Source organism: Coregonus clupeaformis, chromosome 1 (genome assembly GCF_020615455.1).
Source record: "Coregonus clupeaformis isolate EN_2021a chromosome 1, ASM2061545v1, whole genome shotgun sequence".
Lineage (NCBI taxonomy): Eukaryota > Metazoa > Chordata > Actinopteri > Salmoniformes > Salmonidae > Coregonus > Coregonus clupeaformis.
The window spans coordinates 26,846,330-26,990,508 of NC_059192.1; the positions used below are offsets into that span (position 1 = coordinate 26,846,330).

The 144,179-nt window shown below is 43.2% G+C and overlaps 2 protein-coding genes and 1 long non-coding RNA gene across 6 annotated transcripts in view; all 3 read right to left on the reverse strand.

Moving 5' to 3' along the window:
* Positions 1-13,129: 13,129 nt before the first annotated feature.
* On the reverse strand, positions 13,130-65,622 carry LOC121574054 (tau-tubulin kinase 1). Of its 4 annotated transcripts, none has more exons than XM_041886632.2 (15): positions 65,219-65,622; positions 62,317-62,475; positions 61,771-61,918; positions 53,358-53,431; positions 52,940-53,080; positions 47,620-47,724; positions 44,855-44,920; positions 44,588-44,680; positions 44,155-44,280; positions 43,689-43,846; positions 43,016-43,220; positions 40,619-40,800; positions 35,053-35,602; positions 16,835-18,798; positions 13,130-16,573 (listed from the first exon to the last, which is right to left on the reverse strand). In XM_041886632.2, the coding sequence occupies exons 2-15, from the start codon at positions 62,422-62,424 to the stop codon at positions 16,105-16,107; spliced, it is 4,389 nt and encodes a 1,462-aa protein (XP_041742566.2). In that variant the 5' UTR covers positions 62,425-62,475; positions 65,219-65,622; the 3' UTR covers positions 13,130-16,104. The 4 variants fall into 4 exon arrangements, with proteins under 4 accessions (XP_041742566.2, XP_041742548.2, XP_041742556.2 ...); XM_041886614.2 differs by having other exon boundaries at positions 52,940-53,083; XM_041886622.2 differs by lacking the exon at positions 65,219-65,622 and adding an exon at positions 64,360-64,840 and having other exon boundaries at positions 52,940-53,083.
* Positions 65,623-78,299: 12,677 nt separating this feature from the next.
* On the reverse strand, positions 78,300-79,048 carry LOC121583875. Its single transcript, XR_006003635.1, has 2 exons — positions 78,811-79,048; positions 78,300-78,372 (listed from the first exon to the last, which is right to left on the reverse strand). It is a non-coding gene; the product is annotated as an uncharacterized LOC121583875 (long non-coding RNA).
* Positions 79,049-116,205: 37,157 nt separating this feature from the next.
* Positions 116,206-144,179, reverse strand: part of LOC121574049 (28S ribosomal protein S5, mitochondrial) — a 33,932-nt gene continuing 5,958 nt past the window's right edge. The window contains exons 2-11 of the mRNA XM_041886599.2: positions 139,774-139,911; positions 134,865-134,990; positions 133,952-134,185; positions 128,221-128,255; positions 121,568-121,658; positions 121,098-121,144; positions 120,909-120,966; positions 119,330-119,392; positions 117,025-117,161; positions 116,206-116,867 (exon numbers count right to left, since the gene is read on the reverse strand). Coding sequence (XP_041742533.1) covers positions 116,643-116,867; positions 117,025-117,161; positions 119,330-119,392; positions 120,909-120,966; positions 121,098-121,144; positions 121,568-121,658; positions 128,221-128,255; positions 133,952-134,185; positions 134,865-134,990; positions 139,774-139,911 — 1,154 coding nt within the window. The 3' untranslated portion in view covers positions 116,206-116,642. The remainder of the gene's footprint in view (positions 116,868-117,024; positions 117,162-119,329; positions 119,393-120,908; positions 120,967-121,097; positions 121,145-121,567; positions 121,659-128,220; positions 128,256-133,951; positions 134,186-134,864; positions 134,991-139,773; positions 139,912-144,179) is intronic.

The window sequence follows — 144,179 nt, forward strand, 5'->3', positions numbered from 1 at the left end:
TAGAGTTGTCCTTGAAGCCTCAGCAGCTTCTAGAGTTGCTTCTTTTAACTCAAAGCAGGGACAGGCCATGACCTCCTCATTTCTTTGGCAGAGACACGTTATGTCTCTGTACTTGATGCAACACACTTATCACTTGATGCATCTTCATTGTGCCTTTCACTGCAGTTTTTGGATGATAAAAGCCCACGGCTGTAAAGGCTGTTAGCCATGAATTGGAGGTTCTCGTGGGTTTTACATTGGCACGTCTCACGGTCAGCTTCCGTTGGTGCCACAACCCAAAATGGCCTAAAGGTGCAGAAGAAATAGTAGGAGATAGAGTCCTGACTTTCTGACAGGATCTTCCTGTGTAGATTCATCATTGTCTGTCAGCAACCTTTTTCGCATCTTCTGTTTGTTTTGCATGACAGTTTGTTTCCTCCCTGTAGTCATGCGACTCACATCATCCCTTCTTGGATTCAGCAGTTGCCCAGTTTCTCTTCGTCCACCCTGTTAGGTGCATATGCGTAACAGGGTGGAACCTAATAGGGTGGAAATTCGGAGGCTAAGTTATCCATAGCACTGTGAGTCATCAAGATATAGCTAGCATAATGATGAACATGATGAACATAATGGTGAACTTTTTGGTCAAACATATTGTGAAATTCAAAATTGTTATATTATGTTCATTTAATATAGCCTAACAGGGTGGACATTTAAGAGTGAGACATACTAACTAACATCATGAAACATTAACATATAGATAAAACCGAGGGTTGATCCTTACTTAGCTTTGCACTGTTGTTTTCCCAGCAAAAAAAGGATTGACACTTCCTGAATGTGATGTCATTCTTCTTCTTCTTCTTCTTCTTCTTCTTCTTCTTCTTCTTCTTCTTCTTCTTCTTCTTCTTCTTCTTCTTCTTCTTCTTCTTCTTCTTCTTCTTCTTCTTCTTCTTCTTCTTCTTCTTCTTCTTCTTCTTCTTCTTCTTCTTCAACGCCAGGGTTGTGGGTTCGATTCCCACGGGGGGCCAGTATGAAAAATAAAAAAATAATGTATGCACTCACTAACTGTCACTAAGTCGCTCTGGATAAGAGCGTCTGTACTGGAGTGTGGGCCAGAGACAGGGAGAAACTAAATCCTACCTGCCAGCCCCTACAGGAAATTAGTTTAAAGAGTATATTCTACTCAATATACTCTTTAAACTAATTTCCTGTCTCCCCTTCTCCCTCATACTAGATTTCATCCTCTCTCTTTCCCTCTGATACTGCTCACTGTAGCAACACTGTAGCAATACTCTCTGTTTCCTGACAATAATCACACTTTCCTGTTGGATGCTTTCCTATCACATTTAATGTCTTATTCAACTAGCTGTGTCCCACCCTTAATCTTGTAAAAATAGCCTCCTCTCTTCTGTCCCTTCCTGCCGTCCTCCCCCTTTCCTCTGTACTTGAAATAAATGCCTTCCCTTATTATCTCTATCCCACTGCTCCTGCCATCTCTGCACCATCACTGTATATATCAGTCTTTTTGCCTCTGCCTTGCTCATCGAAACTTCAACATCAACATCCCCACTACTAAGTGCTTGTTTAGCCAATTCATCTACTGCCTCGTTCCCCTCCACCCCCACATGGTCTGGGACCCATGTAAATCTTATCTGTATACCCATCTGTTTAATCCTGCCATGGGTTTGTAGCACCTCATAAAGCAGGTCTTGTCATGTCATGTCATTGTGGGAAGGGACTGTTTTTTAAAGGGGTATTACTACAAACTGACAGGGTGGAAAGTGAAATCAGGGACACACAGAAACTCTTAAATACAGTAACAATAAATACAATAATCATGAAGAAAAAGTATTGATGACATATATTTTAAGTAGGACTATAAAATAATGAATAAATCTTTTGAATATGTTTTTATTTAATGGCTTATACAGTGAGGGAAACAGTATTTGATCCCCTGCTGATTTTGTACGTTTGCCCACTGACAAAGACATGATCAGTCTATAATTTTAATGGTAGGTTTATTTGAACAGTGAGAGACAGAATAACAACAAAAAAATCTAGAAAAACGCATGTTTAAAATGTTATAAATTGATTTGCATTTTAATGAGGGAAATAAGTATTTGTTTTTTGGATTTTTTTGTTGTTATTCTGTCTCTCACTGTTCAAATAAACCTACCATTAAAATTATAGACTGATCATTTCTTTGTCAGTGGGCAAACGTACAAAATCAGCAGGGGATCAAATACTTTTTTCCCTCACTGTATTTCTCGTAGAAGTCGATAATAGCACCCGGGGACATGGTGTTGCGATATCAAAAACAAAATGCATACAATTCCCTTTGAGATCCATATCTTTGTGTTTTTATGGTAAAGGACACCTAACTTTATATTGTAAGCCCTTTGAATCCACATTTTACACTAAATAAAAGGTGTTATTTCCTGGGGACAGAAAAGGCACCGCATAACAGCAATGACCCTTATACAGTAGTTACAGTAACCTCAAATGAGGCCATGGATGTGTTACTCATTTTAAGGTTGGATGTTACATTAGTTTGTAAGATAGCCTTAACTTTAGGCTATTTACTGTATTATGAAAGTGATAGTGAATTGTGTTTGGTTGTCAATGCAAACAAATATCAACATTTGAAGGAGATGTACCTTCTGCTTGGATAGTTCCATCTGTGCCACTGTCTGGCTTTAATTCCAGTTTTTCTGCAAATGAATAATTGAAATGTTCGATTCACGTATCCATCTCAATCAAAAATCAAAGTAGAACTAAATTAAATTAAATGAAACTACACGGGACCTCCATGCATTGAAACATGTGGCTTTCTCGTGGCTTTCCTTTGCAAAATAAATATAAATTAACAGACTTATTTTCATATACGTGTCAACATATAACACCATATTAAGGTGTGGGACGTTCACTGTATTACAAGGAACAATTAGGTCTATTTTGCTCCAGCAGCTAGCATAATCTGTCCATTCACAATTCACCTGTGGGAACATGGCTGCTCTCAACACCAGACAACAGAAAGAGTTGGCTGCTACTATTCGAGAGATTGTTTGTGAGGAAATTGCACTGCTCACTTCTAAAGTGGATACCTACTCAACTAAAGTGGAAAGTTTGGAGACAGCGGCCAATGTGATAGAGGGGTGATTGCGCACAGCACATGTCCCGTCCACAACAGATCCCGGTGTATGATTGTACAATCCACAGTTTTGAGGTCAAACAGCAAATTGTTCACCTTGCAGCAGAATCGAGGGCTCTGACCTATGCTGAGAAGAAGATCAGCATCTACCCAGATCTGAGTACCGAGCTGCTGAAACATAGGTCAACCTACAACGAGGTGAGATCCCAGCTACGCAAGCTAAACCAGAGATGCAGCTTTATCCACCCTGCAAAACTCACCTTGACCTACCAGAATACAACACACACGTTTTCCACTGCCAAGGAGGCTCAAGACTTCTTCGAGAAACACACTAAGCCCAACACACAAGGGGACGAGTCGAGAGATCTAGGCTAACCCTAATTTGACTGGCTCAATATTAAGGTATCCTATCCATGCACAATCACGCAGCCTCAATTGGGTAAAAGGAACACTATTACTATTATTATTGCTGAACATTGTACTTCGTTATTATTATATTGCCTATGGTCCAGGACATTTAGACAATGATGACTCCACGCCAATGAATGAACAATGGACAATATATTGAAGTGTCATACAGACTTGGTCTGCTTCGTCGTGCGGATACAGCGCATTGCATCCCTATCAGTGGTGTAAAGTACTTAAGTAAAAATACTTTAAAGTACTACTTAAATAGTTTTTGGGGGTATTTGTACTTTACTTTACTATATATATTTGTTGCCATCTTTTACTTATACTTCACTACATTCCTAAAGTAAATAATGTACTTTTTACTCCATACATTTTCCATGACACCCAAAATAACTTATTACATTTTGACAGGAAAATGGTCCAATTCACACACTTATCAAGAGAACATCCCTGGTCATCCCTACTGCCTCTGATCTGGCGGACTCACTAAACACAAATGCTTCATTTGTAAATTATGTCTGAGTGTTGGAGTGTGCCCCTGGCTATCCACCAATAAAGAAAAACAAGAAAATGGCTTAATATAAGGTATTTGAAATGATTTATACTTTTACTTTTAATATTTGAGTATATTTTAGCAATTCCATTTACTTTTGATAGTTAAGTATATTTAAAACCAAATACGTGTAGACTTTTACTCAAGTAGTATTTTATTGGGTGACTTTCACTTTTACTTGAGTCTGACAATTGTATGACAATTGTGTACTCAAGTATGACAATTGAGTACTTTTTCCACCACTGATCCCTATATGGGCTAAATATGGCAATATACATTGGAAGCTATTCGTCTACTATTTTTATTGTACTACTGTTTAAGATGGCCAGTCCTATATGGCCTGCCACACAATTCCAGTTTTTTGTGTTTTTGTGTTTACGCTACTCATCTAGACTGCATTTCTTGCACATTTATTTTTTTTGCATTTTTTTTATTTTTTATATAGTATAGAGCACCTGAAAGCTTAAATACAAATTGAGGGTACATTTATGTCTAAGGTAATTTAAACCATATTGCTAATAATAATGAGGATAATAGATCAATAGCTATTACTCCTACAGCCATCGTATTTGACTGTTTAGGCTTGCATATCTGTTTTTCCCTTTCAGTCAGTACTCGGTATAACATACTATGGGGAGTCAACGACCAATCCTATTCACCTGAAGCAAACTGAAATCATGCCCGAGCCCGCCCATTGACTCTGTACCGGTACCCCCTGTATATAGCCTCCCTGCTGCTCTTTAATTATTCTTTATTTAAATTTTTGACTCATCTATTTCATGTTTTAAAATTAAATAAATTAAAACATTAAAAAAAGACAGGACTAAGATCAAATCCTAATACACTGGTTCTGGCAGGGCTCGCAAATGATTACGGCATGCAAACCCAGCCACGAGCTGCCCACTGACATGAGCCTACCAGATGAGCTAAATGCCTTCTATGTCTGCTTCAGACAAATGTGTGATCACGCTCTCCATAGCCGATGTGAGTAAGACCTTTAAACAGGTTAACATTCACAAGGCTGCAGTGCCAGATGGATTACCAGGACGTGTACTCAGAGCATGCGCTGACCAGCTGGCAAGTGTCTCCACCAAAATTTTCAAACTCTCCCTTACCCAGTCTGTAATACCTGCATGTTTCAAGCAGACCACCATAGTCCCTGTGCCCAAGAACGCCAAGGTAACGTGTCTAAATGTATATCGCCCCATAGCACTCACATCTGTAGCCATGAAACGCTTTGAAAGGCTGGTCACGGCTCACATCAACACCATCATCCCAGACACCCTGGACCCACTCCAATTCCCATACCGCCCCAACAAATCCACAGATAACGGAATCTATATTGCACTCCCACACTGCTCGTTCCCACCTGGAAAAGAGGAACACTTCAGTGCCTTCAAAAAGTATTCACACCCCTTTACTTTTTCCACATTTTGTTGTGTTACAGCCTGAATTTAAAATGGATTAAACTTGGATTTTTTGTCACTGGCCTACACACAATACCCCATAATGTCAAAGTGGAATTATGTTTTTTGAAATATTATGAACACTTTCTGATGGCACTTTATTGGAGAATGCTGTTCATTAACTACAGCTCAGCATTCAACACCATAGTGCCCTCCAAGCTTATCACTAAGCTCAGGACCCTAGCACTGAACACCACCTTCTGCAACTGGATCTTTGACTTCCTGACGGGCCGCCCCCAGGTGGTGAGGGTAGGCAACAACACATCTGCCATGCTGACCCTCAACACGGGGCACCTCAGGGGTATGTGCTTAGTCCCCTCTTGTACTCCCTGTTTATCCACGACTGCGTGGCCAAGCACGACTCCAATACCATCATTAAGTTTGCCTGACGACACAACGGTGGTAGGCCTGATCACTGACGACAATGAGACAGCTTATAGGGAGGAGGTCAGAGACCTGGCAGTGTGGTGCCAGAACAACAACCTCTCCCTCAACGTCCCCCGTGTATAGCCAAGTTATTGTTACTCATATTTATTATTACTTTTATTATTATGTGTTTTACTTTTATATTATTTCTCTATTGTCTGTCTCTCTGCATTGTTGGGATAGGCCCGTAAGTAAGAATTTCACTGTTAGTCTACACCTGTTGTTTCATTTAAATAAAGATTTGCATAGGGCTTTAGTAGCTCTTTGTTTTAGAATGATAGTTTGAAACATGTTCAGTTGTTTATGTTCATAGGTTCATGTTCATAGTCGATATGAATACCCAGTCCTGATATTACATACAGACTATAAAAAGACAACATGTACAATACAGTGCCTTGCAAAAGTATTCATCCCCCTTGGCATTTTTCCTATTTTGTTGCATTACAACCTGTAATTTAAATGGATTATTATTTGGAGTTCATGTAATGGACATACACAAAATAGTCCAAATTGGTGAAGTGAAATGAAAAAAATAACTTGTTTCAAACGATTCTAAAAACAAAATCACGGAAAAGTGGTGCGTGCATATGATAAGATCTGGTGCAATCAATTACCTTCAGAAGTCACCTAATTAGTTAATTAAAGTCCACCTGTGTGCAATCTAAGTGTCACATGATCTCAGTATATATACACCTGCTCTGAAAGGCCCCAGAGTCTGCAACACCACTAAGCAAGGGGCACCACCAAGCAAGTGGCACAATGAAGACCAAGGAGCTCTCCAAACAGGTCAGGGACAAAGTTGTGGAGAAGTACAGATCAGGGTTGGGTTATAAAAAAAATCATAAACTTCGAACATCCCACAAAGCACCATTAAATCTGTTATTAAAAAATGGAAAGAAATGGCACCACTGGTCAGAATTGAAGGAATGATGGATGCCGCTAAATAAAGGGACATTTTTGAGAGAGAGAACATAAAAATACATGTTTCATCTCTCAAAGTAAATATTGTCTTATTGAGTAATGTTTAGATTTCATTTTTTTTTAAATTACGGTGACTTTTCTGTGGTGGATATATTTTGAATTTTAGTCTTAATGTGTTTTGCGGTTGTGTCTGCATGGGCTTTTGTGCCTCCTCGTGTGTCCGGGCAGCCAGCAATAGGAAGGACAGTCATTATCTTTGCTGTCTTGGTCCTTGACACATTTACACTCAGACACATACCCACATATGGATCCCCATCTCTCCCTGTCCCTCTCTCTCTCCCTCTACCTCCTCATCTTTTTCAGACTCTCAGGTAAGGGCAATATGTTTCTATGAAGTGATGAAGTCTCATGGTTCAGTGCACTGCTCCTTGACGTCAGGGAAATGCTGAAACTCTGAAGACAGGAGCACCAGATGGACTAGCAAAGATTATCTTTTCAATAACAATACCTCTATTAGCAATGTTTCCTATGGTGCAGATGTAATAGGATTTTTCTGCTGTGTGAGGATTGGCTTGAATCCCAGTCTTAAGTGTTTTTTACCAAAAACAAACTTAATCACTCAGAACCAATAGAGGCCTGCTCCTGACCTCCTTCTTTTTGTCTGTACCTCTGTGTTCAGGTACTCCAAAACTCCATGTGGACCAACATGAGGGGACTGGAGTGGAAGAAAGGAGTGTCACTGTCCATTGTTACTATGCACCGAGCTGTCTGTTTGAACTACTGGCACACAGCTCAGACACCCATGCCTACCATCATGCCACCAGAGGTCTCTTCACAGTCCCCAAGTCCAGAACAGACTATGAGAGGCGCACAGTACTACATAGAGCCATGACTACATGGAACTCTATTCCACATCAAGTAACTCATGCAAGCAGTAAAAATATATTTAAAAAACAGATACAAATGTACCTTATGGAACAGCGGGGACTGTGAAGCAACACATACATAGGCACAGACACATGCATACAAACACACAATAACATACGCACTATACACACAGGTACACATGGATTTTGTGTTGTAGATATGTGGTAGTAGAGTAGGGGCCTGAGGGTACACACTTAATGGGTTGTGAAATCTGTTGGGAATGTATTGTAATGTTTTTAAAATTGTATAACTGCCTTGATTTTGCTGCCTTGGCAGCAGCTGAAGGGGATCCATAATAAATACAAATACAAATAGGTACACTGGAACTCTGAAGTGGTGTAGGCGGGGTATTCCTTGTGTGGTGGAAGGGCATGTTTCGTTTTTGCATCTTTTACTTTCGGTTTTGTACACCAGCTTCAAACAGCTGAAATTACAATATTTTTGGTTATGGAAAATATATTTCACCACGGTTTAGATGGTGCAATGATTCTCTACACTATACTTCCTTGTTTTGTCACAAACTGAAATGAAGCAAACTATTAGAAGGAAAGTGAACGTGAAAAAAAAATACAATAAAATATAGCTAGCTCTCTCTCTCTCTTGCCTGAACAAATACATAACCTTTTACTGCAGTGGGCTAAATCAGGGTTACACAGAGTGTTTCTTGGTAGTCTTGAACAAATCTACTTTGAAACAAAAGTATACACCTCACACACATGGTTATGGGCTTAAAAAACAACAACACATGTACCATGTCAAATATAGAGTTGAAATGTATAACATTTTGAGTTTGCATCCCAATATTCCACTTTATATACAGTACATCACAGAAGACTGAAATATAACAAAATCATTTGACATAGAAACACTGTATCTTCGGCGGGTTTTTTGAAATATTGTTTATTAATGATGAAATTCTGAAAAATATTAATAACATTCCACCCATGAGTCCACTATAGGGTGATTTGGTCATTCGACTGCAGGAAAGGGCTACCTGTACAGTTTGCCACGCTGATCCAAAACACCAACATTAAAGCGCTATGTATGAATTCTATGCAGTCAATGTTATGTCATTTCTATTTTCCCATTCATAAAGCATTTATAAAACATTTATAAACATGCCTCACATCAAAAAAGAAAACGGACACAACACAGAATGTTAAAGGAAATATGAACATTTTATAAAAAAATTACAGGTGTCGCTAGCACAGAAAACAATTGCTTTAAAAACAAATCTTATGTTTGTTGTTTAGTAAATATTTCAGCTTTTATTTTTTATTTTTTTCATTGTTTGTTCCTGTAAAGCACATTGCGTTGCATTCCATGTCTGAAATGTGCTGTATAAATAAAGCTTGATTTGATTTGATGTTTATAAATGCTTTATGAATGGGAACATATAATTTACATTACATTGACATTAATGTGAATGCTACCATGATTACGGATAATCCTGAATAAATCCTGAATAATGATGAGTGAGAAAGTTACAGACATCATACCCCCCAAAAATGCCAATGCTGTAATGGTGAGAGGTTAGCGGGTATGATATTTGTGCATCTGTAACTTTCTCATATCATTATTATATTGTAATCATGGTAGCATCCACATGTATTTAGTGTTTAGAAACATATTCTATTCTTATTTACAATAAAAGTAACTCAAATGACAGAATACATTATTTACCATTCATTTCTATTGGGTACAACATTATCTGAAACACAACTAAAACAAACAGTAAATGCATCTAACAAATGTGTAGAGTCACAAGCTTGATGTAGTCATTGTGTGCTATGCATATGGGACAAAATACTTAACTTTTTACTACTTTAATACACATGTGATGAATTTGTCCCAATACGTTTGGTCCCATAAAATGTGGGGGACTAAGCACAAAAAGTGCTGAAGCTGACAGTCTGCACTTTAACCTCATAGTCATTTTATTGTTTCAATTCCAAAGTGCTGGAGTACAAAATTGTCACTGTCACAATACTTTTGGTGCTCACTGTATGTCTCTCAATTTAATCGTAGGAACAATACTTTTTTTGCCGAATTCCTGGTGATTTTGCAGTGATTTAGTTTTCCCACAATATAAATAAAATACAATGTTTACTAAGGCAATTTATGGGGCCAAATAAAATTGGCTGCTTTATTCCTTTTATTTTTTCCAAGAAAACAAGTAGTCCAGCGGATAAGAACCAAATGTACCTGAGATCGTTCCACTTTATGATACAAGTATCAAACTTGGTACACTAATTCTAAATACCTTAAGGAACATTTTAAAGATTGGAGGCAGTCTGGGAAGCATGTCTGTCAACCTGTTACATCTTTTCGCCTGAGTCATGGAGAAAAAAAACAAAAACAAGTTGACTGTTACGTTCCCTAAAGACAAACCTAGATGTCGTCACTCAACAGAACTAACGAAGGGAACTAACAAAGGCATCACTTCGACAACCAAACCAAAACAGAAGGGGTTTCAAACGGGTTCTGAAAGACACCCATGGGGGTGTCCACCGAATCTTGGCAAAGCAACTAGAAAGGGACCTAAAGGACACCCATCATGCCTCAGAAAAGACAAGCTAAAAGAAAAACCCCACAAGAACTTAGGATAGGGAGTTACAAAGAATACGGACCAAACTAAACAGGGGAGAACACCAGATTCAGGCTTTATTGGCAACCTAAAGTGGATGAGCTAACGTGAGGGATAGCTCTCCCAACATCTCTCCCAATGTCTTAAATACCAGCTGGGCCAGCACTGGTGAGAAACATCCTCACTAACGAGATCACTCTGGGCCAGCACAGGGGAAACCCATCCTAACTCCGATCAGTTAGTGCTAACCAACCTTTAAATGGAGAGAAAACCCAAAGCCTGTAACATTTACATAAATGTAATATCTGTAATAGATTTGTACAGTACTGTAGACTTTGTACAAGCTTCTCCGGGTTTACTATTTGAATGTCAAATCCTTTGGAAATGGGTAACGGAGGACAGTAACTTGCCACTCAACTTTGCCCCCAAAAGAGAAGTGACTCATGAAAGCAAGTAAGGGCGGTGGGGCACACTGGCCGCAGTTTAGTTTTAATCTTGTGCAATCAAATACAAATCATGGAATATCGATGTACAGTCAGGTCCAAAATTATTGGCACCCTTGATAAAGATGAGCAAAAAAGACTATACAATAAATAATGGAAATACTGAGCTATATTGTATTCTAAAAAAATATACTTTTATACTAATACAGTTGCTCAGAGAAAGAGATTTTGTTTAACAAATAATATTTGCACCCCTAAAGATTCTTATAAATAAAAATACAAACATTTTACTTTTAAACAATGAATCTCATCTTAAGGAAATTTATTTGGGCCTTCTATGGCTTCCCGTTTTACTGTGGTATAAAAATTAGGTGACACACATGCAAATTCCCTTTGTCAACCATCACCATTGGAAAAGGCAAAGGACTCACAAACGAAAAGAGACAAATGGTTGTTGACTATACCAATTTCCACTATTAGGGCAACAATTAAGAAGCTTAAAACCACTGGAACAGTGTTAAACTTGCCTGGTATTGGACACATGTGTATCTTGTCCCCATGCACATTGAGGAAGCAAAGAATCAAAGAAAAGTCCTAGATTCACAGTTGGAGAATTACAGACTCTTCGGGTCACGAAGTTTTCAAAACTACAATTAGGCACCATCTCCATGCCAATAGGCTCATTGAAAGGGTTGCGACAAAAGAAGGATACATATGCAGAAAATAACCTCATACCTACTGTATATGATTGTGGACCTTTGATGCTATGGGGCTGTCAGATATTTTATATACAGTACATATGAGGAGATAGCTGAAGACTCTACCTATCCATTGATGTAAATATATCCCCTGTCTGATTCCTAGTTTGTCCACTAGACAGCAGTAGTGAGTCACTGTGTTTGAATAGTGAGTCACTGTGCCAAAATGGCTGAACGGATTTTCAAGCCTGACGTCTTAAAATGACTTTAGCAATCAGGGCTTTCAATTTATGGAGTAATAAAAAAATGAAGACACAGACAGGTGAGGAAACTTCAAACTTATTCTCCCATTCACATTTCCTATTGTAAACAATGAGCTAGATCAGCGGTGCATGTGGAGGATGCATACAAGGTAATGTGGATGGAGAAGGAAATGCATTGCTTTACAATTACAATCAGAGTGTATCCTTTCCATGCATACTAAATGTTTTCACTTTTGGTGACTTGATCTACATTGTACATGATTTATGGCCTTTATGAGGAGGGGGAAGATTCTTATGACATTGCCAGCATTAAGATCTGAGTTAAACTTTCATAAAGACAAGGACTGTAGCTTTCAAATGATATGTCACTTTCTATTTTGGGGTGTCCCCCAAACTCACCGGCTCCAGTACTGCGTCCAAAACAACCACACAGAGTTTAACAGGTTTAAAGGTCAACGGCATCATGAACTTTATTTACCAAGTACCAGGACATTTTAGCCAAAAACCTGGTTGCCTCAATAACCCATAGCACACATCAAAATCCACAAAGAAATTGTTAATTGACCACAAAATCACAATTTTGCAATGGCCATCTCAGTCTCCGAACTTGAACCCCATTGAAAACCTGTGGTTTGAATTGATTAGTCCATAAGCGCAGACGAAGGATATCAAGGATCTGGAAAGATTCTGTGTGGAGGAATGGTCTAAGATCCTTCCCAATGTGTTATACATCTCATAAAATATTTTTGAAAAAGGCTCAGTGCCGTTATCCTCGCAAGGGGAGGGTGGCGGAGTATTGAAAACAGGGGTGCCAATAATTTTTTGGGACCTTTTTTAAAATTACTTGTTTCCCAATTTTTTTAGCTTACAATATAGCTCAGTATTTGTATTATTTATTTTATACAGTCTTTTTACCTCATTTTTTATCAAGGGTGCCAATAATATGTACTTGACTATGATGTGAACAGAACAAAAGCAAAGGTGCATATTTTTCACTAGGTGGCACTCTTTCCTTTACATATTAATAAAATCAAAGAACATCTAAACATAGAATGTTAGCTATTTGTTTGAGTTATTGTAAACCATAGCATACATTTGACACATTTCAGTGCATAATTTAACTGTAACAATTGTTAGAATGTTGTACATGTTACTTATATAAAAGGTGTAATACCAGTTTGGAAAACCAGTTTGGAAAACCAATTATGTCCCACCATAATGCAAAAAATCAACATGGAGGGTATCCATGTTGGTGAGGAAAACAAAGGTATCAATTCAAACAAAGACAATGGTCAATACCAACATGAATGAAGCAGGTCTTTATTGTCGGTCATCATTGATCAAATGGATAACTTGTAAGCAAGCTAGTTCGTATAATAAGCAGTTGATTTGATAATGATTTAATTAATTAAACACATTCATGCAAAGTCCGTCCTAGATTGGGCAGATCGATAGTCCAGACAAGTAAATGTGGATGGGGACAGAAAACATCTTGAATGTACCCATAAAATAATAATATTATTTCTCCCTCTTCCTACCATCATTTTATGTATTCATCGATTATATTTTCTTTTTTTCTTTAATCAAAGTTAATGATTAAGTACATGTACAATAGTTAACTGTTTACATTGGATACTTTATCTTGATGTTCTTAAAAATGCAGGTACATGTAGTTCGTAATAACTTTGATTGGTTAGCATTTCATTGCACTTCAATTTACATACCATATTTAATTATTAATGTTGTAGTTTGTCATTGCTGAAAGTATTTGTTCTGATAACTTTCCATAAGTTCCATCTCTCTCACCAAACAATCTTTAGAATAATGTCAAATTAAACACATACTGTATATTTAACACCACACTAATTTTAAACACAGTTTGAATGCAGCAGTATTGTTAAAGCTCGAGGTCTCATCCAACAATTTGACACTTCTGAAAATTTAAGTAAACGAAACAAATGCAATTAACACTTTTGATTTATCAAATGAAAATAAAGCTAACTTTTTGTCTCAAGAAGTAACTATACACTATTGGTAAATTATTATGGAACACCAGTATATTTCAATGGCAAGGCATGGCAAATTTCCTAGAAGTGCTGATGGACCAATTAAAAGCAAACTTTTATTAGTGTGAGCCAATGAAATTGCTTCTTATTAAACTGTGAATGATTGACATCACATAGCAGCTCTACCTGAGTGCATGTCTTACTAAATTGCTCAAGACATTTTTCGGTGATGTTAGAAAGTTGTTGGGGTATTGTACGAAGCAAAATAAATGAATTTGAAAATGTTGTATTGTACTATCGTAGATGTATCGCTATATTGTAAATTGTATTATCCTTGTCATTTGATGAGAGAAATTATGATTTCCGTAAGATAAAAGTGCAGACTAACAGTGAGAAAAGACAAATAAACAGTGACATTTAAAGTGCAAAAGAAAGAATATTCTACAGTGATGTTTTTAATATGCAGCATGTAGTAAGGGGACACATATGTTCAGAATAATAGGTATTTGTAACTGAAAAAAAATTAAGGAATTAGCTAAATCTCTGAAATGTGAATGATTGACTGATGATTTTACACCTGAAGTAAACATTCAGTGAAACTGTATAGCTAGCACCCCCTGTATAGCTAGCATCCCCTATGGGCCCTGGTCAAAAGTAGTGCTAAATAGGGAATAAGGTGCCGTTTGGGACGTAACGTTAATCTCTGGGTACATCCAGTGAATTCCCCTAAAGAAAAGCCACTTGTGATCATATCTGGGTGAAACCATCTCCCGAGGTAGACAAGAACACATGTGGACCATTACAAAGCCACTAGTAGATACATCAACTTAATCTTGTAAAACGCATTCATTTCGAATCCCCCAAAAATCCAGTTCAATCTCAATGAACAAAGAAAGAGTAATAATGACACTTATTTCGGTAACACTTTACTTAATGTAGCGTTACCCTTATTTCAAATGGAGATATAGGCCTACTGTAGGAAATATTTAGTAACACTTGAAGCGGTTCCTCGTGAAGTGTTATATTGTCTAATAAGCACATTCATAGCACTTTATAGATGCATTCGTAGGGCTTAAAAAGACGGTATACTAGTCTATAATGGTTATCATAGATACGGCACACTTTTTCATTCCAAATGCAGATTTACCAGCTGTGATAGTCCCTGATTAGGTGTGAGAGAGAAATAATAACAAGTGTAAACTGCACACTGCCTTTTTATAATCAAACACCATTTCAGATCTGATTCTTAAGTACATGAAGGTAAAACTTTACTTGATGCACCTTATGTGTTATAATGCTTTAAAAACATTAATGCATCTCATAGATGCAGTCATTGAGCATTGTGAAACTTTACAATACAGGTAATAAGGCATGAGAGAGATATTCATGATACATAACAGTCTCTGGTACCTTATTGCTTTTTGTACAGTTTCTTTGACTTCATCTTTAAGGTGCTATGAATGCTTGTAAAGCAATACAACAGTTGATAACCCTTCATAAGAAGGAGCGTCAAATAAAGTGTTCCCTAAATTACTTCTGAGGTTTGACCTAAATAAGGTGAATCCTATAATTTAGCTATATATAATTTTCATATCACACATGATCATTTTAATTTAAAGCACTTCTTTAAGCAAACTAGTCAGTAAGATCAGATGAGGCTGCTGCTCTCCTGTTGCAGTTGTTGTTTTGTCCCTGGAAGCGTTTGTGATCGGAGGAGTAGATAAGAACAGGTCTTAGAACAGGTCTTATTAAGGCTTTTGAGGGCTGCAGTACTGAGTCAGACTCCATTAGATTCCTCCAGGATCAGACTTTAATTACAGAGGGGCTAGGGGACCCCCCCATAACAAATCAGGTACCCCACATTTGTCAACGACATGGACGTTGGGCACCATTGTCGTGCAGAGCCGCCAAGAGTCAATGTGTAATTCGAACCCTGCTAAGGAACAAGTTCCTAGACTGTAATAGGGAGGCCTAAGCTGCAGATGAAGTTACTAACACCCACTTCCCTAGTCTGTGTGGCGTTGGGGGTCACACCGCTGCCTGGTGCTCCCTATTACTTGTTTTGTTCTTGGGCTTAATTGTGATTTGAAGCAGACCCCTCTTTGTTATCTTAAGCTGAGAGTTAAAACAAAGCGTTTTTGCACAATTTGGGACAAACACGTTTGAGGTTGTGGAGTTTCTCTGACATACAGTAGATAAAGGGGTGTGTGAAGTGCAGTGTGGATAGTCTGATGGATAGATTGCCCTGATACACTAAGCTAGGCTAGCCTTTATTATCTGATGGCTGTCTTGCTCTCAGAAGCATCTGACTTCCCCTTGGTGGGTGTGGATGTAAGTGTGGATATAGATGACGATGGGTAACGTTTGCCTCGCCTTCTGGGTGTCCCAGGGGCTGAGGAGTCCTCGGTCTGAGGCGGTCTGGGTTTTAGCGGAAGTGCAGTCTGCGCCCGCACGGATATGAGCTGCCTCCGGATCTCTGTGACTGCAGCCCCCCGGCGTGGGCGCTGAGGGGAGGGGCTGTCGGTCCGGGAGGTGGAGTAGCTGCGGGGGGAGGTGCTGAGGCTACGGGGGAAGGGGCATGCAGAGTGAGGGGCTCGGAAGATGACCCCACGCAAGGGGGCCCGGGGGGTGGAGAATAGGGGGGAGGAGTTAACCCCGGGTCCAGGTCGGGATTGCAGAGTCTGGGACCTCTGGTGCAGTGGAACATTCATGCTTGGGGTCCTGGGTTTGTGAGATTGATGCCTGAAAGACAGAGACACAACACAGAAATAGTCAAAGATCTAGAATGATGCTTTGAATCCTCAATTCTGTTCTAGAATGATGTTTTGAGTTTATAATATGGAGTCTTTCACATAATATGAATATTATTATCCATTCAGAATATTATTCAAAGGACAGGGTGAACAACACAGTAGACAGAAGGCAGCCTTGGCTTGAGCCCCTATAGATTGGGAATTGATAAGAGCATGTGTTTCCTGTCAGATATGTTATAATTGAACCCACCTATTATATACAGTTGGAAGTTGTGGCTTGTGGACACTAGCATTGGTGCCATTTTCAGACGCTGTAACAGAGGGTCCCTGCAGCTTAACAGGCGTGACAGGACGGGGTATCCTGCTTCTTTGTCGCCCCCCACGTCTCTCCCTTTCCCCCCCAACACCCCTTTCCTTCCTGGGCAGAGAGTCATCCTCATCATGGGTGTCTTCCTCTGACTGGGTCTCTGCTGCTGCTTTACAGCCATCATCCGCAGACGAAGCTGAGGAAACAGAAGCCAGTCTTAGCATACGACCTTGTGTCCTTTCCATGACCAGCCGGGCTAGGTGGGGTTGCTTGGCCTTCTGACGAGACTTGAGTGACTGGGACGCTGCCGACTGGTCCTGGTCCGAGCCGGTGTCCTCCTCAGACTGGGAGAGAACCGGGATTCGGCTCAGTTTGCGAGGCCTGATTTGTTTGCTGGCCACTTCTTTGCTCTCCACCTGGTGCACTGCCAATGTTTCTGGATCACCAGAGTCCTTGGGTTCCTCTTGTGGAGAAGTCTCAATGTTTTGTTTGAGCTGGACCTGGCTCTCCTTCTTTGCCAACGTCACGTCTTGGGCAGGCGCCTTCTCAGGGGAAACGGCAATAGGGGTATCCAATAGGGGTATCCTGAAGCCCAGGACATCCTGGGCTTCAGGTTCTTCGGAGGGACAGAGAATGGGAGAGGAGAAGTTTGACTGTATCGCTGGCGGAGCCTCGTCCCCATGTTCCGTCTCTTCTTCCTTCTCTTTTTCTGGAGGGATTAATTCCTCAACCTCTTTCTTTGCAACATCCTCTTCCTCCTCCTTAGTCATGTCTACCTCTTGGGAACCTAGGGTTTCTATCTCTGGAACTTCCTCATTGGACCTACTATCTCTCTTCTCCTCATCCTCCTCCTCCTCATCTTTCTCCCCCTCCTCCACCTTGTCGCTCTCTGGAATGTTCTCCTCGTCCCCTTCCTCATCTTTCTCATAGACATCTCCTTCTGATCTACTCTCCCTCCTCTGTACGTTGTATGTCTTTGGGACCTCACCCTCAGACTCCCTCTCACTCCCATTATCAACGTCTTTGTCTGAGAGGTCCCCATCGGATCTGCTCTCCCCACCCCTCTCTTTCTCTACATCGGAGACATCCTCCTCTTTCTCTCCCTCCAAGCGGTCCTCCTGTTTGGCTGTGGGCAGCCTGGGTTGCAGGGTCCCTGAGGAGCTCATCACATTATGGTGGGTGGTCTCGGCAATGTGGATGAATGTGCGCTCCACTTTGGTGAAAGGAGGGGAGGTGCCAGTAGGAGCAACCACATTGGACGCCACATTGACCAGGATGGCAGTGACGGCCGTCAAAGATGATTTGGGCTCGGACTTCAGCTGGGAGGACAGAGTACCTGGCTCAGACACGTCCAGCAGGCTTCCCAGAGCTCCCAGGGCTCTCTCACACTGGGGTGTGATGGCTGCCAGGGTCCCCTGGCGGCTCCCAGTATCGTCCGGGGGTAGATCGCCCACCACGGCAAGGGACCTCCTCATGTCTCCAGGGGAGAAGAGCACCAGGGTTTTGGAGCCTTCCTCCAGCTCCAGGTCCGGATCACCCCCTAACCCGACTCCCGCAGAGACCTGGTGAGGGTAGTCCAGAGGAGGCTCGTCTGCGAGGAGAGTAGAGGGAGCTCCATCATCTCCCTCCTGGCTGTGCTCGCTGCTTTTGGGGCTCCCGACACCGCTGGACCCAACCCCGGCCCCATTCACATCCCTATCACGATCCTGCTCAACAAGGGTTCCGGAAACAACCTCAAAGGAGGTTTGGAGAGGCGGAAGGGTGGCGGTGAGCATGGCAGAGAGGAAGTCCACCCGATATAGGCGATGCTGGGCCAGCATGATAAGGTCAGGTCTCTCTCTCTTTGCACTCTGTTGGAGGAGGTCCTCCACACTGCCACCCTGGTATGTGTTGATCTGCTCCGGGGCCTACAACATATGACAAAGAGAGAGGCTGGCTGTAGTACACAAGTATCAAAGGAAAGGAAACACTTTCCCTGAACCCTAGGACATATTACATACAGTATATAACAATGAAATAACAGATGTATTATTTAACAATGTGTTAATGAAATGAAACAGAACAAACATATTTGAAGAACACCATCACAAAGACTTTAGTACACGTAACTGTAAACAGTTGCAGAGCAGAACCAGTGTATGATCTTAAAAATATGAATCTATTAGAAAACTTTAGATATGTTTAAAATTACTATCATAGCATCAAACCATCTCACGCAAAGACAACATTTCCGTAAAGTACTTCCCCAAATCCTTTAATCATATTTTGGTTGTATACAAGTGTCTGAGGATTGTTTACATACATGGATAAAAAGGCACAGAAAGTGCATGTTATGTTCTCTGTTTTCTTTTAAATTGCTCAACCCAGGTTTGATTTCAAGTGTAGCCATGGTGTAGGCATGGTTAAAAACAGTGTGTTGCCAAATGTATGTACAGCTGTGAAGCAGATATACAAGATCACATGACATGCTGACATCAAAGTACTGAAATGTTGTTGATCCAGCAATGTACTAATATACATGTTTTTAAACATTTATTTAAAAGATTGCTTGATATACATGCTTTTAAATACATGATGTAATACATGACTCTACAGGGTTACTGTGATACAAAAACAAATGCTTATATTATAGGTGATATGGACTGTCCTGTCCTCCTTTACTGAGAAAGACTCTCACAGATCACGATGTTGTTCAAATAATGGTTGACATCTTTTACATTCACTCCAAAGTATCTTACACAATCCCATGCCAACCCACCCCACCTCACATATACATTATCTGCAATGAACTGAAATGCAGGTATGCCAGTACTGCGAATCATTATACATCCTAGGAAGAATTTGAGTCAGGAAGGACTTTCATAGAAGAGTCCCCAATGAAACGGAGTCAAACACATTGTTTCCAAGTGTTTGATGTTTGGTACCATTCCATTGATTCCATTCCAACCATTACAATGAGCCTGTCCTCCTGTAGCTCCTCCCACCAGCCCCCTCTGACATACACACAAGACTGGGGCAACATAATATAGGCTAAAGCAGCATCATTACAGTATATGATTGCATGTAATTTTACATGAGAATGCTTCGGCAGGAAAACTCCCAAAACCCATTTCACCGTTACCAGCCAAACAAAATGTTTGACGTGCATGTTTTTAACACATGGTTACCAAACCTACTAAGGTAATCACTGATCTGTGAGTATCCTTTTTTCGTTTGGAAATAAACCAAAGTGAAGAAGATAAACTCTAGACCAACGTACACAAGGACATATCACATACAAATCAGACTTGACAAAATATAGTTCAAGCAAAGTGGCAGCCATTATTGTTTATTGTGAGAACTGAACTGAGATCAGGGCCCCCATTCACAAAGCGTCTCAGAGTAGGAGTAAATTTTTCCTTTTAATAAGATTACATGGACAGGGGGTACCTGACCTTAGATCAGCACTTGTATTCTGAGATGCTCGATACATACAGCCTCAGAACTGAGCTTAATCAGAGGTTGAGAAATACATTCAGTGAGGTTCATTATTGGATCTCTGAAAAAGTGAAATTGATGGAAGACCAAAAAGGCAAGTGTATTATAACATATTTCTTCCTCATTATACAATCTATACATGGTCTCAATTCAATTAAACCTGCATTGTGGTGTTTACACAGCATAGCTCTTCTTTTCCAATGGTCAAATGAAATTTCAAAGCGGTGTTGTGTACTGTTAAATCCATAGAATTAGGAATTAGAATTCAAATGGATCATGACGAGAGGCAGGGAATATGTTGTGTACCTCCAATCAAGTTGATTTGCAAAATTTCATCGACATTGGTGTCATATTGCCTTAGATTTGATGGAAGGAAGACTTGAATTTAACATTGAGCATCAATCAATGCCTACTGGATCTTTATGGTTAAATCCTACTACTACTGGCCCAGGGCAAGCGGATAATGCGCTCGCCTCTGGAACCATATACAGTGGATTCAGAAAGTATTCAGACCCCTTCACTTTGTTACATTACAGCCTTATTCTAAAATGGATTAAATACATAAAAATCCTCATCAATCTACACACAATACCCCCATAATGACAAAGCAAAAACAGGTTTTTAGATTTGTTTGCAAAACATATATATATATATATATATATATATAACGTATTTACATAAGTATTCAGACCCTTTGCTATGAGACTCGAAATTGAGCTCAGGGGCATTCTGTTTCCATTGATCATCCTTGAGATGTTTCTACAACTTTTTAATTGGAGTCCACCTGTGGTAAATTCAATTGATTGGACATAATTTGGAAAGGCACACACCTGTCTATATAAGGTCCCACAGTTGACAGGGCATGTCAGAGCAAAAACCAAGCTATGAGGTGGAAGGAATTGTCCATAGAGCTCCGAGACAGGATTGTGTCGAGGCACAGATCTGGGGAAGGGTACCAAAACATTTCTGCAGCATTGAAGGTCCCCAAGAACACAGTGGCCTCCATTATTCTTAAATGGAAGAAGTTTGGAACCTTCAAGGCTCTTCCTAGATCTGGCCGCCCAGCAAACTGAGCAATCGGGGGAGAAGGGCCTTGGTCAGGGAGGTGACCAAGAACCCGATGGTCACTCTGGCAGAGCTCCAGAGTTCTTCTGTGGAGATGGGAGAACCTTCCAGAAGGACAACTATCTCTGCAGCACTCCATCAATCAGGCCTTTATGGTAGAGTGGCCAGACGGAAGCCACTCCTCAGTAAAAGGCACATGACAGCCCGCTTGGAGTTTTCCAAAAGGCACCTAAAGGACTCTCAGACCATGAGAAAGACGATTGTCTGGTCTTATGAAACCAAGATTGAACTCTTTGGTCTGAATGCCAAGCGTCACGTCTGGAGGAAACCAGGGACCGCTCATCACCTGGTCAATACCATTTCTACGGTGAAGCATGGTGGTGGCAGGATCATGCTGTGGGGATGTTTTTCAGTGGCAGGGATTGGGAGACTAGTCAGGATCGAGGGAGAGATGAACGGAGCAAAGTACAGAGAGATCCTTGATGAAAACCTACTCCAGAGCGCTCAGGACCTCAGACTGGGGCAAAGGTTCACCTTCCAACAGGACAACGACCCTAAGCACACAGCCAAGACAATGCAGGAGTGGCTTCGGGACAAGTCTCTGAATGTCCTTGAGTGGCCCAGCCAGAGCCCGGATTCAAACCCGATCTAACATCTCTTGAGAGACCTGAAAATAGCTGTGCAACGACGCTCCCCATCCAACCTGACAGAGATTGAGAGGATCTGAAGAGAAGAATGGGAGAAACTCCCGAAATACAGGTGTGCCAAGCTTGTAGCATCATACCCAAGAAGACTCATGGCTGTAATCGCTGCCAAAGGTGCTTCAACAAAGTACTGAGTAAAGGGTCTGAATACTTATGTAAATGTGATATTTCAGTTTTTTATTTTTTATAAATGTACCAAAAAATTAAAAAACCTGTTTTTGCGTTGTCATTATGCGTTATTGTGTGTAGACTGATGAGCGAAAAAAATGAATTTAATCAATTTTAGAATAAGGCTGTAACGTAACAGAATGTCAAGGGGCCTGAATACTTTCCGAATGCACTGTAGGCCTGCTTCCCCCTGCAGAATGGATCCCAGTTCGAACCTCGCATGAGCCCTTCCTGCTCCCTCTACTCTGTCTCCCTGCTTCTGCTCCTAACCTGTCATAAAACAATTATTACAAAAGGAGGTCAGAAATTCTGTTCTCCTTTGTAAAAAATTCAAATTTACTACTACTACTACTACTACCAGGTAGACTCCTCTTACAAGTAAACAAACATTGCGTAAAAAAAAAAAAAAAAAAAATAGGTCATTTAGCAGACGCTCTTATCCAGAGCGACTTACAGCGTAAACATTGCTAGGACAGGTTCAATTGAATTTCAGCCTTAATCCCCTCCTTTTAAACAATTACAGTAGTGAGCAACAAATATTGACAATATGGACATTTCACAAAATCTATAGTTGTGACTGGTGCAGCAAAATGAAGGCATGTTCTTGAAGCAACAAGATCTGTGTCTTCTATCCAGAGTCCAAACAGCAGTATCAAAGGCAAGAGAAATTAAAAGATTCACAACAATAAACATTAGAAACTATAAAAATAATGAAAAATAAATCATTATTGCTGGTAACACTGGTAAAACTGTCAAAACCAGATGCAATCGTTTGTGTGCATATGAATAATACAATATTATAGACATGTTATAGGCGTGCTACATACATGTTATAAACATTTATATGCGGTAAGACAAAGCAGCATTCCACTACAATGATGGAAACTATTGCCTATCAATCTATTGCCTATACTGACCCATAATTGACCCTCAGACAGAAACAATCATTTAGAATTTATCTCTGTTCATCTCAACATCCTGGCACATTGACTATGATAAAGCAGCATCCACAACAGCCATTCAACATTTTGCTATGCTTTGTTATTTTAAATAACAAAACCATAAACTAGATCAAACAAGAACAATACATGAGGATGAAGAGGGTAATAGTGTTGGTGATGATGATGATGATGATGATGATGATAATGAGTAGGAGGGGAATTATACTCATTTCATCCCCCTTCCACACCCACCCACCCACACACACACACACACCCACACACACACACCAGTCCTAAAGCACTTTTAGCATGTGCAGATGAAAGCCTGGGCAGAGCAGAAATGACACAAAGCACAACTCTTTGCCTAAAATTCTACATCTAACAAAGCTACAGTACTCAGCGCTTGAATAAAAACAGCATCTTTCAAAAAACGAGTGTCAGTGTACAGTAAAGTGGTATGTACAGTGTCTGTGGTGTACAACTTTTTGAACCATGTGGATCTCTCTCTCTCCTCTCTCTCTTTTCTCGCTCTACCTATCTCCCTCAGTCTCTCTCTTAGAGCTGGGTGATATAGACAAAAATCCATATCGCGATAAATTGTCTAAATTGATGCAATAACGATAAATAGAACGATAAGTTTATAACATTAATGTGGACCACAGTTTTTTTTTATTCTCCTTTAAACTACTACTACTACTAACTTGGTTGTAGCCATCAATTGTGCCATTAACAATCATATGGAGCGATTTCAGTGCCAACAGAAATTGTATTTGAATTCCATAATTACATTTACATTTACATTTTAGTCATTTAGCAGACGCTCTTATCCAGAGCGACTTACAGGAGCAATTAGGGTTAAGTGCCTTGCTCAAGGGCACATCGACAGATTTTTCACCTAGTCGATAATTCTACAATATTAGGATATTTAATTTGAATTGAATATTTTTGAATTTGTAATGCACAAATTTAATAATTGAATTCATAAATTGAACTTGTATTTCATGATTTGAAACTGAATTGAATGAATATTGCATTCAGTTTTAAAATTCATTTTCAATTGAATTGAATATTCACATTCATTATTTATATATTCAGTTTCAAGTTTACAAACTATCATTTTAAGTTTATCAAAGTTTCATATATTCAACTTTTCAGATTCAGTTTTCAAATTCAGTTCTCTAAATTCAGATTCAAAACCAGAGACAACATCCTGGTACTTTGCCAGCCAGGACAGGTAGAGGAAAACAGACAGAATCAAACTCTCTCTGTGGTAAACAGAAACTTCTGGCGGTTTCTGAAGCCAATGTTATATGTTACATTAATGTTCTAACTATGAATTGGTCTCTGTTGGCACTAAAATCGCTCCATACAATCACCCATATTAGCAAACTTATTTCATTTCAAACTTCACATTTCTCTAGTATAGGCTACTTATCGTAATGAATGATATCAGCAAAATGCCTGCGATAAGTGATCGGTGCCGATAATTTTTGGTTTATCTTCCCAGCTCTACTCTCTCCATCCACATCCACAATATCCACTGAGCTGTATGCCTCGTGGGGTGGCCATTTTAGGAGCCTGGGGTTCGTATCCAGTGACCTTGCCTGCACTTCCTCCAGAAGGACAAAACCCGATCCTACTATTCCTGTTCCACAGGTCCACAGGCTCATCCGGAGCACAGGGTACAGGTCGGCCCCAGTTTATTGCACAATAAATAAAAAAGTATTCTTCCCTTTTTTGTAATATTCCCTTTTGTTAAACCCTCCAGTCCGCCTAGATATAGCCAAGAGTGTGTCTATTTATGTGAGGAGGAGGGAGCAGAAGGTATTGTTGTTGTTGTGGTTGGTGAAAAAGCGCTGCATGTGGTTACACAAAATGTTAGCTACAACCCCTACTGGGTTTTTTATCCGATCACGTCTTGTTCATTAGTTTGGCCAGCATCTGTTGTATCTGGAGTCGGGACAGGTTGAGGACAGAGTGTCTGGGTCGCGACCCCCCGGGGCTGCCGGGTACCAGGGGTATGTGGCGCCGCGAGGGGAGACGGGCGGGGCTACTCTCTGCGGAGCGGCTTCTCTGGATCAACGCCCCAGCTTCCGAATTACCATGGGGATACTGCTCCGTCTCCAGGGTAGAGGACGAGAACACGTACGACGCCAATCTCCTCAATTGGTTGGGCCTCTGGAAAGAGTGGTGGGGGTGGGGCCTGTCCTCCTCCAACTGAAAAAGACCAATAAGAGTGGAGGAGAAAGGCATCAGGCGGTGGTGTGGCCAAGAAGACTCCGTCTCTTCTCTATCTCTGCTGGCAGGGGAATGTCTGGGTCTCTGTGTGTCTGTGTGCATGTTGCAGTGAGCACACCACACACACATGCACACACAGCAGAAATATAAGGGGAGGGATCTCTTTTTTCAATCTCTTTAAACGAGACCTAAGCACAATCGTTTGGGTTGGGTTTTATTTTGAATGGATAAAAAGGGATGTTGTTCAAGCATTTCAGTGTTTGCTGACTGTCACTGGATATGGATATGCAGGCACAGGCCAATGTTTTTCTGGCAAGATATTTAATGGGGCTTCCGAGGGGAGATTGACTTGGCGCTGAGAGAGAGGAGAGAGAGGAGAAACATATCCCTACCTGTTGTGTGAAACAGTTTTTGTGTACTGTCTGGAACAGTTTACCATCATAACCTATAACATATCTTCTATCAGAACATGTATTCACACAACAGCATTATCCTGCATCATCAGCACAAAATGGTTGAAATGGCTGCTATCTTGAACAGGTCTCTCTTGTAAAAGAGATCTTTGTATCAATGAGACAATCATGATTAAATAAATAAAAAACTCAAACTGCAAGGAACTTTCAGGCCACCCATTTCAGTTACGTACATCTATAGCTGCCAAAATTAATGTTATTAAAACTATGGCCAGAATTCAATCATTGCAGATACAGTGCATTTGGATATAAGTATTCAGACCCCTTGACTTTTTCCACATTTTGTTACGTTACAGCCTTATTCTAAAATTGATATTTTTTTAAAGAATCCTCATAAATTTACACACAATACCCCATGATGACAAAGCAACAACAGGTTTTTAGAATTTTTTGCAAATGTATTCAAAAGAAAAAACTGAAATATAACATTTACATAAGTATTCAGACCCTTTACTCAGTACTTTGTTGAAGCACCTTTGGCAGCGATTACAGCCTCAAGTCTTCTTGGGTATGGTGGTACAAGCTTGGCACACCTGTATTTGGGGAGTTTCTCCCATTCTTCTCTGCAGATCCTTTCATGATCTGTCAGATTGGATGGGGAGCGTCGCTGCACAGCTATTTTCAGGTCTCTCCAGAGATGTTCAATCGGGTTCTGGCTGGGCCACTCAAGAACATTCAGAGACTTGTCCCGAAGCCACTCCTGGGTTGTCTTGGCTGTGTGCTTAGGGTCGTTGTCCTGTTGGAAGGTAAACCTTCACCCCAGTCTGAGGTCCTGAGCGCTCTGGAGCAGGTTTTCATTAAGGATCTCTATGTACTTTGCTCCATTCATCATTCCCTCAAACCTGACTAGTCTCCCAGTCCCTGCCGCTGAAAAACATCCCCACAGCATGATGCTGCCACCACCATGCTTCACAGTAGGGATGGTGCCAGGTTTCCTCCAGACGTGACGCTTGTCATTCAGGCGAAAGAGTTCAATCTTGGTTTCATCAGACCAGAGAATCTTGTTTCTCATGGTCTGAGAGTCTTTAGGTGCCTTTTGGCAAACTCCAAGCAGGCTGTCATGTGCCTTTTACTGAGGAGTGGCTTCCATCTGGCCACTCTACCATAAAGTGCTGCAGAGATGGTTGTCCTTCTGGAAGTTTCTCCCAACTCCACAGAGGAACTCTGGAGCTCTGTCAGAGTGACCATCGGGTTCTTGGTCACCTCCCTGACCAAGGCCCTTCTCCCCCGATTGCTCAGTTTGGCCAGGCGGCCAGCTCTAGAAAGAGTCTTGGTGGTTCCAAACTTCTTCCATTTAAGAATGATGGAGGCCACTGTGTTCTTGTGGACCTTCAATGCTGCAGAAATGTTTTAGTACCCTTCCCCAGATCTGTGCCTTGACACAATCCTGTCTCAGAGAAACATCTCAATGATGATCAATGGAAACAGGATGCACCTGAGCTCAATTTCGAGTCTCATAGCAAAGGGTCTGAATACTAAGGTATTTATGTTTTTTTATTTTTTATACATTTACAGAAATTTACAAAAACCAGTTTTTGCTTCGTCCTTATGGGGTATTGTATGTAGATTGATGAAAAAAATAAAATATTGAATCCATTTTAGAATAAGGCTGTAACGTAACAATATGTGGAAAAAGTCAAGGGGTCTGAATACTTTCCGAATGCACTGTAACTGTTCCTCCACACTGCTGTGCTTCATGAAGTGTGTTTCATTTGCACAGCTGTGTATCCCGGATGGAGGGAATTCAGTCTTCATAGGAGATAGGAATCTGCAGTCCTCTTACACACACTGGATGACTTATTAAATACAATACCACCGGTCTAAATAAAACATTATCCATTGACTTTACGACAGCTTGTTAATTATAGGCTTTAGTCAGTGGATAGATTAAGCAAAAAACAGTAAGCTATGCACAGTAATTGGTCAAATTAACACTGGGTGTACATAACTTGACCTTCAAAAAGTAACTACCAAGGGCTGAGAAGATTAAGAATAAGTATACCATTCATGCAAATTGTGTCCAGTTACATTGTCGACACAGGAAATAACAGGAAATGGCCCACGGCCGAAGATAACATAGACATACAGTACCAGTCAAAAGTTTGGACACACGAACTCATTCAAGGGTTTTTCTTTATTTTTACTATTTTTTACATTGTAGAATAATAGTGAAGACATCAAAACTACGAAATAACACATATGGAATCATGTAGTGACCCAAAAAGTGTTAAACAAATGAAAGTATATTTTATATTTTAGATTCTTCAAAGTAGCCACCCTTTGCCTTGATGACAACTTTGCACACTCTTGACATTCTCTCAACCAGCTTCACCTGGAATGATTTTCCAACAGTCTTGAAGGAGTTCCCACATATGCTGAGCACTTGTTGGTTGCTTTTCCTTCACTCTGCGGTCCAACTGTCACGACTTCCGCCGAGGCTGCCTCCCCTCCTTGTTCGGGCAGGTTTCGGCGTTCGTCGTCACCGGCTTACTAGCTTCTGCCGATCCCATTCTAATTACTCCACTTGTCATGTCTTGTCTTGTCAATCACACACACCTGGTGCTCATTCCCCTAATTACATTTACATTTTAATCATTTAGCAGACGCTCTTATCCAGAGCAACTTACATGAGCAAATTAGTATGTGTATAAGTGTTCCCTCTGTTCCCCTTGTCTTTGTGAGTGATTGTTTATTTTGAGAGCGAGTAGCTCGGTTGAGCTACTCTTCTATGTGGTTTTGCCAAGGTGGATTATTTTCCCTTGTTAGTTTCGTTTTGACGCTGGGTGCGTTTTATTTATGTGAACGGAATAAACTCTGGACTTCTATGTTTTACCTCCTGCGCCTGACTCCTTCATTCACACCTAATCTCAGAATCACTCACTCTGCTGAATGGAGTCAGCAGGAGAAGACCGCATGCCAGGAGTTGTGGCAAGGGTCCAGGAGCATTCCTTGATGCTGGCCAGCTTGGGGTAAGCGATGGATCGGGTTCTTCAGGTAGTAGAACGCCTGGAGAGGAGAGGACCCGATCTATCGAGACCAGCTGGTCAACCGGATCCAGCCACCTACACCCCAGCCCCTGGAGGGATCCAGATATCCCTGCCACCGGCGTTTGATGGGACGGCAGCGCGATGTAAGGGATTTCTGCTCCAATTAGAGCTGTATTTCTCCAGCATCAGGCCGGTGCCACTGGAGCGGGAGAAGGTATCCGTCCTCGTTTGCTGCCTTTGTGGGAGAGCCCTGGAGTGGGCCAACGCGGTGTGGAACGAGAGAGGTGGCGCGTTGGAGGACTACGGGGAGTTTGCTAGCCTCTTTCGGGCCGTTTTCGGGCGAATGACTGGTCCATCTGAGGCAGGGGACGAGGACCGCACAGGACTACGCGCTTGAGTTCCGGACGCTGGCTGCGGGGTCTGGGTGGAACGAGCGGGCCCTGATCAACCATTTACGGTGCCACCTAAGGGAGGACGTCCGACGGGAGCTAGCCTGCCATGATGCCATGCTATCGTTCTCCCAACTGGTGGACATGGCCATCCGGCTGGACAATCTGCTAGCAGCCAGAGGACGTCCTGGTAGGGGTCTGCCCGTTCCCACTCAGGACGACTCTGACCCCGAGCAGATGAAGCTGGGGGGAGCCGCCGGCCGAGAGAACTCTGGTGGCACGAAGAGACAATCCACCTCACGTCTCAGTCAACGTTCCTTTGGGGCTGGAGGCGGTAGGCAGAGTACTCACGCATCACCCCAGGTAACGAACACCCAAACTTGTTCAGAGCCCTTTGCGGCACACTGTACCTTATCGATCTCCTGTCCCGATCACCTGGTAGTTTCCCAGTGTAAGGCGCTAGTCGATTCAGACGCATCTGGGAACTTTATGGACAGGGCATTTGCACGCCGTCAAGGCATTTCATTAGTTCCCCTATCCATTCCACTCCCCATCAGATCACTTGATATGGGGCGGCGCACAATTGGCCCAGCGTCGTCCAGGGTAGGGGAGGGAATGGCCGGCAGGGGATGTAGCTCAGTTGGTAGAGCATGGTGTTTGCAACGCCAGGGTTGTGGGTTCGATTCCCAAGGGGGGGTATGAAAAAAATAAAATAATAATACTCAAACTAAATAATGTATGCACTCACTAACTGTAAGTCGCTCTGGATAAGAGCGTCTGCTAAATGACTAAAATGTACATGTAAATGTAGTCAACTATTAGGGTCAGGGTTGGTTAAGGAGGTTACTGTACCAGTCACCATGATTACACAGGAGACGCATTTTGAGCAGATCACTTTCTTGATTATTGAGTCTCCTGCTTACCCTGTAGTCTTAGGTATTCCGTGGTTAGCCCTTCACAACCCAATTTTTCATGGCCGCAGAGGGTTCTTACGGAGTGGTCGCGTGAGTGTCCGGGTAGGTGTCTAGGTGTTTCCGTTGGTGCGACCACGGTGGAAAGTCCAGACGGTACCCCCACTGTGTGCATTCCCCCCGAATACCATGATCTGGCACTCGCGTTTTCCAAGACGCAAGCGACTAAATTACCACCTCATCGGGAGGGGGATTGCGCGATAAACCTTCGGGTAGACGCTGTACCTCCCAGGAGTCATGTGTATCCCCTGTCGCAGGCTGAAACGGAGGCTATGGAAACATACGGCACCGAGTCCCTTCGCCAGGGGTATATACATCCCTCCGCTTCACCTGCTTCCTCAAGTTTCTTCTTTGTGAAAAAGAAAGATGGCGGTTTACGCCCGTGCATTGATTATTGACCACTGAATAAGGTGATGGTACGATTTAGTTATCCTCTTCCCCTCATTCCTTAAGGGATTGAGTCAATGCATGGGGCCCGTTTTTTCACCAAATTAGACCTCAGGAGTGCCTACAACCTGGTGCGTATTCGGGAAGGGGATGAGTGGAAAACAGCATTCAGCAAAACTTCGGGGCATTATGAATACCTGGTGATGCCCTACGGTTTGTTGAATGCTCCATCTGTTTTCCAGTCCTTTGTGAACGAAGTGTTTCGGGACATGCTTGGTCGCGGGGTGGTGGTCTACATCAATGACATCCTGGTGTATTCCGCTACGCGCGCCGAGCATGTGTCCCAGGTTTGCAAGGTACTGGTCCGACTGCTGGAAAATGATCTTTATGCCAAGGCAGAGAAGTGTGAGTTTTTCCAGCAGTCAATCTCGTTCCTCGGATACCACATTACTACCACAGGTGTGGAGATTGAGGGAGATCGCATTTCTGCCGTGCGTAATTGGCCGACTCCAACCACGGTGAAGGAGGTGCAGCGCTTCCTTGGCTTTGCCAACTACTATTGGAGGTTTATTCGGGGCTTTGGCAAGGTCGCAGCTCCCATTACCTCCTTGTGGAAGGGTGGGCCGTCCTGGCTCCGCTGGTCTGCTAAGGCTGATTTGGCTTTCAGTAGATTGCGGGGTCTGTTCACCTCAGCCCCGGTACTGGCCCACCCCGATCCATTACTACCGTTCGTAGTGGAGGTGGATGCGTCTGAGGTAGGGATAGGCGCTGTCTTATCCCAACGCTCAGGCACGCCACCCAAGCTCCGCCCCTGTGCCTTCTTTTCGAAGAAGTTCAGCTCGGAAGAGCAGAACTACGGTGTTGGTGATCGGGAGCTGCTGGCTGTTGTCCGAGCTTTGACGGTGTGGAGGCATTGGCTCGAAGGGGCGAAACACCCTTTCCTCATCTGGACAGACCACCGTAACCTGGAGTACATTCGGGAAGCGAGGAGGCTGAATCCTCGCCAGGCCAGGTGGGCCCTCTTCTTCACCCGGTTTGATTTCACACTCTCATACATTCTGGGTACAAAGAACGTCTTGGCTGTATGACACAGAGGAGAGGCCCAGAGACAACACCCCCATACTCCCGGCCTCATGCATTGTGGCGCCGGTAGTATGGGTGATGGACGCGGATATAGCGCAGGCATTACGCACAGATCCATCTCCACCGCAGTGTCCAGCTGGGCTGCAGTACATACCTGCGTTTATCCGTGATCGTCTGATCTACTGGGCACACGTCACCCTCCTCTGGTCATCCAGGTATCGGTCGTACAATGCGCTGCCTAACCGAGAAGTACTGGTGGCCTACCTTGGCTAAGGACGTGAGGGTGTATGTTTCCTCCTGCTCACTGTGCGCCCAGAGTAAGGCACCTAGGCACCTCCCTGCGGGTAAGCTACAACCTTTACCAGTTCCACAACGACCATGGTCTCACCTTAGTATTGATTTTCTTACTGATCTTCCCCTCTTCCAAGGTAACACCACTATCCTGGTCGTTGTGGATCGCTTTTCGAAGTCCTGCCGCCTCCTTCCTCTGCCCGGTCTCCCCACGGCCCTACAAACTGCGGAGGCTCTGTTTACTCACATCTTCCGGCACTACGGGGTACCAGAGGATATAGTGTCCGACCGAGGTCCCCAGTTCACGTCTAGAGTCTGGAAGGCGTTCATAGAACGTAAGGGGTCTCGGTCAACCTGACCTCTGGATTTCACCCCGAGAGTAATGGGCAGGTGGAAAGGGTGAATGAAGATGTGGGTAGGTTCCTGCGGACCTACTGTCAGGACCGGCAGGGGGAGTGGTCGGTGTTCCTGCCATGGGCAGAATATGCTCAGAACTCTCTCTGCCACTCCTCCACTAACCTAACACCTTTCCAATGTGTTTTGGGTTAACAACCGGTCCTGGCACCGTGGCACCAGAGCCAGACCGAGGCTCCTGCGGTGGATGACTGGTTTCGGCGCGCGGAGGAGACATGGGACGCTGCCCACGTTCGCCTCCAGCGTGCCGTGCGTCATCAGAAGGCGAATGCTGACCGCCACCGCAGGGAGGCCCCGGTTTTCATACCGGGGGATCAGGTCTGGCTCTCGACCTGGAATCTACCCCTCCGCCTTCCCTGCTGGAAGCTGAGCCCGTGGTTTGTGGGGCCGTTTAAAGTCCTGAGGACGATAAACGAGGTTACATACAGGTTGTTACTCCCCCCTGATTACCGTATTAACCCCTCGTTTCATGTGTCTCTCCTCAGGCCGGTGGTAGCTGGTCCGCTCCAGGAGTCTGAGGTGCGGGAGGTTCCTCCACCTCCTCTGGACATCGAGGGGGCCCCGGCGTACTCGGTCCGTTCCATACTGGATTCGAGGTGTCGGGTGGGGGGCCTTCAGTATCTCGTGGAGTGGGAGGGGTACGGTCCAGAGGAACGGTGCTGGGTCCCAAGGAGGGACATCCTCGATCCCTCCCTGTTGAGGGATTTCCACCGTCGCCATCCGACTCGCTCTGCTCCGTGTCCTCCTGGCCGTTCCTGAGGCCGGGGTCGGCGCACTGCTCGAGCCGCGCGTCAAGGGGGAGGTACTGTCACGACTTCCGCCGATGCTGCCACCCCTCCTTGTTTGGGCAGGTTTCGGCGTTCGTTGTCACCGGCTTACTAGCTACTGCCGATCCCATTCTCATCACTCCACTTGTCATGTCTTGTCTTGTCAATCACACACACACACCTGGTGCTCATTCCCCTAATTAGTATGTGTATAAGTGTTCCCTCTGTTCCCCTTGTCTTTGTGAGTGATTGTTTATTGTGAGAGCGAGTAGCTCGGTTGAGCTACTCTTCCATGTGTTTTTGTCAAGGTGGATTATTTTCCCTTGTTAGTTTCGTTTTGACGCTGGGTGCGTTTTATTTATATGAACGGAATAAACTCTGGACTTCGGTGTTTTACCTCCTGCGCCTGACTCCTTCATTCACACCTCATCACACCAACTCATCCCAAACCATCTCAATTGGGTTGAGGTAGGGTGATTGTGGAGGCCAGGTCATCTGATGCAGCACTCCATCACTCTCCTTCTTGGTCAAATAGCCCTTATAGGTGTGTTGGGTCATTGTCCTGTTGAAAAACAAATGATAGTCCCACTAAGCGCAAACCAGATGCTGTGGTAGCCATGCTGGTTTAGTTTGCCTTGAATTCTAAATAAATCACAGACAGTGTCACCAGCAAAGCACCCCCACACCATCCCACCTCCTCCTCCATGCTTCACGGTGGGACCACACATGCAGAGATCATCCACTCACCTACTCTGTCTCACAAAGACACGGCTGTTGGGACCAAAAATCTCAAATTTGGACTCATCAGACCAAAGGACAGATTTCCACCGGTCTAATGTCCATTGCTCGTGTTTCTTGGCCCAAGCAAGTCTCTTCTTATTGGTGTCCTTTAGTAGTGGTTTCTTTGCAGCAATTCGACCATGAAGGCCTGATTCACGCAGTCTCCACTGAACAATTGATGCTGAGATGTGTCTGTTACTTGAACTCTGTGAAGCATTTCTTTGGGCTGCAATCTGAGGTGCAGTTAACTCTAATTAACATCCTCTGCAGCAGAGGTAACTCTGGGTCTTCCTTTCCTGTGGCGGTCCTCATGAGAGCCAGTTTCATCATAGCGCTGGTTTTTGCGACCGCACTTGAAGAAACTTTAGTTCTTGAAATGTTCCGTATTGACTGACCTTCATGTCTTAAAGTAATGATGGACTGTCGTTTCGCTTTGCTTATTTGAGCTGTTCTTCCCATAATATGGACTTGGTCTTTTACCAAATAGGGCTATCTTCTGTTTACCACCCCTACCTTGTCACAACACAACTGATTGGCTTAAACACATTAAGAAGGAAAGGAATTCCACAAATTAACTTTTAACAAGGCACACCTGTTAATTCAAATGCATTCCGGGTGACTACCTCATGAAGCTGGTTGAGAGAATGCCAAGAGTGTGCCAAGTTGTCATCAAGGCAAAGGGTGGCTACTTTGAAGAATCTCAAATATAAAATATATTTTGATTTGTTTAACACTTTTTGGGTTACTACATGATTCCATATGTGTTATTTCATAGTTTAGATGTCTTCACTATTATTCTACAATGTAAAGAAAAACCCTGGAATGAATAGGTGTGTCCAAACTTTTGACTGGTACTGTATACCCGCAGAAAGACAAACACAGATGCAGACGAAGACAGACAGGTGGCCTAGTACATTTCAATTTAATTAGAATTTCAATTCAGTTCAAATGGACCCCAACCCAGATAAACACACTCACACACCAAGACACACACCAATTCTCTACCCCGCAGTCCCTTGCTCTTACCTGTCCGTGAGCTCCAAAGTGCTCCGACTGTGGCCGTGGTCTGTGTCCATGGCTATGAGGCAGAGTGTGATAACCAGAGTGTCCAGGACTAGCCCCATTAGACCCCTCCCCATCCGGAAGTGCCCCTATGCCTCCTGCTCGCATCTTAGGCCTCACCACCACCTCTCCACCTCCAGCTCCCCGTAACCTCCTCCGCTCCTCCAGTTCCTCCAGGGGCCTCAGCTCCTCTGCCTCCTCGTCGGTGGTGGGACCCGAGGTGGTAGGCTCGGCCCCCGGGCCCAGGAGACCCAGGAAGTCCTGGAGCTCAGTCTCCTTGTCAATGATCACCCACTCCTTGCTGTCAAAGTCTTCCTCCTCTGCAAGTGGTACAGACCGGATGAAGGCGTTACTGTGGGCCTCGGGGTCGGCCGCGGAGGCTACGGAGACCTCCTGGCCTGGTCTCCCACCGCCACCCTGCCGGTCCCCACCTCCTTCCTCCAGGGAGTGCATCTGGGCCGGCTGGGAGGAGTGCACGTAGCGGGAAGGGGATCCCAGGATGTCCATACGAGACCTGGTGGGGAGACAAAGAATCATTGTCCAAAATTGTACATTTGACTGTGTGTTGTGATTTAATGCGTTTTCAATGTGTGTAAATAAATAAAAGAATCAGCCCAAAAAAAAGTTATGTCCTGCTCCTTCCCTGACTTTTCCTAAATGTTTGTATTTTTACACTGCTCAATTGTCAGAATTTTGAAATCACAAACAGAAAAGTATTTAGAGCATTTTTACCTGTTTTTCTTCACACCTATTCCTAATTTAACCCGCCAAGACAATGTGCTGTAGGACGGTGGCACCCAGCCAGGCGCTAATGCGACTCTCTCTCTCTCTCCTCACTGAATGAATGACAAATGGATGAATGGCCGATACTTGTGCACCTTATTTCACAATTGAATTTAAATTAGGCCTAACTGAATGATAAGGAGGGTGAAGAGGTTGATTAAATTTAGAAAGACAATATTGTAATGATGAGTTTGTGTTATGCCTATTTATCAGTAATATGTATCAGTAAAAGTGTTGGCGCTCATGTTAATAATTTGACCGCGTGCCTTGCGGGTTGATACCATTATTTTTTACGTTTTACTTTATAAAAATAAGCTACTACAGGATTGTTTTATTTACTGTAACTCTATGCCTATTCAAATGTATTGTAAGGGAAACGAAAACATTATATGTGTTGCAGTAGGCCTTTAGAATAATGCAAAACATATCCTTGACTCTTTCCAACTTGATGAGCGGGAAACAAACGATGCCAGTCAGCCTGCACAGCCGGCCCATCGAAACTACACCTAAACTAATTTCACACATACAGTGGGGAAAAAAAGTATTTAGTTAGCCACCAATTGTGCAAGTTCTCCCACTTAAAAAGATGAGAGAGGCCTGTAATTTTCATCATAGGTACACGTAAACTATGACAGACAAATTTAGGAAACAAAATCCAGAAAATCACATTGTAGGATTTTTTATGAATTTATTTGCAAATTATGGTGGAAAATAAGTATTTGGTCACCTACAAACAAGCAAGATTTCTGGCTCTCACAGACCTGTAACTTCTTCTTTAAGAGGCTCCTCTGTCCTCCACTCGTTACCTGTATTAATGGCACCTGTTTGAACTTGTTATCAGTATAAAAGACACCTGTCCACAACCTCAAACAGTCACACTCCAAACTCCACTATGGCCAAGACCAAAGAGCTGTCAAAGGACACCAGAAACAAAATTGTAGACCTGCAACAGGCTGGGAAGACTGAATCTGCAATAGGTAAGCAGCTTGGTTTGAAGAAATCAACTGTGGGAGCAATTATTAGGAAATGGAAGACATACAAGACCACTGATAATCTCCCTCGATCTGAGGCTCCACGCAAGATCTCACCCTGTGGGGTCAAAATGATCACAAGAACGGTGAGCAAAAATCCCAGAACCACACGGGGGGACCTAGTGAATGACCTGCAGAGAGCTGGGACCAAAGTAACAAAGCCTACCATCAGTAACACACTACGCCGCCAGGGACTCAAATCCTGCTGCGCCAGACGTGTCCCCCTGCTTAAGCCAGTACATGTCCAGGCCCGTCTGAAGTGTGCTAGAGTGCATTTGGATGATCCAGAAGAGGATTGGGAGAATGTCATATGGTCAGATGAAACCAAAATAGAACTTTTTGGTAAAAACTCAACTCGTCGTGTTTGGAGGACAAAGAATGCTGAGTTGCATCCAAATAACACCATACCTACTGTGAAGTATGGGGGTGGAAACATCATGCTTTGGGGCTGTTTTTCTGCAAAGGGACCAGGACGACTGATCCGTGTAAAGGAAAGAATGAATGGGGCCATGTATCGTGAATTTTTAAGTGAAAACCTCCTTCCATCAGCAAGGGCATTGAAGATGAAACGTGGCTGGGTCTTTCAGCATGACAATGATCCCAAACACACCGCCCGGGCAACAAAGGAGTGGCTTCGTAAGAAGCATTTCAAGGTCCTGGAGTGGCCTAGCCAGTCTCCAGATCTCAACCCCATAGAAAATCTTTGGAGGGAGTTGAAAGTCCGTGTTGCCCAGCGACAGCCCCAAAACATCACTGCTCTAGAGGAGATCTGCATGGAGGAATGGGCCAAAATTGGGCCAGCAACAGTGTGTGAAAACCTTGTGAAGACTTACAGAAAACGTTTGACCTGTGTCATTGCCAACAAAGGGTATATAACAAAGTATTGAGAAACTTTTGTTATTGACCAAATACTTATTTTCCACCATAATTTGCAAATAAATTCATAAAAAAATCCTACAATGTGATTTTCTGGATTATTTTTTCTCATTTTGTCTGTCATAGTTGACGTGTACCTATGATGAAAATTACAGGCCTCTCTCATCTTTTTAAGTGGGAGAACTTGCACAATTGGTGGCTGACTAAATACTTTTTTTCCCCACTGTAATACGAGTTAGCCTATAGACAAGATTAAATTGACAATAATCTGATGAGTGACAATATTAGGCCTATCAGTCAAATTGTACATGAAGAGATGGGTGCATTTTGTAATTTACAGATGCATGGAAAGGAGCATCACTTTATCAAATCCTCCTCATTTACATTTTACATTTGAGTCATTTAGCAGACGCTCTTATCCAGAGCGACTTACAGTTAGTGAGTGCATACATTTTTCATACTGTCCCCCCGTGGGAGGGACACTACCTAAGGCGGAAGGCGAGGCGTGGAAGGACACCGACTTCAACCACATGCAGGTATAACATTGTGATTTCTATATAGTATCTGAAAGAGCATATTCTGCAGTTTCTATTACACTTACCTTTGTCAAATAACTCTCATAATTGAAGAGGTGAAGCTCTATTTCTTAATTTAACTTTTTCCAAGAATATCCATGTTGTCCATGCATTCAGCACATGACCACTTGCGTGACACCATTGCTCTGGCTACTAAGCAAAAACTAGTAACATAATAAAATGAGAGATATTTCTATAACTTGATTGGAGTCCACCTGTGGTATATTCAATTGATTGGACATGATTTGGAAAGGCACACACACCTGTCTATATAAGGTCCCACAGTTGACAGTGAATGTCAGAGCAAAAACCAAGCCATGAGGTCGAAGGAATTGTCTGTTGAGCTCCGAGACAGGATTGTGTCGAGGCACAGAACTGGGGAAGGGTACCAAAAAATGTCTGCAGCATTGAAGGTCCCCAAGAACACAGAGTCCTCCATCATTCTTAAATGGAAGAAGTTTGGAACCACCAAGACTCTTCCTAGAGCTGGCTGCCTGGTCAAACTGAGCAATTGGGGGAGAAGGGCCTTGGTCAGGGAGGTGACCAAGAATCCGATGGTCACTCTGACAGAGCTCCAGAGTTCCTCTGTGGAGATGGGATAACATTCCAGAAGGACAACCATCTCTGCAGCACTTTATGGTAGAGTGGCCAGACGGAAGCCACTCCTCAGTAAAAGGCACATGACAGCCCGCTTGGAGTTTGCCAAAAGGCATCTAAAGAACTGTCAGACCATGAGAAACAAGATTCTCTGGTCTGATGAAACCAAGATTGAATGCCAAGCGTCACGTCTGAAAGTAACCAGGCACCATCCCTATTGTGACGCATGGTGGTGGCAGCATCATGCTGTGGGGAAGTTTTTCAGCGGCAGAGACTGGGAGACTAGTTAGGATCGAGGGAAAGATGAACGGAGCAAAGTACAGAGAGATCCTTGAGGAAAACCTGCTCCAGATCGCTCAGGACCTCAGACTAGGGTGAAGGTTCACCTTCCAACAGGACAACGACCCTAAGCACACAGCCAAGACAACGCAGGAGTGGCTTCGGGACAAGTCTCTGAATGTCCTTGAGTGGCCCAGCCAGAGCCCGGACTTGAACCCGATCGAACATCTCTGGAGAGACCTGAAAATAGCTGTGCAGTGACGCTCCCCATCCAACCTGACAGAGAGGATCTGCAGAGAAGAATGGGAGAAACTCCCCAAATACAGATGTGCCAAGCTTGTAGTGTCATACCCAAGAAGACTCGAGGCTGTAATCACTGCCATAGTTGCTTCAACAAAGTACTGAGTAAATGGTCTGAATACTTATGTAAATGTAACATTTCAGTATTTTTTTTTTTTTTAACCTGTTTTTGCTTTGTCATTATGGGCTATTGTGTGTAGATTGATGAGGGATAAAAACAATTTAATCAATTTTAGAATAAAGCTGTAACGTAACAAAATGTGGAAAAAGTCAAGGGGTCTGAATACTTTCCGAATGAACTGTATTTCCACAACTATTTCTTCATGCAATTAATCCTTTATAATAGTTTATGCACTATTTATCAAGCGTTGGTGCTTATGTTTGCTGCATCTTGCGGGTTTATATGCATCTGATGCATATGCTAAAGAGGAAACCCGGCAACGTTCTCTAGTGGGTACTTATAGGCTGAAAGGTCAGGCAGTTCTAGTGTTAAGTGGTGTGGGGCTGAGCTTTGACAGAGTGGGTGGGGTTAACTCCTTGCTTGTTGGACGGGGCCACAGTGTCTCCCAACCCACATGTCTCAGTCCCCAGTAGTTATGCTGCAATCTGGTGTACTGTGATCTAACGCATGCTCCCATTAATCCCGCTCTATCTCTCTTCCTTTCTTTCTGTGTAGGGACCTGCGGTCCGTATTGACCCCGTTCTGGGATCCTGACCACGGTCCGCCTGTTGAACATGGCTACTCTATAGCCATCATGGTTACTATCTGACACTTCTGGTCATCTACGTTTGAATGTATGGCCTTAATGGCCACATGTACTCTTAAATCTCCACCCGGTACAGCAAGAAGAGGACTGGCCACCCCTCTGTGCCTGGTTCCTCTCTAGGTTTCTTCCTAGGTTCCTGCTTTCTAGGGAGTTTTTCCTAGCCACTGTGTTTCTGCCTCTGCATTGCTTGCTCTTTGGGGTTTTAGGCTGGTGCTGATGCAAAAAGGGCTTTATAAAATCTATTTCATGCATGTGTTGTGTACATAAAGTATACATCTGCACAACAGTGTATTAACTTGTCTGCACTGTATAGAGCCCTCACCCTCGTTTGTCGTAGACGTCTGGTCTCCCGTCTGCGGCGGACAGACGGTCTGACTCTGGGCTGTTGATCCTCCGGTACCGCAGAGCGCAGACCTGAGCACCAGTCATTTCTGTGGGAGCTCCACCCACAGGGGCCTCAGGACACACCCCTCTAGTAGGCTCCTCCTCCGCAGCCAACTGCCCCTGGGGGAATGAGGGTTTCTAGGGTTACCACTGTTAGAAACCATTGTCAAGAGTTAGACCTATTGTGTTGACTAATTTCAAATAAGTATTACAGGTATATAGCAGCTTGAATTGTACTGTAAATGGGCCACTATTTACTTTACCATGTTTGAGCACTGTAAATTCATGGTAAACAGTACCTGAAATATATCTCCTGCTCTATCTACAACCAGGTACAGTGGGGGAAAAAAGTATTTAGTCAGCCACCAATTGTGCAAGTTCTCCCACTTAAAAAGATGAGAGAGGCCTGTAATTTTCATCATAGGTACACATCAACTATGACAGACAAAATGAGATTTTTTTTCTCCAGAAAATCACATTGTAGGATTTTTAATGAATTTATTTGAAAATTATGGTGGAAAATAAGTATTTGGTCAATAACAAAAGTTTCTCAATAATTTGTTATACAGTGGGGAAAAAAAGTATTTAGTCAGCCACCAATTGTGCAAGTTCTCCCACTTAAAAAGATGAGAGAGGCCTGTAATTTTCATCATAGGTACACGTCAACTATGACAGACAAAATGAGGAAAAAAAATCCAGAAAATCACATTGTAGGATTTTTAATGAATTTATTTGCTAATTATGGTGGAAAATAAGTATTTGGTCAATAACAAAAGTTTCTCAATACTTTGTTATATACCCTTTGTTGGCAATGACACAGGTCACATGTTTTCTGTAATTCTTCACAAGGTGTTCACACACTGTTGCTGGTATTTTGGCCCATTCCTCCATGCAGATCTCCTCTAGAGCAGTGATATTTTGGGGCTGTCGCTGGGCAACACGGACTTTCAACTCCCTCCAAAGATTTTCTATGGGGTTGAGATCTGGAGACTGGCTAAGCCACTCCAGGACCTTGAAATGCTTCTTACGAAGCCACTCCTTCGTTGCCCGGGCGGTGTGTTTGGGATCATTGTCATGCTGAAAGACCCAGCCACGTTTCATCTTCAATGCCCTTGCTGATGGAAGGAGGTTTTCACTCAAAATCTCACGATACATGGCCCCATTCATTCTTTCCTTTACACGGATCAGTCGTCCTGGTCCCTTTGCAGAAAAACAGCCCCAAAGCATGATGTTTCCACCCCCATGCTTCACAGTAGGTATGGTGTTCTTTGGATGCAACTCAGCATTCTTTGTCCTCCAAACACGACGAGTTGAGTTTTTACCAAAAAGTTCTATTTTGGTTTAATCTGACCATATGACATTCTCCCAATCCTCTTCTGGATCATCCAAATGCACTCTAGCAAACTTCAGACGGGCCTGGACTTGTACTGGCTTGAGCAGGGGGACACGTCTGGCACTGCAGGATTTGAGTCCCTGGCAGCGTAGTGTGTTACTGATGGTAGGCTTTGTTACTTTGGTCCCAGCTCTCTGCAGGTCATTCACTAGGTCCCCCCGTGTGGTTCTGGGATTTTTGCTCACCATTCTTGTGATCATTTTGACCCCACGGGGTGAGATCTTGCGTGGAGCCCCAGATCGCGGGGAGATTATCAGTGGTCTTGTATGTCTTCCATTTCCTAATAATTGCTCCCACAGTTGATTTCTTCAAACCAAGCTGCTTACCTATTGCAGATTCAGTCTTACCAGCCTGGTGCAGGTCTACAATTTTGTTTCTGGTGTCCTTTGACAGCTCTTTGGTCTTGGCCATAGTGGAGTTTGGAGTGTGACTGTTTGAGGTTGTGGACAGTTGTCTTTTATACTGATAACAAGTTCAAATAGGTGCCATTAATACAGGTAACGAGTGGAGGACAGAGGAGCCTCTTAAAGAAGAAGTTACAGGTCTGTGAGAGCCAGAAATCTTGCTTGTTTGTAGGTGACCAAATACTTATTTTCCACCATAATTTGCAAATAAATTCATAAAAAATCCTACAATGTGATTTTCTGGATTTTCTTTCCTCATTTTTGTCTGTCATAGTTGACGTGTACCTATGATGAAAATGACAGGCCTCTCTCATCGTTTTAAGTGGGAGAACTTGCACAATTGGTGGCTGACTAAATACTTTTTTCCCCCACTGTATGTCTATATCCTCTGAACGTAATAGATGGTAATTGAAAACCAACAATTTATTTCCAACGTTTTATGTTTGAATATATTTAAAGAATGTAAGACCATGTTTTACAGTGCTGCCATCACCAAAGTGAGATACACAGAGGACGTATTAGATGGTCCCTCCTATACCTTGCTGATGCTCATCCTAAGTTGGTTGCGGTTGAAGTCGGTGTCGTTCCATGCCTCGCCTTCCGCCTTGGGTAGTGTCCCCTCGCAAGGCCTGCTAGGTACTGCAGGTGGAGCATTCTCCCGGTCACTCAGGTGGTCATCTTGTAGAACGTCATCTGTGTTCTCCCTCGGCAGCTCCCCAGGAATCAGAGTCACGTTCACCACCCTGGGAAAGCACAGAACATACACTGATATTTGTACTATGTATTTATTGATTGCCTTTATTTAACCAGGTAAGTTATTGAGAACACATTCTCTTTTACAAAATGACCAGGCGATTAAATACATTTGTGTTGTTGAAAATATCCTGTATCACTTCAAATGCAAACAGTGTGCTACAAATTCTCACAGTTGCATTCTAATCCTAAATGAATTACCACAACCCAGCATTGGACTATTTGTTCCTGATTTTGTATGTAAATTAGGCTACATAATGGGAATTGTACTATCTCTTGGCTAGCTGGATGTTTTAATATTTAATATTGATGTTTCCTAAATGTTTTGAAGTGTGATCCCCTTTGAATTCCATTCTGCTTTCTGCTGTTTAATCTTGTTGATAAGTAGTGGATACACTGTTCATCTTCATTTTGATGCGTTTGTAATAAACCTAAATAGCTAACTTTGATTCCCTTACCCGACCATGGCGGGGGTCTGTCGTGTGTTCTGTTGAGGGGGCGTTGACGTGCAGGTGGACAGAGGCACTCCATCCGTCCCTCCCTTCTCCCAATCAAAAGACTCATTCTCTGTGATGATGCGTTCCTTCATACTGTTCTCAAAGACCGACATCAGCAACTGCATAGAGGATCACAGAGAAAAGGGGGTAAATGTAAAAAGTAAGGTATAAAGGTGGAATTCAATCAAACATACAATGCTATAAAATAATAGGCTTTACTTGAAGTACTAAAAGTTATTTACTTTTGTTTAGTTTCTACATACTGTAGTTTTATTACTGAACATTGAGAGAGCAGGTATGGTATGGGAGTTAGTCTCACATTGCCACACTTCCAGATTCACTCTGCTATTGAAGTGAACGCAAGAAAAGCAAGGTTCAGTGGGGATAAACAAGGTGAATCCACTTGCAGGGAGTGAACAGTACGTACCTGGTAATCTGGTTTGGTAAAGTAGTCAAGGCCTAAAACATGATCCAGGAAAATATGAAACTCAGAAGGCATGTGTTTGAGCAGCATTCTGTGGTCGTAGCGCTCCTTAATCTGACCCACTTGCTCCTGGTGACACACAGAAGATACAGTAGGAACCATTAGAAACCAGTTGAGCCCAGCAGACACCAGTAGACACCAGTAACCATTCTCTACTGCAGGGTTTCTTAATCCTGTTCCTGGGGACCCAAAGGAGGATTTTTGTTTTTGCCGTAGCACTACACACGATTCCACAAAGATTTGATGATGAGTTGATTAGTCGAATCAGGTGTGTAGTGCTAGGGCAAAACTTACAATATGCACCCCTTTGGTCCCCTGGACCAGGATGAAGAAATATTGGAAATAACTGAAACTGCAACAATAGACAATAGCTCACCTTATCTTTTATTTTTCGCCATGGTAGCTGACCGACTGCAAACTCTACCAACATGTAAAACAGCGACCATAGATCGTCATGGCGACCCATTTCCTGAGAAGTTAAAGAATGAATTAATCAATTTATTATTTTCATGAAATATTAGAATTCCTGAAGTACATCTGCAACAGCTATTTTTGATTTCCTGACAAACTGATGTTAAACAAAACACTCAGGTCAAAATTTATTTGTAGTGCATTGCATTTTTCACCCCAAAAAGACACTTACTTTGTTTTTATGAGCATTTACTGACGCATAACGAACAGTGCCCCGAAATCCTGCCACAGTTCTGGGCTGGAAAATAAAATGAGATAAGTTATCTTTTCAGCACGAAACCTGAAACAGAATTTCACACAGACAACTAGAAAGAAAATGATAGATGGAAATAAAGTACTTAAATTAAAACCTAAAAAGAGATGAGGAAGGATATGGAAAATATCTCAGGCAGGGAGAGATAATAAAAACTGAAATGGGATCAAGCACCTTACTGATGAGACGGATCACAAGCATGCGCTTCGAACAGAAAAGGCCAAAAAGGAACAGCAAAACTGCAAAACATAAAATCACACAGGTGAAAAAAGGACAGCCTCACATTGCAGCATAACAACTGTAAAAGTTTTAACATCAACACTCTGTGAACATAATATATGAAACAATGTTGTAGTAATTTACAGTAACAAACTATGAACTAATGCATTTACAAAGCATAAGGCATCGTTTAAATGTATCATCTTCCTGTGACATTCTGCATCACCATTTTGGCTCAAGAGTGGAGGATGACAGTTTTGACCTTGATAATAACACCCATTCCATCCAGCAGGTAGTCCCAGGAATATTTCCTTAGAAACTGCATGTTAGAATTTACAACAGTGTGTGGGTGTATGTGTATGTGTGTGTGTGTGTGTGTATGGTCTAGTTGCTGTTCTAAATTTGCAGTACAGGCCTGCCCTTCTAATCGATGAGTGGAGGCTGTCAGCAAGAATAAAAGCAGAAAGAATCTCCACTGTGGCCCAGGCTAGCCAACTTTCCATCAGACTATATCAGGCTAGCTAACTCTCCATCAGCCTATATCAGGCTAGCCAACACTCCATCAACCTATATCAAGCTAGCCAACTCTCCATCAGCCTATATCAGGCTAGCCAACTCTACATCAACCTCTCCATCAGCCTATATCAGGCTAGCCAACTCTATATCAGCCTATTTCATTATTCATTGTTATTCTTATTATTATGTAGCATTGCCAAGAGTGAACCTGCAAGTAAGCATTGCATTGTACTGTATACCAGGTGTATCCTGTGCATATGACAAATAAACTTGACATGACTAGCCAACTCTACATCAACCTGTATCAGGCTAGCCAACTCTCCATAAGCCTATATCAGGCTAGCCAAACTCTACATCAGACTATATCAGGCTAGCCAACTCTACATCAGCCTGTATCAGGCTAGCCAACTCTACATCAGCCTATATCAGGCTAGCCAACTCTATATCAGCCTATATCAGGCTAGCCAACTCTCCATCAACCTATATCAGGCTAGCCAACTCTCCATCAACCTATATCAGGCTAGCCAACTCTATATCAGCCTGTATCAGGCTAGCCAACTCTCCATCAGCCTATATCAGGCTTGCCAACTCTCCATCAGCCTATTTCAGGCTAGCCAACTCTATATCAGCCTATATCAGGCTAGCTAACTCTACATCAGCCTGTATCAGGCTAGCCAACTCTCCATCAGCCTATATCAGGCTAGCCAACTCTATATCAGCCTATATCAGGCTAGCCAACTCTCCATCAACCTATATCAGGCTAGCCAACTCTCCATCAACCTATATCAGGCTAGCCAACTCTATATCAGCCTGTATCAGGCTAGCCAACTCTCCATCAGCCTATATCAGGCTAGCCAACTCTCCATCAGCCTATTTCAGGCTAGCCAACTCTATATCAGATTATATCAGGCTAGCTAACTCTACATCAGCCTGTATCAGGCTAGCCAACTCTCCATCAGCCTATATCAGGCTAGCCAACTTTATATCAGCCTATATCAGGCTAGCCAACTCTACTTCAGCCTGTATCAGGTTAGCCAACTCTCCATCAGCCTATATCAGGCTAGCCAACTCTATATCAGCCTATATCAGGCTAGCCAACTCTCCATCAGCCTGTATCAGGCTAGCCAACTCTATATCAGGCTAGCCAACTCTCCATCAGCCTATATCAGGCTAGCCAACTCTCCATCAACCTATATCAGGCTAGCCAACTCTCCATCAGCCTATATCAGGCTAGCCAACTTGATATCAGCCTATATCAGGCTAGCCAACTCTACTTCAGCCTGTATCAGGTTAGCCAACTCTCCATCAGCCTATATCAGGCTAGCCAACTCTATATCAGCCTATATCAGGCTAGCCAACTCTCCATCAGCCTGTATCAGGCTAGCCAACTCTATATCAGGCTAGCCAACTCTCCATCAGCCTATATCAGGCTAGCCAACTCTCCATCAACCTATATCAGGCTAGCCAACTCTCCATCAGCCTATATCAGGCTAGCCAACTCTCCATCAGCCTATATCAGGCTAGCCAACTCTATATCAGCCTATATCAGGCTAGCCAACTCTCCATCAGCCTATATCAGGCTAGCCAACTCTATATCAACCTATTCCAGGCTAGCCAACTCTACATCAGCCTATTCCAGGCTAGCCAACTCTACATCAGCCTGTATCAGGCTAGCCAACTATATATCATATCATAATCACATCACAAAAAGGCACATGCCCTGTCCTTTCCTATTCTCCTACCCAAAGTGCCCTGAGGACAAAGCATTTCCAGTGCGAGAAACCCATTGCCACTACCCCCAGGTTGTGTGCACTAACCCTCCTAACTCAACACCAAAATAGCACACTGTATACCCCATGTCCTATATTCTTGCTAGAATGATTCAATGGGTTTAAATATTAACATAACATTATAAATGAAATGAACAAAATCCTTCCACGGCTACTTACCGGTCGGACCTCTCCGGTAGTGTTGGTGTACTGGCGAGCTAGGCCAAAGTCTAACATAAAGCACTTTCTATAGGTGGAGGGGAGTCGACCCATGGCAAAGTTTGACTGGGGAAAAAACAACAGCAAACATTACACTCACAAAAGTTCCAAAATAATAAAGACACTTCAAATGTCATATGTGCAAATAGTTAAAGTACAAAAGGGAAAATAAATAAACAATGGTGTTTGTTCTTCACTGGTTGCACTTTTCTTGTGGCAACAAGTCAAAAATCATGCTGCTGTGATGGCACACTGTGGTATTTCACCAAATAGAGAAATTGGGTTTGTTTTCTAATTCTTTGTGGATCTGTGTAATCTCAGGGAAATATGTGTCTCTATTATGGTCATACATTTGGCAGGAGGTTAGGAAGTGCAGCTCGGTTTCCACCTCATGTGGGCAGTATGCACATAGCCTGTCTTGTCTTGAGAGCCAGGTCTGCCTATGGCGGCATTTCTCAATATCAAGGCTATGCTCACTGAGTCTGTACATACACAACCGGTCAAAAGTTTGGACACACCTACTCATTCTATTGTTTTTCTTTATTTTTACTATTTTACATTGTAGAATAATAGTGAAGACATTAAAACTATGAAATAACACATATGGAATAATGTAGTAACTAAAAAAGTGTTAAACAAATCAAAATATATTTTACATTTGAGATTCTTCAAATAGCCACCCTTTGCCTTGATGACAGCTTTGCATACTCTTGGCATTCTCTCAACCAGCTTCATGAGGAAGTCACCTAGAATGCATTTGAATTAATAGGTGTGCCTTGTTAAAAGTTAATTTGTGGAATTAATGCGTTGGAGCCAATCAGTTGTGTTGTGAAAAGGTAGGTGGGGTATACAGAAGATAGCCCTATTTGGTAAAAGACCAAGTCCATATTATGGCAAGAACAGCTCAAATAAGCAAAGAGAAACAACAGTCCATCATTACTTTAAGACATGAAGGTCAGTCAATATGGAACATTTCAAGAACTTTGAAAGTTTCTTCAAGTGCAGTCGCAAAAACCATCAAGCGCTATGATGAAACTGGCTCTCATGAGGACCACCACAGGAATGGAAGACCCAAAGTTACCTCGGCTTTAGAGGATAAGTTCATTAGAGTTACCAGCCTCAGAAATTGCAGCCCACAAAAATGCTTCTCAGAGTTCAAGTCACAGACACATCTCAACATCAACTGTTCAGAGGGGACTGTGTGAATCTGGCCTTCGTGGTTGAATTGCTGCAAAGAAACCACTACTAAAGGACACCAATAAGAAGAAGAGACCTGCTTGGGCCAAGAAACACGAGCAATGTACCGTTGAAGTCGGAAGTTTACATACACCTTAGCCAAATATATTTAAACTGTGTTTTTCACAATTCCTGACATTTAATCCTAGTAAAAATTCCCTGTCTTAGGTCAGTTAGGATCACCACTTTATTTTAAGAATGTGAAATGTCAGAATAATAGTAGAGATAATTATTTATTTCAGCTTTTATTTCTTTCATCACATTCCCAGTGGGTCAGACGTTTACATACACTCAATTAGTATTTGGTAGCATTGCTTTTAATTGTTTAACTTGGGTCAAACATTTCGGGTAGCCTTCCACAAGCTTCCCACAATAAGTTGGGTGAATTTTCGCCCGTTCCTCCTGACAGAGCTGGTGTAACTGAGTCAGGTTTGCAAGCCTCCATGCTCGCACACACTTTTTCAGTTCTGCCCACACATTTTCTATAGGATTGAGGTCAGGGCTTTGTGATGGCCACTCCAATACCTTGACTTTGTTGTCCTTAAGCCATTTTGCCACAACTTTGGAAGTATGCTTGGGGTCATTGTCCATTTGGAAGACCATTTGCGACCAAGCTTTAACATCCTGACTGATGTCTTGACATGTTGCTTCAATATATCCACATCATTTTCCTTCCTCATGATGCCATCTATGTTGTGAAGTGCACCAGTCCCTCCTGCAGCAAAGCACCCCCACAGCATGATGATGCCACGCCCGTGCTTCACGGTTGGGATGGTGTTCTTCGTCTTGTAAGCCCCCCCTTTTTCCTCCAAACATAACGATGGTGATTATGGCCAAACAGTTCTATTTTTGTTTCATCAGACCAGAGGACATTTCTCCAAAAAGTACGATCTTTGTCCCCATGTGCAGTTGCAAACCGTAGTCTGGCTTTTTTATGGCGGTTTTGGAGCAGTGGCCTCTTCCTTGCTGAGCAGCCTTTCAGGTTATGTCGATATAGGACTTGTTTTACTATGGATATAGATACTTTTGTACCTGTTTCCTCCAGCGTCTTCACAAGGTCCTTTGCTGTTGTTCTGGGATTGATTTGCACTTTTCGCACCAAAGTACGTTCATCTCTAGGAGACAGAAAGTGTCTCCTTCCTGAGCGGTATGACGGCTGCGTGGTCCCATGGTGTTTATACTTGCGTACTATTGTTTGTACAGATGAACGCAGTACCTTCAGCCGTTTGGAAATTGCTCCCAAGGATGAACCAGACTTGTGGAGGTCTACAAAAAAAAATGCTCTGAGGTCTTGGCTGATTTCTTTTGATTTTCCCATGATGTCAAGCAAAGAGGCACTGAGTTTGAAGGTAGGCCTTGAAATACATCCACAGGTACACCTCCAATTGACTCAAATGATGTCAATTAGCCTATCAGAAGCTTCTAAAGCCATGACATCATTTTCTGGAATTTTCCAAGCTGTTTAAAGGCACAGTCAACTTAGCGCATGTAAACTTCTGACCCACTGGAATTGTGATACAGTGAATTATAAGTGAAATAATCTGTCTGTAAACAATTGTTTGAAAAATTACTTGTGTCATGCAACCGACTTGCCAAAACTATAGTTTGTTAACAAGAAATTTGTGGAGTGGTTGAAAAACGAGTTTTAATGACTCCAACCTAAGTGTATGTAAACTTCTGACTTCAACTGTACATTAGACTGGTGGAAATGTGTCCTTTGGTCTGGAGTCCAAATTGGAGATTTTTGGTTCCAACCGTCATGTCTTTGTGAGACGCAGTGTGGGTGAACGGATGATCTCCGCATGTGTAGTTCCCACCGTAAAGCATGGAGGAGGGGGTGTTATGGTGTGGGGGTGCTTTGCTGGTGACACTGTCTGTGATTTATTTAGAATTCTAGGCACACTTAACCAGCATGGCTACCACAGCATTCTGAAGCGATATGCCATCCCATCTGGTTTGGGTTTAGTGGGACTATCATTTGTTTTTCAACAGGACAATGACCCAACACACCTCCCGGCTGTGTAAGGGCTATTTTACCAAGAAGGAGAGTGATGGAGTGTCGCATCAGATGGTCTGGCCTCCACAATCCCCCGACCTCAACCAAATTGAGATGGTTTGGGTTGAGTCGGACTGCAGAGTGAAGGAAAAGCAGCCAACAAGTGCTCAGCATATGTGGGAACTCATTCAAGACTGTTGGAAAAGCATTCTAGGTGAAGCTGGTTGAGAGAATGACAAGAGTGTGCAAAGCTGTCATCAAGGCAAAGGGTAGCTATTTGAAGAATCTCAAATATAAGATATATTTTGATTTGTTTAACACTTTTTTGTTTACCACATGATTCCATATGTGTTATTTCATAGTTTTGATGTCTTCACTATTATTCTACAATGTAGAAAATAGTAAAAATAAAGAAAAACCCTTGAATGAGTAGGTGTGTCCAAACTTTTAACTGGTACTGTAGTCAAAGCTTTCCGTAAGTTTGGGTCAGTCACAGTGGTCAGGTATTCTGCTACTCTGTACTCTCTGTTTAGGGCTAAATAGCATTCTAGTTTGCTCAGTTTTTTTGTTAATTCTTTCCAATGTGTCAAGTAATTATCTTTTTGTTTTCTCATTATTTGGTTGGGTCTAATTGTGTTGCTGTCCTGGGGCTCTGTGGGGTCTGTTTGTGTTTGTGAACAGAGCCCCAGGACCAGCTTGCTTAGGGGACTCTTCCCCAGGTTCATCTCTCTGTAGGTGATGGCTTTGTTATGGAAAGTTTGGGAATAGTTTCATTTTAGGTGGTTGTAGGATTTAATGGCTCTTTTCTGGATTTTGATAATTCTGCTCTGCATGCATTATTTGGTGTTTTACATTGTACACAGAGGATATTTTTTCATGCAGAATCTTAATTTGGTGTTTTTCCCAAAAGCTTTTTTGAAATCAACAAAGCATGAGAAGACTTTGCCTTTGTTTTGGTTTGTTTGTTTGTCAATTAGGGTGTGCAGGGTGAATACATGGTCTGTCGTACGGTAATTTGGTTAAAAAAACCTATTTGACATTTGCTCAGTACATTGTTTTCACTGAGGAAATGTACAAGTCTGCTGTTAATGATAATGCAGAGGATTTTCCCAAGGTTGCTGTTGACGCATATCCCACGGTAGTTATTGGGGTCAAATTTGTCTCCACTTTTGTGGATTGGGGTGATCAGTCCTTGGTTTCAAATATTGGGGAAGATGCCAGAGCTAAGGATGATGTTAAAGAGTTTAAGTATAGCCAATTGGAATTTGTGGTCTGTATATTTTATCATTTCATTGAGTATGAAAAATGTATGCACTCACTAACTGTAACTCGCTCTGGATAAGAGCGTCTGCTAAATGACTAAAATGTAAAATGTAGGATACGATCAACACCACAGGCCTTTTTGGGTTGGAGGGTTTGTATTTTGTCCTGTAGTTCATTCAATGTGATTGGAGAATCCAGTGGGTTCTGGTAGTCTTTAATAGTTGATTCTAAGATTTGTATTTGATCATGTATATGTTTTTGCTGTTTATTCTTTGTTATAGGGCCAAAAAGATTAGAGAAGTGGTTTACCCATACATCTCAGTTTTGGATAGATAACTCTTTGTGTTGTTGTTTATTTAGTGTTTTCCAATTTTCCCAGAAGTGGTTAGAGTCTATGGATTCTTCAATTACATTGAGCTGATTTCTGACGTGCTGTTCCTTCTTTTTCCGTAGTGTATTTCTGTATTGTTTTGTGATTCAACATAGTGAAGGCGCAGGCTCAGGTTTTCTGGGTCTCTATGTTTTTGGTTGGATAGGTTTCTCAATTTCTTTCTCTCACCCCTCTATCACACAACTGTTCTCTTTCTCTCACCCACCCCTTTCTATCTGACATGTAAAGTGCCACCTACAGGCTTGATGTCTCTGTGCAGGAAACTCACAGAGTGGATGGACTACTATTGACTACTCAAGGATCTGTTTATAAGTCTTACAATGCATTATAACCACACATCATAATGCCTTATACCTGCAGGCTTTAGGTAAAGTGCTACAGAGAGGGCCACCTACAGGCTTGATGTCTCTGTGCAGGAAGCCCACAGAGTGGATTGCCTCTATGGACTCCAGGATCTGTTTGCCCAGGCGTAGCGTGGTGCTCATGGTGAAGGTGCCACGAGGTTGACTCCTCCTCAGGTCCGCTAGGTTTCTCCCCTGCTGGGGGGGAGAGAAGGGGGAGGGAAAGAAGGGGAAGGTGGAGGGAGAGAGAGGGAGATGGGTAGAGGGTGGGGGGAGAGAGAGGGAGGGGTCAGAGGGAGGGTAGGGAGAGTTGAGACAAGACAGGGGGAGGGAGAGGGGGGATGAAGAGAGGGAGAGCGGGGAGATAGACGGAGAGAGATTTTTCATTCATTTTTTTCTACTTAGTTGTAGCCTTGGCTAGGATTCTCTCTACCTAAAGCAATTGTATCAGACTGTTTTGATAAATGGTTACCTGAAGTTGCATGACCACATAGTTAAACTTCTCGTTCCTTCCACATCCGATGAATTTACATACATGATTTTTTCCTGTGAAAGAATTGAGAGGTTTGTGTAAATGTTATTATACAGTCAATATAAAATGAGCTATCTATGAATCTACTTGTACCATCACAGTTAAACAACTGATTCAGTTGGATGTTTAAGATTAAGATTACTTTATTGGTCAATTGCACAAAAGGTCCAACCAAAATGTTACTTCCTCTTTAACCCAACCGAAAGATACACATACAGTACATACACATACAGTGGGGAAAAAAGTATTTAGTCAGCCACCAATTGTGCAAGTTCTACCACTTAAAAAGATGAGAGAGGCCTGTAATTTTCATCATAGGTACACGTCAACTATGACAGACAAAATGAGAAAACAAAATCCAGAAAATCACATTGTAGGATTTTTTATGAATTTATTTGCTAATTATGGTGGAAAATAAGTATTTGGTCAATAACAAAAGTTTCTCAATACTTTGTTATATACCCTTTGTTGGCAATGACACAGGTCAAACGTTTTCTGTAAGTCTTCACAAGGTTTTCACACACTGTTGCTGGTATTTTGGCCCATTCCTCCATGCAGATCTCCTCTAGAGCAGTGATGTTTTGGGGCTGTCGCTGGGCAACACGGACTTTCAACTCCCTCCAAAGATTTTCTATGGGGTTGAGATCTGGAGACTGGCTAGGCCACTCCAGGACCTTGAAATGCTTCTTACGAAGCCACTCCTTCATTGCCCGGGCGGTGTGTTTGGGATTATTGTCATGCTGAAAGACCCAGCCACGTTTCATCTTCAATGCCCTTGCTGATGGAAGGAGGTTTTCACTCAAAATCTCACGATACATGGCCCCATTAATTCTTTCCTTTACACGGATCAGTCGTCCTGGTTCCTTTGCAGAAAAACAGCCCCAAAGCATGATGTTTCCACCCCCATGCTTCACAGTAGGTATGGTGTTCTTTGGATGCAACTCAGCATTCTTTGTCCTCCAAACACGACGAGTTGAGTTTTTACCAAAAAGTTATATTTTGGTTTCATCTGACCATATGACATTCTCCCAATCCTCTTCTGGATCATCCAAATGCACTCTAGCAAACTTCAGACGGGCCTGGACATGTACTGGCTTAAGCAGGGGGACACGTCTGGCACTGCAGGATTTGAGTCCCTGGCGGCGTAGTGTGTTACTGATGGTAGGCTTTGTTACTTTGGTCCCAGCTCTCTGCAGGTCATTCACTAGGTCCCCCCGTGTGGTTCTGGGATTTTTGCTCACCGTTCTTGTGATCATTTTGACCCCACGGGGTGAGATCTTGCGTGGAGCCCCAGATCGAGGGAGATTATCAGTGGTCTTGTATGTCTTCCATTTCCTAATAATTGCTCCCACAGTTGATTTCTTCAAACCAAGCTGCTTACCTATTGCAGATTCAGTCTTCCCAGCCTGGTGCAGGTCTACAATTTTGTTTCTGGTGTCCTTTGACAGCTCTTTGGTCTTGGCCATAGTGGAGTTTGGAGTGTGACTGTTTGAGGTTGTGGACAGGTGTCTTTTATACTGATAACAAGTTCAAACAGGTGTCATTAATACAGGTAACGAGTGGAGGACAGAGGAGCCTCTTAAAGAAGAAGTTACAGGTCTGTGAGAGCCAGAAATCTTGCTTGTTTGTAGGTGACCAAATACTTATTTTCCACCATAATTTGCAAATAAATTCATAAAAAATCCTACAATGTGATTTGTCTGTCATAGTTGACGTGTACCTATGATGAAAATTACAGGCCTCTCTCATCTTTTTAAGTGGGAGAACTTGCACAATTGGTGGCTGACTAAATATTTTTTCCACCACTGTACATACAGTGCATTCGGAAAGTATTCAGACCCTTTGACTTTTCCACATTTTGTTACGTTACAGCCTTATTCTAAAATGGATTTTAAAAACATTTCTCCTCATCAATCTACACACAATACTCAATGATGACAAAGCAAAAACAGTATGTTAGACATTTTTGCAAATGTATAAAAAAAATAAAAAATAAAAAAACTGAAAAATTATACATTTACATAAGTATTCAGACTCTTTACTCACTACTTTGTTGAAGCACCTTTGGCAGCGAGTACAGCCTCAAGTCTTCTCGGGTATGACGCTATAAGCTTGGCACTTCTGTATTTGGGGTGTTTCTCCCATTCTTCTCTGCAGAACCTCTTAAGCTCTGTCAGGTTGGATGGGGAGCGTCGCTGCACAGCTATTTTCAGGTCTCTCCAGAGATTTTCGACCGGGTTCAAGTCTGGGCTCTGGTTGGGCCACTCAAAGACATTCAGAGACTTGTCCCGAAGACACTCCTGCGTTGTCTTGGCTGTGTGCTGACGGTCGTTGTCCTGTTGGAAGGCGAACTTTCGCCCCAGTCTGAGGTCCTGAAGCAGGTTTTCATCAAGGATCTCTCTGTACTTTGCTCCATTCATCTTTCCCTCGATCCTAACTAGTCTCCCAGTCCCTGCCACTGAAAAACATCCCCACAGCATGATGCTGCCACCACCATGCTTCACCGTAGGGATGGTGCCAGGTTTCCTCCAGACGTGACACTTGGCATTCAGGCCAAAGAGTTCAATCTTGGTTTCATCAGACCAGAGAATGTTGTTTCTCATGGTCTGAGAGTCCTTTAGGTGCCTTTTGGCAAACTCCAAGCGGGCTGTCATGTGCCTTTTACTGAGGAGTGGCTTCGATCTGGCCACTCTACCATAAAGGCCTGATTCACCGTAGGGATGGTGCCAGGTTTCCTCCAGACGTGACACTTGGCATTCAGACCAAAGAGTTCAATCTTGGTTTCATCAGACCAGAGAATGTTGTTTCTCATGGTCTGAGTGACCTTTAGGTGCCTTTTGGCAAACTCCAAGCGGGCTGTCATGTGCCTTTTACTGAGGAGTGGCTTCCGTCTGGCCACTCTACCATAAAGGCCTGATTGATGGAGTGCTGCAGAGATAGTTGTCCTTCTGGAAGGTTCTCCCATCTCCACAGAACAACTCTGGAGCTCTGCCAGAGTGACCATCGGGTTCTTGGTCACCTCCCTGACCAAGGCCCTTCTCCCCCGATCGCTCAGTTTGCCGGGCGGCCAGATCTAGGAAGAGCCTTGAAGGTTCCAAACTTCTTCCATTTAAGAATAATGGAGGTCACTGTGTTCTTGGGGACCTTCAATGCTGCAGAAATGTTTTGGTACCCTTCCCCAGATCTGTGCCTTGACACAATCCTGTCTCGGAGCTCTATGGACAATTCCTTCCACCTCATGGCTTGGTTTTTGGTCTGACATGCACTGTCAACTGTGGGACCTTATATAGACAGGTGTGTGCCTTTCCAAATCATGTCCATTCAATTTAATTTACCACAGGTGGACTCCAATCAAGTTGTAGAAACATCTAAAGGATGATCAATGGAAACAGGATGCACCTGAGCTCAATTTCGAGTCTCATAGCAAAGGGTCTGAATACTTATGTAAATAAGGTATTTCTGTTTTTTATTTGCAATACATTTGCAAAAATGTCTAAAAACCTGTTTTCGCTTTGACATTATGGGGTATTGTGTGTAGATTGACGAGGTTAAAAAACAATTTAATTAATTTTAGAATAAGGCTGTAACGTAATAAAATGTGGAAAAAGTCAAGGCGTCTGAATACTTTCCGAATGCATGTACATGTTAGACCAACCCTTATAATAACCCCATAACATTTTGCATCATTAGTTAGGGTTCCATCCAATTGGTGATGTCGATTGTGCAAATATTCAAAAATCTGCATAAAGAAAATGTGCATTTTCCCACCAGTGGTATGTTTCCACCAAACTGACTTGTTGCGGATAACAATCCGTGCGTGATTACGTAGTGCATACAAAATTTACTTTTTCGCTTAAGTTTTCATGTACCGAATAAAAATATAAATGTCAATGTATTTCCATTGCATTTTCAACTCTACCGATAGTTTTGTCACAAAAACTGTTGTGTTAAATAGCAAATAAGCCTACTCTGGTCTTGGCAAGTGTGCTCTAGCCAACAGCTCGCAGATACAGTGCGGTTGATGAGATTATTATGGATAAGAGCGAGAATAGTTTTACTTGTCAAACGGCAGTCGTGCACTTTCACCACCCTGTGAAGTTCATCATAACTTATTTCATCTGTAGCCTAATAAACTGTATGGTTTCCCAAGTCGTAGTGGGAGGACCACACACCATATCATCGCGTGATTCCAAGTTTACTTTGATATGATGGTTACTATATCAATATTTGCGTATAAAAGTGTTTCCACCGCCATTTCTCGCATCATTAATTTTCCCGACACAAAAAGATCACACCATGTCGAACGAACAAATTATCTGTCTGCATTTATAACATTTTAACACAACTTCCTGTTTCCATAACAGCTGTAGTGATTTTTTTTATATGGTATTACTCACATAAAAACTGTGGATGGAAATGTGGTTATTGTTAAAAGGATTGGGATCAGATTGCTTTCCTTGGACCTAATATTTAGAATGTGGTATCTGAATTAGGCATTTATCCAAGAATCAAACATACATATTAACAGTCAGGGAGTCCCTAGATTTAGTCATACAATAACATTAGGGCATGCTAACTTCAAGTAATTTCCAACGACCGTAGACTTTCAGGTTGAGTTGCATTCAAATAATAGTAGCCAGAGGACATTTTCAGGGCATTTCCCAAGCCATTTAAAGAAGGGTGCTCACTAACACAAGCAGCCAGCCAGCCAGACAGACACACACACACACACAGTTTAATGCTCATTAGCCATCCTCCCTGCTGTCACGATCATCGAAAGGAGCGGACCAATACGCAGCGCGTGGAGTGAACATGATGACTTTATTTATTAAAGCAACCACGAAAAAACAACAAACAAATGACGAAGTGAAGTCCACAGTCGCAATGACTGAAACATGGAACAAAAACCCACAAAACAAAGGTGAAACCACACAGTTTAAATATGGCTCCCAATCAGAGATAACGAGCCGACAGCTGACACTCGTTACCTCCGATTGGGAGTCATATGACTTAAACAACACCAAAACCAAACATAGAAATGAACAACTAGATCCAACATAGAAATACACCCAAGTGAAATGAACAACCCTGGCTCAAAATCAAAGTCCATAGAGCCAGAGTGTCACAGTACCCCCCCCTAAAGGTGCGAACTCCGGGCGCACCAGCAAACAGTCTAGGGGAGGGTCTGGGTGGGCGTCTGTCTATGGTGGCGGCTCAGGCACTGGTCGTGGTCCCCACCCCACCATAGTCACTACCCGCTTGTGTAACCTCCTCCACATGACCACCCCCCAACTAAACCCCACAGGATTAAGGGGCAGCACTGGACCAAGAGGCATCACCGGACTCAGGGGCAGCACCGGACTAAGGGGGCAGCACCGGGCTAAGGGGCAGCACCGGGCTAAGGGGCAGCACCGGACTAAGGGGCAGCACCGGGCTAAGGGGCAGCACCGGACTAAGGGGCAGCACCGGCCTAAGGGGCAGCACCGGACTAAGGGGGCAGCACCGGGCTAAGGGGCAGCACCGGGCTAAGGAGCAGCACCGGGCTAAGGGGCAGCACCGGACTGAATGGCGGATCCTGGCTGGCTGGCTCTGGCGGATCCTGGCTGGACGGCTCTGGCGGATCCTTGCTGGACGGCTCTGGCGGATCCTGGCTGGACGGCTCTGGCGGATCCTGGCTGGACGGCTCATGGCTGGCTGACGGATCTGGCTGCTCATGGCTGGCTGACGGATCTGGCTGCTCATGGCTGGCTGACGGATCTGGCTGATCCTGTCTGGCGGAAGGCTCTGGCTGATCCTGTCTGGCGGAAGGCTCTGGCTGATCCTGTCTGGCGGAAGGCTCTGGCTGATCCTGTCTGGCGGAAGGCTCTGGCTGATCCTGTCTGGCGGAAGGCTCTGGCTGATCCTGTCTGGCGGAAGGCTCTAGCGGCTCCTGTCTGGCGGAAGGCTCTAGCGGCTCCGGTCTGGCGGACGGCTCTGAAGGCTCATGGCAGACGGGCGGCTTTGCAGGTTCAGTACAGACGGGCGGCTTTAGCGCCGTTGGGCAGACGGGCAGTCCAGGTGCCGTTGGGCAGACGGGCAGTTCAGGCGCCGTTGGGCAGACGGGCAGTTCAGGCGCCGTCGGGCAGACGGGCAGTTCAGGCGCCGTTGGGCAGACGGGCAGTTCAGGCGCCGTTGGGCAGACGGCAGACTCTGGCCGTCTGAGGCGCACCTTAGGCCTGGCGCGTAGTGCCGGAACTGGAGGTACCGGGCTGAGGACACGCATCTCAGGGCTAGTGCGGGGAGAAGGAACAGGCCGGACCGGGCTGGCGACGCACACCGTAGACTTGGTGCGGGTGGCAGGAACAGGCCGGGCAGGGCTGTCGACGCACACCGTATCCTTGGTGCGTGGAGCAGGAACAGGCCGGGCAGGGCTGTCGACGCACACCGTATCCTCTGTGCGTGGAGCAGGAACAGGCCGGGCTGGGCTGGCGACGCACACCGTAGGTTCTGTGCGTGGAGCAGGAACAGGCCGGGCTGGGCTGGCGACGCACACCGTAGGTTCTGTGCGTGGAGCAGGAACAGGCCGGGCTGGGCTGGCGACGCACACCGTGGGCTTGGTGCGTGGAGCAGGAACAGGCCGGGCAGGGCTGTCGACGCACACCTTATCCTTGGTGCGTGGAGCAGGAACAGGCCGGGCAGGGCTGTCGACGCACACCGTATCCTTGGTGCGTGGAGCAGGAACAGGCCGGGCTGGGCTGTCGACGCACACCGTATCCTTGGTGCGTGGAGCAGGAACAGGCCGGGCTGGGCTGGCGACGCACACCGTAGGTTCTGTGCGTGGAGCAGGAACAGGCCGGGCTGGGCTGGCGACGCACACCGTGGGCTTGATGCGTGGAGTAGGAACAGGCCGGTCCGTACTGGGAACACACACCACTGGCTTTAACTGGGGATCAGGAACGGGCCGGACCGGACTGGTAACACACATCAGTCTCTCACGCCGTGCCGCAACAACTTCCCTTCCTCTACTCGCCAATGGCTCCCGTAATCCGATAGCCTTCTCTCCACGTCTCCCTGTGGCCGCCTCCTGCTGCCCAGCCGCCCAAGCCATGTGCCCCCCAAAAAACTTTTTGGGGTTGCCTCTCGTCCTTCCAACGATGATGGCCCTGCTGACGCCGTTGCTCCTCTCTCGCCAGGGCCTTGATCTTCCCCCAAGGTCCCTTGCCCCCGAGCATGTCCTCCCAGGACCACGATTTGCCCACCTGGGCCATCGCCAGCCTCTCGATCTCCTTACCAGGCGCTTCCTCCCATGTCCAGCTGTCTTGCTCCTGGACACGCTGCTTGGTCCTTCTATGGTGGGTTTTTCTGTCACGATCATCGAAAGGAGCGGACCAATACGCAGCGCGTGGAGTGAACATGATGACTTTATTTATTAAAGCAACCACGAAAAAACAACAAACAAATGACGAAGTGAAGTCCACAGTCGCAATGACTGAAACATGGAACAAAAACCCACAAAACAAAGGTGAAACCACACAGTTTAAATATGGCTCCCAATCAGAGATAACGAGCCGACAGCTGACACTCGTTACCTCCGATTGGGAGTCATATGACTTAAACAACACCAAAACCAAACATAGAAATGAACAACTAGATCCAACATAGAAATACACCCAAGTGAAATGAACAACCCTGGCTCAAAATCAAAGTCCATAGAGCCAGAGTGTCACACCTGCTAGCAGTGACATTTTTGTATCTGTTTTTGGGACTACAGACCAGAACAAGCAAAGCTGACAGACACAGAAATTCCCCAAAATAAATACTGCCTAAGAGATCGACGATGTGAAACACTCAATGCCAAAATATAATTTTGCACAAAGAAGTATAAACCCCAGTGCAGCAGACATGTCAACTGATTGACTACCTAACTCATCAAATCGCAGAACAGAACAAACAATCACCACACCTACAACCTTGCCAATCACACTAATCAAATGGCTAGACAGACAGATGTTACGTCACATCACACCATAGCCAGACAACTTAATTAACCTTGCCATGCTTATTCATGTACAAGGTGATGTTGTCATTGATTGATCATGTCCTTAGTGAACCCTATCCGCCCCCGGTATCTGCCTGCCCTGCCCTTACCTTGCAGTTTGTTTTTCATAACAGGAGAGTGGAATTTCATCACAAAGGGCGATATATGGTGCAGGAGGAGAGAAAGTGGCAAAGGCGGTCGCAGGGATTGAACCCACAACCTTCGGGGTTCTAATACATGCTTCTATTAGTGGCGTTACCACTTAACCACACAGACACACAGCTGAACGTGTGTGTGTGTGTGTGTGTGTTACTGCTAAACCACACAGGCCCTTACCTTGCAGTTTCTTGAGGACGGCCACCTCCATCTTGAGGACCTGTTTAGGCTGCTGGGCTGACTCTACCTTGAGAGCCACATTCTCCCTGGTCAGCAGGTCCAACGCCTCGTAGATCTCTCCGAAACCTCCCCCGCCGATCTTCTTCAGCTGGGAATGGTGGCAGAGGAGAGACAAGGGTGGAATAAACACAGTAGAAAAGTGAGGATTGCGGATGCCTGCTTCTTACTGTTTGCTGCCTGTTCTTTGAAGTGAACATTTTGAAAATGCTAGTTCTTAACTAGCCTGATCCCAGATCTGTTTGTGTTGTTTTGCCAACTCTTATGGTCACTGTCACGCCTAACAATGACCGTAGCATTTGGCATGACAGCACCAACAGATCTGTGACCAGGCTAGTTCTCATTAGGGTAAGGAACATTCTAAATCAGGGATTCTCAACTCTGGCATTATGTGTTTCATTTTAATCAATTACTTAATTATTTCACCAGTCACTCAGCTGAGAGTCAATTACATGGTCAAAATGTCTCTGAAGATAAAGACAAACTCACCACTTTCCATCGGTCCTTTACCAGGCAGTTGGGGGGCAGGATGTCCACCTGCTCCCCCGCTCCGTTCATGTTTTCGTCGGGCTGGGCGGCCGTCCCTACGCACTGCATTGGCCGGCCAGACAGAGACACAGCAGCTCCCAACTTGATTCAGCCATTTACCTGTGAAGAAGAACACAGTAATGTAAGCTACAACATACACAAATACAGTATACAACAATTACATTATGAATTTTAAAAAATATAATCTAAACTGACTAACTCATTAAAAAAAAATAAGGTACAAGCTTGACAATACAATGAGGCCACAAAGGCCAACACGCAATCCAATCTGTCAGGAAGAGCAGCAGATTTAGCCTCGGCCTCCACACACCGCAGGACAAGCCCCTGGTAAACTGTCGACATGTCGCTAACGCCTCTGAACCCCAAATGTGTCTATGTGGTCATAAGTAAACAATTTTGCGCCATGGACAGCACCGCTATCCACGCTTAACAACAATTCAGCACTACGGACAGCACTGCGACCCGCGTTTAAAACAAATGTGTTTTGGTCGCAGATTCAGCACTAGGGACAGCAACAGTTAGCGCTAAAATATTTGATAGATTGCATGCAATTTCTCTACAAACGGAATCCATAGGCATTGGTGTGACTGAAGCTGACTTTTCGGCACATTGGACAGCACCACTCATTACAGCACCGTGCTGGCCAAGGACAGCGCCGCAGCACCCCTCACTTAACACACCTGCTGGCATTCTCTAGGCCAGTGTTTCTCCACTCCAGTCCTCAAATACAATTTTTTGTTGTAGCCCCGGACAAGCACACCTGATTCAACTAATCATCAAGCCCTCAATGAGTTGAATCAAGTGAGTTTGTCCAGGGCAACTACAAAAATGTGTGCTGTTTGGGGTACTCATGGACTGTAGTTGGGAAACACTGCTCTAGGCTTGCGCTGCCTGCCAGACACCACACCTACAGGTAACTGCCAAAATAAAGGAAACACCAACATAAAGTGTCTTAATAGGGTGTTGGGCCCCCACGAGTCACCAGAACAGCTTCAATGTGCTTTGGCATAGATTCTACAAATGTCTGGAACTCTATTGGAGGGATGTGACTCCATTCTTCCACGAGAAAATCCTAATTTGGTGTTTTGTTGATGGTGGTGGAAAACACCAGAATCTCCCATAAGTGTTCAGTTGGGTTGAGATCTGGTGACTGAGACACACACACACCCTTTAAACCCCTTATGCTCCTTTGAGACCCTCTTTCAAAGTCACTGAGATCTCTTCTTCTAGCCATTGTAGCCAAAATAATGGGCAACTGGGCATTTTTATACATGACCCTAAGCATGATAGGATGTTAATTGCTTAATTAACTCAGTAACCACACCTGTGTCGAAGCACCTGCTTTAAATATAACTTATATCCCTAATTTACTCGTGTTTCCTTTATTTTGGCAGTTACCTGTATTAGAATGGCTGGGCTCAAAGCATTCTGAAATCAAACGCAGATGCAGGAGATTACATCCTGAGCCTTACACCAGTGTGGAAGCTTCACACAGCCCTAGACAGTTAATGTGCTGAAGGTACACTCAATGCAACAGTGCAAAGTAATAAAGCAATGTTCAAGTGAATTAACTCTGTCATGCAATTACCTCGAGGTTCAATAATGTCAATTTACACTTGGTTGATTAAAGTAAAGTACACCTGCATTGGGGACTTTGGAAAGAACGACTCCAATACCACACACCCAATGTTGGCGAAACACTTTTAGTAGGCCTATATTTAAAACATGTCTTTATATTCTTCCAATTCTATAACGAACCCCATCGACAAAAAAAGAGACTGGTCAATTGCAATACTCAATAGCCATTATCATAGTAGGCTACTAAGAAAATCCCGTGATAACATAATCATTTTCAAGTATGTAACTAGGCTACATTTTACAGCTACATATATATTTAGAATTACGAAAAGGGTGTAACATTTTAGTAGGCCATTGCACTGTCTAATGTTGGGCCTATGAATTACTTGTAATTTGCGCTCTCACCTTACTGCTACAAACACAGGGTGGGACCCGTTCTGTTTCCAATAGGCTTTCCTTAGATATAATTCCATAAGACACAACCTCTCCTCCATCGCAACTAACAGCAGTCCCCAGGCCCATAAGCTCTACTATCATTCTCCTCCTACTGTTACATTTTCTCCGCACTGCAGTTTCGGCGCTCGCTCAACGGGTAGGCAGGGCTACCATCCGAGCGGCAGGCGGCGCGCACAGCCCATACAGAGTTCTAATTCTAGGCATGACGTTTTCCAAGCATCAACATTCACCATTGCCCTGCGCCCTTGGCCCAATGTACAGGTTGTGTACCTTTACTCCGCCCCTAAAACATATTTCAGGAATCACCTATTGGATCAATATCAGTCAATCAGCTGCCATACAACGTTCCACTGCATGGTAAGTGCGCGAATGGCACTTTGGGAAATGTCGTTTACAGTCGGGAAAGCCTACGCAAAGGGACCCGACTAGATGCTTGTAAAAGACTACACCTCCCGTTGTGAGCGACTGAAATCCTGACGTAAGTCTGCATTATGATGATTATTTCTAAATTATTCATTATTCTTGTTATATAGATGTAAAATATACTAATTGTCATGTTCAAGCTCTTGACGTCATCTGGCATCATTGCCAATAACTGTGTTGTGGAGTGACACCGTGATCTATTCCAGATTGCTTTATTCTCTAGAAACAGCCATCGAAGTGGTGTTGCTCTCCCATGTTATCATAGCAAAGCGAGCGACCTTGTATTCAGCAGTATTATTGACAAAGTGCCAATGCCTTGAATGTGCTTTATTTCCGCAAGATCATCTACATCAATTCAACAAAGAGCAAAACATTGTATCCAGACCTGATCTTCTGACGTCGTTGTATGGCCTCGGTGCGCGAGGCATTTGAGAGGTGCATCAGTCCTTGTGCGAGGTCGTGGTAATGACATATGTGTCGGTTGTCGTTGCACCATTCTCCATTCTCCCCGTTATACGCCTCTACTCCTCTACTCCTCTGAATCAGCATCACCGAGATTCTCCCATTACGCAACGCGCGCGGTCCTGCATGACCATGGATGGTTGTTGCGTGGTAACGTGAGTAGCGCACGGCGCTCAATAAGCGCCTATTGAGAAATTATGAACTGTGCGAAATGTGCAAGAAGTAGCAGTTTCAGTAGCAGCACCAAACTAACAGTGTATCTGCCATAGCGTAGGCTATTAGGCAAATGCACTAGTGCACAATGGTCTCACTGAGTCTAACCATGGCCTCCTCCTTTGTGTAGATGTAATTTTACACACAAGAGGGCACTGTTTTCCCACAGATAAATTCAAATTCTCATTCGTGCATTTTACCTTGACGTTTGGCCCTCAATACCAAAGGCGCGCCTCTGCCTATAGGCAGACTACCGCTTTTTTTTCTTTTTGGGGGGGTACTCAATTTACTGTTGAGTGTTAGAAAGGTAGAATAAACAAGGTGCAACTTCCACATTTGTTTTTTTCCACTTGGTATGTCAGTCACTGATAGTCACTCAAATCTAAACCTTGTAGTTGGCCTAATCATCAACAACAGGGCACGCAGGGCATGTGCCCAGGGTCGCTGACCTCCAGCTGGCCATCATTGATTTTGCTAGTCACTCTCATTCAGATATCATGAACATGGCATAAGTCATGGCAAAATGTGTAGAATTGCAGGAAATTAGCATTAAAACTGCCAAAGTTTCTCACCACCCCATGGAAAAATATGTAGAATTGCCAGATATTACCTTTGAAACTGCAACATTTTCTCTCAGCCCCATGGCAGAATGGGTTGAATTGCAAACAATTTATTTTAACACTAGTTAGGTTTCCATCCAATTGGCAACATATTTTCATGTGAATATTCTAAACTCTGCATAAAAACAAATGCACATTTTCCCACCAGAGATGTGTTCCATCAAATGGAGTTGTTGCAGATAAAAAAAACTGTGCGTGATGAAGTAGTGCACATAAAAATAATTTTTGCCATTAAATTCCCATGTACCAAATAAAAAATACATATTAAATGAGTTTCCATCATATCTTCAACTGTAAGCCTATGTTGGGTAGGTACAGCGAATGGTATTGGCATGTGCGCTCTAGCCAACAGCTTGCAGATACAGTGCGGGTATAGCCGACATGATGATATTATTATGGACAAAAGCATGAGATTCTTTTTATTTGTCAAACGGCAGCCAAGCATCAATCATCATGTCACCAGAATAAGACCCTCGATATTTATTCAAAGGAGCATCAAGCTCATCACCGTGCACTTTCACCACCCTGTGAAGTTCATCATAACTTATTTCATCTGTAGCCTAATAAACTGCATGCTTTCCCGAGTCGTAGTGGGAGAACCACACAACAGCTGGCAGAGCACGGCGCTTGTAACGCCAAGGTAGTGGGTTCGATCCCCGGGACCACCCATACAAAAAAAAAAATGAAAAAAAATGAATGCACGCATGACTGTAAGTCGCTTTGGATAAAAGCGTCTGCTAAATGGCATATTATATATTATAAGTGACTCCAAGTTTACTTCGATATGATGGTTATTATGTCAATATTTGCGCATAAAAGCGTTTCCACCGCCATTTCTCGCATCATTAATTTTCACGACACAAAAAGATCACACTTTGTCTAGCTTATTTTGTATTTTGGTTAATGTCAAGCCATTTTTAGGGATACTGGAATTATGTTTTGGATGAACATGCGCATGCCTACAGGAGACTTTTGAAGTAACCTAGTCAGATTAAAACATTGTGAGGGGTTGTGTTTTGCCACATAAAAGGTAATACATGCTAAAAGTTCAATTAAAGCGTTTGGTTCTACGTGCGCTAGGAATAGCAGCTCAAATTGGAGAGGAGGCAGAGCCTGCATTAAGGTTTCCTTAATAACTGTCATGACGGCAAAATAGAGACATTAGTGTACAAGCATGTAAAGTATGATCTGCACATGTAAAATATACAGTGCATTCGGAAAGTATTCAGACCCCTTGACTTTTTCCACATTTTGTTATGTTACAGCCTTATTCTAAAATATACCCCACATCAATCTACACACAATACCCCATAATGACAAAGCAAAAACGGGTTTTTAGAAATTTTTGCAAATGTATAAAAAAAATAAACCTAAAAATTACATTTACATAAGTATTCAGACACTTGACTCAGTACTTTGTTTTAGCACCTTTGGCAGCGATTACAGCCTCAAGTCTTCTTGGGTATGAGTTTGGCACACCTGTATTTGGGGAGTTGCGCAGATATTTTCAGGTCTCTCCAGAGATGTTCGTTCGGGTTCAAGTCCAGGCTCTGGCTGGGCCACTCAAGGACATTCAGAGACTTGTCCCAAAGCCACTCCTGCGTTGTCTTGGTTGTGTGATTAGGGTCATTGTCCTGTTGGAAGGTGAACCTTCGCCCCAGTCTGAGGTCATGAGTGCTCTGGAGCAGGTTTTCATCAAGGATCTCTATGTACTTTTCTCCGTTCATCTTTGCCTCGATCCTGACTAGTCTCCCAGTCCCTGCCGCTGAAAAACATCCCCACAGCATGATGCTGCCACCACCATGCTTTACCGTAGGGATGGTGCCAGGTTTCCTCCAGACGTGACGCTTGGCATTGAGGCCAAAGAGTTAAATCTTGGTGTCATCAGACCAGAGAATCTTGTTTCTCATGGTCTGAGAGTCTTTAGGTACCTTTTGGCAAACTCCAAGCGGGCTGTCATTTGCCTTTTACTGAGGAGTGGCTTCTGTCTGGCCACTCTACCATAAAGTGCTGCAGAGATGGTTGTCCTTCTGGAAGGTTCTCCCATCTCCACAGAGGAACTCTAGAGTCCTGTCAGAGTGACCATCAGGTTCTTGGTCACCTCCCTGACCAAGGCCCTTCTCCCCCGATTGCTCAGCGGCCAGCTCTAGGAAGAGTCTTGGTGGTTCCAAACTTCTTCCATTTAAGAATGATGGAGGCCATTGTGTTCTTGGGGACCTTCAATGCTGCAGATCTTTTTTGGTACCCTTCCCCTGATCTGTGCCTCGACACAATCCTGTCTCGGAGCTCTACGGACAATTCCTTCGACCTCATGGCTTGGTTTTTGCTCTGGCATGCACTGTCAACTGTGGGACCTTATATAGACAGGTGTGTGACTTTCCAAATCATGTCCAATCAATTGAATTTACCGCAGGTGGACTCCAATCAAGTTGTAGAAACATCTCAAGGATGATCAATGGAAACAGGATGCACCTGAGCTAAATTTCGAGTCTCATTGCAAAGAGTCTGAATATTTATGTAAATAAGGTATTTCTGTTTTAGTTTTTTTATAAATTTGCAAACATTTCTAAAAACCTGTTTTCACTTTGTCATTCTGGGGTATTGTGTGTTGATTGCTGAGGATTTTTATTTATTTTATCCATTTTAGAATAAGGCTGTAACATAACAACATGTGGAAAACGTCAAGGGGTCAGAATAATTTCCGAAGGCACTGTAAGTTGCACCTATATAATCTGATTTGTAGTTTCACAAAATATCTGCAAACATGTAACTTCTTTTGAGAATAAATGCAACAACACTCGCAAGCAAGTAACTTGATGTGCGAATAAATACAACAACACTTGCAAACATGTACAGGACCTTCAGAAAGTATACACACCCCTTGACTTTTTCCACATTTTGTCGTGTTACAGCCTGAATTTAAAATGTATTAAATATATTTTTTTTGTCACTGGCCTACACACAATACCCCATAATGTCAAAAGTGGCATTATGTTTTTAGAATTTTTTTGAAATTAATAAAAAATGAAAAGCTGAAATGTCTTGAGTCAATAAGTATTCAACGCCTTTGTTATGGCAAGCCTAAATAAGTTCAGGAGTAAACATTTGCTTAACAAGTCACATAATACATTTCATATGGCCTCACTGTGTGTGCAATAATAATGTTTAACATGGTTTTTGAATGAGTACCTCATCTCTGTACCCCACACATACTGTAAGGTCCCTCAGTCGAGGAGTGAATTTCAAACACGGATTCAACTACAAAGACCAGGGAGGTTTTCCAATGCCTCGCAAAGAAGGGCACCTATTAAAGCAGATATTCAATATCCCTTTGAGCATGCTGAAGTTATTAATTACACTTTGGATGGTGTATCAATGCACCCAGTCACTACAAAGAAACAGGCATCCTTCCTAGCTCAGGTTTCTAATGAGGAAGGAAACCGCTCAGGGATTTCACCATGATTTTCACCAATGGTGACTTTAAAACAGTTACAGAGTTTATTGGCTGTGATAGGAGCTAATTGACAGAGTGAAAAGAATAATAAAAATATTCCAAAACATGCATCCTGTTTGCAACAAGGCACTAAAGTAATACTGCAAAAAATATGGCAAGGCAATTCACTTTTTGTCCTGAATACAAAGTGTTATGTTTGGGGCAAATCCAATCTATATTTTCAAGCATAGGGGTGGCTGCTTCATGTTACGGGTATGCTTGTAATCATTAAGGACTGGGGAGTTACCGTGAAAGTTCCTGAGTGGCCGAGTTACAGTTTTGACATAAATCTGCTGGAAAATCTATGGCAAGACCTGAAAGTAGTTGTTTAGCAATGATCAACAACCAATTTGACAGCACTTGAAGAATTCTGAAAAGAATAATGGGCAAATGTTGCCCAGAAAGACTCACAGATGTAATCTCTGCCAAAGGTGCTTCCACAAAGTATTGACTCAGGGGTGTGAATACTTATTTAATAGATATATTTCTGTATTTAATTTTCAATACATTTGCAAACATTTCTAAAAACATGTTTTCACTTTGTCATTATGGGGTATCGATAACATTTTACTTGACACCTAATGTCATAACCATGCCATAATATGTCATAACAGCTGACATAACTTGTCATAACCTGTCATAATATGGTCATAATACTGTCATGATCCATATACAGTGGCTTGCGAAAGTATTCACCCTCCTTGGCATTTTTCCTACTTTGTTGCCTTACAACCTGGAGTTAAAATGGATTTTTGGGGGGTTTGTATCATTTGATTTACACAACACTTTGAAGATGCAAAATATTTTTTCTTGTGAAACAAACAAGAAATAAGACAGAAAAACTGAAAACTTGAGCGTTCATAACTATTCACCCCCCCAAAGACAATACTTCGAGAGCCACCTTTTGCAGCAATTACATATGCAAGTCTCTTGGGGTATGTCTCTATAAGCTTGGCACATCTAGCCACTTGGAATTTTGCCCATTCTTCAAGGCAAAACTGCTCCAGCTCTTTCAAGTTGGATGGGTTCTGCTGGTGTACAGCAATCTTTAAGTCATACCACAGATTCTCAATTGGATTGAGGTCTGGGCTTAGACTAGGCCATTCCAAGACATTTAAATGTGTCCCCTTAAACCACTCGAGTGTTGCTTTAGCAGTATGCTTAGGGTCATTGTCCTGCTGGAAGGTGAACCTCCGTCCCAGTCTCAAATCTCTGGAAGACTGAAACAGGTTTCCCTCAAGAATTTCCCTGTATTTAGCGCCACCATCATTCCTTCAATTCTGACCAGTTTCCCATGCTTCACTGTGGGGATGGTGTTCTCGGGTGATGAGAGGTGTTGGGTTTGCGCCAGACATAGCGTTTTCCTTGATGGCCAAAAAGCTCAATTTTAGTCTCATCTGACCAGAGTACCTTCTTCCATATGTTTGGGGAGTCTCCCACATGCCTTTTGGCGAACACCAAACGTGTTTGCTTATTTTTTTCTTTAAGCAATGGCTTTTTTTCTGGCCACTCTTCCGTAAAGCCCAGCTCTGTGGCGTGTACGGCTTAAAGTGGTCCTATGGACAGATACTCCAATCTCCACTGTGGAGCTTTGCAGCTCCTTCAGGGTTATCTTTGGTCTCTTTGTTACCTCTCTGATTAATGCTCTCCTTGCCTGGTCCGTGAGTTTTGGTGGGCGGCCCTCTCTTGGCAGGTTTGTTGTGGTGCCATATTCATTTAATGTTTTTATAATGGATTTAATGGTGCTCCGTGGGATGTTCAAAGTTTGGGATATTATTTTATAACCCAACCCTGATCTGTACTTCTCCACAACTTTGTCCTTGACCTGTTTGGAGAGCTCATTGGTCTTCATGGTGCCGCTTGCTTGGTGGTGCCACTTGCTTAGTGGTGTTACAGACTCTGATTTTTTCTTCAACGAGTCGTACGCGAAGGATATTCAACAGACACCCGACAAGGCCCAAATCCCCGTCATTCGCATGAGAGAGAGACGGAGATATCGTAGACGTAGGTCGGGGTGCCTTGTAAGGATCCGACGGCGAGCGAGTAATCTGCCTCTTCCATCAGTCCTATTAGCCAACGTACAATCATTGGAAAACAAAATGGATGACCTAAGATCAAGGATATCCTACCAATGGGACATTAAAAACTGTAATATCTTATGTTTCACCGAGTCGTGGCTGAACGACGACATGGATAACATATGCTACATCGGCAGAATAGAATGGCTGACTCCGGTAAGACAAGGGGTGGCAGTCTCTGTATATTTGTAAACAACAGCTGGTGCACGAAATCTAATATTAAGGAAGTCTCAAGGTTTTGCTCGCCTGAGGTAGAGTATTTCATGATAAGCTGTAGACCACACTATTTACCAAGAGAGCTTTCTTCTATATTTTTCGTAGCTGTCTATTTACCACCACAAACCGATGCTGACACTAAAACTGTGCTCAATGAGCTGTATAAGGCCATAAGCAAACAGGAAAACGCTCATCCAGAGGCAGCGCTCCTAGTGGCCGGGGACTTTAATGCAGGGAAACTTAAATCCATTCTACCTAATTTCTACCAGCATGTTAAATGTGCAACCAGAGGGGAAAAAAACTCTAGACCACCTTTACTCCACACACAGAGACGCGTACAAAGCTCTCCCTCGCCCTCCATTTGGCAAATCTGACCATAATTATATCCTCCTGATTCCTTCTAATAAGCAAAAACTAAAGCAGGATGCACCAGTGACTCGGTTAATAAGGAAGTGGTCAGATGACGCAGATGCTAAGCTACAGGACTGTTTTGCTAGCACAGACTGGAATATGTTCCGGGATTCTTCCGATGGCATTGAGGAGTACACCACATCAGTCACTGGCTTCATCAATAAGTGCATCGATGACGTCGTCCCCACAGTGACCGTACGTACATACCCCAACCAGTAGCCATGGATTACAGGCAACATCCGCACTGAGCTAAAGGGTAGAGGTGCCGCTTTCAAGGAGCGGGACTATAACCCGGACACTTATAAGAAATCCTGCTATGCCCTCTGACGAACCATCAAACAGGCAAAGAGTCAATACAGGACTAAGATTGAATCGTACTACACCGGCTGGGCTTGCAAACTATTACAGTCTAGAAAGGGAAGCACAGCCGTGAGCTGCCCAGTGACACGAGCCTACCAGACAAGCTAAATCACTTCTATGCTCGCTTCGAGGCAAGCAACACTGAAGCATGCATGAGAGCATCAGCTGTTCTGGATGACTATGTGATCACGCTCTCTGTAGCCGATGTGAGTAAGACTTTTAAGCAGGTCAACATTCACAAGTCCGCAGGGCCAGACAGATTACCAGGACGTGTACTCCGAGCATGCGCTGACCAACTGGCAAGTGTCTTCACTGACATTTTCAACATGTCCCTGACTGAGTCTGTAATACCAATATGTTTCAAGCAGACCACCATAGTCCCTATGCCCAAGAACACTAAGATAACCTGCCTAAATGACTACCGACCCGTAGCACTCATGTCTGTAGCCATGAAGTGCTTTGAAAGGCTGGTCATGGCTCACATCAACAACATTATCCCAGAAACCCTAGACCCACTCCAATTTGCATACCGCCCCAACAGATCCACAGATGATGCAATCTCTATTGCACTCCACACTGCCCTTTCCTACCTGGACTAGAGGAACACCTACATGAGAATGCTATTCATTGACTACAGCTCAGCATTCAACACCATAGTGCCCTCAAAGCTCATCACTAAGCTAAGGACCCTGGGACTAAACACCTCCCTCTGCAACTGGATCCTGGACTTCCTGACGGGCCGCCCCCAGGTGGTAAGGGTAGGCAACAACACATCTGCCATGCTGATCCTCAACACGGGGGCCCCTCAGGGGTGCGTGCTTAGTCCCCTCCTGTACTCCCTGTTCACCCATGACTGCATGGCCAGGCACGACTCCAACACCATCATTAAGTTTGCAGACGACACAACAGTGGAAGGCCTGATCACCGACAACGATGAGACAGCCTATAGGAAGGAGGTCAGAGACCTGGCCGTGTGGTGCCAGGACAACAACCTCTCCCTCAACGTGATCAAGACAAAGGAGATGATTGTGGTATACAGAGAAAAAAAGTGAACTGAGCACGCCCCCATTCTCATTCATGGGGCTGTAGTGGAACAGGTTGAGAGCTTCATGTTCCTTGGTGTCCACATCACCAACAAACTATCATGGTCCAAACACACCAAGACAGTCGTGAAGAGGGCACGACAAAGCCTATTCCCCCTCAGGAGACTGAAAAGATTTGGCATGGGTCTTCAGATCCTCAAAATGTTCTACAGCTGCACCATCAAGAGCATCCTAACTGGTTGCCTCACCGCCTGGTATGGCAACTGCTTGGCCTCCGACCGCAAGGCACTACAGAGGGTAGTGCGTACGGCCCAGTACATCACTGGGGCCAAGCTTCCTGCCATCCAGGACCTCTATACCAGGCCGTGTCAGAGGAAGGCCCTAAAAATTGTCAAAAACTCTTGCCACCCTAGTCATAGACTGTTCTCTCTGCTACCGCACAGCAAGCGGTACCGGAGCGCCAAGTCTAGGTCCAAAAGGCTTCTTAACAGCTTCTACCCCCAAGCCATAAGAATCCTGAACAGCTCATCATGGCTTGTACTGCTACTGAAATCTGCTCCTGCATTCATAATAATAATAATATGCCATTTAGCAGACGCTTTTAACCAAAGCGACTTACAGTCATGTGTGCATATATTTTTTACGTATGGGTGGTCCCGGGGATTGAACACACTACCCTGGCGTTACAAGCGCCATGCTCTACCAATTGAGCTACAGTCATCATCAGCAGAGCATTGGGGTAGGTGCATGTCTGACATCAATGTTTGCGCAATTACAATGATAATTGAATATGTTCAATTAAAAAACATGTAGGCTATGGTGTAATGGAATGTTTTGCCTTGTGTGGTAGATTTTGTGGGTTTTGACACTCTTATGTAGGTGTCATAACCAGCCATAAAATAACGCAATATATATCACAACAGGTCTAAATATATGTGTCATGACAGTGTTATGACCATTTATAACAGGTTACGACAAGTTATGTCAGCTGTTATGACATATTATGACATGGTTATGATGGTGTCATAACGTGTTATGATGCTTGGTGTCAAGTAGATTATTACCAAATATATATTTAATCCATTTTGAATAACAAATTGAATTCAGGCTGTAACACAACAAAATGTGGAATTAGTCAAGGGGTATGAAAACTTTCTGAAGGCACTGTAGGTAGCCTACCCGCACTGTATCTGCAAGCTGTTGGCTAGAGTGCACATGCTAAGACCAGAGTGGGCACATTTGCTATATAACACAACAGTTTTTGTGACAACAAAATCAGTAGAGTTGAAAATGTGATGGAAACTTGTATTTTTTATTCGGTACATGGGAATTTAACCGCAAAATTTATTTTTATGTGCACTACGTCATCACGCACAGCCTTTTATTCACAATAAGTCAGTTTGATGGAAACACATCTCTGGTGGGAAATTTGTTCATAGCTCATATTGTTTAATGCAGATTTTAGAATATTCACATGAAAAGCTGTCGCCAATTGAATGGAATCCTAGCTACTGTCAATGTTCACTAAACAGAAAATAAATGGGACATGTAGTGTGTTTGTGTTTATTTGAAGGGTTTCTATGGCAAAATGTTCTGAGTTTACTTTTGTTCCAGTGTGTTCCAAAAGTAGGCCTAATAACATTTCCAATAATACTTTTAGAATTTTTAAGAAATGAGTTGGATGCTTTTCATAGGTATGAAATCCAGCGTCCTTTGTCGTAGTAGTCTATGAATTGTCTGTACGTCCCTTCTCTTAAAAGAGACTGGGTCTGAGGTACATAGCCCTAGGTGAAAAGGGTGCCCAATTCCAGAGGGATGGTGCTGAATTATTATCTGATGGATCCCTCTGAACAAAGACCTTAAAATAACACTCCAGTCTCATTTTCACCTCATTTAACACCTGATTTACTTAACAAAAGGCAATATGTGGTCCAGGTACAGTGAGGGAAAAAAGTATTTGATCCCCTGCTGATTTTGTACGTTTGCCCACTGACAAAGAAATGATCAGTCTATAATTTTAATGCCATGTTTATTTGAACAGTGAGAGACAGAATAACAACAACAAAATCCAGAAAAACTCATGTCAAAAATGTTATAAATAGATTTGCATTTTAATGAGGGAAATAAGTATTTGACCCCTCTGCAAAACATGACTTAGTACTTGGTGGCAAAACCCTTGTTGGCAATCACAGAGGTCAGACGTTTCTTGTAGTTGGCCACCAGGTTTGCCCACATCTCAGGAGGGATTTTGTCCCACTCCTCTTTTGCAGATCTTCTCCAAGTCATTAAGGTTTCAAGGCTGACGTTTGGCAACTCGAACCTTCAACTCCCTCCGCAGATTTTTTATGGGATTAAGGTCTGGAGACTGGCTAGGCCACTCCAGGACCTTAATGTGCTTCTTCTTGAGCCACTCCTTTGTTGCCTTGGCTGTGTGTTTTGGGTCATTGTCATGCTGGAATACCCATCCACGACCCATTTTCAATGCCCTGGCTGAGGGAAGGAGGTTCTCACCCAAGATTTGACGGTACATGGCCAGTCCATCGTCCCTTTGATGCGGTGAAGTTGTCCTGTCCCCTTAGCAGAAAAACACCCCCAAAGCATAATGTTTCCACCTCCATGTTTGACAGTGGGGATGGTGTTCTTGGGGTCATAGGCAGCATTCCTCCTCCTCCAAACACGGTGAGTTGAGTTGATGCCAAAGAGCTCCATTTTGGTCTCATCTGACCACAACACTTTCACCCAGTTCTCCTCTGAATCTTTCAGATGTTCATTGGCAAACTTCAGACGGGCCTGTATATGTGCTTTCTTGAGCAGGGGGACATTGCGGGCGCTGCAGGATTTCAGTCCTTCACGGCGTAGTGTGTTACTAATTGTTTTCTTGGTGACTATGGTCCCAGCTGCCTTGAGATCATTGACAAGATCCTCCCGTGTAGTTCTGGGCTGATTCCTCACCGTTCTCATGATCATTGCAACTCCACGAGGTGAGATCTTGCATGGAGCCCCAGGCCGAGGGAGATTGACAGTTATTTTGTGTTTCTTCCATTTGCGAATAATCGCAGCAACTGTTGTCACCTTCTCACCAAGCTGCTTGGCAATGGTCTTGTAGCCCATTCCAACCTTGTGTAGGTCTACAATCTTGTCCCTGACATCCTTGGAGAGCTCTTTGGTCTTGGCCATGGTGGAGAGTTTGGAATCTGATTAATTGATTGCTTCTGTGGACAGGTGTCTTTTATACAGGTAACAAGCTGAGATTAGGAGCACTCCCTTTAAGAGTGTGCTCCTAATCTCAGCTCGTTACCTGTAAAAAAGACACCTGGGAGCCAGAAATCTTTCTGATTGAGAGGGGGTCAAATACTTATTTCCCTCATTAAAATGCAAATCAATTTATAACATTTTCTACATGCGTTTTTCTGGATTTTTTTCTGGATATTCTGTCTCTCACTGTTCAAATAAACCTACCATTAAAATTATAGACTGATAATTTATTTGTCAGTGGGCAAACGTACAAAATCAGCAGGGGATCAAATACTTTTTTCCCTCACTGTATGTCATGACATAGCACAAGTGGGGGGCTGTCAAATTTTTCCCGTTAACGTTACGGACCACAGAAATGTTTGTAATGACCTGTCAAACACACCCCGGTAATGGCTGAAATAGGTTCAATATAAATGAGATATTTCTGTATTTAATTTTAAATAAATTTGCTAACATTTCTAAAAACATGTTTTCACTTTGTCATTATGGGGTAGATGGGTGAGAAAAATATATATTTAATCAATTTTGAATTCAGGCTGTAACACAACAAAATATGGAAATTGTCAAGGGATATTAATAATTTCTGAAGGCACTGTAAGTAGCTTATAAGGGCTTTATTATGTTTTATAAGCCATATATTAGGCCTTCAGAAAGGCCTTATTCAAACATTATAATTAATGTATTACTGGCCAATCCTTAATAACCTTATTATTAGATATAATAAAGGCGTATTAATAGTTAAAGAATAAAGAGTAAGCTGTCTTAATGTAGGACTGTTAAGGGCATAGTACTTCAATATGTGTTCTCTATTCTAAAGTGTAACCTAAAATACATACAAAATACATAAAACTACTTCTTAACCATGGCCTCTAAAATGGCAATAAGGCGTGCCTCCCTAGCAGTCACCTCCTTCTCCCGACTCCACTTATGAACCCTTCTGAGAGGGAGAGGAGGAGATAATGACCGGTGGGGTGATGGAGTGGCATCCCCTGCAGCACCTCATCCATCACCGCATACCACTTCCAGTATGCGACTGTGGCCTCCCCTCACTCCAGTGGGGGAGCATTCAACTCCTGAAAAATATGGAAAAGGATAGCTTTCAGCATCAAACATACTGTGTACATGTAAAGGCCTGCACTTGCACTTTTCTAAAATGTACAGTGTATATCTTCACACTTACATGAATGTGCCGGTGAAGCATAGGAAATAGATGGGAAAGTGTTGTTGCTCTCAGAGAAAAGGGGAACTTTATTAGCCAAGTACAGCACAGCAATAAATGTAAAGATAACATACAGTAGTGTACCGTGTATTTTTGCTTATGGTTCTCACACTATTTCACCCATGCATGTGATAGCTGCCCCTCCAGCTCACACTCCTTCACGTAGGTCCTGAAAACACATAAGATGAAGTACAACATTAACCAAAACATTAGCAAAGTTATCGTTGTGTGTACTTTCTGTAGAAGGCTAAACTGCCACATACTTTATCAAATTGGAGTGCCAAGGTGAAACAGTAACAAGTGCAGCTTAGCATTACTTTCACCGTAACAGGTTATGTGCAATGAAACTAGCTAGACCCATTCAGGCTGTAACCGTTCAGGTAGAAAGTACTATTACATAGCATGAACATTACAATCAGGTCAACGCAAATAAACCGACATGACAAATCAGAAGAACTAGAAGAAAAGAGAAGTGTTGGGACCAGCACCGCTGTGGAAAATAGGAATGTAGCTAGGCTACCAGGTTACTGACGTTAGCTAAAGCTAGTGGCAGTGCATAGTGCAGTGGCAAGAGAGCAAACTATGGCCACATTAATTACTCACTTACTTTTGCGTCATTTCTCCTGCCGTGTTCTCCACTGAATTAAATGCCTGGTATTGTCATCAGACCCTGTAACAGTTTGAACACAAGCACTGGTATTTACAACAAGTAGCTAGCTAGCTAACTAGGCTAATGTTAAAAATGAAGTTGTCACTCAACAGTATGCAAGTAGCTAACGTTACTGTTCAAACAGTTATAACTTCTAGTCCTACTAAAGCACGTAGTTAGCTAAAGGCATGGCAGGCAGCAGGCTGCAGATATGTTTTCAAAGATGTAATGTTACGATTAAATAGTTGTGATTATTTTAAGGAGAATAAAAACTATACTGAACAAAAATATAAACGCAGCATGCAACAATTTCAACAATTTTACTGAGTTACAGTTCATATAAGGAAATCAATCAATTGAAATAAATTCATTAGGCCCTAATCTATGGATTTCACATAACTGGGCAGGGGCGCAGCCATGGGTGGGCCTGGGAGTGAATAGGCCCACCTACTTGGGAGCCAGGCCCACCCACTGGGGAGCCAGGCCCAGCCAATCAGAATGAGTTTTTTCTCACAAAAGGGCTTTATTACAGACAGAAATACTCCTCAGTTTCATCAGCTGTCAGGGTGGCTGTTCTCAGACGATCCCGCAGGTGATCGCTAGATGTGGAGGTCCTGGGCTGGCGTGGTTACATGTGGTCTGTGGTTGTGATGCCGGATGGGTGTACTGCCATATTCTCTAAAATAACGTTGGAGGTGGCTTATGGTAGAGAAATTAACATTCAATTCTCTGGCAACAGCTCTGGTGGACATTCCTGCAGTCAGCATGCCAATTGCATGCTCCCTCAAAACTTAAGACATCTGTGGCATTGTGTTGTGTGACAAAACTGCACATTTTAAAGTGGCTTTTTATTGTCCCCAGCACAAGGTACACCTGTGTAATGATCATGCTGTTTAATCAGCTTCTTGATATGCCACACCAGTCAGGTGGATGGATTATCTTGGCAAAGGAGAAATGCTCACTAACAGGGATGTAAACAAATTTGTGCACAACATTTGAGATTAATAAGCTTTTTGTGCATATGGAACATTTCTGGGATCTTTTATTTCAGCTCATGCATTTATATTTTTGTTCAGTGTACTTACATTTTAACACCACTGCAGAAGCTTCAGTTTTCGCCATCTTCCAAGGTGTTTTGTTGTTTACTTGAAGAGATCTAGCTATCAAAGCTCGCAGACCCCCTCTTCCAATCCATTGTGGCTGTGAAATTCCCATTGTTCATCTACTAGATGAAAAGCTGAAATTAGTATAACATCCTGGAATTTAAAGCATACTCGATTAAAAAAAATGCACATACTATAACATTTTCTATTTTCGCATACTGAGAATGCGTCATGCGCGATTGCGTTGTTTCCCGCTGTTTGTTGATTTCGGTTGTGCATCCCAATATCGAATTGATCCGCTCTTGTCAAAGCCAAAATAAGTATGACATCTGGGCATTTCAAGTACAGTGGGGGAAAAAAGTATTTAGTCAGCCACCAATTGTGCAAGTTCTCCCACTTAAAAAGACGAGAGAGGCCTGTAATCTTCATCATAGGTACACGTCAACTATGACAGACAAAATTAGGAAAAAAAATCCAGAAAATCACATTGTAGGATTTTTTATGAATTTATTTGCAAATTATGGTGGAAAATAAGTATTTGGTCAATAACAAAAGTTTCTCAATACTTTGTTATATACCCTTTGTTGGCAATGACACAGGTCAAACGTTTTCTGTAAGTCTTCACAAGGTTTTCACACACTGTTGCTGGTATTTTGGCCCATCCCTCCATGCAGATCTCCTCTAGAGCAGTGATGTTTTGGGGCTGTCGCTGGGCAACACGGACTTTCAACTCCCTCCAAAGATTTTCTATGGGGTTGAGATCTGGAGACTGGCTAGGCCACTCCAGGACCTTGAAATGCTTCTTACGAAGCCACTCCTTCGTTGCCTGGGCGGTGTGTTTGGGATCATTGTCATGCTGAAAGACCCAGCCACGTTTCATCTTCAATGCCCTTGCTGATGGAAGGAGGTTTTCACTCAAAATCTCACGATACATGGCCCCATTCATTCTTTCCTTTACACGGATCAGTCGTCCTGGTCCCTTTGCAGAAAAACAGACCCAAAGCATGATGTTTCCACCCCATGCTTCACAGTAAGTATGGTGTTCTTTGGATGCAACTCAGCATTCTTTGTCCTCCAAACACGACGAGTTGAGTTTTTACCAAAAAGTTCTATTTTGGTTTCATCTGACCATATGACATTCTCCCAATCCTCTTCTGGATCATCCAAATGCACTCTAGCAAACTTCAGACGGGCCTGGACATGTACTGGCTTAAGCAGGGGGACACGTCTGGCACTGCAGGATTTGAGTCCCTGGCGGCGTAGTGTGTTACTGATGGTAGGCTTTGTTACTTTGGTCCCAGCTCTCTGCAGGTCATTCACTAGGTCCCCCGTGTGGTTCTGGGATTTTTGCTCACCGTTCTTGTGATCATTTTGACCCCACGGGGTGAGATCTTGCGTGGAGCCCCAGATCGAGGGAGATTATCAGTGGTCTTGTATGTCTTCCATTTCCTAATAATTGCTCCCACAGTTGATTTCTTCAAACCAAGCTGCTTACCTATTGCAGATTCAGTCTTCCCAGCCTGGTGCAGGTCTACAATTTTGTTTCTGGTGTCCTTTGACAGCTCTTTGGTCTTGGCCATAGTGGAGTTTGGAGTGTGACTGTTTGAGGTTGTGGACAGGTGTCTTTTATACTGATAACAAGTTCAAACAGGTGCCATTAATACAGGTAACGAGTGGAGGACAGAGGAGCCTCTTAAAGAAGAAGTTACAGGTCTGTGGGAGCCAGAACTCTTGCTTGTTTGTAGGTGACCAAATACTTATTTTCCACCATAATTTGCAAATAAATTAATTAAAAATCCTACAATGTGATTTTCTGGATTTTTTTTCCTCAATTTGTCTGTCATAGTTGACGTGTACCTATGATGAAAATTACAGGCCTCTCATCTTTTTAAGTGGGAGAACTTGCACAATTGGTGGCTGACTAAATACTATTTTCCCCCACTGTATACTCAATTTTCGAAATGTCACATACTATTAAACAATTTTTTGCATACTCAAACGGATGTTATGGATGCAAGTATGGGTATTCGGACATGGCCACTGTCTGTCCTGCTGAGTTTTGATTCTTTACCCGACAAAGTCAAGTTAGGATGTGTCAGTTATCCCGTGAGAGCTTTTGTCCCGAACCCATTACAGTGTTTTATGTGCAAAGCTTTTGGTCATGTTGCAGCAGTGTGTAGGAGGGAAATTCCTAGATGTGAGAAGTGTGCAGAAGGGCATGAGACAAAGGAATGTGTAGTATCGGTAGAAAAAGCTGTGTGTGTTAACTGTAGGGGTACCCATGGTGCTGGAGATCAGAATTGTCCGGTGCGAGAGAGGCAGGTTGAGGTTACCAGGGTTAGATTAGTGCAGAGGGCGTTGTATGCTGAGGCAGTGAAAAAAGTAGGAGAAGATGGGTCAAGGGTGAGGGATCCTGAGAGGATCACCATGAGTAGTAGATCTGTGCCAGCACAGAGGGATAGGTCAACGAGTGATATACGCTTCAGTAAGGTTGGATTCTTAGCGTTCATAGCTATAGTTTTCAACTGTACAGCATAAATGGAACGTAAGTCACAGAAAATAGATGTTGTGGTGGCAGCGCCAGAGAAGTATTTTGGGGTATGAGATTTGACTTCAGAAGAGTTACAGGGTGTGTTGAGTAGGTGCCGGTGTATGCACATTTCAGTTGGTTGTGATCCGCAATACAAATTTAAAGAAGAAGAATACCAGAAGTTGGTGCTTAGCGACCACTGAAAGCGTCTGCTAAGTGCTAACTTGCTTACATTTTTTTTGGGATCATCTCTCCATTAGAAACAAAAACAAAACATTTAGTGAACTGCCACCAAAAATAAAATGTCCTTTGCAAACAGTGCAAAGAAAGACAGATGATATCAAAAGACAAGTGAGCTATAGCCGGCTTCACCAAAAAAACTTTTCCAGTCAACAAAGACATGTATAATCTCTATGAACTCTACTTACCAGATGTAAAGTGAAATGTGTCCCTCGCTATCAAATAAATGTCTGAATCCAACTTTTGTCCGAACAGCACCATATTCCTGTTGAGTTAGACAGCAGGCTGCCATTAGACCATGCGCTTCATGCGAGACTTCCTACCACGAAATCTACCACTACTTATACAGCAGGAATATGGTGCAGTTCGGACAAAAGTTGGATTCAGATGTTTATTTGAATAGCGAGGGTCAAATTTCACTTTTGTATGTTGCAGAGATAGTCAGACCAGGATGATGATGATGATGATGATGATGATGAGAAAGTATCAGAGAATGAGGAGCTTGATGAGTCCAAAAGGAAGCCAAGGTGAGGTTCTCTTCATAACCACTAGATGGCAAGGTTCACAAAGCTGTCGCTCGAAGACTATCACTCCCTCAAATAAGTGATTATGAATCTTTCTGACTACTAGGCAATCAAGTTTGTTGTTGCTTTCTATTTTTATTTTATTTTATTTTACCTTTATTTAACTCAGTTAAGTCAGTTAAGAACAAATTCTTATTTACAATGACGGCCTACACCGGCCAAACCCAGACGACGCTGGGCCAATTGTGCGCCGCCCAATGGGACTACCAATCACGGCCGGTTGTGATACAGCCTGGAATCAAACCGGGGGTCTGTAGTGATGCCTCAAGCACTGAGATGCAGTGCCTTAGACCGCTGCGCCACTCGGGAGCCCTATAATTGATAACACATATATTTACAATGTTCCCAATGACTGTCATAGTGAATATCTTCTACGATTAACAGCTAAAACTGGGACAGTGTGAGGAGGGCCATCACAGATGTAAGAGGAACTAGTGCTGAACCAGTTCAACTAGATTCTAGAACATAATCTCCTACTTACAGTGCATTTGGAAGGTATTCAGACCCATTCACTTTTTCCACAATTTCGTTACGTTACAGCCTTATTCTAAAATGGATTAAATTGTTTTTTCCACCCTAATCAATCTACACACAATACCCTATAATGACAAAGCAAAAACAGGTTTTTAGAAATGTTTGCAAATTTATAAAAAATTAAAAACTGAAATATCACATTTACATAAGTATTCAGACCCTTTACTCAGTACTTTGTTGAAGCACCTTTGACAGCGATTACAGCCTTGAGTCTTCTTGGGTATGACGCTACAAGCTTGGCACATGTATTTGGGGAGTTTCTCCCATTCTTCTCTGCAGATCCTCTCAAGCTCTGTCAGGTTGGAAGGGGAGCGTCGCTGCACAGCTATTTTCAAGTCTCTCCAGAGATGTTCGATCGGGTTCAAGTCCGGACTCTGGCTTGGCCACTCAAGGACATTCAGAGACTTGTCCCAAAGCCACTCCTGCATTGTCTTGGCCGTGTTGGAAGGTGAACCTTCGCCCCAGTCTGAGGTCCTGAGCGCTCTGGAGCAGGTTTTCATCAAGGATCTCTCTGTACTTTGCTCCGTTCATCTTTCCCTCGATCCTGACTAGTCTCCCAGTCCATGCCACTGAAAAACATCCCCATAGCATGATGCAGCCACCACCATGCTTCATCGTAGGGATGGTGCCAGGTTTCCTCCAGATATGACGCTTGGCATTCAGGCCAAAGAGTTCAATCTTCGTTTCATCAGACCAGATAATCTTGTTTCTCATGGTCTGAGAGTCCTTTAGGTGCCTTTTGGCAAACTCCAAGCGGGCTGTCATGTGCCTTTTACTGAGGAGTGGCTTTGTCTGGTCACTCTACCATAAAGGCCTGATTGGTGGAGTGCTGCAGAGATGTTGTCCTTCTGGAAGGTTCTCCAATCTCCACAGAGGAAATCTGGAGCTCTGTCAGAGTGACCATCGGGTTCTTGGTCACCTCCCTGACCAAGTCCCTTCTCCTCTGATTGCTCAGTTTGGCCGGGCGGCCAGCTGTTGGAAGAGTCTTTTAGGTACCCATCCCCAGATCTGGTCCTCGACACAATCCTGTCTCAGAGCTCTACTGACAATTCCTTCGACCTTATGGCTTGTTTTTTGCTCTGACATGCACTGTCAACTGAGGGACCTTATATAGACAGGTGTGTGCCTTTCCAAATCATGTCCAATCAATTGAATTGACCACAGGTGGACTCCAATCAAGTTGTAGAAACATCTCAAGGATGATAATTGGAAACAGGATGCACCTGAGCTCAATTTCGAGTCTCATTGCAAAGGGTCTGAACACTAATGTAAAGAAGGTAGTTGGTGTTCAAGTCCTCACTCGGCACATCCGCCTCTGCGCCTTCGACGGCACTCAGGTGGGACACCGCTACCCTGTCGTGCTTACACATGATTCCTTTTTGATTGAATTGTGTCTTTCTACACTCTTTCCCAACAACTTGCTCCTTTCAACATACCTACCTCTTTTTATAATGCTACTTCTACCCACTAGAGGGCAGTAGCAAGTCCTATTGTCAGAATGCATCAGTCAGTGAGGCTGTTGGGAATGTTGTGAGTGAGGGTCAATAGGTTGACCGTCTTCTCTTTTCAGGATCTGAGTAGCATCCGCGAGGTCCGAGCCACTTGCAAACAACGTCAAGATCTGGTCCTTTTCCTCCACGGGTGCTACATTAATTTAGACATCACTGAACACTAAAGCTATTGAAATGGAGCAGACTGTACCATGCTTTATAGTCTAAAAATTAAAGGTCCAATGCAGCAATTTTTCTCAATATCAAATAATTTCTGGGTAACAATTAAGTACCTTACTGTGATTGTTTTCAATTAAAATGGTCAAAAAGAAACCAAAATTGCTTCTTAACAAAGACCAATTTCTCAAGCAAGCATTTTACTAGGACTGTCTGGGAGTGGTCTGAGTGGGGAGGAGAAAACTGAAAACTAGCTGTTATTGGCAGCAGAGAGGTTTGGAACTCTCATTCTTATTGGTCTATTAACTCATTTACCGCCTGGTGATGTCATCAGGCAGGCCAAAATTCCTTTCCACCACAACAGACTGAAATTTCAGGCAGTCTTTTCAAACAGCTCTTACACTAAAAGGGTATTATAATGTTTTATTCCAACCTCACAGTGTGGAAATATATATGAAACACAGAAAAATCAAGTTTTTGACTGCACTGGGCCTTTAAGTTTAAATGCTTGTTTGGTTTGGATCCGCAGATGACTGGGAATCCACCCAGCCTTTTTTTACAGGGACTGTTTCCTGAGATGCAACTCGGACGCTCCTGAGCTGGGAATATTGTTTGAACTTGCCGTAACATACATCCGAAATGTAAGCGTTTCTTATACCGTTCCGGAGAAAGACTACTCAAGTCTACAGCAAAGTTGTCACTTTCAGTGCACTGCCATGTTTGAAGACTAACCCCTCTAGCCATGTCCTTGGGGTTAGTTATTTCTCCAGCAATTTACTATGAAGGCAGTTTATTATAAGCAGTATCTATAACATGATTTTCAAGTGAATCTTAGTTTGCATGTTGATTAATATTGAGCTCTTGCTCTCCAGTCTACAGGTGAGAGAGGGGACCTGAGCTGTGGCTGGGCCTTCCTGAAGTTCTTTGATGCCAAGGGAGCACTTGTCCCACAAAGGTACTGTACTACTCCATTGCTGGCCCAGAGCCAAAATGACTCTGTGCGGTGTCGTAAGAGATTTCATAATCTGATTCATAATCTGATTTCATTGATCAGGTGACGTATTATATACATGATGATGTCATAGAACATAGAACAGGAAGGTCATCTAGTCAGATTGGTATTATCCCTGTTGATGATCGGATACAGAGAACACCAAACTGCTTTTCCTAGAATAGTATAGTACAGTATGTGTTGCAGTAACTGTTTGTCACTAATGAGGAACGCTCTCATGCCGATGTCATTCTGTCGCATTTCTCCCCAACAGATCTGACCCGGAGCCAAAATGACTCACTGCGCAGTTTTGTCATCAATACAGATTCCCTAAGAGGGAAGTGAATCTCATGCCTGTGTCTGTCTGTGTCTTTGTCTACAGGACCTATTAATTGCTTGTGCATGGAGGCAAACCATATGAGAAGGACATAGAGGTGGATCCGCCTATAACAAGAGGAGGTATAAACACACAAAAAGTGCATGTTTTTGTGTGTTTTTTCCCCAATATTAAAACATACAATCTACTTGCAGTGCAGCCGCTCAACATTTACATTACATTCAGTCATCTAACAGACCCCCATCCAGAGCGACCCACAGAAGCAACCAGGGTCAACGCCCTGCTCAAGGGCACGTCGACAGATCTCCCACAAGGTCAAAAACGGGAACCCGAACCAGCGACCTATCAGCCACCGGCCTAAGCTCCCAACCACCAGGCCACCAGCCCTCCAAGATCCCCACCACAGTTCCCCCGAAGCTGCCCCTCAACCCAACGCACCCCACAGTCCCCCGAAAATAAATAAATCATAATAAAATAATTCCAAAAAGTGCATGTTAATTGCATGTTAATAAATGAAGTTGAGAATGATATGTTGAGAATGATTCTCTGCACCTTAGCACACATCACAATTGCTGCTATCAGACTCTTATTATACTGCTCAATTTATACACTTGCCCCCATCCTCTCTTCCCCAATACACGTGTAAATATTGTACTTGTAACGATCCCGGCTGTCTGAGTCGGGTCCTGTCTGGTGACTAGTTTTTCCTGTTCGTAATCTCCAGTTTCCCGAGGGGTCGGGAACGCTCCGGGGAGCGCTCTGGTTTTCCGCACCTGCATCCCATCAGCAATCTGCACACCTGGTCCTGATCATCACCCTTCTTAGGCTCTGGCCGAACATCCAGTTCCTGCCGGATCGTTAGCTATGAACAGTATGTTTGTCAGCGTGTCAGCCTCTGAGCCCTTAGTTAGTTTTGTTGTTTTGCACCTTGTTACTTGCTGTGTACTGACCTCCGTTTTTGTTCTGTCTGCAGTCTCTCACCCGGAACCTTCACCCAACCTCTGCCTGATGGTCGGCGGCTGCCGAGCCAGTACCGGACCAACCACTGCACCCTCAACAACCCATCCACGCCACCCGCTCTGTTCCCTGGATTATTCAGCCTCACTCGGAATCTACTAAATAAACACTCACCTTTCTCTCAACGTACCTTGTCCTTGTCTGCTTCTGGGTTCTGGCATAGTAAACCGTGACAGAACGATCCGGCCAGAAATGAACCCAGCGGACCTGGACTCCGTTCGCCATGCTATTACCCAGCAGGAGAAGATGTTGGGCCATCATAGCACGGTACTACAGGAGATCGCGTTGTCAGTTCGGAACCTGTCTACCGGTCTGGCGGAGGTCCAGAACCAACGTAAGTGTCCGGTGGAGGATCCACTACCGGTTTCACCCATCTCGCCTGCCGCTTCTGAAGCTGTGTCCATCCGTGAGCCCAAGGTTCCGACGCCGGATAAATATGAGGGGGAGCTGGGAAGATGCCGTTCCTTCCTTATGCAGTGTGGATTAGTGTTCGATCTACAGCCCTACTCTTATGCCACAGACAAGGCTAGGATAGCCTTTGTGATTGAGTTGCTGCGTGGTCGGCGCTGGAGTGGGCTTCAGCCGTTTGGGAACGACAGGATCCCTGCATGGCTTCATACCAGGGGTTCACGGCCGAGATGAGGAAGCTCTTCGACCATTCCGTCCGAGGGAGGGACGCAGCTAGGCGCCTGTTTTCGCTTCGCCAAGGAACTTCGCAGCGTGGCCGACTTCGTGATCGAGTTCAAGACGTTGGCTGTGGAGAGTGGGTGGAACGAGGAGTCGCTGCAAGCGGCCTTTTACCAGGGTCTGTCGGAGCAGCTCAAGGATGAGTTGATCTCCTATCCGAGCCTAGTGACCTGGACAGCTTGGTAGCCTTGTCTATTCGGGTGGATAATCGAGTCCGAGAGCGAAGGAGGGAGAAGCAATGGGGTCCGTCCAATCGATCAGCTTCTCAGTTCCCAGTCGGGTCGGGTGGTGGACCAGAACACGTCGATCATTCTCCACCACAATGGATTAGTGGAGAGGTCCTCTCTCCCGATTCTGAACCCATGCAAGTGGGGCGGCACGGGTTAACCAAGGAGGAGCGTCAACATAGACGTAAGACCAACTGCTGCCTCTACTGTGGTAGCTCGGGACATTACATCTCCACTTGTTCCCGGCGGTCGTCAAACTGCCCGGCTCGCTAAAGTTGGGAGGACTTTTAGCGAGCCAGTTTCAACCTCTCAGTACCTCTGTCAGACCCCGTTTCCCGGCTACCCTTGTGAACAGGAATCAGAGCTTAGCGCTTAACGCTTTTATCGATTCAGGTGCCGGTGGAAGCTTTCTTGATGCCGAGTTGGTGGAACAGCTGGGGCTTTCCAAGGAGCAATTGCCGGAAGCCATTGAAGCGACCACTCTGAACGGCAGTAGTCTGGCACGTATCACGATGAGGACTGAACCGGTTAAGATGCGGTTGTCGGGAATCATTCTGAGATGATTTCATTCTTCATTCTGCCGTCTTCCCATGTTCCTCTGGTCCTTGGATACCCCTGGCTGAAGGGAACACAATCCCACGTTCGATTGGGTGACGGGCAAGGTAACGAGTTGGAGCCTTGATTGTCATGCTAACTGTCTCAAGACTGCCTGCCCCCATTCGGTTCCCAGTCAGGTGATTGAGGCTAAACCCCCAGATTTGTCCCTGGTTCCCGAGACATATCACGATTTGGGGAAGTTTTCAGTAAGCAGAAGGCTCTGTCACTCCCTCCCCACCGACCATATGATTGTGCCATCAACCTGGTCCCTGGAGCTGTCTACCCCAAGGGAAGGTTATACAGTATCTCCCGACCTGAACGTGAGGCGTTGGAGACCTACATCAAGGAGTCCCTAGCTGCTGGTCTCGTTCGGTCCCTCGTCATCACCCCCTGGGGGCAGGATTCTTCTTTGTGGGTAAGAAGGATGGCTCTCTTCGACCGTGTATTGATTATCGGGGGTTGAATGACATCACGGTCAAGAACAAGTATCCCCTGCCCTTGATGAGTTCTGCCTTCGACTCCTTACAGGGTGCTACGGTGTTCACCAAGCTAGACCTACGCAATGCGTATCACCTGGTCCGGATCAGAGAGGGGACGAGTGGTTGACGGGTTTCAATACACCGATGGGTCACTTCGAGTATCAGGTGATGCCGTTTGGACTGACCAATGCTCCAGCGGTATTCCAGAGTATGGTGAACGACGTCCTGAGAGATATGATCGGTCTCTTTGTGTTTGTTTACCTGGATGACATTCTGATCTTCTCGAAGGAACCTTCCGACCACGTCCAGCATGTCCGGCAGGTTCTGCAGCGATTGTTGGAGAATCGCCTGTTCGTGAAGGCCGAGAAGTGCAAGTTTCACGCCCACACGACATCCTTTCTCGGGTACATCATCTCCAGGGGAGAGATTAGGATGGACCAGGAGAAGGTTAGAGCGGTTCTGGAGTGGGCCCAGCCCGGTACGAGATTGCAGCTCCAGAGATTTTTGGGGTTTGCGAATTTCTACCGCAGATTCATCCGGGATTACAGCCGTGTGGCCGCTCCGTTAACTGCCTTGACTTCCAGTATCAGGACCTTCAAGTGGAATCCGGAGGCGGATCGAGCGTTTCTGGATTTGAAGAGGCGATTCACCAACGCACGATTCTCTCTCAACCGGACACGGCCCGTCAGTTCGTCGTTGAAGTGGGCCCGCGTCTGATGTGGGAGTTGGCGCCATCCTGTCGCAGCGATGCTCCACGGACAGTAAACTCCATCCCTGCGCCTACTACTCTCGTCGCCTTTCGCCTGCGGAGAGGAATTACGATGTGGGTAACCGGGGCTTCTCGCGGTGAAACTTGCCTTGGAGGAGTGGCGCCACTGGTTGGAGGGGGCGGAGCAACCGTTTATTGTCTGGACTGACCACAAGAATCTTGCTTACGTGCAATCGGCTAAACGTCTCAACTCCCGTCCAGGCCAGGTGGGCGTTGTTTTCGGACGATTCAAGTTTGCCCTGACGTTCCGACCTGGATCTAAGAACGGCAAGGCGGACGCCTTGTCCCGGATGTTCTCCAAGACGGAGGAGAGTGGGTCCAAGACCGAGACAATTCTCCCCCGGAACTGCGTCGTGGGAGCAGTTATGTGGAAGATTGAGGAGGAGGTGCTGGCGGCCCTTCGGACTCAGCCCGGTCCCGTAACGGTCCACCCGGTCGGTTGTTTGTGCCTGAGTCGGTTCGTCCGGCTGTCCTCAAATGGTCCCACGCCAGCAAGATGGCTTGTCACCCTGGCGTGGCTCGGACAATGGCGTTTCTTCGCAGACGTTTTGGTGGCCTGCCATGGCCGAGGATACTCGGGGGTTTGTTGCTGCCTGTCCAGTGTGTGCGCAGAATAAGAGTACCAATCGGCCCAGCTCTGGACTACTTCACCCCCTTCCTATTCCCCGGCGACCATGGTCGCATCTGGCCCTGGACTTCGTCACTGGGTTGCCCGCGTCTGAGGGGAACACGGTCGTTCTGACTATCGTGGACAGATTCAGCAAGTTCGCTTCACTTTGTGCCAATTGCCAAGCTTCCCCTCTGCCTCGGAGACGTCCGAGATCCTGGTTAGGGAGGTTTTCAGGGTCCACGGTTTGCCCAGTGATATCGTTTCCGACCGTGGCCCTCAGTTTACCTCTGCTGTCTGGAAGTCCTTCTGTTTGGCCATTGGAGCTACAGTCAGTCTCACATCTGGTTTTCACCCCCAATCCAATGGTCAGGCGGAGAGAGCCAACCAGAAGATGGAATCCACGCTACGCTGTCTGGTCTCTTCCAACCCCACCTCCTGGGTCTCTCAGTTGCCTTGGGTTGAGTATGCCCACAATACTCTTCCTACATCTGCCACTGGGATGTCTCCCTTCCAGTGCCTGTATGGCTACCAACCTCCCCTGTTTCCTTCTCAGGAGAAGGAGCTCTCAGTGCCTTCTGTTCAGGCCCATATTCGTGCGTTGCCACCGGACCTGGCATCGGGCCAGAAGGGCACTCCTTAGAGTTTCGGACCGGTATCAGCTCCAGGCGAATCGTCGCCGGATCCCCGCTCCCACCTATACCATCGGAGATAGGGTTTGGTTGGCCACACGGGATCTTCCGTTACGGACTGAGTCTAGGAAGTTGTTACCGAAGTTCATTGGTCCGTTTGTGGTGGAGAAGGTGATCAATCCAGTGGCAGTTCGACTCAAACTACCGAGGACGCTCAGAGTCCATCCCACCTTTCATGTCTCCTGCCTCAAGCCTGTCTTCCTCAGTCCTCTGTTGCCTCCTCCGCCTCCTCCTCCTCCTCCTCGGATGATCGGAGGTGGTCCTGCCCTACACGGTGCGTCGCATCATGGATTCCAGACGGCGGGGCCGGGGTTTCCAGTATCTCGTGGACTGGGAGGGGTATGGCCCTGAGGAGAGGAGTTGGATTCCGCGGCGACAGGTCCTTGATGCGGACCTCATCAGTGACTTCTACCGCCTCCATCCTGGCGCTCCGGGGAGTCCGCCCGGTGGCGTTCGTCGGAGGGGGTACTGTAACGATCCCGGCTGTCTGAGTCGGGTCCTGTCTGGTGACTAGTTTTTCCTGTTCGTAATCTCCAGTTTCCCGAGGGTCGGGAACGCTCCGGGGAGCGCTCTGGTTTTCCGCACCTGCATCCCATCAGCAATCTGCACACCTGGTCCTGATCATCACCCTTCTTAGGCTCTGGCCGAACATCCAGTTCCTGCCGGATCGTTAGCTATGAACAGTATGTTTGTCAGCGTGTCAGCCTCTGAGCCCTTAGTTAGTTTTGTTGTTTTGCACCTTGTTACTTGCTGTGTACTGACCTCCGTTTTTGTTCTGTCTGCAGTCTCTCACCCGGAACCTTCACCCAACCTCTGCCTGATGGTCGGCGGCTGCCGAGCCAGTACCGGACCAACCACTGCACCCTCAACAACCCATCCACGCCACCCGCTCTGTTCCCTGGATTATTCAGCCTCACTCGGAATCTACTAAATAAACACTCACCTTTCTCTCAACGTACCTTGTCCTTGTCTGCTTCTGGGTTCTGGCATAGTAAACCGTGACAGTACTATAAATTGTGCCTTCCTATATTCTACTTATGCTAAAATGTTGATTATATTCTACTACAATTTAACTATATAAAAAAAAACTATTTCTCATTGTTGTTGCATTGTCGAGAAGGAACCTGCAAGTAAGCATTTCGTTGGATGATGTATGCCATGCGTGTCCCGTACATATGACTAATAAAACTTGAATGGGAGTTTTTGAGCTTCTCATCATCTTTGTGATATCTCTCTGGTCTCAGCCACAGGAACAGGTATGTTCCAGCAGATTATGTTTTCCAGGAAAATCCCTAACACTTCCTCAAACTGAACTCGCCAAACGCTCGCACGTGGTCACAGCTAAGGTGAGTGTGAATTTTGGAATCGAAGCGACAGCACCTCTTGTCATATTGGAGATCTCATAGTGGTTTTGATGTTTCTGTAGCTAACTCCTCTCCCTGCTTTGTCAGTGTTCTGCTGGTTCTACACAGACAACTACTGGCAGATGCTCTGCTTATGGACAGGGCTACCATACAGAATGCAGGTAACATACATGCACGCACACACACTCCCACACACTCATGGACAGGATAATGGGTTGACTACATATGATATGTTGGATACGGCATCACCACCATTGATCAGGTCACGTACTGTAGTGTACATGATGTGTCTTCCACGTTGAAGAGGAAGGTCATCTAGTCAGATTGGTGTTGTCCCTGTTTCACCTGTGTTGATGATTAGATACATAGAACACCAAACTGCTTTTCCTATAATAGTATAGTACTAATGGATTAAAATAAAACAATTCCTCTTCAATCTACACACAATACCCCATAATGAAAAAAGCGAAAACAACATTTTTAGAAATGTTTTTTTTTTAAAATGTATTTAAAATAAAAACAGAAATACTTTATTTACATAAGTATTCAGACCCTTTGCCATGAGACTCGAATTTCAGCTCAAGTGCATCCTGTTTTCATTGATCATCCTTGAGAAGTTTCTACAACTTGATTGATTGGAGTCCACCTGTGGTAAATTCAATAGATTGGACATGATTTGAAAAGGCACACACCTTTCTATATAAGGTCCCACAGTTGACACTGCATGTCAGAGCAAAAACCAAGCCATGAGGTCAAAGGAATTGTCCGTAGAGCTCCGAGACAGGATTGTGTCGAGGCACAGATCTGGAAGGGTACCAAAACATTTCTTCAGCATTGAAGGTCCCCAAGAACACAGTGGCCTCCATCATTCTTAAATGGAAGTAGTTTGGAACCACCAAGACTCTTCCTAGAGCTGGCCGCCCGGCCAAATTGCAATCGGGGGAGAAGGGCCTTGGTCAGGGAGGTGACCAAGAACCCGATGATCACTCTGACAGAGCTCCAGAGTTCCTTTGTGGAGATGGGAGAACCTTCCAGAAGGACAACCATCTCTGCAGCACTCCACCAATCAGGCCTTTATGGTAGGCCAGACGGAAGCCACTCCTCAGTAAAAGACACATGAAAACCTGCTCCAGAGCGCTCAGGACCTCAGACTGGGGCGAAGGTTCACCTTCCAAAAGGACATCGACTCTAAGCACACAGCCAAGACAAAGCAGGAGTGGCTTCGGGACAAGTCTCTGAATGTCCTTGAGTGGCCCAGCCAGAGCCCGGATTCAAACCCGATCTAACATCTCTTGAGAGACCTGAAAATAGCTGTGCAACGACGCTCCCCATCCAACCTGACAGAGCTTGAGAGGATCTGCAGAGAAGAATGGGAGAAACTCCCCAAATACAGGTGTGCCAAGCTTGTAGCGTCATACCAAAGAAGACTTGATGCTGTAATCGCTGCCAAAGGTGCTTCAAAAAAGGACTGAGTAAAGTAGCTTTATTTTTTATAAATTTACAAAGAAATCTAAAAACCTGTTTTTGCTTTGTCATTATGGGGTATTGTGTGTAGATTGATGAGGGAAAAAAACAATTAAATCAGTTTTTAAGAATAAGGCTGTAACGTAACAAAATGTGGAAAAGGTCAAGAGGTCTCAATACTTTCCGAATGCACTGTATACCACAGCTAAGGACTGTATCCAGGCACTCTGCGTTGCGTCTTGCCTAAGAACAGCCCTTAGCCGTAGTATATTGGCCATATACCACACCCCCTCGGGCCTTATTGCTTAATTGTATTTCACTATATTGTTTTGTCTTTTTCTATTTTATTAATAAATAGCCACCGGATGGTTTTTCAATACCGTCAATAACGTTGAAACGATTTCTTTGAAATTTTTCAATACAATTTACTTGAAGTAAATACCTGCAGTCAACTTGTGCAATACGTTAGGAGATAAAACAGACATCATTTCACATTACTGTAATTCCCCAGAACAGTTGAGAAAGCGGGAGCTGGCGAGTCCAGCTGTGTATTTGGTTTAACTTGCTAGTTCTCTAAAAGTAAGTAGCTGAATTAATAAACCATCAACTTGTGTTTAATATGAGGGTTTCAGCATTAAATATCCTTTTTATTTTTTTACACACTTTTTAATGTACATTTTTATTTTATTTTATGTCAATATGTCTTTGTTGTAAATGTTTTGGCGACAAACTGGTGGCAGTTGTGAAAAAACTCAATAGTTTGAAGAGTTGCAGAGTTAATTGAAAATAATACCATTGTTGACTAGATGCTTTTTTCATTAATTAGGCAATTTTCTCTTGAACCATATGGTTTATCCACTAGAAACTCATGGATAATATGGACACATATATACAAAATGAATACTATACATGAATTAAAAAATATATATGTTATTCGAGTATAAATGACCAAAGTTACCATAGATTACCTGTTAATTATCAACATTACTGACAATTATTTTGTAAATTACCAGTAGCTTTGCATCCCTAGTCATACCTAAGGCTGCCATTACAAGACACAACTTGCACGCAATTTTAGTTGCTTGCAACTGAGTTGCTTCTTGAATGCTTCGTGAAACTAATAAGCAGCTCATTTGCAACTTGGTTGCATCCAGTTGAAACTTTTCAACTTTGTGCAACTAGTTACAAGCAACAATCAATCAAAACAAACACTTTTGTCACATGATCCATTCGAAGGTTCGGAATTCCAACCCAGTTGTCATGTCAACACAGCTGTCAGTGCTGCGTAGCACAACCTGCGATCAGGGTTGACAGAACAGAGACTAACACAATAGGATATGTATATAAATGATTGTATATGTTTCAGCAGTCCATAAATGTAATTTCAAAATTAATCCAAACCTCTCCCTGACCAGTTTCAACTGAGATTGTCCACCATGAACTGTTCTAGCTAGCTTAGTTTGTTGCTAGCTTGGTTAGCTCGTTGCTAGCTAACTAGCTAACTGTGTTGGTGTTTGCAATGTTATTATGGCTAGCTAGATGAATTGTACAGGCTGCATTTCTTCTATATCCTTGCTATTACAATAACCAAACGGTTGGATAAACAAATAATTTGTGAATCCACAATGTAATGCAGCAGATGACATGGGGTGAGTTTAGAATTCTCAAACAAGCAGCTTCAATTTGATTGGCTGTTGCATGCCATTTTAATTGCCTTTGAGTTACTTCATGTAACAGAAAAGTTGCTTGAGATGATGTCACTTGCAACTGCAACTAAAATTGCGTGAAAGTTGCTTCGTGTAAACCCAGCCTAATACAACATTATGTACACATTTATCTTTTTTTTTGTGTCTTTTTTTTTTTGGGCGTAGATCAGCTTTAACATTGCAGATAGATTGTAACTTCCAACAATGTAATTGTCTGCATCACTTCGAATCCCCCATATGTTTTTTTTTTATGCAAATATATACATACAGTTGAAGTCGTAAGTTTACATACACCTTAGCCAAATACATTTAAACTCAGTTTTTCACAATTCCTGACATTTAATCCTAGTAAACATTCCCTGTCTTAGGTCAGTTAGGATCACCACTTTATTTTAAGAATCTGAAATGTCAGAATAATAGTAGAGAGAATGATTTATTTCAGCTTTTATTTCTTTCATCACATTCCCAGTGGGTCAGAAGTTTCATTGTCATCTCAATTAGTATTTGGTAGCATTGCCTTTAAATTGTTTAACTTGGGTCAAACATTTCGGGTAGCCTTCCACAAGCTTCCCACAATAAGTTGGGTGAATTTTGGCCCATTCCTCCTGACAGAGCTGGTGTAACTGAGTCAGGTTTGTAGGCCTCCTTGCTCGCACACGCTTTTTCAGTTCTGCCCACATTTTCTATAGGATTGAGGTCAGGGCTTTGGGATGGCCACTCCAATACCTTGACTTTGTTGTCCTTAAGCCATTTTGCCACAACTTTGGAAGTATGCTTGGGATCATTGTCCATTTGGAAGACCCATTTGCGACCAAGCTTTAACTTCCTGACTGATGTCTTGAGATGTTGCTTCAATATATCCACATAATTTTCCTTCCTCATGATGCCATCTATTTTGTGAAGTGCACCAGTCCCTCCTGCAGCAAAGCACCCCCACAGCATGATGCTGCCACCCCCGTGCTTCAAGGTTGGGATGGTGTTCTTCGTCTTGCAAGCCACCCCATTTTTCCTCCAAACATAACGATGTTCATTATGCCCAAACAGTTCTATTTTTGTTTCATCAGACCAGAGGACATTTCTCCAAAAAGTACAATCTTTGTCCCCATGTGCAGCTGCAAACCGTAGTCTGGCTTTTTTTATGGCGGTTTTGGAGCAGTGGCTTCTTCCTTGCCAAGCGGCCTTTCAGGTTATGTCGATATAGGACTTGTTTTACTGTGGATATAGATACTTTTGTACCTGTTTCCTCCAGCATCTTCACAAAGTCCTTTGCTGTTGTTCTGGGATTGATTTGCACTTTTCGCACCAAAGTATGTATCTCTAGGAGACAGAACGCGTCTCCTTCCTGAGCGGTATGACGGCTGCGTGGTCCAGTGGTGTTTATACTTGCATACTATTGTTTGTACAGATGAACGTGGTACCTTCAGGCGTTTGGAAATTGCTCCCAAGGATGAACCAAACTTACGGAGGTCTACAATTTTTTTTTCAAAGGTCTTGGCTGATTTATTTAGATTTTCCCATGATGTCAAGCAAAGAGGCACTGAGTTTGTCAATTAGCCTATCAGAAGCTTCTAAAGCCATGACATCATTTTCTGGAATTTTCCATGCTGTTTAAAGGCACAGTCAACTTATTGTATGTAAACTTCTGACCCACAGTGAATTATAAGTGAAATAATCTGTCTGTAAACAATTGTTGGAAAAAGTATTTGTTTCATGCACAAAGTAGATGTCCTAACGGACTTGCTAAAACTATAGTTTGTTCAAAAGAAATTTGTGGAGTGGTTGAAAAACGAGTTTTAATGACTCCAACCTAAGTTTATGTAAACTTCTGACTTCAACTGTATGTCTGTGTCACGTTGAAAGCCACTGAGCTCTTCAGTAAGGCCATTCTACTGCCAATGTTTGTCTATGGAGATTGCGTGGCTGTGTGCTCAATTTTATACACCTGTCAGCAACGGGTTGTGGCTGAAATAGCCGAATCCACTCATTTGAAGGGGTGTCCACATACTTTTGTATATATTGTGTATCTCACCAGAGAAAGAATCCGAGCGAGCAAAACAGTGCCCCCCTGTCTTACTATATGTGACTCGTTTCAGGAAACTAGGCGTATGTCGCAGGTCACTATTTCACAGGAGAGCCATTTGAACGTTAACTTTTTAAAAAATCTAAATGACTTCTGGAACACGCGAACTTTCATGTGCCTTAATAACAAACTTGTATGCCATCTGTAAATAGTAATACAATTGTTAAATTACGAGCCTAGTTGGCCACGGAAAAAGACAGCAACCTTCCCACTAGCCATGATTGGCTGAGATAATGAGTGGGCTGGACATGCCGAGAGAGGAGTTCGGATTGGTCTGCCATATAGAAGGCTTCTGTCTATTTGAGCTGGTCAGTATGTGTAATCTTGTCTAACGCGGCTTTATTTTAAATGTATTGTGTAGTGGAACTGCATAAGTGTTGCGCTCCACTTTCTGGAGGATCGAGTTTTGAAATCAGTGGAATTAGAGTATGATAGCTAAAGAGATGGAGAAAACACCTGTCTCCGGATTACATCTTCAAATGAAGGGCAACCATGGCATCTGTGACAAGGAGACGCATCCATCATGCATGATGTGTACGAGTAAAATAGTCTAGCTAGCTACATTTTCAGATATTACACGTTTCTAATTTTGACAGAAAGTGGTTTCATTTCAAGTTAAAGTGTACTGTTAGCTAGCTAGCTAACGTTAGCTAGCTGGCTCGCTAGCTAACGTTCTGTGTATGATGTTATTATTCGTATCTCAGAGCCGTTTGCTTGGCTAGTTAGAGCCTAATGTTAGCTAGCTAACATTGAACCTGCTTGGTTAGCTACCAGCAGATTCATGGCTGAAGGTGCATGTTTACTTTCCATGTTACTGTCGCCTGCTCTCTGTGGTCTTATTACATCACATGGAGTGGCACTATTGTGGTCCTCTGTAGCTCAGCTGGTAGAGCACGGCGCTTGTAACGCCAAGGTAGTGGGTTCGATCCCCGGGACCACCCATACACAAAAAAAATATTTATGCACGCATGACTGTAAGTCGCTTTGGATAAAAGCGTCTGCTAAATGGCATATTATTATATTATTATTGAGGTAACACAAAGAAGTGTATGACTGATTGAACCATTAAATCCTTTGACTAACAACTTATCAACATTGATGTTTAATTTATGACTGTATGTTGTGTGAACACGGTGTTCTCTCCCTATCTCTTCTGTGTGTGTGTGTGTGTATATGTGTGTCTGTGTGTGTGAATCTGTGTGTGTGTGTGTGTGTGTGTGCATGCGGGCTTGCTTGTGTGGCAGGTGTTTGGGGGTCTGATGTGGACCCTGGTGGCCTCCACTAAGATGCTGATTGCGAACCCTCAAGGCTGGGTGATGTTTGTGTCTGTGTGCTGCTTCAGTAACAGTGATAACAGTGATTTACAAAAAAAAGTATGAAAATGACAATGATACTGATTTTCTTCCCATCCTAATGTATAATCAAAAAGAATGATGACAATGAAAGTATAATGTACATTTTGTCTATTGAAAGGCTATAGTGTTTTAGCAGGTAGTCTCTATTGCAGGGTTCCCCAACTGGAATTTGGCCCGCGGGTGATTTTATTTGGCCCCCAAGTTTTCTGAGCAAAAAAACAACCATTTGTATTGATTGTTGGACATAAAAGACTGTCAAAACACCAGAAAATCAGCTCCAAGTGATTTCGATTTTGGAAATCTGTTTCAAATCATTACCATGCATAATAGAGAGATACCCTGAGTGTATAAAATATTAGGAACACCTGCTCTTTTCATGACATAGACTGACCAGGTGAATCCAGGTGAAACCTATGATTTATTATTGATGTCACTTGTTAAATCCACTTCAATCAGTGTAAATGAAGGGGATGAGACAGGTTCAAGAAGGTTTTTTAAGCCTTGAGACAATTGAAATATGGATTTTGTATGTGTGCCATTCAGAAGGTGAATGGGCAAGGCAAAATATGTAAGTGCCTTTGCACAGGGTATGGTAGTAGGTGCCAGGTGCACCGGTTTGAGTGTGTCAAGAACTGCAACCCTGCTGGGTTTTTCACGCTCAACAGTTTCCTGTGTGTATCAAGAATGGTCCACTACCCAAAGGACATCCAGCCAACTTGACACAAGTGTGGGAAGCATTGGAGTCAACATGGGCCAGCATCCCTGTGGAACACTTTTGACACCTTGTAGAGTCCATTCCCTGACGAATTGAGGCTGTTCTTAGGGCAAAAGGGGGTGCAATTCAATATTAGGAAGGTGTTCTTCTACCAATATATTCTTCAAAGAATACCAATTGGACAATGGACATTGCTGCAGTGGTATGTTCCATTAACACCTGTGATAAAAAAAAGTGTACCTCAACTGAAGCCTACTGAATTTTCCCCAAGAAGACCCAAGTTGAATATTGTAGTAGCCTAAATAGTAACCTAAACAGGCTACACTGTAGGGTTAAACCTCACATTACCAAGCAGAGAGAACTAGTGGTCCATCCCACTCCTCACCTTTCTGTATCTTTTATTTTGCCTGTAGGTGATGTCTTATGGGATGACTCTGCTCTATGCTCTTAATGCCATCTTCTCTGCAATAAGATGGAAAAATTCCTCATGAAGACCAGCATCCACAAGACAACAGACAATGGGGCAATATAGGGTTGGGCCATATCCAGATTTTCATACCTTTATACCGTTTCTGTACCATACTGGGGTATATGGTATTACCGGAAGTACACACAAGGGGTGCCATTTCTTTCCAAATGTAATATACAGTGAGGGAAAAAACTATTTGATCCCCTGCTGATTTTGTACGTTTGCCCACTGACAAAGAAATGATCAGTCTATAATTTTAATGGTAGGTTTATTTGAACAGTGAGAGACAGAATAACAACAACAAAAATCCAGAAAATGTCAAAAATGTTATAAATTGATTTGCATTTTAATGAGGGAAATAAGTATTTGACCCCTCTGCAAAACATGACTTAGTACTTGGTGGCAAAACCCTTGTTGGCAATCACAGAGGTCAGACATTTCTTGTAGTTGGCCACCAGGTTTGCACACATCTCAGGAGGGATTTTGTCCCACTCCTCTTTGCAGATCTTCTCCAAGTCATTAAGGTTTCGAGGCTGACGTTTGGCAACTCGAACCTTCAGCTCCCTCCACAGATTTTCTATGGGATTAAGGTCTGGAGACAGGCTAGGCCACTCCAGGACCTTAATGTGCTTCTTCTTGAGCCACTCCTTTGTTGCCTTGGCCGTGTGTTTTGGGTTATTGTCATGCTGGAATACCCATCCACGACCCATTTTCAATGCCCTGGCTGAGGGAAGGAGGTTCTCACCCAAGATTTGAAGGCCCCGTCCATCATCCCTTTGATGCGGTGAAGTTGTCCTATCCCCTTAGCAGAAAAACACCCACAAAGCATAATGTTTCCACCTCCATGTTCGATGGTGGGATGGTGTTCTTGGGGTCATAGGCAGCATTCCTCCTCCTCCAAACACGGCGAGTTGAGTTGATGCCAAAGAGCTCGATTTTGGTCTCATCTGACCACAACACTTTCACCCAGTTCTCATCTGAATCATTCAGATGTTCATTGGTAAACTTCAGACGGGCCTGTATATGTGCTTTCTTGAGCAGGGGGACATTGCGGGCGCTGCAGGATTTCAGTCCTTCACGACGTAGTGTGTTACCAATTGTTTTCTTGGTGACTATGGTCCCAGCTGCCTTGAGATCATTGACAAGATCCTCCCGTGTAGTTCTGGGCTGATTCCTCACCGTTCTCATGATCATTGCAACTCCACGAGGTGAGATCTTGCATGGAGCCCCAGGCCGAGGGACATTGACAATTATTTTGTGTTTCTTCCATTTGCGAATAATCGCACCAACTGTTGTCACCTTCTCACCAAGCTGCTTGGCGATGGTATTGTAGCCCATTCCAGCCTTGTGTAGGTCTACAATCTTGTCCCTGACATCCTTGGAGAGCTCTTTGGTCTTGACAATGGTGGAGAGTTTGGAATCTGATTGATTGATTGATTCTGTGGACAGGTGTCTTTTATACAGGTAACAAGCTGCGATTAGGAGCACTCCCTTTAAGAGTGTGCTCCTAATCTCAGCTCGTTACCTGTATAAAAGACACCTGGGAGCCAGAAATCTTTCTGATTGAGAGGGGGTCAAATACTTATTTCCCTCATTAAAATGCAAATCAATTTATAACATTTTTAACATGCGTTTTTCTGGATTTTTTTCTGAATATTCTGTCTCTCACTGTTCAAATAAACCTACCATTAAAATTATAGACTGATAATTTATTTGTCAGTGGGCAAACGTACAAAATCAGCAGGGGATCAAATACTTTTTTCCCTCACTGTATATACACTACTGGTCAAAGGTTTTAGAACACCGACTCATTCAAGGGTTTTTCTTTATTTTTACTATTTTCTACATTGTAGAATAACAGTGAAGAAATCAAAACTATGAAATAACACATATGGAATCATGTAGTAACCAAAAAAGTGTTAAACAAATCAAAACATATTTTATATTTGAGATTCTTCAAATAGCCACCCTTTGCCTTGATGACAGCTTTGCACACTCGTGGCATTCTCTGAACCAGCTTCATAAGGTAGTCACCTGGATTGCATTTCAATTAACAGGTGTGCGTTCTTAAAAGTTAATTTGTGGAATTTATTTCCTTCTTAATGCGTTTGAGCCAATCAGTTGTGTTGTGACAAGGTTGGGGGTAAAAGACCAAGTCCATATTATGTCAATAACAGCTCAAATAAGCAAAGAGAAACGACAGTCCATCATTACTTTAAGACATGAAGGTCAGTCAACATGGAAAATTTAAAGAACTTTGAAAGTTTCTTCAAGTACAGTCGCAAAAAACATCAAGCGCTATGATGAAACTGGCTCTCATGAGGACCGCCACAGGAATGGAAGACCCAGAGTTACCTCTGCTGCAGAGGATAAGTTTATTAGAGTAACAGCCTCAGAAATTGTAGCCCAAATAAAAATTTCACGGAGTTCAAGTCACAGACACATCTCTACATCAACTGTTCAGAGGAGACTGTGTGAATCAGGCCTTTATGGTCAAATTGTGCAAAGAAACCACTACTGAAGGACACCAATAATAAGAAGAGACATGCTTGAGCCAAGAAACACGAGCAATGGACATTAGACCGGTGGACATTTGTTCTTTGGTCTGGAGTCCAAATTGGAGATTTTTGGTTCCAACCGCCGTGTCTTTGTGAGAAGTGGTGTGGGTGAACGGATGATCTCCGCATGTGTAGTTCCCACCGTAAAGCATGGAGGAGGAGGAGTTATGGTGTGGGGGTGATTTGCTGGTGACAGTGTCTGTGATTTATTTAGAATTCTAGGCACGCTTAACCAGCATGGCTACCACAGCATTCTGCAGCGATACGCCATCCCATCTGGTTTGGGCTTAGTGGGACTATCATTTGTTTTTCAACAGGACAATGACCCAACACACCTCCAGGCTGTGTAAGGGCTATTTTACCAAGAAGGAGAGTGATGGACTGCTGCATCAGATGACCTGGCCTCCACAATCCCCTGACCTCAACCCAATTGAGATGGTTTGGGATGAGTCAGACCGCAGAGTGAAGGAAAAGCAGCCAATAAGTGCTCAGCATATGTGGGAACTCCTTCAAGACTGTTGGAAAAGCATTCCAGGTGAAGCTGGTTGAGAGAATGCCAAGATTGTGCAAAGCTGTCATCAAGGCAAAGGGTGGCTATTTGAAGAATCTCAAATATAAAATATATTTTGATTTGTTTAACTCTTTTTTGTTTACTACATGATTCCATATGTGTTATTTCATAGTTTTGATGTCTTCACTATTATTTTACAATGTAAAAAATAGTAAAAATAAAGAAACATCCTTGAATGAGTAGGTATCCAAACTTTTGACTGGTAGTGTATGTATTCAGAACCTTTGCTATGAAGACTTGACATTGAGCTCAGGTGCATCCTGTTTCCATTGATCATCCTTGAGATGTTTCTACAACTTGATTGGAGTCCACCTGTGGTAAATTCAATTGATTGGACATGATTTGGAAAGTCACACAACTGTCTATACTGAGCAATCAGAGGAGAAGGGCCTTGGTCAGGGAGGTGACCAAGAACCCAATGGTCACTCTGACAGAGCTCCAGAGTTCCTCTGTGGAGATGGGAGAACCTTCCAGAAGGACAACCATCCCTGCAGCACTCCACCAATCAGGCCTTTATGGTAGAGTGGCCAGACGGAAGCCACACCTTAGTAAAAGACACATGAAAAAATATGACAGCCCGCTTGGAGTTTGCCAAAAGGCACCTAAAGGACTCTCAGACCATGAGAAACAACATCATCCCTACGGTGAAGCATGGTGGTGGCAGCATCATGCTGTGGGGATGTTTCAGCGGCAGGGACTGGGAGACTAGTCAGGATCAAGGGAAAGATGAGCGGAGCAAAGTAGAGAGAGATCCTTGATGAAAACCTGCTCCAGAGCGCTCAGGACCTCAGACTGGGGCGAATGTTCACCTTCCAACAGGACAACGACCCTAAGCACACAACCAAGACAACGCAGGAGTGGCTTTGGGACAAGTCTCTGAATGTCCTTTAGTGGCCAAGCCAGAGCCCGGACTTGAACCAGATTGAACATTGATGTGGAAAATTATCACTATACTTTATTTTATTTTTTTATTTTTTTATTATTATTATTATTTATTTTTTCGGGGGGATGGATCAGCTTAATATTGCAGATAGATTGTATCTTCTATCAATGTAATTGTCTGCATCACTTCCAATCCCACATGTTTTTTTTAATTTTTTATATATATATTCCCCTTTATTACTTTTCAACCCCACCATCCTTTCCCTACTTGGAGTAAATTAGTGAACAACAACGCCCAGGCCTCTACTTCCGGTCTATACTTACTATCTACACCTTATGGACAGAGTTAATTTTACAATAATTCTATATATATATATATATATATATATATATTTATTTATTTATTTTTTTGCTCCTGAACCTCTTCTACTCTCAACCTCTCCGATCATTTTCATGATGTCCATCCGGTTTGCTTCTAAATGCCATATCTTTCTAACTGTGCTCTTTCCCAAAAGCTCCCAACATACAACCTATATACTTATTATGGACACAGTATGCTTACATTATTAGCTATCTTTGTTATTATTTGTTGTTATTTGTTATTAGTCCCATCCTTCAACTCTATTCAATACCTCCCATCTATCTCTTAACACCATCCATATAGGATTTCTATTTGCCATATATATTTCAACCGTACTGTGATGTTTTACAAAAGTTCTGAAACTTTCTATTCTCATTGCTTCTACAGATTGTGAATTAAAAATAAACATTTTTGCTAAAAGTATTATTATATTATTGATTGATTGACTATGACTTTTCAGATCACCCAGTAATGCTATCTGCAAGGTTAGTTCCAGGTAAATATTGCAATCCTTTAGCCATTCCTGGACCTGTGTCCAAAAACAAGCTACAAATGGACAGAACCAAAACAAATGATCTAATGATTCTATCTCTTCACAGCAAAATCTGCAGAGCTGGGAAGATTGTATCCCCCATATAAATAACATTCTATTGGTAGCAAGAATTTTATATAATAATTTAAATTGAAAGATTCTAATTTTTGAATCCGGTGTCGTTTTTGCGTGTCAATTCATAAACACTATGCCATGGGATCGGTACGTCAAAGATCTCTTCCCAACTATTTTGCAATCTATATGGGACGGCTGTCAATCCTTTGGTCCTTAAGTGAAACTGATATACTTTTTTATTTATCACAGTTTTCCTTAACCAATTATGTTCTTTAATGCAAGGCCGACAGACAAGTTCCTTACTTTCTCCCCCTTCAACTTTCCTCTTCCACTTTTGCGGTAAGGCTGCAATTATTTGGTTGTAATTTTGGATAGAGCAGACATTTCCATATGTTTTTGTTAGCTGCATGTGCGACATAACTCCACCAGTCCTACCGATGATATCATTTACGAAGATTATACCTTTTTTAAACATTCTGTCAGAAAATAAAGGTTTTTTGTCAATTAGTATATTTGAATTTAACCACAATATTTGTTGCATTATTTGTTCTGTCGTTTCTGGAGGATTAAATTGAAATTGCAACCAACTTTCTATGGCTTGTTTTAGAAATAGTGACATTTGGGAGATTATTTCCTTTTCAAATAACTGAAAGTGAGAGGTTGTAATCTGAATAAAGGGAAAAAGGCCTTTCTTGAACAGTGGGTGAGACAATCTTACTAATTTGCTTGAGAACCAGTTCGGATTTAAGTATAACTTTTGGATGACTGAAGATTTTAGTGATAGGTCTAATGCTTTAATATTTAATAATTTCTGTCCTCCGAATTCATATTCATTATATGAATATGCTCTTTTAATTTTGTCTGGCTTGCCGTTCCAAATAAAATTGAATATTTTTTTCTCATATAATTTAAAAACTGTTTGCTAGGCGTAGGCAAGACCATAAGCAAATAGGTAAACTGGGATAATACTAAAGAGTTAATCAGGGTGATTTTTCCACAAATTGACAGGTATTTTCCTTTCCATGGTAGTAAGATCTTATCTATTTTTGCTAACTTTCTATTAAAATTTATTGAAGTGAGATCATTTATTTCCTTTGGGATATGTATTCCGAGTATATCCACATCACCATCAGACCATTTTATTGGTAAACTACATGGTAATGTAAAAATTGTATTTTTTAGTGATCCAATACGTAATATAGTACATTTGTCATAATTTGGTTTTAATCCAGAGAGGTTAGAAAATGTATCTAGATCCTCTATGAGGCTGTGGAGGGATTCTAGTTGTGGATCTAAAAGAAAACATGAATCATCTGCGTACAATGACACCTTTGTTTTTAAGCCCTGTATTTCTAATCCTCTGATATTATTATTGGATCTGATTTTAATAGCTAACATCTCGATGGCCACAATAAATAGATATGCCGATAGTGGACAACCTTGTTTCACTCCTCTTGACAGTTTAAAACTTTCTGAGAAATAGCCATTATTTACTATTTTACACCTTGGGTTACTATACATGATTTTGACCCATTTTATAAGAGATTCTCCAAAATTGAAATGCTCCAGGCATTTATATATAAATTCCAGTCGAACTTTATCAAATGCCTTTTCGAAGTCTGCTATGAATAGCAGGCCTGGTTTCCCATATTTTCCATAGTGTTCTATTGTTTCCAATACTTGCCTTATATTATCTCCAATGTATCTTCCATGTAAAAAACCTGTCTGATTAGAATGAATAATATCCGACAATACCTTTTTAATTCTATGCGCTATACATTTTGCTAGGATTTTTGCATCACAACACTGAAGTGTAAGGGGCCTCCAATTTTGTAAATGGACTGGATCTTTATATTTTCCACTTGTATCCTGTTTCAGTAATAATGAGATCAGACCTTCTTCTTGAGTGTCAGATAATCTACCATTTACATAGGAGTGGTTAAAACATGCTAATAACGGTCCTCTTAGTATATCAAAAAAGGTTTGGTATACCTCGATTGGTATGCCATCCAACCCTGGAGTTTTCCCGGACTTAAAGTCTTTAATTGCATCCAGAAGTTCCTCCTGTGTAATTTCACCTTCACATGAGTCTTTCTGTGTGGCTGTTAATTTGACATTATCAATAGAAAAAAAATCTCTACAATTAGCTTCAGTTAGAGGAGATGGAGGCGACTGAAAAGAAAACATATGCTTAAAATACTTTGTTTCTTCCTTCAAAATATCATTAGGTGAATTATGGGTGACTCCGTCAATTGTAACCAGTTTCATTAAGTTATTTTTGGTAGCATTCCTATGTTGAAGATTAAAAAAGAATTTTGTGCATTTTTCCCCCATATTCCATCCAGTTTGCTTTATTTTTATAATATATTACACTTGATCTTTCTTGAATAAGTTTTTCCATTTCTTTTTGTTTTTCCTCTAATTTATTCTGAGCCTCTATGTTACAGTTTTTATTGCCATCTATCTGTTCTGTTAGACTTTCTATTTCCTTTCTTAGTATAAACTCTTTTGACCTAAATTGCTTTTGTTTTCGAGATGAGTACTGAATTGCATGGCCTCTAAAGGCACATTTAAAGGTGTCCCATACAATAAGGGGATTCGCTGTACCTATGTTATGTTGGAAAAAGTCAGTTATAAATTCCTTTGTTCTAATTATAAATAAATTATAATCTAATAGGCTTTGATTACATTTCCAATATCCTCGCCCACGTGGAAATTCAGTCAGAGTAATGTATATGCCTATTATATGATGGTCCGACCGCATTCTGTCCCCTATCAACACTTTTTTTACTTTTGGTGCCAACGAGAATGAGATAAGAAAGAAGTCAAGACGACTAGCTTGATTCAGTCTCCGCCATGTATATCTCACTAGATCAGCATATTTAAGCCTCCATATATCTACTAGTTCTAATGTATCCATGACATTCACAATTTCCTTAAGAGCATGTGGGTGATTGTTTGTGGTGTGATTTCCTTTTCGGTCCATTGAGCTATTTAAAACAGTATTATAATCCCCCACCATAATAATATTGTCTTGAGTTGCTTGCAGGCTTGATAATTTATTATATATATTGTCAAAGAATTGTGGATCATCATTATTTGGTCCGTAAAGGTTAATGAGCCATATCTGTTTATGGTCCAATACCATATTTAAAATAATCCATCTACCTTGCGTATCTATTTGGACAATTTGCAAATTCAGATCGAAATTACTATTAATTAATATCATCACCCCTTTTGAATTTCTTTGCCCATGGGAGAAGTATATTTCCCCCCCCCCATTCTTTTTTCCACGCTACTTCATCTCGACTTGTTGAATGAGTTTCCTGTATACAATAGATATTATATTCCTTCTCTTTGAGCCATGTAAATATTGTTCTTCTTTTGTTATTATCAGCTAAGCCATTACAATTATAACTGGCTATACTTATTTCACCATACACCATAATGAGATACAAGTTTCAAGTCTATTTATCATTATATATGTTTGTAAATTTACCAATAAAAAATAGCGTAATGATTGAGTGTCCATATAGCTGTACCGTGATATTTGCATTGCTACGGAGTAACCCTTCAATTGTTCTCCACTAATTCCCCCGCTAAAGCCCCTCCCCATCCCAAGTTGAGCCGTCATCCCAGTGATCAGCATCCCACCCACGTCCCTCCGTATCCCTAAGGCCCCGAGAGGCCAGGACCCATCCATCGAAAACAGCACACAGTGCCACCCACAAAACAGAAGCAGGTTAACCGCCAAAAGCATTTCCAATGCTTTCACCTCTATATATATATATCTATATAACTATTATTATTTTTTAAATTATGCATATCCTATTTTCCATCATTATCAATTAATATGCGTAATAATGTCGGCAGTTCACGCATAGGATTCTAACATATAACCAGGATTGCCATTGTATTACATTTAATTCATTGACAAGCAATTATTATCCTAGCAAATAATTCCCGCGGTCCATCCCATACCCCCCCAACATCCCCACCCCCCCACAACAGATGCCAGACAAGCACACACGCACATACTCACATACTCCAACACACTCAACCCCCCTCCTCCACAATCCACCATAAAATCCGATACTCAACGGCTGTTATATCCCAGAGCCCAACTCGAGAAATAACTTGATCTACGAGTGCACATACAGTTAAAGCTGATTGAGAAAGCATGCAGATTGAGCAGAAATTGATAACAATGTGAGATTTGATTAATCTACTTAATCTATGTCAAGTCCTAGGTGATGGAGATCAGATCCACCCTCTTCACCTGAGACACAAACACTCTGATCCCCTGTTGTAACCATTTTCCCAAGCATCTCCATGCGATCAAACCTTTGATTATTTTGTGCCACCTGGGCCACAATGATAAACCCCCTCTCTGATTGTCCGAGTGTGACCCCCTCCCCATGGGTTACTGCAGCCAGAAGAGACATGCTTGAGCCAAGAAACACGAGCAATGGACATTAGACCGGTGGACATTTGTTCTTTGGTCTGGAGTCCAAATTGGAGATTTTTGGTTCCAACCGCTGTGTCTTTGTGAGAAGTGGTGTGGGTGAACAGATGATCTCCGCATGTGTAGTTCCCACCGTAAAGCATGGAGGAGGAGGAGTTATGGTGTGGGGGTGCTTTGCTGGTGACAGTGTCTGTGATTTATTTAGAATTCTAGGCACGCTTAACCAGCATGGCTACCACAGCATTCTGCAGCGATACGCCATCCCATCTGGTTTGGGCTTAGTGGGACTATCATTTGTTTTTCAACAGGACAATGACCCAACACACCTCCAGGCTGTGTAAGGGCTATTTTACCAAGAAGGAGAGTGTCATCAAGGCAAAGGGTGGCTATTTGAAGAATCTCAAATATAAAATATATTTTGATTTGTTTAACTCTTTTTTGTTTACTACATGATTCCATATGTGTTATTTCATAGTTTTGATGTCTTCACTATTATTTTACAATGTAAAAAATAGTAAAAATAAAGAAACATCCTTGAATGAGTAGGTATCCAAACTTTTGACTGGTAGTGTATGTATTCAGAACCTTTGCTATGAAGACTTGACATTGAGCTCAGGTGCATCCTGTTTCCATTGATCATCCTTGAGATGTTTCTACAACTTGATTGGAGTCCACCTGTGGTAAATTCAATTGATTGGACATGATTTGGAAAGTCACACAACTGTATATACTGAGCAATCAGAGGAGAAGGGCCTTGGTCAGGGAGGTGACCAAGAACCCAATGGTCACTCTGACAGAGCTCCAGAGTTCCTCTGTGGAGATGGGAGAACCTTCCAGAAGGACAACCATCCCTGCAGCACTCCACCAATCAGGCCTTTATGGTAGAGTGGCCAGACGGAAGCCACACCTTAGTAAAAGACACATGAAAAAATATGACAGCCCGCTTGGAGTTTGCCAAAAGGCACCTAAAGGACTCTCAGACCATGAGAAACAACATCATCCCTACGGTGAAGCATGGTGGTGGCAGCATCATGCTGTGGGGATGTTTCAGCGGCAGGGACTGGGAGGCTAGTCAGGATCAAGGGAAAGATGAGCGGAGCAAAGTAGAGAGAGATCCTTGATGAAAACCTGCTCCAGAGCGCTCAGGACCTCAGACTGGGGCGAATGTTCACCTTCCAACAGGACAACGACCCTAAGCACACAACCAAGACAACGCAGGAGTGGCTTTGGGACAAGTCTCTGAATGTCCTTTAGTGGCCAAGCCAGAGCCCGGACTTGAACCAGATTGAACATTGATGTGGAAAATTATCACTATACTTTATTAGAAATCAAAGTTCTTCCAGAGTTTTTGTAGAATCAAGATAGACTTTATTACAATTCAACAAAGCCGAGCTGGTCTGCAGAGTAGCTCCCCTCTCTCTCCCCACTCTCCATTTATATAGTCATATTCACACACATCGTAGTTTAAAGCCCCTCCCTCTTAGGTTCCCCCACCCTTCTCTTCAGTTCCATTCTCTCTCTACCGCTCTATCCACTCCCTTAGTGTATGATAGCAGCAAAATTTGACTTTTATTCAGTTCAGAACCAATACTAATACAATCAATCAATCCCTTATCATGCAAAAACACTCATGTTCAGTTTAAACTCTGTTCAACCCCGGCTCTCCCTGGCTTGACCTAAAGATTTACTGTTGGACATGACAGGTTCACACTTAATCTTTCAAACATACCCAAACCTACTCCTTTCTTCCCTTCCATCATGCTGTAATTACTCATGACTAGTCTGAACTCTGTTCAACTCTGGCTCCGCTCTCAGAACCTATGTTTGAGGAGAGATGCATTAGGCAACAGTCTGGTTTCAGTCTCTGATAAGGTAGGACAGCCATGGATTAGGTAAGAGCGAGGAATTCGACCCGAGGTCAGATCCCCATTTCACACACACACACACACCCAGTGAAATTAAATTCTTGCCTACTAACAGAGAATTCTGACTATATGTTCGTCATGTCTATGATTTAACTTAGTTTATCCAATAGTTCACTGAAAATTCCTCCTCATAATCTCTGGAGAAACCTGAAAATAGCTGTGCAGTGACGCTCCCCATCCAACCTGACAGAGCTTGAGAGGATCTGCAGAGAAGAATTGGAGAAACTCCCTAAATACAGGTGTGCCAAGCTTGTAGCGTCATACCCAAGAAGACTCGAGGCTGTAATCGCTGCCAAAGGTGCTTCAACAAAGTACTGAGTAAAGGGCCTGAATATTTATGCAAATGTGATATTTCCGGGGTTATCTTTTTAACTTCAAACATTTCTAAAAACCTGTTTTTGCTTTGTCATTATGGGTTATTGTGTGTAGGTTGATGAGGGGAAAAAAACAATTTAATCCATTTTAGAATAAGGCTGTAACATAACAAAAAAGTGGTCTGAATACTTTCCCAATGCACTGTATTTTGCCCACTCACAAACTTTTGCAACAATTACATCTATTTCTCACTCATTTAACCAGTTAGAGAATTTAAAAATGGTCTCAAACAGAATTGAACTGGGCGCTCTGACTAGAGCTTATAATATTATAGAGTGCAGCTGCTTGAACGTACGCCGTACCTAATTTCACAATAAAACTTTTATTCCACTCAATAGGCATGATCTCGTTCACATTTTTCCTGTCAATTGCCGAAAAAGTTAAAGATAGAATCCTTAGTTGCTACATCAATTTTTGGATATAACCTACCCATTGAATAAACAGCATTGATTCTTGAACAATATAACTTATAAATGCCTAATGAGCTTAGTTCAATTGTTGTACCTCATCAGAACCCAAAATATAAGCTTATTATACTTGAATGTTCGTAAACAAAGTAAATATAAACAATGTATAGACTCAAAACATGGTTAAAACTGGAATTTTGCAGTCATTGCAATTTGAGAGTGGTTACATTTCTCCAAGCCCATCCCTCAGCTTTTTACCAAAACACAGGCAGGGTCTCCACTTTGTTATTGTTTCAATTAAGGATTGCAGCTTTAACTTTGTAATCAGTTCATTTTACAAATGTGATGTATGGTCATTTTAGTGCCAGGTAATAGCCTCATCATTGCATAAGATGTAGATGTCACTTATCTAAGTGCTACATCACAGAAAGAGTGCAATCATAATTTTATCTAAAGATGGGTGATAATGAAAGATATAATGTCTGTCTCTTTTCTGTACTTTACGGACGATTGTCATTCCCTTGTTATCACACAATGGTTCAAATGAATATGCTCTGCAGTACAAGTTGCTTTAGATGAGTTCTCACTTCTTTGAAATGAGTACAGCAGAGTTTATATATAAATCCAATCAATTATTATTATTACGTGGTTTTCAATTGGAACTAAGAAGACTGAAGGGGGAAAGAGTGGAATTCACACCATATTGCTTTCACCTCACCAGCCATAACAAATCAGTTGGCATCCGCCAACTCCTGGACAGTCTGTGGTGCAACGTGGCGTTGGTGGATGGAGTGAGACATGATGTCCCAGATGTGCTCAATTGGATTTAGGTCTGGGGAACGGGCGGGCCAGTCCATAGCATCAATGCCTTCCTCTTGCAGGAACTGCTGACACACTCCAGCCACATGAGGTCTAGCATTGTCTTGCATTAGGAGGAACCCAGGGCCAACCGCACCAGCATATGGTCTCACAAGGGGTCTGAGGATCTCATCTCGGTACCTAATGGCAGTCAGGCTACCTCTGGCGAGCACATGGAGGGCTGTGCGGCCCCCCAAAGAAATGCCACCCCACACCATGACTGACCCACCACCAAACCGGTCATGCTGGAGGATGTTGCAGGCAGCAGAACGTTCTCCACGGCGTCTCCAGACTGTCACGTCTGTCACGTGCTCAGTGTGAACCTGCTTTCATCTGTGAAGAGCACAGGGCGCCAGTGGCGAATTTGCCAATCTTGTTGTTCTCTGGCAAATGCCAAACGTCCTACACGGTGTTGGGCTGTAAGCACAACCCCCACCTGTGGACGTCTGGCCCTCATACCACCCTCATGGAGTCTGTTTCTGACCGTTTGAGCAGACACATGCACATTTGTGGCCTGCTGGAGGTCATTTTGCAGGGCTCTGGCAGTGCTCCTCCTGCTCCTCCTTGCACAAAGGCGGAGGTAGCGGTCCTGCTGCTGGGTTGTTGCCCTCCTATGGCCTCCTCCACGTCTCCTGATGTACTGGCCTGTCTCCTGGTAGCGCCTCCATGCTCTGGACACTACGCTGACAGACACAGCAAACCTTCTTGCCACAGCTGGCATTGATGTGCCATCCTGGATGAGCTGCACTACCTGAGCCACTTGTGTGGGTTGTAGACTCCGTCTCATGCTACCACTAGAGTGAAAGCACCGCCAGCATTCAAAAGTGACCAAAACATCAGCCAGGAAGCATAGGAACTGAGAAGTGGTCTGTGGTCACCACCTGCAAAAACAGTCCTTTATTGGGGGTCTTGCTAATTGCCTATAATTTCCACCTGTTGTCTATTCCATTTGCACAACAGCATGTGAAATGTATTGTCAATCAGTGTCGCTTCATAAGTGGACAGCTTGATTTCACAGAAGTGTGATTGACTTGGAGTTACATTGTGTTGTTTAAGTGTTCCCTTTATTTTTTTTTAGCAGTGTATTTATGTTCCCATTCCAGATTTGAATAGCAGAGAAGTAGACCAAGATGTCATACTCTCTTTGTTTTGTCTAAGTTGTTGGGAAAGTGGTCAAATTAGCTGATTTGTGTCAAACGTTGTTTATATTGAATGTCAGAAGTCATGTCACAATGGTGAGCTTTAGAATGTTGAAAAAGTACCATTAGTGAATGAAAATCGACACAAAAGTATAAAATACATAAAAAAGTTCAATGTAAGCACACTATTCCAGACCGTTCTACATTTTTAAAGGGTGTAAGAGGAGTAGCGTGCAGAATAATAATATGATTTAAAGTCCTAATTACCAAAGTCACCATAGATTTTTCTGTAAATTACTGGCAGCTTTGCAACCCTAGTCATGTGCTCTTTCAGCTGAAAGAGTTTATTACTTTTTTGAATCCTACCATAATGTCAACCACCAAGTTCAAGACAAATTCAAGATCACATTAACAGAACATTATTGAAATGCCTGTCTGGCTTAAGACAGATGGTACTATTGGAAAGTTTCCTTTTTTGGAGAACTTCTCATGTGTGAATTAATGCTTCTTCAGACTTCAAACCAAAGAGACTCCCTGCCACACACACACTGAATTATTCATAACTCATAGGTTTACTACAGGGGCCATTATAAGAGAATAATTATACACATTAACAGAGTCAGATCATAGTCAAGGAGAGATAACATGGGAAGCCACAGAGTACGGTAAAGTATGGCAGAACATAATACTTTGTGTTTACAAAGTCATTCACTGTTAAAAGCACTTGAGTTATTTGAAGCCATTTTCTTGGTGCATTCTTACCACCGAGTTTGGTTTTCATGATGTTTGTAAAATGTTGCGAATATGTTAGTAGTGGCATATTGGAGTGTAGGCTGAAATCCCTGAAAAGCTAAAACATCAAGAGCCTCTGGAGCGAGCGACAGACAGATGCTGAGGAGTAACGGTATACACAAACAATCACTATAACTGGCATCTTAGCAGGAAATGTCTCGACAGGTCTTTCAAAAGCAATAGATCACAACACAAGCCATTTTGGAGAGTTTCAATGTTTAATTAGACAGCTCACATTTTCAACAATGTCACATGAACAAGTGATTTTGAAACAACACTATTCTTACAGTCCAAAAAGATAATCCATTGGTTGAGTTAAACTGTTTGGATGTGAAACTCTTTTGGCCGTATTTCACAACCTTTGGTGAAATTCAAAGTCATGATGCTATACATATGCATACAGTAAATGTCTAGGTTTGATGATGTAATTAACACTGGGGTGAGTCTCTTGATGGGGTGAGTCTCTTGATGATGACCTCCATGGGGCTCCAGTCTTATGATGCCTGAGAGACAGGCTTCCTTCCTAGTCACACTCTCAACCCAACAACCTGAATCCAGCCAAACATCGCTCCAACATATCCCAACCAGTCCATAGGGCTGGTCTTGTGTTCTGTTTGTGTTACGATTGTGTTGCGGTCACCAGATGGTCCTCTTGACCCCGGCCCAGACGGAGCGTTTCATGCCCTGAGCAGCACGGACGTCGTCCCAGTTGAGCCGCGTGTTGGGGATCTCTTCCTCAGGTTCGGGGTCGGGACGTACACCCTTCTTAGGGGTGGCCACGATGAGGGGCAGGGGCCCGCGCTCCGGCTGAAACTCTACCACGTGGAGCTGCTTCTTTTCCGCCAGAGACTGGTGGGTCTCCTATAGAAAGAGAAGGGGAGAGGGTTAGTCTAAAGCAGTGTCTATGTGTGTGTTTGTGTGTGTGTGAGTTCAGAGCTTGTCTATGTTTTTGCAGGAAGAGTTCCTGCGATTGGCCGAGAGCCAGCAGGTCTCCCTGACGATGTTGACAACGGCTCACCTGATTGGCCAGTCCGGTGAACAGAGCCCTGGTGATGTTAAGAAGGTTGACGGAGCCCTCTACCTTGGCGTACATGTCCTCTACACCAATCAGCTTACAGATGGTGATGACCGCGCGGTGACAGTGTAGTCCGTAACCTAGAGACAGACAGAAAGACACATACTAGTAGCCAACCTCCATGCCTATCACAGTGTTGTCGATGACTCTTCCATTGCAAACAAATGACACTCACATAAGCACATACAGTGGGGAAAAAAAGTATTTAGTCAGCCACCAATTGTGCAAGTTCTCCCACTTAAAAAGATGAGAGAGGCCTTTAATTTTCATCATAGGTGCACGTCAACTATGACAGACAAAATGAGAATTTTTTTTCCAGAAAATCACATTGTAGGATTTTTAATGAATTTATTGGCATATGATGGTGGAAAATAAGTATTTGGTCAATAACAAAAGTTTCTCAATACTTTTGTTATATACCCTTTGTTGGCAATGACACAGGTCAAACGTTTTCTGTAAGTCTTCACAAGGTTTTCACACACTGTTGCTGGTATTTTGGCCCATTCCTCCATGCAGATCTCCTCTAGAGCAGTGATGTTTTGGGGCTGTCGCTGGGCAACACAGACTTTCAACTCCCTCCAAAGATTTTCTATGGGGTTGAGATCTGGAGACTGGCTAGGCCACTCCAGGACCTTGAAATGCTTCTTACGAAGCCACTCCTTCGTTGCCCGGGCGGTGTGTTTGGGATCATTGTCATGCTGAAAGACCCAGCCACGTTTCATCTTCAATGCCCTTGCTGATGGAAGGAGGGTTTCACTCAAAATCTCACGATACATGGCCCCATTCATTCTTTCCTTTACACGGATCAGTCGTCCTGGTCCCTTTGCAGAAAAACAGCCCCAAAGCATGATGTTTCCAACCCCATGCTTCACAGTAGGTATGGTGTTCTTTGGATGCAACTCAGCATTCTTTGTCCTCCAAACATGACGAGTTGAGTTTTTACCAAAAAGTTATATTTTGGTTTCATCTGACCATATGACATTCTCCCAATCCTCTTCTGGATCATCCAAATGCACTTCAGACGGGCCTGGACATGTACTGGCTTAAGCAGGGGGACACGTCTGGCACTGCAGGATTTGAGTCCCTGGCGGCGTAGTGTGTTACTGATGGTAGGCTTTGTTACTTTGGTCCCAGCTCTCTGCAGGTCATTCACTAGGTCCCCCCGTGTGGTTCTGGGATTTTTGCTCACCGTTCTTGTGATCATTTTGACCCCACGGGGTGAGATCTTGCGTGGAGCCCCAGATCGAGGTAGATTATCAGTGGTCTTGTATGTCTTCCATTTCCTAATAATTGCTCCCACAGTTGATTTATTCAAACCAAGCTGCTTACCTATTGCAGATTCAGTCTTCCCAGCCTGGTGCAGGTCTACAATTTTGTTTTTGGTGTCCTTTGACAGCTCTTTGGTCTTGGCCATTGTGGAGTTTGGAGTGTGACTGTTTGAGGTTGTGGACAGGTGTCTTTTATACTGATAACAAGTTCAAACAGGTGCCATTAATACAGGTAACGAGTGGAGGACAGAGGAGCCTCTTAAAGAAGAAGTTACAGGTCTGTGAGAGCCAGAAATCTTGCTTGTTTGTAGGTGACCAAATACTTATTTTCCACCATAATTTGCAAATAAATTCATTAAAAATCCTACAATGGGATTTTCTGGATTTTTTTTTCTCAATTTGTCTGTCATAGTTGACGTGTACCTATGATGAAAATTACAGGCCTCTCTCATCTTTTTAAGTGGGAGAACTTGCACAATTGGTGGCTGACTAAATACTTTTTTTCCCCACTGTATACTCATACACATGAAAAACCTGCACCGTTAGGAGTATTAACTGATACCCAACTAATAAGTTATATATTTAGGAGAGGTTGTGCCTACATCGCTTGAGTCTAAGACTGTAGAACAGACTCTGACACTAGTGTTGTGTGTGAGGAAAAGGTCTGAGTTGATACTCCTCCTGAGCTGGAGAACCCGGTGTCGCCGACACAACTACACTGGAGTTTCATAATCCCATCTGCCTCTGAGGAGGTTTACATGACAGGGTGTAAATGAGAGAGAGAGAGGTGTGGGTTCCTTTATGTGAGTGAATAGATTTGTGACACGAACAGTATCAGAGCGACTGTGTGTGTTTGTGTGTGTAGAGTATGTCATGGTATCATTTCCAGTGCTGGGGTCAGTTCAACACTCATCAACATGTTGCTCTTCTAGGTGGCAGCCATGAAAAAAACACACACACATATTCATGCTCTACTATACCTTTATGCTGTTTCTTCATGAGTAGGGTGGTTCTCTTGAAAGTGGAATTGATATCATGGTAAACTGTTAAAAACACAAGAAAAAAAACATCCAAGTCAACCCAGCTGTCAGTCGTCAGCTCATCCCAGCCGGTCCTGCACAAAATAGTGAATAGGGGGCCGTTTTCGGATTTCTCCCGATTAGGGTTGCAAAACTACCAGTAACTATTGCTAATTTTGGTAATTAACAAGTAATCTATGGCAATTTAGGTAATTTATACTTGAATAACTTAAAAACATTTATTCATATATTAATATATTTTTTAAATATCTGTCCATATTGTCCATGAGTTTCAAGTGGATAGACCATATGGTTCAAGAGAAAATAGCCTAATTAATGAAAAAAATCATCTACTCAACAGGGCCTCCCGAGTGGCGCAGTGGTCTAAGGCATCACAGTGCTTGAGGCGTCACTATAGACCCGGGTTCGATCCCAGGCTGTGTCACAACCGGCCGCCCGTAGGACGTTGCACAATTGGCCCAGCGTCAATTGGGTTAGGGGAGGGTTTAGCTTTACTTGGCACATCTAGCGACTCCTTGTGGCGGGCCGGGCGCCTGCAGACATTGGTTGTCAGTTGGACGGTGTTTCCTCTGGGTTAAGCGGGCGGGTGTTAAGAAGTGTGGTTTGGCAGGTCATGTTTCGGAGGACGCATGACTTGACCTTTGCCTCTCCTGAGCCCGTTGGGGAGTTGCAGCAATGAGACACTGCCACCAGTTTGGCATTGTATTAAACACCAATAGTATTCACTAAGTTGGTTTATATTTAGGATGTTTTACAGTTTGTCATTCACATGACAATCTGAAGTACTCAAAAAGGCCCCTAAATGTCAGGTGGTAAAATAAAAAACTTGAAAGTTGTTTATTGGTTACTTAGAAAGTTACCAGTAATATACCCTCCCTTTGCAACCCTACTCCTGATGAACCATGGATGATGAGTCAGAGCCTTGAGCGGGTGTAACTGTGAGTGGGTTAGTGACGGTAGTCAAAGAGCCAGCCTGTGTTAGCCTGGGCCGGCATGGTCTCACACACACATCACCCACAGAACAGAATATTTGCAGTAGCTGCTGCAGGAGGTCTGGGCCTGTTAGGAACAGCCTCTTTCAGTGTGTGTGTGTGTGTGACTCACACAGAGACAAACTTACAGCAAGAGAAAGATGCACAACCCCCTACAGAGTGAAACACTTCTCTTTGATCTACCGATTTGTAGCAACAGCCCCTCTGCAGAAAACATTTAGCAACAACATTACTGTTGACATATTTTGTAGTTTAATTAGTCTATGCTGAGGGAATAGCCAAGATATTATTTGAGCTTGCTCACTTACAGTCCAAGGGTTTGCATAGAAAAAAGCCTGGTTTGCTGTTCAGACATTAAGCACAAAAACCACGTTAGCCAGAACAGACCCCTATTCAACAGGCCTGTGTCCGAATGGGCCAAGAGAAGATGGAGGAGTACAAATGATGAGAGAGGAAGACTCAAAACATTCTGATCTCATACTCAAACTGATGCACGCAGAGACCCTCCCACACACATAGTGACTTACTAGTGTGGTCGTTGTATCTCTCAATGTAGTACAGATAGTGCACTGCTCGGTTCTTTGCCTGTTGTGGGAAGAAGACCATTGACAGTGTGTCAGTGTATCCACATTTCAACAAAGCCACTTCCATAATTGAACACATACTGTATACAGTGCCAGTATGGGTATTTTCCAGGTTAGGGGGCAACATTTTACCTTTCTCAGTGCAGTTTGACGGTCTGCCGCTTTACCCAAGGCAAAACCTGCAGGACAAAAGATGGAAATAAGTAAATGTATATAGAAAAATTAAAAAATATATGTTTTTGGTTTCATCCACATCAGTTTGTCATAGTTTCCATATCAGATTACTTTATCGTTCCACTTTTCATGCTAACTTGACAGTTAGGCGGAACAAGCCAGAAAAAATTATCATTCATTAAGCTGACAGCTTCTACAGATAAACCAATCACATTCCAATCCATGATGCGCTATCATACATTTTTGGCAGCAAAGTTACGATCAAAGAAAGACACTCATCTGTCTCAGTGAACTGAAAGCTTTCAAGCGCCACACTGAGGAAAAAGTAGATTGAGGCTTTGCACCCTGAGAGTGTAGCTAGCTAACTAGCTCAGAAGTGGCCACCACTTCTCCTGGAGAGCTACTCTCCAGCAGGGTTTTGGACTCACCTGCTGCTCCGTTCCCATTGCCAACGGCGACCAGGCAGCTGATGGACCTCTTCCGGCCCTCTTTGGCTGTCATGTTGAACACGCTCTTCACCTGTCAATAATAAAACTTGAACTTGAAACTCAAACAACAACCATAAGGTTAAAATAGCTTAGCAGCATCCACAAGGGATAGCTTAGATTGACCCCTAAAGAGGACAGTCAGGATAGCATTACAAAAACATTATCTTGGAGAATAAACAACTTCTATCGGGATTTAGAACCCAGCAAGACCATTTCAATCTCTCCTGAGAGTCAGGGAGTGGAACTGAAGCGGAGGAGAACTAAACGACCCATTACCTCAGACCAGAACAATGTGAAACAGCTCCTCTTTATGGGAGGCAGAATGTCACTGAATTCATAGACATCCTATTATAAAGCAGAGGATGGGCCCTGGGGGAGAACTAAAGGGAGGCAAGCCCCAGGTTAATTGGATTTGGTGATAAACTTATTATTTCTCTGTCACTCCCTCTCTCTCGATGTTATTGCTTTCTTCCTAAAAGTCATAAAAAATAAATTAAAAAAATGACCAGCGTGTATAGTCAAACGTACAAATTATCAATCGCTATCAAACAGAATGCAGGGAGCACCTTATTAAACCTTTGGCTTTTTAAGAGGGACTGACCTTTCCTTCAAGGCCCCAGTACCACTATGTCCACTTTGTGTCCGATGTTTCATTACATTACATTTAAGTCATTTAGCAGACGCTCTTATCCAGAGCGACTTACAATATTTTTTTGTTTGTTTGTTTGTTTATACTGGCCCCCCGTGGGAATCAAACCCACAACCCTGGCGTTGCAAACGCCATGCTCTACCAACTGAGCTACATCCCTGCCGGCCATTCCCTCCCCTACCCTGGACAACGCTGGGCCAATTGTGCGCCGCCCCATGGGTCTCCCGGTCGCGGCCGGCTACGACAGAGCCTGGATTTTGAACCAGGATCTCTAGTGGCACAGCTAGCACTGCGATGCAGTGCCTTAGACCACTGCGCCACTCGTTTCGACTGAGTAAAGTTCCTGCCGGTGTCTAGAGGCGATGTGTGTGTGTGTGTTTGCCCCTGGGGAGACAGCCCATCTCATCCCTCATAAGATTTAATTGTCTCCCATCGATCGGGATAGACAGACGAGTGCTGCCCTTCCCTGTTCATTCACTCTATTCCCCTTCCTCCGGCCAGATTTACGAGCTGCAGTGTAACCTGGGAGGCAGCAGGGGGCAGTGTGAGCATATGACATGGCTGAGGGTTAGCCATACATACAGCACTGGAGGAGAGACAACGGCTGCTCTACACACATTCACACTTGTAACACACACAAACATATACACAAGTGAACACAGACACACAAGAACACACCTACTAGGTTACACACTCCTCTACTCACACCCCAATGACCCCCTCACACCCTAACACATCCTACCAGTACCCTCACCCCATCCAATCTCTCCACTCTTTCCCTCCCCCCATGGGAGTTGGTACAGCTGGACAGTAAAAGGCCCCAGCCCCAGAGGTCCTCCCAGGGCTCACAGCAGTCACAGACAGTAGAACCAGGACAGAACAGCTGGAGAGAACAGATGTAGAGCTGGTACCGGTCCAACAGAACTCTGCTCCTAACTCAACAACACTGACTTCAGAAGTTCCCCTTTGTCCAACTCTCTGTCTAGGTGGGTTATGAGCCTTTGCGGGTCAGCTGTTCCCTATGTGAAAGGGAACTGCCAGTGGCCAGCCAGAGAGACACAACCCCACTGCAGATCCTGTCTGTTTGAAGGTGTATGCATGTGCGAGAAAGAAGAACTCTCATTATAGCAATACTTTCAAAGCCTGCTAAAACCTAAACCCAACATATGATTCCATTTAGAGGAGGAAACCATAACAGCTGGGTATTTCACCATAAAATATGACTCCAATGTCAATGTGTTGAGACCCACAGAGAGGGAGGGAGAGAGAGAGAAAGAGAAAGCGAGAGAGGGGGGAATAGAGAGAAAGAGAGAGTCAGACAAGGAGAGCTCTAGTTGCAAGCTAATGTAATTGGCAGCGCCGTTAAGCCACTTTGCCATTATATTCTTGTTGCCATTTGCTGCTTATTACCAAGTATCTCTCTCAGCCGCAGAGAATTGTTTTCTATTAACCCGAATACAATTAGGAACCAACATTGCGTCTGGAACCCTCATACTGATTTAACTCAAGTTAGCAGGTGCCCTGGCAAATTGCCATCGCAGAAAACATAATTGCAACTGTTAAACATGCATGAAGTCATAAAATGAAAGTTTGCCAGTGCAATGCGAGGCAGGGAGGGAGTGTTGGGAAGTGATATCCTAGAGGAGCTGGTGCTGGGTGTCATGGTGGGACTCATCAGGGGTGTATTCATTAGGCAAACCGTTTACCATTTAAGAACCAAATGGAAGCAAACTATTGGAGAGCTTCTATTGGAAAAATTCAGGTAGGTCCCTACCCGTTTCATTTGCTTCCGTTTAAGAAACGTTTTGCAACAGAATCGGTGGAATGAATACACCCCTGGACTGTGGAGGAAGATTGAAATAAACTGTACTGCTATGTGTTGATTAACAATATAGTACTGTAAACACTGAGCCGTGTTGGCTGGCACAAGACTAATGGACCACACACAGTGCACCACTTCACTATGTGCATACTGGAGACTCACTGAGCTACTGTATGGAATGGATTAACTACCATGGGTATAGAAAACAGAGCACACATTTCATTCTACTGCAAGAGTGGTGTGTCTTTGAAAAACAAATCTTTGACTTTTGGGGATACTTTGAAGGTTGTGTAGCTAGTAGTTATACAACACATCCGTAATGGTATTCATCCCCTTTTAATGAAATTAGTTGTGAGAGGCCTGAGTCTCCGTGCCATTGGAGCCAAGCCATCTCCATTTCCTATGCAAGTGCACTCTCATGTCCCAACCCATTGACTAACTAATGACATGGTGCTATTGTCCTTGGGGGAGAAATCCCCCCTTTCCAGGAAGCATTTCATTTAATTAATGTATATTTATAGGGAGATAGAACTCATAAACTGATCCAACAGTTTCCGGGGGACACAAGTGTCTGTGGCTCTGTATTATTTATATGAAGAGGAGCACATACAGAGGCTGGGGAGGATTATCAGTGCAACGCATGCAGGACATATTTAATTAGTTGATTGCTACAGCCCTGGGTCAATGCTGGCCACATGACGATATATCACAGTTGGACACTGGGCCCAACACATGCCCAACCTCTGAATACAGCTGTCATAATGCTGTCATAATGCTGCCTTAACAGAATGAACGACATATAGCAACAAAACAGAACAGTAGGCCGACATGGACCTCTAAGGTCATTCCAGCAAAATCTCTTACACAAGAGAAACATCCATTGTGTTCCTTTACATCCCCTCGTTCCCCTCCTTTCATCTTAACTCTTTGTATTTTCCCAACACTTTTTCCGCTGTTTTTCTCTCTGTCTCCAAGTGACAGGTATTCTCCCTCTTTCAATAGGAATCTATAGCGGTTCCTTTATGTTCAAGAGGATTGTAAATACTGTACAGGCAACCACAGCTCACATGTAAAGGAACAAGTACTTTAATCAGCCCGCAAGGCTTTGAGGGGAATGTCAAGTACTCAGCCTCATGTTCAGATTCAAAAGAAATATCATCAACATGTTAAGAAAACGATCACAGCATTGAGCTATGTTGGACAAACAGAGAGACATAGGGACATATCCGCTCTGGCTTTCATCCGAATGACCCATCTGCCATCTAAGCATCTGCCAAGTGGCTTGCTACACCATTCAGCCACTCACTGGTCAATCACAGCTCAAGGACCTGATTGACAGATTGGAAAGGGGAGGTGTGTGAAACCTGGTCAGGCAGTAGTGTCTTTAGAATTAGAACAGAACAAACACAGATGTGGTAAAGGAGACAATGGAATGCAGACGTTGACCAGATTGGCGCACATTCAACAAATCTGATCTAACAAAGTGTATATTCGTCAAATCCGTCATGATTTATCTATTATAACAAGCCCACAATGTGCTTACTTAAGTCCGATTTTGATATATTTGGCTTTTGCTGCATAACATGTAGAAGTTCTCCCTTTTCAGGTTTAGAAGAAGTAACTGCTAAATGCTAACTCCCGTTCGTATAAGCCGGTTAGCATAACTAGCACACAGAAATCGATGATAGTAGTCAAAGTTATTTTTAACTGTAATGCAGTTGATTGGCAACAATGACATGAACATGTGTTGGGGTTGACATCCATACAAGCATTATACAATCATTTTTAACCTAACATAGCCTAAATGTAAACACATTTTGCTGGAAGTCAATGAGGAGACTCGGTCTCTTTCCCCCACCGCTCTTTTCCTCCCACGTTTCCATGGCAAATTCCATTGTTTTGGTCGAGTCCAATTGACCTCTTTACCGCATCTATTAGTGGCTCACGGGTCACGGAGAAGAACATCTAACGTGGACTGTACCACCATGCTGAGAACAGGGGGCTAGCACTCACTTTGGGAAAAAGAGGAGGGAGAGGGAGTGCAATGGACAGAACTGAAATGGAGAGGGCTGCAGCCTTCTCAGACCCACATTAAACCTGACACCCGCAGACATTTCAAACCACAACTTGACCTTCAACAACGATCCACAATGCATTATGCACCTTAAATTCGGGCTGAAAAATTAAATGGCAACCAATTCGTCTACCCCTTAAGAATCACTATGGAATTACACAGCAAAAAGGAAAAGTGGTGCTGCAGGTATAAATTGACTTTATTACAATGGCTTAATGCTTTGGAGTGGATTTCAGTAGGGAATCCATCTGGGCCCAGTTTTTCAAAAATTTTAATCTGGATCAGAATGATCCGGATTCTGTAATCCTCTTTTTTGCAATTCAGGATCAGATAAATCTGGCTGTTTTTGAGCCAGTTTTTCAGAAATCGGATAGGATGATTCTGATCCAGATACCAAAATATCAAGATCACAGAATCTGTTTTTTCAGTGCTTTGAACAGTCCTACACCTTGCCATCTACTGGACAGTTATGGTACTACATCTACACTGTCATTGGGAAACAGCAATGAGTAAACTACGTAAAAGGTAGATAGAATACAAATAATAGAGCCTGCATATATCCCTTATAAGTACACCCATTTATTTGACACTTCTCAATATAACAACTGACCTTATACCTATACTGCGGTCAATTTAACATCATGAACCCTTGGTTTTCAGATGTAAGAAAGGTTTTTCAACCTTGTCACCTTAGTTACATTGAAATATTGAAATGTATTGTTGTAGTGCCTTTCACCTTTCTAAATCCACCCTTCCAGTGGGATCAAGATAATCCCGATTTTCGGCATCAAAACGATCCTAATCACCTTTGAAAAACACACAAATGACATTTATTCCTGATTAAAGGTCAGGCTGCATTACCAAATCCCATTCTTCAATTCTTTTGAAAAACTGGGCCCCGCAAATAACCTCTATGGATGGTCCCTGTTTGTTTGGGCCCTCCACTACATCAATTTGTATTAAATTAGCCTAAATGGAAAGACCATCATTACCATGAGAGATCTCTTAATACTGGATGGGGAGGCTAAATGTACCCCTGAATCTCGGTAGCACCTCTCTTCTCTCTCTTCCACTCTCGCTCTCTCTCAGCCACATAATGAGGACGGTGAGGAGTTTGTTTTGCGTGACGGTTGGCTTGTTTATCTGTTTATCAAAGTGTTTTGTAATCGACTCCGTCTATATTCGAATATCCTCTCAGAGGGGTGCCCCTGATAACAACGTATTAGTAATATCCATATCACCGCCATATTCACATCACCGTACTTTCCTCCATTTACCAAAATAGAAAACATCACATCATTTCCTCTGTTAGGGGGGGTTGAGTTGCAGTGAGACCTCAGTGCTGACAACATGGCTGTGCCTACAGTCTCTCTCATGCAGTCATGACATAGAACCGTCATTTGGGAGACAGAGAGCATGCAAGTGGAATCATGTTATGTTAGCAATGTTTGGAGGGTGGAAGGTGGGTTGACATTCCCTTTAGCCCCCCACCAAACTTCAGTTCGTGCACGAGTATGAGTGATGCATGTAGAGGTGAGATGTATCGGTGAGTGTAAACATACGAGTAATTTGCCCTTTTTTAATACACTGACTATAGCATGACTGTGGTAGGGCTTGTGTTTATGTGTGCGCACTCAATGGTCATATCCTCTCCTGTTCATCTCTGTGTCTTAGCCCAGTGAGTTTAACCGTAGTTCATGTTTCGATCAGGGAGGTTCAGAGGCCCGTCGGCACCCAGCTCCTCAACTAGGTGCTGTTCCTCACCGAGCAAGGAGTTACGGCAAGCAGCAGGGGACACTCAAGACAGCCTCCCAGCCAGCCTCCACAGATCAAACACAGCTCTCCCAGGGACCGGGAACATCAACCATCAAAGGGATCCCATCCACTTTTCTTCAAAGACACCAAATAGCACTACGTTACTACATTGTGTCTGCCCTGCTTTTTCAAACTACAGACTTTGCTAGATGCTCCGACATACCCTTTTGGGCTGGGTTAATATCATGATAACCGATTCCAACATTTTGGGTTAGTATTTGAAGAGCACTCACCTCGATCACTCGGGAGTCAAAGTCATCGTAAGTCTCTAAAAAAAGAAAGAGAGGAAAATAAGGTACTAATACATGTAATTTAAAAAAAACTATTTTTATATGACCTCTATGAGAAGAACTATTAGGACTGATAAAGTCAATGTGAATACCTGTGATTCTATACTGATAAACTGCAACATCACCTTCTATCAGACACTAAACATGACAAGGTTCACCTGTTCTGCTTGGGTTTATGAGGTAAATTCAATCCAAACAAATGGGCCTTAGATTAAATGTGTAATAGGAGCCACAGAAGCGACTCTCAGAGTTAATCAAAGCAAATTTGCAGTCGGGTTTAGTGAGATAAATAAAGGTGATGAGGCAGATTTCTCAGAGGGAGAGAGTGAAAGGTTTATTGACTTTTATTTTACGGCATTGAGAAATCGGACTTGCTTATTAGTGTACTCCATCACTAAAACAATAGAGAATAATATCTGTGGTAAACCCACACAAATCCAAAACGAATTGTTAACAAACACATGACATTCACTACATGGGGCTAGTTTAAATGGATGGTTGTACAGTATGTCACCATAACGGTATTCATTTTTCCACTTTTGATGGCAGGTAAATAAATCCAGTAAGGTAAATCTGTCAATGATTTAGCTCAGGGTTGCCTAGAGAAGCGTGTCAGTAATTCCCTCACTACACTCTAACAGAGACGGGAGGCGACAGGACATTTCCTGGATTTAAGAGCGGGGCTAGGCGAAGGTGCCTGTGAGGAGGTGGGGTAACCCCGGCATGAGAAAGAGGAGGGTGAAGGTCAAAGGTCAAGCGTTCCTAACTCCTACCCAGAGCTGTGATTTACACTCCTGTCCACGCCACCGCATGGTAATCCATCACCGTGGTGACTAGAAGCCATAGCAGACGCTGCAGTTAGACTAGCAAGAGAGAGAGCCACCGGAAGGCAGGAAATGTAATAACCAACCCAGCGCTGCCCAGACGACTGGAGGAAATCAACATATCAAATAAATGCATAACAAATAAATCCTGGCTGTGCTGTGTGACGACGACTTAAATTAAACAGATTGTTCTGTCTGTGATGTGTTACAATAGAAACAGTGGTAGGGGTGGTGAGAGGATGGGGGATGATACCAGTGTTCATCTCACAGCGAGATGAGAGGGGATGCAGAGACATAGTGTAAAGACATAACTGAAAGAGAACTATGACAGAGGAACACCATCAATATGTTACTCAGGCAACTTACTTATATTCTCAAGTTCTGCAGTTCTGAATGTTTGAGCTTTTTGACTACTTTAATATTCCAAGCCCTAAATAAGATGTCCCTCGGAGGGGTAAAGGGCCAAATGGACAGAGCTGAGAAACGAGAGAGGAAGGGAGGAAAGGGGTGAGTGGGTGGTAGAGAGATTACTTTCTAAATGTGGACAAAGCCTCACTGTCCCTTCTGTTTAATCTTGCTCTCCATCAGTCATGAGGTGCTAATGGGCCTGCATACAGTGCTATCCCTCAGTCTGCTATCCCTCAGTCCTACAGATGGCCCCGCTCATCCCTCCTCCTCAAAAATGAGAGACTTTTCACTTTATCTAGAATGTATCAACAGGCCTACATCTCAAACATAATTAAAAAATGTCAAAGACCTGATACAGTGGGGGAAAAAAGTATTTAGTCAGCCACCAATTGTGCAAGTTCTCCCACTTAAAAAGATGAGAGAGGCCTGTAATTTTCATCATAGGTACACGTCAACTATGACAGACAAATTGAGGAAAAAAATTCCAGAAAATCACATTGTAGGATTTTTAATGAATTTATTTGCAAATTATGGTGGAAAATAAGTATTTGGTCACCTACAAACAAGCAATATTTCTGGCTCTCACAGACCTGTAACTTCTTCTTTAAGAGGCTCCTCTGTCCTCCACTCGTTACCTGTATTAATGACACCTGTTTGAACTTGTTATCAGTATAAAAGACACCTGTCCACAACCTCAAACAGTCACACTCCAAACTCCACTATGGCCAAGACCAAAGAGCTGTCAAAGGACACCAGAAACAAAATTGTAGACCTGCACCAGGCTGGGAAGACTGAATCTGCAATAGGTAAGCAGCTTCGTTTGAAGAAATCAACTGTGGGAGCAATTATTAGGAAATGGAAGACATACAAGACCACTGATAATCTCCCTCGATCTGGGGCTCCACGCAAGATCTCACCCCGTGGGGTCAAAATGATCACAAGAACCTAGTGAATGACCTGCAGAGAGCTGGGACCAAAGTAACAAAGCCTACCATCAGTAACACACTACGCCGCCAGGGACTCAAATCCTGCAGTGCCAGACGTGTCCCCCTGCTTAAGCCAGTACATGTCCAGGCCCGTCTGAAGTTTGCTAGAGTGCATTTGGATGATCCAGAAGAGGATTGGGAGAATGTCATATGGTCAGATGAAACCAAAATAGAACTTTTTGGTAAAAACTCAACTCGCCGTGTTTGGAGGACAAATAATGCTGAGTTGCATCCAAAGAACACCATACCTACTGTGAAGCATGGGGGTGGAAACATCATGCTTTGGGGCTGTTTTTCTGCAAAGGGACCAGGACGACTGATCCGTGTAAAGGAAAGAATGAATGGGGCCATGTATCGTGAGATTTTGAGTGAAAACCTCCTTCCATCAGCAAGGGCATTGAAGATGAAACGTGGCTGGGTCTTTCAGCATGACAATGATCCCAAACACACCGCCCGGCAACGAAGGAGTGGCTTCGTAAGAAGCATTTCAAGGTCCTGGAGTGGCCTAGCCAGTCTCCAGATCTCAACCCCATAGAAAATCTTTGGAGGGAGTTGAAAGTCCGTGTTGCCCAGCGATAGCCCCAAAACATCACTGCTCTAGAGGAGATCTGCATGGAGGAATGGGCCAAAATACCAGCAACAGTGTGTGAAAACCTTGTGAAGACTTACAGAAAACGTTTGACCTGTGTCATTGCCAACAAAGGGTATATAACAAAGTATTGAGAAACTTTTGTTATTGACCAAATACTTATTTTCCACCATAATTTGCAAATAAATTCATTAAAAATCCTACAATGTGATTTTCTGGATTTTATCTCTCTCATTTTGTCTGTCATAGTTGACATGTACCTATGATGAAAATTACAGGCCTCTCTCATCTTTTTAAGTGGGAGAACTTGCACAATTGGTGGCTGACTAAATACATTTTTTCCCCACTGTATATAATTTTAAATGCCAAAGACTTGATCAAAATAATCTCAAAGTTTATTGATCATTTCATAGAAATATTGGTAATATGTAATGAATTTACATCACAGGTTTTGGTTAGCCTTAGTGTTGGAGAGGGTTGGTGGGAGGGGAAGGGTCTCTACTGGCCTTTCATTGTGTTTCGCTAGGCTCGGTTGGCTCTCAGTTTCCTGCTTGTCGCCCTGCTAGCTCCAGGTGACATTTGCCCTTTCCAGACAGAGGTACGGGCTGTGCTCTCCCCAGTGGACTGAGCCTTTACCGTGTGGTGCAGCGTTTGAAAGGCACCGAGTCGTGGAGGCTGCTGGCATTTGGAGCTTTCAGAAGGAAAAGAGTGACCCAACCTGCCATTTCACTACCACCAGGGGTATTGATTACCGGAGCAGATAGAATGCTAGGAGGAATGGCCCAGTGTTGTAAATATGCCTAGTTGGAGGAATACGCTCTGTCATTACTATAATACAGCTAGGCCAGAGGTGATGCATAGAAGCATGTCAGAGTGTATGTGAGGAATGCAGATCGCTTTGCTTCAATAATATAGCAACAATATTACATCTGATCCAAGATAATGCTACTTCACAATAATAGTGATTGATGTTTGATGGAAAAACAGTCCTTCAAAGTATGTGCACTAGGGATGTGCATCTTTCCCTTTCAAGACAATTCGATACGTATTTAGATACATGGGCTTCGATTCAATACAGGAACGATATGTTTTAGCTTGAAACGATTTGGTGTGATTCAGTTTGATTAGAGGAATGATTCAATGCACTAACTTTTGTTGCATAAACACATTCATTTTCCATTCTAAATTGTAATATGCTGCTGATGGAGCTCATGAGCTGGATCTGTCTGAGCTAAAGTGTGTGTGTGTGGGGAAACTGGGCATCTATCACCCCACTGTCAGTTAGGGGCGATGTTTTCCTTTTGCCCCCCCCACCCCCACACACACACACTTTTGATCAGAAATCACCCACTAATTAATTTTTAATTTTTGCTGATTAAAAGTGTTAGAGCTAGTAATGTATCAATATTTATCTTTAAAAATGTGCTATGCTATAGCCAATGAATATATAGCACAACTTTGGATTTCACCCCATAAATCGAATGGTTAAGACCGTTTGGAAGTTGACAGACTCGGAGTGAGCGTCTCTTCTTCTCCAGCTTTGACCATGCAGTGCGGTTAACAAAAGTGATTGCTGTCCTCGTTACGAAATTATCACCTTTACCCTGTATATCTAAAAATGACCATAAATACTGATCGTTTCAAGCAAAACTACCAAAACTATTGCTGATGGTAAAACTGAACAATCAATATAAAATCTAATGTAAGCCCCGATCAGCATATAGCCTACCTATGGCCAGTGGTGTAAAGTACTTCAGTAAAAATACTTGAAAGTACTACTTAAGTAGTTTTTTGGGGTATCTGTACTCTACTATTTATATTTTTGACAACTTTTACTTCACTACATTACTAAAGAAAATAATGTACTTTTTACTCCATACATTTTCCCTGACACTCAAAAGTACTAGTTACATTTTGAATGCTCAGGACAGGAAGATGGTCCAATTCACGCACATCAAGAGAACACCCCTGGCATCTCATCTCTACTGCCTCTGATCTGACGGATTCAATAAACACAAATGCTTCATTTGTAAATGATGTCTGAGTGTTGGAGTATGCCCCTAGCTATTCGTACATTTAAAAAACAAGACAATGGTGCCGTCTGGTTTGCTTAATATAAGGAATTTGAAATGATCTATACTTTTACTTTTGATAATTAAGTATATTTTGGCAATTACATTTACTTTTGATACTTAAGTATATTTAAAACCAAATACATTTAGACTTTTACTCAAGTAGACTTTCACTTGAGTCATTTTCTATTAAAAGATACTTTTACTCAAGTATGGCATTTGGGTACTTTTTCCACCACTGCCTATAGCCAGATGAGAGTTGTCTCCGGCGGTAGCTTAGGCTAATTTTATTCCGGTAAAACACAATTTTCAACAGTGCATTTAATAAAAAATAACCGTATAAATTACATGGTTGTCACTCAACTAATAAAGCCTAATATTGCGCAAGCCATTTTACAAACATTTGAATGCTGAAGGTGATGTGTATATGTGCCAGATCAGGAATAGGCCTAGCTCTCAACGGTCAGCGTGCAGTTTGACTAGGCTACTGATATTGCCTGGGGTTGTTCGGCATGCAAAATGACTTGTAGATCAATGACTATCAACATAATGACATGCTTAGTTTGACACTGAAGGAGAGGACGCAGTTGTCACAAAAGACGAGAGGTATTTTCGGAAGGTAGGAAAAAAGTAATTTGAGCAAAAAACTGCAGATTCATAACGTTTGAATCTATTTTCTTACCGATGCATGCTACATTTGGATTGCTCATATTTAAAACATTTGAACCGGGGACCGATGTGCATCGGTGAATCGTTACATCCCTAATGTGCACACTTTACACACACACACAGTACCTCCGTTGGGTCCAGGGTCAGGGGCCCCCAGACTGATGCCTCCCCAGGAGTTGCCAGTCCACCCTCGCTCCCTCTTCACCCTCATCTTCCTCCTGCGATCCCATTCGTCGCGCTGTCGCAGAAGCTCTGCCTGCAGTTCCTGTTGCTCTGACTCCCCGCGGCGAGACATGTTCTGTATGGTCCCACTCTTCAGGATGGGCGCGTTCAACCCCGGCCACAGGAACCCCCCGCGCCCTAACAGAGACACAGAGAGAGGTTAGGCGGTTTGTTACGGAAAGGAGCATTAATTTGTCCTAAACGCTCCACTGCACTAACTCAACTCAAACGGAGCACTAACTTCAACTTTATTATACGTTACAGACTGTATAAAGAATAGGCGTCACAGAGACACAGACAGACACACATAAGGGAGAGATGGGGCAATGATTACAGGGAGTAGACAGCGCTTCAACCAATGTGGCACTGATTACACAATCTTGTCACATCTGTAGGGTTTGATGGATTTGAAAAGGGCCAGAAAATAAAGAGAGAGACTGACTGGGCCGCAGACAGCTCAGCAATAAAACACTCTCAATGAATTTCCACTTTTTAAACAGCACTGAGATAGATGATAAGAGAAAGAGGACTAATCTGTTCATTATAAATTAATGTAATTAATAAAATATTACTAGTAAAAGATTAATAGTCGAGAGTGTCTGTCTACTGCCCATTAGCAGAAGGAAATTCAGATCAAACTTTAGCCATCAATATCCAAACTCAAATTCAGGTTTGGCATTAAAGACAGAAATATACATGATACCAACCAATCGTAGTGGGTGTACTATCTTTCTCCAACATAAAGTAAAATGTTTGAGTTACAGGGACATAGAAATAACTATGAATGAAATAGATCTAAACAATATATCCATCTTACCCTCTCCGATGTTCTGGCCTCGGTTCAGATCCTTTTTCATCTTCCTCTTGGTCCTCTTCCCACGACCCTTCCGAGCACCGGCACCCGTCTCTGCCAGAACTCCCCTCCAAAGCTCCTCTGCTGTCACTGCAATGATAACACACAGAAATAGGGATTTAATTGCCAAATCTGACTAATCTGGCAACCTCAATGGAGCATCCCTCTTTGTCCAGAATATTGAAAACAATCGTCTCGTTGCCTGTAGGATACTGATTAATAAAAAGGTATTTAAATAGGGGGTGCTTATATTTGTCCTGTTTCACACACCTGTACAAGTGTGTGGTGTGAAATGAAAATGTGTTTTTTGCATATCCCACACCCCCTGAGACACTGTCAGAGAGTGGGGTCACGACCAGGGATGATCTTAGCCTATATATGTTTTACCTACCTACAAAACTCTAGGAATAGAAAATTAGAACAACGCTAAAGAGTTTGAAATATATTGAACCTTCTCTTTGATGTAGATTTACTTGTGTAGACAGCGAAAGTAAAAAAGGAAAGCAGTTTTACCTTCGCTACAGGCCGCCCTTGTCCTGAAGTACCTGAGTGTCTGAACACAGTCTGCATAATATTACTATTTGTAAACACATTTGCAAGTACAACAATGTTTTTAGACTTTGTGCTGCTTCTGTAAACTCATCTCAATGCAACAAGTCTGGGATCGACCTCCAACACAAGAGCCCCGAAATTACAATCTGCATCTACAGTCATGCACTAATCAAACCTGCTAGAACGCACTGTGCATTCCAGCAAACAAACACCCTCTATTACTCAGAGATTGAGAATGCTGGTTTGTTTTTTCCAAATCAAATCTATTTTCAGCCGGTCTGCTTGCTTCTCAAGGATTTAGAAGGAGATGCTCGGTGCCACACAGAGATTTGATTATGAGTTAATTAAAGCATGTGAAGGGAGATGTAACCAGTGTGCTTGAGCTTTGTACTACAGCAAAGCAACAAAGCACTAGGCAAATAAAAGCTATGATTGTCAAAGAGTCAAACCTTGCTTGAGGCTAAATCTAGTGTCCTTGCCATGAGGAATGTTTGAAAAGGGAGTCCTAGATCTAGATAGATAGTGTGGAATTTTAATCCATTCTAGATCAATGCACTTAACTATTCTACTGGTCAATCAAAAAAAACTGTAACCAATGCTAGCAGCATCGAGCACTTCAATAGTCTCACTCCTGGGGGCCAATGCACACCAACTTTGATTATTTCCATCCATCTCTCCTTTTGGATGGCACAACCATGCTACAACAGATGATAGTCAAAAAAAAGTTGAAAGGCATGAAAAGAACAACAGGCCAGGCTCTTCTACAGTATGCAAGTTGTTTTCCCTCACTTTTCCCATAGCAAGGAGACTTCTTTGCTACAAGACTTAAAATGGGATGCAAACTAAAGCAGCAAAGAGGCATACTGCACATCTAATTCAGTAACGCTTGTTTAGAGACAAAATATAATCAAACATGAATTCTGAACAGAGTTCTGAGTGAGAATAAAACAAAAAGATTCCAGCTCATCTCCAACAATTTGTTATGAACTAGTAAAAATATTATCTTCAAAGCACCAAGCCCTTGAGCAGAAGTCTGTTGAAAAGTTCATCACTCAGTGATACCTTTTCACAACATTTCTTACATTGACACTGTGTACAAGCATAGGGGCCCTGTTTTCCATTCTCTCTTGACTCCTTCTCCGTGCCCAGTCAGTGAAGCTGTTTTCCATTCTCTCTTGACTCCTTCTCCGTGCCCAGTCAGTGAAGCTGTTTTTCATTCTCTCTTGACTCCTTCTCCGTGCCCAGTCAGTGAAGCTGTTTTTCATTCTCTCTTGACTCCTTCTCCGTGCCCAGTCAGTGAAGCTGTTTTCCATTCTCTCTTGACTCCTTCTCCGTGCCCAGTCAGTGAAGCTGTTTTCCATTCTCTCTTGACTCCTTCTCCGTGCCCAGTCAGTGAAGCTGTTTTTCATTCTCTCTTGACTCCTTCTCCGTGCCCAGTCAGTGAAGCTGTTTTTCATTCTCTCTTGACTCCTTCTCCGTGCCCAGTCAGTGAAGCTGTTTTCCATTCTCTCTTGACTCCTTCTCCGTGCCCAGTCAGTGAAGCTGTTTTTCATTCTCTCTTGACTCCTTCTCCGTGCCCAGTCAGTGAAGCTGGCCACTCAGATGCTCATATCAGATGTCTGACACTATCATTAGATTCTGCAACTTAAAAATGCATCAGCAGCATCTGCTCTGCCACCAGTCAGTCAGCCAGTCAGGCAGCCCAGCAGCTTTCATTCGCAGTAGTAATGATCCTGGGCTAGGCTGCCATGACCAGCTATTAGAAAGCCTGGCATCAGGCAGAGAAACAATCATGTCCGAGTCCCACATTAGTAAACACAGCATCACATCAAATCAAATTAGACTAGGTTTTAGCCTAACTTATGTGATAAAGATAACAAACTAAAGTTAATATAGAATCTAGTGACAATTCTGGCGTTCCACATCTTCTGGAAAAGTTTTCCTTTTCCTATCAAAAAAGAACCAAAGCAGTCTGGCCAAAACAGTTAAACCGGATGTCAGTCAATTGTGAAAACTCATTGATAAAGAATAATTTGCCAGAAAAATCTTTTAAAAGTGTTCTGAAACATCATTAGGATACACCAAAGCAAAGTCTGGAGATACAAAGCAATCAAAGTGACAATGTCTCTTGAGTATGTATACTGTAAATATAAATATTGTGCTGAGAGAGCGTCAACTGAAGGCGGCAGGTTAATAAAGTGAGAGGAATGATGGGTGTGTGTTTGGGTTTCCATGCATAGGCTGAGACGGAGCCGGTGGTGACAGATTTAGCATGGGTAATTATCTCAGAGAGAAGCTGCAGGAAATAGTGTGGCTGCCTGCCTCTGCTGTGCTGAGCTGACAGACACACACCTCCCTGTGGAAGCTCTGCATTTGACAGGTTCCACCACTGTGAATAAGTCTCACTTAGCGAGCTCAGGCCATTTTAAGTGAGTTCTATTAAAATTCTCAAGTAGTTATGTCTATATTATAGTGCTGTTTCTGGTAATACTGGGGCAGTATCAAGATATTACATTCGTAGACCAGACCGGAGTCAGGGATGATTCGCTTTGTGAATATCAGCACAATTTTAGTGAAGGTTGAGCACATGTCAGAGCTGACGTCAGCTAATAATGATTTGATTTGTTCACTTGAAGAGCTTAGCTGATAATGATTGGATAGATACAATGGGGAAAAAAAGTATTTAGTCAGCCACCAATTGTGCAAGTTCTCCCACTTAAAAAGATGAGAGGCCTGTAATTTTCATCATAGGTACACGTCAACTATGACAGACAAATTGTGGAAAAAAAATCCAGAAAATCACATTGTAGGATTTTTTATGAATTTATTTGCAAATTATGGTGGAAAATAAGTATTTGGTCACCTACAAACAAGCAATATTTCTGGCTCTCACAGACCTGTAACTTCTTCTTTAAGAGGCTCCTCTGTCCTCCACTCGTTACCTGTATTAATGACACCTGTTTGAACTTGTTATCAGTATAAAAGACACCTGTCCACAACCTCAAACAGTCACACTCCAAACTCCACTATGGCCAAGACCAAAGAGCTGTCAAAGGACACCAGAAACAAAATTGTAGACCTGCACCAGGCTGGGAAGACTGAATCTGCAATAGGTAAGCAGCTTCGTTTGAAGAAATCAACTGTGGGAGCAATTATTAGGAAATGGAAGACATACAAGACCACTGATAATCTCCCTCGATCTGGGGCTCCACGCAAGATCTCACCCCGTGGGGTCAAAATGATCACAAGAACGGTGAGCAAAAATCTCAGAACCACACGGGGGACCTAGTGAATGACCTGCAGAGAGCTGGGACCAAAGTAACAAAGCCTACCATCAGTAACACACTACGCCGCCAGGGACTCAAATCCTGCAGTGCCAGACGTGTCCCCCTGCTTAAGCCAGTACATGTCCAGGCCCGTCTGAAGTTTGCTAGAGTGCATTTGGATGATCCAGAAGAGGATTGGGAGAATGTCATATGGTCAGATGAAACCAAAATAGAACTTTTTGGTAAAAACTCAACTCGTCGTGTTCGGAGGACAAAGAATGCTGAGTTGCATCCAAAGAACACCATACCTACTGTGAAGCATGGGGGTGGAAACATCATGCTTTGGGGCTGTTTTTCTGCAAAGGGACCAGGACGACTGATCCGTGTAAAGGAAAGAATGAATGGGGCCATGTATCGTGAGATTTTGAGTGAAAACCTCCTTCCATCAGCAAGGGCATTGAAGATGAAACGTGGCTGGGTCTTTCAGCATGACAATGATCCCAAACACACCGCCCAGGCAACGAAGGAGTGGCTTCGTAAGAAGCATTTCAAGGTCCTGGAGTGGCTTAGCCAGTCTCCAGATCTCAACCCCATAGAAAATCTTTGGAGGGAGTTGAAAGTCCGTGTTGCCCAGCGACAGCCCCAAAACATCACTGCTCTAGAGGAGATGTGCATGGAGGAAAGGGCCAAAATACCAGCAACAGTGTGTGAAAACCTTGTGAAGACTTACAGAAAACGTTTGACCTGTGTCATTGCCAACAAAGGGTATATAACAAAGTATTGAGAAACTTTTGTTATTGACCAAATACTTATTTTCCACCATAATTTGCAAATAAATTCATAAAAAATCCTACAATGTGATTTTCTGAATTTTTTTAATCATTTTGTCTGTCATAGTTGACGTGTACCTATGATGAAAATTACAGGCCTCTCTCATCTTTTTAAGTGGGAGAACTTGCACAATTGGTGGCTGACTAAATACTTTTTTCCCCCACTGTAAGCTTTAAAATAGGTGCTCTATCAACTCTTGAGAGTTGGGGAACACCAGCACTTACGTTTGTTGAAGAAGCTGCTATGTCTGGTCTGTATCCAGGTAGCAGGAGCTAGTGGGGTAGGGGTCCATAGAGAGGCAGTGGGTCTGGCCAGGTGAGAGAGGGGCAGGGCGCCCCGTGCAGTCCGAAGTTGTGCTACCCCTGAAACACAGCACAGAGAGGTAATGTAATTTACTATAGTGTAAAATCACCTAGAACAGTTAGAAATGAGCTAACGCAAATGATCCTGTCTTATTTATTTTGGGTGTTAATGATAGATCCGGGACGATATCAGTATCGCGATACTCGTTAGTATCATGGCAAGGAAACAAAACATGAAGCGGATTTAACTTCTTTAGGAAAATATCCCTTATATTGGAAACAAACATCATTATATTGTCATCCAGAGTCACATGTACAGTGCATTTGGAAAGTATTCAGACCCCTTCACTTTTCCACATTTTGTTACACGTTACAGCCTTATTCTAAAATGTATTAAATCGTTTTTTCCCCTCATCAATCTACACACAATACCCAATAATGACAAAGCAAAAACATGTTTTTAGAGTTGGCAGCCTCGAGTCTTCTTGGGTATAACGCTACAAGCTTGGCACACCTGTATTTGGGGAGTTTCTCCCATTCTTCTCTGCAGATCCTCTCAAGTTGTCAGGTTGGATGGGGAGCGTCACTGCATAGCTATTTTCAGGTCTCCAGAGATGTTCGCTCGGGTTCAAGTCCGGGCTCTGGCTGGGACACTCAAGAACATTCAGAGACTTGTCCCAAAGCCACTCCTGCGTTGTCTTGGCTGTGTGCTTAGGGTTGTTGTCCTGTTGGAAGGTGAACCTTTGCCCCAGTCTGAGGTCCTGAGCGCTCTGGAGCAGGTTTTCATCAAGGATCTCTCTGTACTTTGCTCCGTTCATCTTTCCCTCGATCCTGACTAGTCTCCCTGTCCCTGCTGATGAAAAACACACACAGCATGATGCTGCTACCACCATGCTTCACCGTAGGGATGGTGCCAGGTTTCCTCCAGATGTGACGCTTGGCATTCAGGCCAAAGAGTTCAATCTTTGTTTCATAAGACCAGAGAATCTTGTTTCTCATGGTCTGAGAGTCCTTTAGGTGCCTTTTGGCAAACTCCAAGCGGGCTGTCATGTGGCTTTTACTGAGGAGTGGCTTCCATCTGGCCACTCTACCATAAAGGCCTGATTGGTGGAGTGCCGCAGAGATGGTTGTCCTTCTGGAAGGTTCTCCCATCTCCACAGAGGTACTCTGGAGCTCTGTCAGAGTGACCATCGGGTTCTTGGTCACCTCCCTGACAAAGGCCCTTCTCCCCCAATTGCTCAGTTTGGCCGGGAGGCCAGCTCTAGGAAGTTCCAAACTTCTTTCATTTAAGAATGATGGAGGCCACTGTGTTCTTGGGGAACTTCAATACTGCAGAATTGTTTTTCTACCCTTCCCCAGATCGTTGCCTCAACAACAATCCTGTCTCGGAGCTCTACGGACAATTCCTTCAACCTCATGGCTTGGTTTTTGCACTGACATGCACTGTCAACTGTGGGACCTTATATAGACAGGTGTGTGCCTTTCATGTCCAATCAATTGAATTTACCACAGGTGGACTCCAATCAAGTTGTAGAAACATCTCAAGGATGATCAATGGAAACAGGATGCACCTGAGCTCAATTTAGAGTCTCATAGCAAATGGTCTGAATACTTATGTACATAAGGTATTTCATTTTTGTCATTATGGGGTAGTGTGTGTAGATTGATGAGGATTTTTATTTATTTAATCCATTTTAGAATAAGGCTGTAACGTAACAAAATGTGGGAAAAGTGAAGGGGTCTGAATACTTTCCGAATGCACTGTATGTGTATTTCACACAAATCTGAATATAATGCTTGTATGGATGTCAACCCCAATATATGTTCATGCCATCGTCACCAATCAACTGCATTACAGTAAAAACGACTGACTACCACCACCGATTTGCTATTAGCTATGCTATCAGCTTATAGGAACAGAAGTTAGAATGTATCAGTCACTTCTTCTAAAGCTGAAAAGGGCCAACTTCTAAATGTTATACAGCCAAATACAGTTGAAGTCAGAAGTTTACATACACTTAGGTTTTTCAACCACTCCACAAATTTCTTGGTAACAAACTATCGCTTTGGCAAGTCGGTTAGGACATCTACTTTGTGCATGACACAAGTAATTTTTCCAACAATCGTTTACAGACAGATTATTTCACTTATAATTCACTGTATCACAATTCCAGTGGGTCAGAAGTTTATGTACACTAAGTTGATTGTGCCTTTAAACAGCTTGTAAAATTCCAGAAAATTATGTCTTGGCTTTAGAAGCTGCTGGTAGGCTAATTGACATAATTTGAGTCAATTGGAGGTGTACCTGTGGATGTATTTCAAGGCCTACCTTCAAACTCAGTGCCTCTTTGCTTGACATCATGGGAAAACCAAAAGAAATCAGCCAAGACCTCAGAAAAAAAATTGCAGACCTCCACAAGTCTGGTTCATCATTGGGAGCAATTTCCAAACGCCTGAAGGTACCACGTTCATCTGTACAAACAATAGTACGCAAGTATAAACACCATGGGACCACGCAGCCGTCATACCGCTCAGGAAGGAGACGCGTTCTGTCTCCTAGAGATAAACATACTTTGGTGCGAAAAGAGCAAATAAATCCCAGAACAACAGCAAAGGACCTTGTGAAGATGCTGGAGGAAACAGGTACAAAAGTATCTATAACCACAGTAGAACAAGTCCTATATCGACATTACATTTACATTTTACATTTACGTCATTTAGCAGACACTCTTATCCAGAGCGACTTACAAATAGGTGCATTCACCTTATAGCCAGTGGGATAACCACTTTACAATGTTTTTTTTTGTTGTTTTTTTTGGGGGGGTAGAAGGATTACTTTATCCTATCCCAGGTATTCCTTAAAGAGGTGGGGTTTCAAATGTCTCCGGAAGGTGGTGAGTGACTCCGCTGTCCTGGCGTCATGAGGGAGCTTGTTCCACCATTGGGGTGCCAGAGCAGCGAACAGTTTTGACTGGGCTGAGCGGGAACTATGCTTCCGCATTACTAGTCTGTTCAACCTCTCTTTCATAACGTCTGAGATCCCCAGAGATTGGAAAGCTGCCGCGGTCATCCCCCTCTTCAAAGGGGGTGACACTCTAGATCCAAATTGCTACAGACCTATATCCATCCTGCCCTGCCTTTCGAAAGTATTCGAAAGCCAAGTTAACAAACAGATAATTGACCATTTCGAATACCACCGTACCTTCTCCGCTATGCAATCCGGTTTCGAGCTGGTCACGGGTGCACTTCAGCCACGCTCAAGGTCCTAAACGATATTATAACCGCGATTGATAATAGACAGTACTGTGCAGCCGTCTTCATCGACCTGGCCAAGGCTTTCGACTCTGTCAACCACCGCATTCTTATTGGCAGACTAAATAGCCTTGGTTTCTCAAATGACTGCCTCGCCTGGTTCACCAACTACTTCTCAGATAGAGTTCAGTGTGTCAAATCGGAGGGCCTGTTGTCTGGACCTATGGCAGTCTCTATGGGGGTGCCACAGGGTTCAATTCTTGGGCCGACACTTTTCTCCGTGTATATCAATGATGTCGCTCTTGCTGCTGGTGACTCTCAGATCCACCTCTACGCAGACGACACCATTTTGTATACATCTGGCCCTTCATTGGACACTGTGTTAACAAACCTCCAAACGAGCTTCAATGCCATACAACAATCCTTCAGTAGCCTCCAACTGCTCTTAAACACTAGTAAAACTAAATGCATGCTTTTCAATCGAACGCTGCTGGCACCCGCCCACCCGACTAGAATCACCACTCTCGACGGGTCTGACCTAGAGTATGTGGACAACTACAAATACCTAGGTGTCTGGTTAGACTGTAAACTCAACTTCCAGACTCACATAAAGAATCTCCAATCCAAAGTTAAATCTAGAATCGGCTTCCTATTTCGCAACAAAGCCTCCTTCACTCATGCTGCCAAACATGCCCTCGTAAAACTGACTATCCTACCGATCCTTGACTTCGCGATGTCATTTACAAAATAGCCTCCAACACTCTACTCAGCAAATTGGATGTAGTCTATCACAGTGCCATCCGTTTTGTCTCCAAAGCCCCATACACTACCCACCACTGTGACCTGTACGCTCTTGTTGGCTGGTCCTCACTACATGTTCGGGTCGTCAAACCCACTGGCTCCAGGCCATCTATAAATCACTGCTAGGCAAATCCCTGCCTTATCTTAGCTCATTGGTCACCATAGCAGCACCCACCCGTAGTCTGCGCTCCAGCAGGTATATCTCACTGGTCATTCCCAAAGCCAACACCTCCTTTGGCCACCATTCCTTCCAGTTCTCTGCTGCCAATGACTGG

Coding starts and splice junctions, on each gene's coding strand:
- LOC121574054 (XM_041886614.2), bottom strand. CDS start 62,424: ATGCAGTGCGTAGGGACGGCCGCCCAGCCCGACGAAAACATGAACGGA. Junction 44,281..44,587: donor GGCGAAAAATAAAAGATAAG/GTGAGCTATTGT, acceptor GTGTGTCACCAG/GAGCAAGTGGGTCAGATTAA. Junction 43,847..44,154: donor TTACCAAACCAGATTACCAG/GTACGTACTGTT, acceptor TCCTCTATGCAG/TTGCTGATGTCGGTCTTTGA.